The sequence below is a fragment of the Hyperoodon ampullatus genome (genome assembly GCF_949752795.1).
Source record: "Hyperoodon ampullatus genome assembly, chromosome: 7".
Taxonomy (NCBI): Eukaryota; Metazoa; Chordata; class Mammalia; order Artiodactyla; family Ziphiidae; genus Hyperoodon; species Hyperoodon ampullatus.
The window spans coordinates 115,462,923-115,607,101 of record NC_136920.1 but is presented as its reverse complement, the minus strand read 5'-3'; positions in this window follow the sequence as shown (position 1 = coordinate 115,607,101).

Sequence of the window (144,179 nt, the reverse complement as noted above, 5' to 3'; positions counted from 1 at the left end):
GATGTACACTTAGGTTACTTCCATGTCCTGTCTATTGTAAATAGTGCTACAATGAATATTGTGGTACATGACTCTTTTTGAATTATAATTTTCTCAGGGTATATGCCCATTAGTGGGATTGCTGGGTGGTATGGTAGTTCTATTTTTAGTTTTTTAAGGAACATCCATACTGTTCTCTATAGTGGCTGTATCAATTTACATTGCCACAAACAGTGCAAGAGGGTTCCCTTTTCTCCACACCCTCTCCAGGATTTATTGTTTGTAGATTTTAGATGATGGACATTCTGACCAGTGTGAGGTGATACTTCATTGTAGTTTTGATTTGCATTTATCTAATGATTAGTGCCGTTGAGCATCCTTTCATGTGTTTGTCAGCAATCTGTATATCTTCTTTGGAGAAACGTCTATTTAGGTCTTCTGCCCATTTTGTGATTTGGTTGTTTGTTTTTTTTCATATTGATCTGCATGGGTTACTTATAAATTTTGGAGATTAATCCTTTGTCAGTTTCTTCATTTGTAAATATTATCTCCCATTCTGAAGGCTGTCTGTTCAACTGATTTATGTTTACTTTTGCTGTGCAAGAGCTTTTAAGTTTCATTAGGTCCCATTTGCTTATTTTTGTTTTTATTTCCATTTCTGTAGGAGGTGGGTTTAAAAGGATCTTGCTGTGATTTATATCACAGAGTGTTCTGCCTTTGTTTTCCTGTAACAGTATTATAGTGTCTGGCCTTACATTTAGGTCTTTGACCCAATTTGAGTTTATTTTTGTGTATGGTGTTAGGGAGTGCTCTAATTTCATTCTTTTACATGTAGCTGTCTAGTTTTCCCAGCAACACTTATTGAAGAGGCTGTATTTTCTCCATTGTGTACCCTTGCCTCCTTCATCAAACATAAGGTGACCATATGTGTGTGGGTTTATCTCTGGGCTTTCTATCCTGTTCCATGAATCTATATTTCTATTTTAGTGCCAGTACCATACTGTTTTCATTACTGTAGCTTTATGGTATAGTCTGAAGTCAGCGAGCCTAATTCCTACAACTCCATGTTTCTTTCTCAAGATTGCATTTGCTATTCAGGGACTTTTTTGTTTACATTCAAATTGTGAAATTTTTTGTTCTAGGTCTGTGAAAAATGCCATTGGTAGTTTGATAGGGATTGCATTGAATCTGTAGATTGCTTTGGGTAGTATAGTCATTTTCACAATGTTGATTCTTCCAATCCAAGAACATGGTATATCTCTCCATCTGTTTGTATTAGTTTTAATTTCTTTCATCAGTGTCTTGTAGTTTTCTGCATATAAATCTTTTGTCTCCTAGGTAGGTTTATTCCTAGGTATTTTATTATTTTGTTGCAATGGAAAATGGGAGTGTTTCCTTAATTTCTCCTTCAGATTTTTTCATCATTAGGGTATAGGAAAGCAAGAGATTTCTTTGCATTAATTTTGTATCCTGCTACTTTACCAAATTCATTGATTAGCTCTAGTAGTTTTCTGGTAACATACTTAGGAGTCTCTATGTATAGTATCATGTCATCTGCAAACAGTGACAGTTTTACTTCTTCTTTTCCAATTTGGATTCCTTTTATTTCTTTTTCTTCTCTGATGGCTGTGGTAAAACTTCCAAATCTATGTTGAATAACAGTGGTGAGAATGGGCAACCGTGTCTTTCTTCTCATCTTTCTGGAAAAGGTTTAGTTTTTTAACCATTAAGAATGATGTTGGCTGAGGGTTTGTTATATACGGCCTTTATTATATTAAGGTAATATCCCTTTATGCCTACTTTCTGGAGGGTTTTTATCATAAATGAGTGTTCAATTTTGTTGAAAGCTTTTCTGCATCTATTGAGATGATCATATGGTTTTTATCCTTCAGTTTGTTATTATGGTTTATCACATTGATTGATTTGCGTATATTGAAGATTGCTTGCATTCCTGGGATAAAACACCACTTGATCATGTTTTATGATCCCTTTAAAGTCCTGTTGGATTCTGTTTGTTAATATTTTGCTGAGGAATTTTCATCTATGTTTATCAGTGATATTGGCATGTAGTTCTCTTTTTCTGTGACATCTTTGGCTTGTTTTGGTATCAGGGTGATGGTGGTGTGGTTGAATGAGTTTGGGAGTGTTCCTCCTTCCACTGTATTTTGGAAGAGTTTGAGAAGGATGGGTGTTAGCTCTTCTATAAATGTTTGATAGAATTTGCCTGTGCAGCCATCTGGTCCTGGGCTTCTGTTTTTGGAAGATGTTTAATCACAGTCTCAATTTCAGTGCTTGTGTTTGGTCTGTTTATATTTTCTATTTTTTCCTGGTTCAGTCTGGGAAGTTTCTGCTTTTGTAAGAATGTGTACATTTCTTTGAGGTTGTCCATTTAAATGGCATATAGTTGCTTATAATAATCTCTCATGAACCTTTGTATTTCTACAGTGACAGTCGTTACTTCTCCTTTTTCATTTCTAATTCTATTGTTTTGAGTCTTCCCCCTTCTTTTTCTTGATGAATCTGGCTAGTGGTTTATCAATTTTGTTTAACTTCTCAAAGACCCAGCTTTTAGTTTTATTGATCTTTGCTATTGTTTCCTTCATTTTTTTTCATTTTTTTTTTTCTGATCTGATCTTTATGATTCTTTCCCTGTGCTAACTTTGGGGTTTTTTGCTCTTCTTTCTCTAATTGCTTTAGGGGTAAGGTTAGGGTGTTTATTTGAGATGTTTCTTATTTCTTGAGGTAGGACTGTATTGCTATAAACTTCCCTCTTAGAACTGCTTTTGCTGCATTCCATAGATTCTGGGTCATTGTGTTTTCATTGACATTTGTTTCTAGGTATTTTTTGATTTCCTCTTTGATTTCTTCAGTGAGCTCATGGTTATTTATTCGTGTATTTTTAGCCTCCATATGTTTGCATTTTTTACAGATTTTTTCCTGTAATTGATATCTTGTCTCATAGCATTGTGGTCAGAAAAGTTACTTGATACAATTTCAATTTTCTTAAATTTACCAAGGCTTGCTTTGTGACCCAAGATATGATCTATCCTGGAGAATGTTCCATGAGCACTTGAGAAGAAAGTGTATTGTGTTGTTCTTGGATGGAATGTCCTGTAAATATTAATTAATCCACCTTGTTTAATGTATCATTTAAAGCTGGTGTTGCCTTATTTATTTTCATTTGGATGATCTGTCCATTGCTGAAGGTGTGGTGTTCAAGTCCCCAACTATTATTGTGTTACTGTCGATTTCCCATTTCATGGCTGTAAGCATTTACCTGATGTTTTGAAGTGCTGCTATGTTGGGTGTATAAATATTTACAATTGTTATATCTTCATCTTGGATTGATCCCTTGATCATTCTGTAGTGTTCTTCTTTGTCTCTTGTAATAGTCTTTATTTTAAAGTCTATTTTGTGTGATATGAGAATTGCTACACCAGCTTTCTTTTGTTTTCCATTTTCATGGAATATCTTTTTTCTATACCCTCACTTTTAGTCTGTAAGTGTCCCTAGGTCTGAAGTGGGTCTCTTGTAGACAGCGTATATACGTGTCTTGTTTTGTATCCATTCAGCCAGTCTGTGTCTTTTGGTTGGAACATTTAATCCATTTACATTTAAGGTAGTTATCTATATATATGGTCCTATACCATTTTCTTAATTGTTTTCAGTTTGTTTTGGTAGGTTTTTTCCTCCTCTTGTGTTTCCTTCCTAGAGAAGTTCCTTTAACATTTGTTGTAAAGCTGGTTTGGTGGTGCTGAATTCTCCTAGCTTTTGCTTGTCTCTAAAGGTTTGAATTTCTCCATTGAATCTGAGTGAGATCTTTGTTGGGTAGAGTAATCTTTGTTGTAAGTTTTTCCCTTTCATCACTTTAAATATGTCCTGCCACTCCCTTCTGAATTGCAGTGTTTTTGCTGAAATATCAGCGTTAACCTTATGGGGATTCCCTTGTATGTTATTTGTTGCTTTTCCCTTGTTGCTTTTAATATTTTTTGTTTTTATTTAATTTTTGACAGTTTGATTAATATGTGTCTTGGTGTGTTTCTCAATGGATTTATCTTGTATGGGACTCTCTGTGCTTCCAGGACTTGGCTGACTCTTTCCTTTCCTATATTAGGGAAGTTTTCAACTATAATCTCTTCAAATATTTTATCAGTCTCTTTGTTTTTCTCTTCTTGTTCTGGGACCCTTATAATTAGAATGTTGGTGTGTTTAATGTTGTCTCAGAAGTTTCTGCGAGTGTCCTCAATTCTTTTCATTCTTTTTTCTTTATTCTTCTCTGCAGTAGTTATTTCCACTATTTTATCTTCCAGGTCATTATCCGTTCTTCTGCCTCAGTTATTCTATTGATTCCTTCCAGAGAATTTTAATTTCATTTATTGTGTTGTTCATCATTGTTTGTTTGCTCTTTATTTCTTGTAGGTCCTTGTTAAATGTTTCTTGTATTTTCTCGAATCTATTTCCAAGATTTTGTATCACCTATAGTATCATTACACTGAATTCTGTTTTCAGTGAGACTGTCTATTTCCTTTTCATTTGTTTGTTCTGGTGAGTTTTTACCTTGCTCCTTCATCTGCTATGTGCTTCTCTGTGTTCTCATTTTGCTTAATTTACTGTGTTTGGTGTCTCCTTTTCACAGGCTGAAGGTTCATTTTTCCCAATATTTTTGTTTTCTTCCTACAGTGGGTAATTATGGTTCAATCAGTTGTGTAGTCTTCCTGGTGGAGGGGACTTGTGCTTGTGTTCTCGTGGATGAGACTGTATCTTGTCTTTTTGGTGGGCCAGACTGAGTCTGGTAGTGTGTTTTCAGGGATCTGTGAACTTAGTATGATTTTAGGCAACCTCTCTGCTAAAGGCTAGGTTTGTGTTCCTGTCTTGCTAGTTGTTTGGCATAGGGTGTCCAGCACTGTAGCTTGCTGGTTGTTGAGTGGAGTTAGGTCTTCCCATTTAGATGGGGATCTCTGTGAGAGCTTTTGCTTTTTGATATTACATGGAGCCAGGAGGTCTCTGGTGGACCAATGTCCTGAACTAGCCTATCCTACTTCAGAGGCTGAGGTGTGACCCCCAGCTGGAGCACCAGAACCCTGTCAGCCACTTGGCTCAGAAGAAAAGGGAGAGAAAAATAGAAAGGAAGAAATAAAAAACTAAATATAATAAAATTAATTTATTAAAATAAAAAAGTATTATTGAAAATAAAAGAGATTAAAAAAACTAATAAAATAAAAGAAATAAATAATAGAGCAACCAAACCAAAAAATAAATCCACCAATGATAACAAGTGCTAAAAACTATTTTAAAAAAAAAGGACAGTTAGAATCTTAGAACATATAGTAAAAGTAAAGATCTACAGACAAATTCACACCAAGATCCACACACATACACACTCACAAAAGGAGAAAAAGGAAAAAGAATATATATATATATATATATGAAAAAGGAAGACAGCAACCAAATCAATACACAAATCACCAAAGATAATAAGCTCTAAATACTAAACTAAAACAAACATAAAACCAGAAGCAAGTTAGATGCAGAAAGCAAACTCAAAATCTACAGTTGCTCCCAAAGGCCACCCCCTCAATTTGGGGATGATTCATTGTGTATTTAGGTATTCCACAGATGAAGGGTACATCAAGGTGTTTGTGGAGATTTAATCCACTGCTCCTGAGCCTACTGGGAGAGATTTCTCTTTCTCTTCGTTGTTCACAGAGCACTTGGGGTTCAGCTTTGGATTTGGCCCTGCCTCTTCATGTAGGTCGCCTTAGGGCATCTCTTCCCCACCCAGACAGGACAGTGTTAAAATAGCAGTTGATTAGGGGGCTCTGCCTCACTCAGGACGGGAAACGGAGGGGTACAGAATGCAGGGTGAGCCTGCAGTGTTTGAGGCTAGTATGACATTCAACAGCCTGAGGTGTACCATGTGTTCTCCTGGGGAAGTTGTCCCTGGATCACGGGACTCTGTCAGTGACGGGCCGCACAGGCTCCTGGTAGGGGACATGTGATAGTGACTTGTGCTTGCACACAGGCTTCTTGGCAGCTGCAGCAGTAGCCTTAGTGTCTCATGCCTTTCTCTGTTGTCCACGCTGGTAGCCACGGCTCACACCTTTCTCTGGAACTCATTTAGGTGGTCCTCTGAATCCCCTTTCCTTGCGCACCCTAAAACAATGGTCCCTTGCTTCTTAGGCAGTTCCAGACTTTTCCCCAGACTCCGTCCTGGCTAGCTGTGGTGCACTAGACCCCTTCAGTCTCTGTTAAAGCAGCCAACCCCAATCCTCTCCCTAGGGTCTGACTACTGAAGCCAGAGCTTTAGCTCCTAGCCCCTGCCTGCTCCAGCAGGTGAGCATACAAGTTTCTAGGACTGGTGAGTGCTGGTCGGCACCGATCCTCAGGGCAGAAATCTCTCTGCTTTGCCCTCTGAACCCCTGTTGCTGCACTCTCCTTCATGTCTCTGAAACTTCTCCACCCCCCGCCCACCCCATGTCTCTGCCAGTGAAGGCTCTTCTAAGTGTGTGGAAACTTTTCCTCCTTCACTGTTCCCTCCCAGAGGTGCAGGTCCCGTCCCTATTCTTTTGTCTCTGTATTTCCTTTTCTCATTTGCCCTATGCAGGTATGTGGGGAGTTTCTTGCCTTTTGGGAAGTCTGAGGTCTTCTTCTAGCATTTAGTAGGTGTGCTGTAGGAGTTGTCCCACATGTAGATGTATTTTTGATGTATTTGTGGGAAGGAAGGTGATCTCTACATCTTACTCCTCTGCCATCTTGATGGTCCCTCCTGCCATTATATATTAATTTTGATGCTTCCTTTCCTCTACTCAAATATGCTGTTGGTCTCTCAATACTGTCCCATGTTTCAAAACTTAGCTTAAGAATCAAATTCTCTGTTAAACCTTTCTTATCTCCCCAACCCCAGCTTGAGTGGATAACTCTTTTTTTGTACCCTGTACAGAATTTCATTTCAGTAAATGTGACCTCTTATTGCCCTTTATGTTTTTACATGTATAGATCCTCCTCATCTGATGTCTCTCAATTTGGGATCTGTGGTCCAACTCCTGAAATCTACAAATGTATTTGCTGTGTGCAGGTTTTCTCTAGTTGTGGTGAGCAGGAGCTAGTCTTCATTGCAGTGTACAGTCTTCTCATTGCAGTGGCTTCTCTTGTTGTGGAGCACAGGCTCTAAAGCCAGTCTCAGTAGTTGTGGCATGTGAGCATAGTTGCTCCATGGCATGTGGGATCTTCCCGTATCAGGGCTCAAACCCATGCCCCTGCAGTCACAGGTGGATTCTTAACCAGTGCGCCACCAGGGAATCCCTGCAAATTTATTTTGTAAAGTCTGTTTTCTTTGCAAAAATAATGTAAAATAGTATTTTTATCTGTTTAAGAATAAACCTCCCTTTTACTGTGACAATTTGTAGTTGAAAGATATTTTCTCAGCAAGAAAATGTAATTTCTATGTAATTTGGTGGTTTCATAAATTGTGACTTATGAACTGCTTCACTAGTCCTTGGGTTTTCTTTTTGCTTAAAAAGGAGCTAAGCCATTAACAGGCACTTAAATTCCAAATGTGATGATCATGACAATTGTTACTCACTTTTCACTTCTTTATGGGTTTTTTATGGAGCTGACATTTCCTGAGTTCATTCAAGAATGTGCATTTTAATAGTGAAGTATTCCCTCTCCCTCAGTCATTGGAATTCTAGAGTGGAGAATCCCTGAAATAGTCCATTTGTGAGTTGGAACAGTCATTTAAGCTCAAGAGATTCAGCTTCATTACCTTTCATTGAAGGTGCCAGAACAGAAGGGCTTTAAATTTCAGTCAAGCTCTAAATAGGTTGCTACAAACAGTGAACCCATAAGCCTACTTGCTTGACTGATATCAATGGTCTGGCCTAGAGTTGTGAGGTCATAGGAATAAAATCCAACATATGCTTAATCCCAAAGAAAATATTCCATAGCTAAGATTGTGGTGAGAATTTAAAATTATATGTGAGAGAGTTTATTTTTAGACCAGGGAGAACAGATGAAATAACCTAGTTCCATTCAAACTAGATATGTAATAACTTATGAAGATTATAGTAATTACTTACAAATATTTGAATAGCATAAATGCTGGAGGGAGTGAAGAGTTTATGGAGATGTACAGAAAAGAAATAGATTAAATTCAGGGGACATAGTTTCTTTATATTAAGAATCATCTTTTTAAGAAGGATGTTGATAATTTAATATTGTAGGAGATAAATTTTTCAAGCAAAGCCTTAATCCTTTAAATTGAAACAAAAAATATTCAAGGAATTGTACCTGTATAAAAAATTTTGTGTTTTGAATTTTAAATTTGTTGACCATTTGTTGCAAGTTAACTGGAGATTGCCTACCTGGTTTGCTTTTTGAAAAATTAGCTTTGTACAGCCTCTGTAATAACATATACAGGATGTCTAAAATAAAGAGAAAGCTTTTTCTAGAGTACACAGATTAAGTGGACAGTCCTGAATAATTACTACTTTTTGATAACTTAATATAATATTTAGCAGCAAGACCATAATGCTCAGAAATCAGTACAAAATGACTACTTTTTCTTATTTTTAGTAGTGGCCTTTTCTTTTCTGCTTAGAGAAGTTCCTTTAGCCTTTGTTGTAAAGGTGGTCTGGTGGTGCTGAATTCCCTTAGCTTTTGCCTGTCTGTAAATCTTTAGTTTCTCTCTTGAATCTGGAGAGCCTTGATGGGTAAAGTATTCTTGGTTGTAGGTTTTTCCCTTTCACCACTTTAAAATATCGTGCCACTCCTTTCTGGCCTGCTGAGCTTCTGCTGAGAAATCAGCTGATAACCTTATTAGGATTCCCTTGTATGTTATTTGTTGCTTTTCCCTTGTTGCTTTTAATAGTTTTTCTTTGTCTTTAATTTTTGTCAATTTGATTACTATGTGTCTTGGTATGTTCCTCCTTGGGTTTATCCTATATGTGGCTCTCTGAACTTCCTGGACTTGGGTGACTCTTTCCTTTCCCATGTTATGGAAGGTTTCAGCTATCATCTCTTCAAATATTTTCTCAGGTCCTTTCTTTCTCTCTTCTCCTACTGTACTCCTGTAATGCAAATGTTGGTGTGTTTAATGTCCTAGATGTTTCTTAGCCTATCTTAATTTCTTTTCACTCTTTTTCTTTATTTTGTTCTGCAGCAGTGATTTCCACCATTCTGTCTTCTTATCTGATAAGAAGATAAGTGAACAGGTCACTTATCTGTTCTTCTGCCTCAGTTACTCTGTTATTGATTCCTTCTAGTGTATTTTTGTCTTGTTTTGTTTCAGTTATTGTATTGTTCACCTCTGTTTGTTTGTTCTTGATTTCTTCTAGGTCTTTGTTAAACATTTCTTGTATCTTCTCAATCTGTGCCTCCATTCTTTTTCTGAGAACTTGGATCATCTTCACTATCATTACTCTGAATTTTTTCTCTGGTAGATTGCCTATCTCCACTTCACTTAGTTGTTCTTCTGGGGTTTTATCTTGTTTCTTCATCTGGGATTTTATCTTGGTCCTTCATCTTGGATACATTCCTCTGCCATCTCATCTTGTCTAACTTTCTGTGATTGTGTTTTCCATTCAGCAAGCTGAAGTGTTGTGGTTCTTTTTGCTTCTGCTGTCTGCCTTCTGGTGGATGAGGCTAAGAGGCTTGTACAGACTTCTTGGTGGGAGGGCCTAGTTCCTGCCCAGTGGTGGGTGGAGTTGGGTCTTGTCCTTCTGGTTGGCAGGGCCATGCTCAGGAAGACTTTAAGCAGCCTCTCTGCTGATGGGTGGGGCTGAGTTCCCACCCTGTTGGTTGTTTGACCTGAGGCATCGTGTCCCAGCACTGAAACTTACAGGCTGTTGGGTGGGGCTAGGCCTTGGTGGGGGAATTGGTGGCCTCCAGGAGGGCTCATGCCAATGAGTACTCACCAGAGATTCCTCTTCAAGTGTCTTTGTCTCCACAGTGTGCCAAAACAACCCTCTCTCCACCTCCACAGGAGACCCTGCTATACTAGCTGATAGGTCTGGCCTAGTCTCTTATGAGGTCACTGTTTTTTGGAGGATTCTGGTGCACACTATACCTTGTGGGCACCCTCTAAGAGTGGAGTTTCTGTTTTCCCCAATCCTGTGAAATTCCTGGGATCAAACCCTGCTGCCTTCAAAGCCAGATTCTCTGGGTGCTCTTCTTTCTGTTACCAGAGTCCCAGGCCGGGAAGCCTGATGTGGGGCTCAGGACCTTCACTCATGTGGGAGAACTTCTGTGGTATAATTATTTTCCAGTTTGTGGGTTGCCCACCAACTGAGTATGGGACATGATTTTATTGTGATTGCTCCCCTCCTACTATCTCATTGTAGCTTCTTTGTCTTTGGGTGTAGGGTATCTTTTTGGGTAGGTTCCAGCTTTTTTGTTGTTGCTGATAGTTGTTCAGCAGTTAGTTGTGATTTGGGTGTTTTTGTAAGAAGGGGTGAGCTCACATTCTTCTACTCCACCATCTTGCTTGTAAGTCTCGAAAAATGATCTTAGAATATAACATGAATACAGTGGAATACAAAGTCCAATGTACTGTATCTTCCAGTTTTGTAATAAATTCAAGTTTACATCTATATGCACACACATAGAAATACACATGTGAACACAAAGTTAGGAGGATATACACCAATAATTTAAATGTGGGCAACTGAAGTGATAAAATAAGTGATATTTATTTTCTTTTCTTTACGCTTAAATACTTTCTAAAATTTTTACAAGTAGTACATACATTATATTTATGAACATAAAACAATAAAATTGGGCTTCCCTGGTGGCACAGTGGTCGAGAGTCCGCCTGCTGATGCAGGGGACATGGGTTCATGCCCCGGTCTGGGAAGATCCCACATGCTGCGGAGTGGCTGGGCCCATGAGCCATGGCTGCTGAGCCTGCGCATCTGGAGCCTGTGCTCCACAATAGGAGAAGCCACAAAAGTGAGAGGCTTGCATACCACAAAACAAACAAAGAAAAATTATTTTAAAATCAAGTTGAGAGGGATCACAGATTCTATTCAATCCATTTCTCTTATTTTATAGTTGAGGGAAGTAATGTGTAATGGCTTTGTCAAGTTGACACAATACATTCAGGCCACAGATGGACTAATTCCACTTCTCTCACTTCTGATCTGAGGATTTTTCAATTAGTGCTCTCTTACAACCTTTTACTGTACTCTGTTGTATCTATATCCTAGAGACTTTTTATATTTCTCTTAGGAGTTGACTTTTACACATAACTTTAAAACTCTTTGAAATTTATAAATCTGATAGTAAAGCTGTGGAAGTAGAAGGATGCCTAGAGCTGGATTCTGCACAGACATCTCTGGCAGGCAGAGATCAGTACCTGGAATGTCTGAATGGAGCTTCCAAGGTACCTGAGGAGGCCAGGATAGAGAGGACAAAAAGACAGATTTAAAAACTGGCTTCACAATAGATAGCATATGGGAATCTTAAAGGGTGCTGATTCAAGTTGGAAAATTGATAGACCAGAAATAATGGATTTAATTTGGAGTTACATAAAAATCAGTTTAAATAGCAGCAGGAGGGGGGTAAGTTTTTAAGAAGAGCTGGTTTTAAGAACCACCAGGGAACAGAATAATCCAAAAGACTGTAGAAACAAATAACAAAAATACTTCAGCTCTTGATCAAATCAGAGATTAACAAATATGTTTTAAAAGTGATTTAGTGGGCTTCCCTGGTGGCGCAGTGGTTGAGAGTCCACCTGCCAATGCAGGGGAAACGGGTTCGTGCCCCGGTCTGGGAAGATCCCACATGCCGCGGAACGGCTGGGCCCGTGAGCCATGGCCGCTGGGCCTGTGCGTCTGGAGCCTGTGCTCTGCAATGGGAGAGGCCACAACAGTGAGAGGCCCAAATACCGCAAAAAAAAAAAAAAAAAAAAAAAGTGATTTAGTGACACATGAATCATTGAAAATCCTGTTGAAGATAGGAAAAAAAAAAAAAAAGATCCAAATAGAGATAGTTGAATCATAAGCTAATCTAAGTCAGTTTTTGAATATTCCTGAATTATATGAATGCCAAATTATTTCCCTAAAAACATTGTTTTTGTTCTTTTAAAATATAAGCATACAATTTTTCAAATGTAAAGGAAAGAATATCATAATGAAGTTTTGTATATCTACAAACCAGATTTAAAAATTAAATATTAAAAATAAATTTTAGATTTAAAATTCTAGTTTTAAAAATAAAATTCTAGATTTAAAAATATAAATATTTTGACATATTTACTTGCTTATTATTTATTATTCCTAACCATTTGCAATATGTTTCAGACATCTTGACACTTCACCTCTAAGTACTGTTATCATGCATCTCCTAAAAATAAGCACAGCCAGAAATTTCACAATAATATCAGTAAAACCATCACTTTTATTTTACTAGTTTTCTTTATTGTTGATTTGGTCAGTCCACAATTAATACAACAATTTGGTTACACCCACACTAGAGGAAAACATATTATAATTTCTCTATTCTGTAGTATTTACTCTAGCACTAAGTAGATTATAAATTCTATAAATAAATTATTCACAGGAATGTCAAAGGACCTCTAAGACTGGAAGGTTAGTCCATAACGATGCTGTGATCTACCATGGGTATTGAATGCAAATTTACTACTAACTTTGTAGAACTTGGAGTATGACTCTTGTCTTTTTCATCCTGTGTATGTGAAAAACACAGATCACTGCAGTGACTCTGGAATATGATGCAGCTTTACAAGCTTTGATGATAATGAAAAGTTCTATCACATTATCATTATTTTACTCCTAGCTACATATACATCTTCAGTTTTCACATTTTGCCAATCTGTAATCTGGCTTCCTGGTTGTTGAACTTAACCATTTATCCTAGTTCTAAGGGTGCCTATTAATGACTTTCTGGAACAGCTGCTGGAGTCAGCTACCACTGAATAAAGTTTGCTGGGGCAGGGTTTCAATTGATCTGATCTCGGAGGCTGCAAGGGTGATGTACAGGGCCATGGTCTCCCTTTCACCCTTCCCCTCCCTTCCTCCCTCCCTGCATCCTTTTTTCCTTCTTTCATTCTTCCGTTCTCTTTTCTCTTACTTTTTATTTAAAAATTAAAGCTACAAGAAAGCTGAAGAAACATTAAATGACCATAATGCCTCCATCAAGGTTCCCAAGTATTTATAATTTGCCACGTTTATTTTTCTCTTAATATACATGTTCCTAGACATCTGTGTACTTTTCTTTGAAAGTTTGGTTCAGACATGTTGAACCTTCCTGAACTGAACACTTAATAACCCATTATGATTCCATTATGACTGTATATTCCTTATCTGGTTACATAGTTCAAAGAAATAATTGCACAGGAATAATTTTGATAGAAATTTTCCTGAATTTCTTGAAAGACAACTTTTCTTGAATTTCTCATAAGGCAAAATTTTTGTGTACATTTTATTAAATCTATAGTAAAAAAAAATAGTAAATATACAAAACAACCAGTATTACATATCTCAGAATAGAAGAATAACAAGCACTAAAGAATAAGATAACACATACAGTTGATATAATTTCCTTTTTAACATTATTTTCAAATATATTTTAATGATAATATATAATCTGGCCTTTCCCCAGACTCAAATCTTGGGCCAGCTCGTCATGCTGATCAGCTGATTATCAGGCTCTGACTTAGTGATCTTTAATAGCATTAGAATGTTCACTCATCTTACATCCCACTCTTTATGGTCATTGATCTTATTATGGAGTTCTGACTCTCTAGGGCCTTTGAGTCTCTTGGAATTAGACTAGCATATCAATTTTTCATTAGCATTTCTTTCTAAGGATTGCATGTGAAAATTTAGTTACTCTCCAAGGCTGCTATCTATTTTTAAAAAGAAGAAAACATATAGGGTGCTTCTAGAAAATATAAAGAATAACTTCACTCTTATACTAATGGACAAAGTAGGAGAGCCTAGAGAGACAAAATGAGGGATAGAAGGACTGGAATGCAAATGTGTGGCTCTTCGGAATACATTTAGGAAAGCTAGAAATGTTTTCTAGACTTGGGATAAAAAAAAACAAAAAAATTTAAAGCCTAAGGAGAAAGGGGTAGGAAGGAGATAAAGAGGTAGAAGATGACAACAGACATTCTCCAGCAGGCAGGAGCTGAGGGGCTGAGATCCATGAACACTGGACAATGATTCAGTGGCTCATTGGTAGGAAGAGTTAAGACGGTTTGATTTACATTTGACATCAAGATCATTCTTCTAAAATGGAAAATACTCATACACAGCTTTACATCTGTCAGAGTTTGATGTGGGCAGATCATAATTAATAATGAGATTGCCTATCAAATTTAGAAGTATCTCTACATGTGAAATTGAACTGAGAATCTATTTGGTAGAAACTTAAGTGGCTTTACTAAGTATTTTATATTGTCTGCTACCTCTTGGATACAACTATATACTTACTAATGTTGAAGGAGTTGAGGGTTAGAAATCACAAGGGCCAAACTGGATTGATTTGCCTTTGTCTCTGATTTGACATTCACTTGTAAACTACCTTGGCTTATGCCTAACTTTTCATTCCCATAAGTCTTGTTTTCTCCCATGGACATTAAGCTCCTTGACAACAGTAATTGAATACTGTGTGTCTTTTTCTATATTTGCATTATATCCAGAGTGTTCCCTCAATACATCTTTTCTGAAAGAATAAATTACAATGGAAAATTAAGGGGGCAGGTATTTTTTCAGATACATATAAATCTGAGAGACACTGGAACATGAAAATTTAGTGAGTCTCTTGTTGTCTATAGGACACCTTCTTAACTTATTAGCATAGCGCTGCACAATCTCAGAATGTTTAGCATTCTCTACCTCACCGCTCACCCCATATTCTCAAACACTGAACTAGTTGCCATTCCACAATATACCACAGAATTTCTTCTTTCCATGACATTACCTCTGGAACAGTTTAGCACCACAATTTTCCTGACACTCAAAATCCTACTTACCTTTCAAGCTCCCTGTAATGTCCATTCCTTCCTTCACACCTCAACATCAAAATTCATCTCTCCTTCATAATGTGTAATCGTATGCCTATAGCTATTTTTGTAATTACTGTGTAAATAAGTTAGCTCTTAACTAACCTGGTGGATAAAAGATATCAGTCAATCTCTGTTTTATTAATGATTTTATCTCACATGCATATTTTCATGACAGGCACTGATAGAAACATCAGTCAGGGCCATTAGGGCTACTACTGTCTCACTTTCATCCAGTGCAACCATCTCCAGCATTTCCTATAGAAAATTAGGAGAAGGCTGCTTGAGAAGAGGAACAGGCATATAGCTCTTTCAATTTATTCTTGTTTTGATCCTGCAGGCGCAATGTAATACATTCCAAAATCACCATTTGTTATCTTCAGAAAGAGGACTATATTCTTATTGAATGTCCTGAAATGACATGCAGCCTGAAGAGCCAGTCCACTAAGTTTCAAGGTCAGTTTAGTTTAAATACCAAACTTAGGGAATGCTACAAAGGAACTTCACCTCCTGAACCAGTGAGAATTGTGACAAGAGTTAACTGACCTTGAAAGCATTATTTAGTTTAAAAAACATGGATATTTACATTTTAACTGTAGTATTACTTTAGTTATTGTTTTTTTTTAAACAACTTTATTGGAGTATAATTGCTTTACAATGGTGTGTTAGTTTCTGCTTTATAACAAAGTGAATCAGTTATACATATACATATGTTCCCATATCCCCTCCCTCTTGCATCTCCCTCCCTCCTACCCTCCCTATCCCACCCCTCTAGGTGGTCCCAAACCACGGAGCTGATCTCCCTGCTCTATGCGGCTGTTTCCCTCCAGCTATGTATTTTACGTTTGGTAGTTTATATATGTCCATGCCACTCTCTCACTTTGTCACAGCTTACCCTTCCCCCTCCCCATATCCTCAAGTCCATTCTCTAGTAGGTTTGTGTCTTTATTCCCGTCTTACTCCTAGGTTCTTCATGACTTTTTTTTTTTTTCTTAGATTCCATATATATGTGTTAGTATACAGTATTTGTTTTTCTCTTTCTGACTTCACTCTGTATTACTCAGCCATAAAAAGAAACAAAATTGAGTTATTTGTAGAGAGGTGGATGGACCTAGAGTCTGTCATACTTTAGTTATTCTTATTGATATTTGCCTTTGCCTATGTTAGTTCCTATTTGCATATATGTATATAAAATATATGCAAACTAATAAGATTTATGTTGAGAAATGTACAAGTATTTAAGTATATTTAATGTGCCCTATCAACACATATTTTGTTATTTGCACTGCTCGTGTGGAAAATAAATTAAGATCAGAAGGTTTGTTTTTAGTCTAACTTAGATTTAGGACTGTTTCATCAACACTTTGATATCCCAGTGAGTTTTTTCCTACTCTACAGACATTTAATATTTTATTGTATTTTTAACCTCTCATTTCCCAAGATTTAAGCTTACACTTGAAAACACTGATGCAAAATAAATTAATGATGGGGCTTCAGAACTGTTGGCACCAAAAAGTTAATCAAGCAGTTTAAGGAGTGTACCCATCTCAGAGACAAGATGGATTGATGTTTACTTCCTTGTTCCTAGTGATACAAGAGAGTAAGTAAGTTCTTGTCTCATCACAGAAAGATTTCAGCGATTAGACAGGGAGGTCAAGAAAGTAAAGTGAGGATTTATTAAGTAATAGTACACTCTCAAGGGGAGAGCAGGCAGATTCAGGTGAGTAGCTGCCCTGAGTTTGTTTGCCAGGCAAAGATACTTCTCTGTGTGGTGTATGCAGACCAAAAACAAACAAAAAATACCAACCAAACAAATTAGTGAAAAATGTGGACTCAACATCATATCAGAATATTTCTCATTTTATTCCCACTGGATTTTTGTACTTCCCTTCCCTTCACAGCACTACATTTTCTCTTTGTTTGACTTATAACCTTCTTGGTCATATGGAATAAAACAAGGATTTTACAACTCCATTTCCAATGAACACATAAGAGTTTTTGAATTAGATGTTTTGTTGTCTTGTGTTTTGCTACTCCCAGTGGGAACACTTGGGGTTATAAATGGGATAGGGTGATTAGACAATTTCCAATGGAACTTTATTTTACAGCTCATGGAGGTGTGTAAGGTTAAAATCCATAAAGGCTGTTACAGAGGGCCAAACTTGGGAAGATACTCCTCCGTGATGAAATACACCACTTTAAATGAATTTATATCACCTTCATCTTCCCCGTCATCATCCAAGACACAATACTGCAATCGCTATATTAGACTTAGAGAGTTGTTTAATTATTATTTACTCCTTTGTTTCATTTTACAAATGAAGGACTAAGGCCCAGAGAAGTAAACTGATTTTCCAAAAAATTATAAGCTGTGATAAAGAGATAAGAATTGACTTCAGTTCTCCTGTTACTCTGAATGTTTTTCAAACATCCCTCTATTACTCTACTTTACAGCCTCCTTCTTGAAGGGTATAGCCAAATACCATCTCTCAGATCACTTCCTTCTATTCACATTTTAACATTTAGGAATAGGAAGGCAGTATACATAGAGTATAAGAACATGGACTCCATCCAGAATTCCTGGATTTGAATATTGCCTCTTGGAAAACTACTTAATATCTATGATATCAATTTCCTTTATGTAAAATAGAGATGTAATTAGGGCTCTGCAGATAAATACATAATAGGATATCTATATATCACTATCTCTATTTCTATCTCTATTACTCTATCTCTCCACCTCTCTCTCTCTCACCTTAGAAATAGATTTATTAAAACAGAACTGGTACACATGAATGTGGGGGTTAAGAAGTCCCATGATCTGCTGTCTGTAAGCTGTAGACCCAGGAAAACCAGTAGTTTACTTTGAATGCTTGAGAGCAGGAGAACTGATTGTGTAGGTTTTAATCTGAGTCTAAACACCTGAGAACCAGGAGCACCAAGAGAAGAATACCTTTTTGTCAGCTCAACCAGGTAGGCAGAGAATAAATTCAAACTTCTTCCACCATTTTGATCTATTCAGACCCTCAATGGATTGGATGATACTCATGAACATGCACATTGGGGAGGACCATATGTTTAACTCAGATCATCAATTCAAATTCTAACCTCCCAGAAACACCTTCACAGACATACCCAGAAATAATGTTTAAGTGGCTATCTGGGCATCCTCTGCTACAGCCAAGTTGATACATAAAATTAACCCTCACTAAGGTGGTAAGAATTTTAACTACCTTATAGTATTTTCACTAAGATTAAATGAATATATATATACATATATATATACACACACACACACACACACACACACACACACACATATAATTTAAAATTGAGACTGGCACCTATAACAAAATAAACACAATATAGATATTACCTATTAATATTAGGAACGTATGAACCTATTTGAAGATACACTTATGCCATCTTAGGGGATATATTACTTAGAGAGTTCTCCATTTAGTTCACTAAGACCAGTGTCTACCTAGTGCAGTCACTATTTGCATAATCCTTTCAGAAATATGCTTCTCTTTTTAGTTTTCCCTTCATATATGAACTTTCCAGGGTAACCTTCAAGATCATGCAGAAAACAGGCTTTGTTATCAAATTTCTAGGGCCGGTTAAGGTGGTGTTCTCTAAGCCTGATACTTTTGAGATTCTAAACATTGTGTGTGTGTTGATAATTACAATATTTCAATACATTTCTAGAAACTTAGTATAAAAGCAAAATAGTGAAAAGCATTTCTTTTCCTGCTGTGTTGTTAAAATTTGGAAAACTGCAAATTTCCTGATTACTGGTAGATGGCAGCCCTGTGCTGCTGGTAAGAAAGAATAAGGACTGAGTTACAGTCAACAGTTTCCTTGATTCTGAGCATTATTCAATGAGTAGATTACTCTCATAAAAAGCCAAAATACAGAACTTTTTAGAGAGCCTGACAAAATATATTGTTGAAATAGATAATAATATTAAATAATAAATAAAAAATAGTTTTTACTAGGGTCCAATTTTCATTAAAAAACGTCTAAATTGATAAGGATTTAAAATAAGAAGACATGAGCTTATGTCCTGCATCCTCCTTGTAGTAGCTGCAACTCTATGAAGAAGAGTCACCCTGAGCTTAAAATTTATGTAATCTGTAAAATGGAAATAAGAAGTTTTTTCACAAGCTTGTTTATAGGATCAATTTAGTGATTGCTGGAAAGTACTGCTTTTAAGCTTTTCACCAAGAGTCTTTATTTTCAACACAGAGTTAATTCTTACCTGTCAGGGTAGAAATGTAGTCCCAAATAGAGTACAGAAGGAAAATGTAAATGAAGTCTTCCTGTGTGGTTTTGAAAATGAATATTTTCTACTGCAGTGTAATCATATTTGTGTAAATGTAAAAGTAAAGGTTTATTTTTTATTTTTATTATTTTTTTTAGATTCAGAAACTAATACAACATTGTAAAGCAATTATACTCCAATAAAGATGTTTAAAAAAAAGGTAAAGGCTTAAGTGACAATATTATGTAAATTTCTAAACTTATTTATTAATATATAAAATCCCAGGTTCTATGTCTTTTTCATAGTGGGCATTCACAAATTGGATTTTTTATTTTATTAATATGCAAGGGCCAGAAACTTTGCAAGACAGATAGTGTTTCACCTTCATAATACCTTTTTAAGTTGTATCAGATCTGTAATTCACATTTAGAAAAACAGTTTTAGCAGTGATAAATATTTGCTTAAGGTCACATGTAAATGGGAGAGCCAGAATTTGAACTCAAGTCTTACCTCTGTGGCACAAATGAATTGTAATTTAAGGAAAATTATTTAATATCTCTGAGCTTGCAGTGATTAATTAGCATGTCATTTGGATAGACATTTTTCCTGGCCAACTATACCATTGTGTTACATGTAGAAATTTAAGTAAATAAGACTCTCTACAGCTATGATGTTACCATTGAATGATGTTGAACAGAAATTTTTTTATTGTAATTTCTCAAACCGTAAGAAAAAAGGCAGTGAGTACTCTCACCTTCTAAACAGAGGAGCTTGATACTCCCTTACTCGGAGATGACTAAGCCGTTCTTTTGAGCTTTGCCACCAATATTCTTTCAATCTATAAGCAGAAAGCATAAATAGTGGAGTCCTGGAAGAGTAGCTCAAAAGCCTAGAGAATATGTTCTTTGGCTGTTGCGCTTCTTTTGCATGCAAATAGGATAGCTTATAGAGACCAGCATTGCTTGTCTGAGAGACTGAAAACATTCTCAGGCGGATGCTTGCTGAGGTGTAGAAACTCAGTGGAATTCAGTGAAAGTCCTTTGAAGAATTTCACATAACGCTGGAAGCACACAGAACATACAATGTAGGTTACACCTAAATACAAAGACTGGTGTCTGTTTATTACCTGAAGAGTTTTGAAGATGGAAGCTAGCTGAATTAGGTTGAACAAACCATATACGACATACATTCTAAAGTAAATATTTTAATTGAATTCAAGATGGAAAGCTATAGATTCCTTTTTATAATTTTCAGAGAGAGATGGCATGATTTATCTTCAGATTATTCTGGCCACTGCATGGAGATGAGTCTATCACATGGAATAAAAACAGGGTGATCTTCAGGAGATTATTGCAGTGAGAGGTGTGTATTGACTTAGGTTGTAGCAACTAAAATTTACATATCTCCCTCTCCCTATTTTTTTTAACATTCCCTTAGGAATTAGATGAAAATGATCATACATTTTGATAAAAAGTAGTTCCTATAGAGTAGGAATAATCAACAGATATAACAATCAGGATGGGAAAGTGGGCACTATTTTATTCCTAATGTGTGAGGTGCTTTTGATTTGAGGGACCCTGATAATGTACATAACTTCCTCACTTTCTACTAACAGAAGAGTAGGCATTTGTCATTGTCTTGGAACTCAATGCTTGCAAGGAGAGACAGGAAGGTATCCATGGTTGTCTTGAGCAGACTAGTAATGTGCTGTTGTGTCCCCTCCAACTTTGAATACAAAATTATCATGTATTGTTTAATATTTCTTAAAATACAAGATGAGAACTGTTTGAGGAGTAGAAGATGAAGATATTGTGGTGATATACTCTACCTCCTCTCCATAATTAAGGAAATCCACAGCCATATCATTTCAGAAAAATGTTTTTTAAAGAAGGGTTAAGTTGGGACGAAGTGAGAGAGTGGCATGGACTTATATATACTACCAAATGTAAAATAGATAGCTAGTGGGAAGCAGCCGCATAGCACAGGGAGATCTGCTCGGTGCTTTGTGACCACCTGGAGGGGTGGAATAAGGAGGGTGGGAGGGAGACGCAAGAGGGAGTAGATATGGGGATATGTGTATATGTATAGCTGATTCACTTTGTTATAAAGCAGACATGAACACACAGTTGTAAAGCAATTATACTCCAATAAAGATGTTTAAAAAAAAAAAGAAGGGATTTTTGCTAACTCAAATTGTTTTGCTAGAAGGTCGCTTAAAGGTCTTGCCTCCCATTTTAAGTTCTTACTGAAGTATTTTTCCCAGCCATACATTTTACTCCAGTCTTGCACCTCCCCACCCCCCTTCTTTTTTTTTTCTTTTTTTCTTTTGTAATTTAAGACTATTTGTAATGCTTTCAAGCCCCTTACAGGTTAATGATCAGAGAACATGTCTGGTTAGCTTGCCCTGTAATCCAGATTTTCTAATAGATGTTGGCTTTTTGGCTATTTACTTAATATTTCTGTACTTAAGAAAGATGAACCTTGTACCATTTGACCAGTTGGTAAGTATAGACTATAATGATCCAAGTCTTGAATGAGATAATGGTCCTTCAGAGAGTCAGTCCTTCTGGCATGTTCAATGGCTATGCAAAAGTAAGAGAGATCTCACTTATAATTAATTTGAGTATATTCAATCATCAAGTAAGAGGAGTTTTCCTAGTGGAACCAAGATTTAAGGCAAACTTTTCATAAAATCCATAAAAAAATCAAGAAGTATTATCACTCTTCCTGAAGGCAATAGTTTTGAATAAAGAAATCATGTACTTTGGTGTTGAGTATGTGTTATATATAGGACACTAGGCGCATGATATTCAGACAGAGAAATTAGATAACATGAAACATTTCCAATTGAAAACTCTCCAAAGCACTGCCTTCATTTGAGACCTGCTGCCAATTTCAAAACTATACAGGCATCACGGATGCCAAGGAGGGTCTTGCAAATTAACCTCTATTACATGTTCAGAAGGAAAGAGCCAAAGAAAGTAGAGAGATCATTAATCTTTGAATTTGTCTTGAGGTCACCTCTGCAGGAGGTGGGAGCTCAGACAGGAAGTAAGAAATCTGGGAAACCTCACAAAGAGATTTGCTAAAGAAAAAACTGATGGGAAAGGGAATGTCACATCATTCACCACTGATTGTCTGGATATTACCAAATTTTATGGTGGAAGACACTAGGTCCTTTCTTTAACGTACTTGGCCTTTAAACAGAAGAAAACAAAGCATTGCCCTATCTTACTCCCTGGATGAAACAATTCACCTCGTGTTTCTACAAAGAGAAGTAGAATAGTTATGAGCATGAGCTTCAGAGTCAGGTGAATCAAGCTATGCTCCTGACTCCCTTATGTATTGCATGGAAAAGTTGCTTAAATTTACTGAGACTCATTTTTCTTATCTGCAAAATAAGGCTAATAATACATAATCACATTGTTGTTTTGAGATCAGGTGAGATAATATTTATAAATTGCTCAGCACAATGAGTGAATGCTATCTGTTACAGTCATTAGGCTGATCCATCAACCATGGGATGAAAATTCTGTTTCTCTCTTTGCTAGTTAAGAACCCTTGGAATCACAAAAATCAAGAAGAGAAAGTTAATATCCTGGACATAACATATTTTGTTACAATTTTGCCTCAATTTGTCCTTCTACCTCAGCAGTTATCAGCCCCTGGTACACACTAGAATCACTTGGGATGTCTTAGAAGACACAGGTTCCAGCCCATTCTGATGAATTAAACGACAGTCTTAGGTGGTTCTTTGTGTAACAGCGTTTTAAGTATCACTGCTTAAACTCACAGAACTCATTTGTGCACAGCATCTGAAGATTTTCTGTATTACAACAGAAGCACTTTTCCCGTAAAGAGCTCACTCTCAGCAGGGTTGAAAGTGTACGTTGAACAATTAAATTTGCAGATGCTAAATATTTAAACTAGTAATAGTATCCATTCTGAAGAGCAAATGAAAGATTTGTTTCTGTGGCTTCTGTACTAAGTACAATACTACAGTAATAATAAATCCTGGTTATCTTCCTTTTTAACTTTTTGATTTTATAAATTTTAATGAGCACACCCTATTTACCATTGTCAAAATTTAGTCAGTGGAATAGACAAACTTGAAAGCACAAGTTTATAGGTTATGGTAAAGATATGCTCAGGTACCAACACAAGGAAAAAATATTTAAATCAAATGGAGAGGCCTTTTTGGATGATATTATACTGAAGTTCACTTGTTCATTTATTTATTCAAAAAAGTTCTGGTAGACTCTGATAGAAAAAACCAAGAAGAAAAATTTTGTCCTTGACATCATGGGATACATAATTTAGAAATCTTGACAGAAGTGTAGAATTAGTTAAAAAGCAAAGATAATTCTACTCATAAAGAACAGCATGTGGGTTAGCACAGATATGCAAATGCAAAGGGTTTTGGGGAGGAGTAGTATAAAATGGGGAAAGCAAATATGAAATGGGGATTAGCTTTCATTACTATCCCTGAGTTTTGAACTTGATCCTAAGGGCTTGACCAATGAGCCATCAAGGTTCTTTTCAAAGATTTTAATGCAGAAATGAAGTAAGTAGAACTTAGAGGTAATGCAGTAATTCAGGTGGGATCTGATGAATGCACACACTAAGGCAGTAACAGTAAGTTTGGGAATGATGAAGGTTGATTTAGGTGTATTCAGAAGTTGAAATATGAAGGAGTTGATAAATGCCAGACACTGATGGCTACATGGGAAAATAGATAAATTTAAGGTTTCCATTTGGAACTTGAGAGTAAATAGTGTTTACTATTAATGGCAATAAAGAATCCCAAATTCGGAGCTGTATTGAGAGAAATTGATGAATTGAGAGTGAAATGCTTGCAGAGAAATAACAAGGTAGTATCGTTCAATATTGTTTTTTGTGATTAAAGTGAAGTATGTGGTCAGATAAGTGATACAAATTTCTTTAAATTATCCTTCTTTGTTAGATATTCAAATACGACTTGCGAATATTCACAGATTCCACTAAAACAGATAGTGTTTTCTATTCTATATGCAGGAACACTGGCTAAGTTATTCTAAGAAGTTTCATTTGGATACAAACCTTGTAGTATATGTGCCAAATATTAAACATGTAAACTGTACATGGACAAGGAGAATCCTTGAATTATCTTAAATTTTATGCATCAATATGTTAATTATAAATGAACAACGATGGCCTTTCTTGTGGTGACACATGAAGTCTTAACCAGTCCACCTCTTCTTTATTCTTCCTTTGTAGTTTTCCTGGAATGGTATTGAACTTCAGTCGTCCCCAAGTACCACACTGGTTTTACCCTTTTCTAGGTAGTTCTTTCTTTCTCTTAGGGCTCTCTCTCATCAGCAGCATAAATTCAACGTTGTGTGTTGTTGAAACAAGAAAAAGACCTTCTGAGAGTTGTACTAGGGCACTGTCATTTCTCATTGGCATAGCTAATGCCCTAATATTCTTTTTTTTCACCTATTCTACGTAGCAACTTGGAATGCAAAAAAATATATATATTACTCTGGCATAAGTCCCACCAGAAGTATTAAACCTGGCTAGCACTACTCGTTATGACAGAGTAAATGAATACATTCACATTTTACCCTGGTCACTTTTCCTTAAGGGTAAGTCCAGGGAGAGTTACTCTTTTTTGCTTTCACAAACACTGAACTGTTCATTGTAGTATGTGTATACCTACACGGATCACGTATATGAATGTGTTAATGTACCAATATATAGTTGAAATAGTGATATTGACTCCAAATTGATGTCACCTACTGATCATATATTATATATATATATATATATATATATATATATATATATATATATATATATATATATATATATTATTTATCTAACCAATAAGTTTTCCTTGAGAGAGACAGTATCTATAATAACATGACAGCATCTTTCTATACATACTTCTGTACGTTAAAAATATATTTTTCAATATATTTGCTGAGGAGGAAAAAGTTGGGCAACATGGACAATCCTTATGGATTAACTGAGTATTTTCTTTAACTCAGTGGTGAGAACACCAGGATTTAAACAAGAATTCACTGAAAATTCTATGGAAATAAAAAAGTCCTTTTGGGGGCAGGGGGGATGTGAAAGGGGAAATATATGTAGAAAAAACTCAGAAATTTCACTGAGATAAGGGATACCTCGGAATATTGTTCCTTGAAATTTTAGTGAAATGCATTCTTATTAAAATATAGATAGCTTGTGAATTCTATAGTCAAGAATAGTTCATGCATAAGTAGTACCAGTAGGTAATAAATTTGTTTTCTTTTTTGTTGTTGCTTTTAAAGATTCAGTGTTCATACGTGAGATTCACAGCAAAACAAAAAGCAGTCTAAAAAAGGCCTGGTGCTAGTCTAGAAAGGACCCCCAAAATATTTATATTGATAAATTAACCACAAATTATGGTCTTCCTAGTCCATAGAAACCCGATTTTTCTGGTGTACTGAGAGTATGTGCAAAATAGCAAGAGCTGTCAACTAAGGAGCCTTAAGGAATTTTCAGCTTCTATAACCTGTCTTCTTAACCTCAGGCCCATAAATGGAATTAAGGAGACTATAACCACTCTGAAACAGTGCATATTTCTGAAGAGGTAGTCAAATTCTCAAATGGGTGTATGAAAAAGGAAAGAAAGGAAAAAAGGAAAAAACTGATCAGGTTAGAAATAGCCAAGTCAAGAAAACTGCAATATTTTCAACCAACACTTTCCTTCCTAGGAAGAATCCTTATAATATTTGATTCTCTCTTAGTTTTTCTCTCCATCTCTGTCACTTTCTCACTCTGTTTTTCTCAATCTTTCTTTCTTTCTAAACATTCCTATTGTCCCTAGTAAAATCTAATACAACTGACTAGATTTGCTTCCATTAAATTATCATATTTTAATTATTCAACACTGAGATTATTTACAGATTACTTTGATAGTTATTTTGAGTGCTCTTAAACTTCTTAATCTATTTCAGATTATTTTAGTTTATTAATACAGATGATACTATATCCAGTACATATTTATTTCACTATTTTAAATATAAGGATAACCTTGATTCTGAGCATTTTGATGCATCTCTATGTTAATTGTCATTTAGGGTAAAATTTAATTTTGACACACACATGATTTCTCCCTTTTAACATAAAATGAATTATCATATAAAACAGAATTTACAGCATTTGTACTAACTACAAAGATTAACATTTTCATACTGAATTATGTTTTAGTTTGTCTCTAGATAAGGATGTCATGATTGATTTCTTAATGTTCAACATAAAATCAGGGGAAAATAAGGAATTACAAAGTATATCATTTATAGTCTTATTGGGAACTTCCGTATTGTAAGGTTATAGGTGTTGTTCTGAGAACCAGCCACATTTGTACATTTTGGCTTGATGTATCTTTGGTGGGATAAGCCACAGTTACAGCTTATCAGACTTTGATAATTTTCTGTTGGATGTGGAATCTATACATCCCATTCTTGCAGCATACATCTGTGACTCAGAACCAGTATTCACTTAAAATGCAGAAAAAAATATTATTCTTATAAAAATTCAAGTGAACTTTGATATATCATACTTGTGTGGATAAACTAGCAAAATTTCTGATATTGATATATCCAAGGTAACTACAGTTTAATATCATAGTGAACAACTGTAAACTAAGATGGCAATGGGGAAAATCTTTTACCTTATCCTGTTGAAAGTATTATCAGAACATATTGTTTGTACTTACAGCATTATAGCTGTCATCCTCTGTATTTATGTTGTGTCTACCTTTTCTACTAGACCCTACATTCCCAAAGGGCCATGTCAGTTTCTCTATATCTTTGCAGTCCTGAGCAAAATGATATCATACAACTGCTACCCTTTAAGTGTGTGTTGGAGTACAACTGATTGCTACATTCCTACAGGGCAATCCTTTTTAGTGCCATGAGGAATAGGTAAGACTAATAAGCTACTTTGTGTTAGAATTTCAAAATTGTGCACTTCTTGGAGAGCAATATAGAGAAATGGTCTCTGATATTCTTCTCATATGACATTGAAAAAACTAGGTAAACTACCAGAGTTTTGGCATCTTTAAAATGGGGATGATATTTTAAAGTGTGTCACAGTTCATAGGCTTAACTCATTTTTTCTCTGAAGTTTTCATCACCTCAGCACCCTTCACAGTGCCCTCCATGATTCCCTGCTATGCTAAATAGTCCTGCTCTCTACTATAGAGACCTCCAGAACTACTTGATATCACTCATAATTTCCCTCTAAATTGAGCTAAGACCATTGCTTTAGCTTCAAGAAATGTCACAGACTGACCAAGATTTCTCTTAGGTTTAGAAAGTAAGTGTATATGGGCATATAAACCATGATAATTAGCAGTTGTCCTCTTTTCTATAGTATATTGAAGAAGATAACACTGCAAGTATCTAAAGTCTGAATATGTTAGCAGTCAAGGCTTATGAAATTTATGTATATAAATAACACCTGAAAGCTTTTACCTTCATGTTATTCTAATCTAAAAATTAATGCCTTTAAGACTGTTTTAAGAATTAAATGAGACAGGTCCAAAGCATTTTGGACCCAGGTAAATGATACAACATAAATGACCAAGAATGGTGGTTAAGGTTGTTATGTTTTAGGTAATACCTAATAGTGAAAAGTCTTTCTCAACAAGAGCATATTCACTTGAAATAATTAATAATTAAAAATGCTAATTAAGATTAGAGCACCCATTATGTTCTATGCATACTATAGAACAACATATGAGCAAATAAAGGCACAAAAAATTAAGTACCTTATTTACAATCACACAGATGATAAGTAGTAGAACCAGTATTTGAACTCAGGAAGGCTGACTCCACAACCCATACTCCTTTTCTGTAAGGGGTCAGAGAGTAAAAACTTTTGTTTTTTGGCTCATATGGTCTCTGTTACAACTACTCAACTCTATAGTGTGAAAGCCTCCTTGAACAATACATAAACAAATGAGCATAGCTGTCTTCCAATAAAACTTTATTAACAAAAACAGGTGGCATGCCTAATTTGGCTCATGAGCTGTAGTTTGTTGATACTTGCTCTAAAACAAAGTTTCCAAAGTTTTGGAATATAATTGAACATTTTCCACAAAATAAGGAGATAATTTTTAAAGAATTCAAGACAATCCTAGGGACTTATCCCTAGGATATGTGATTTATATCAATTAATCCACCTCTTTTTTGATCCCAGAGATGCTAAAACATGAACTGAAAAGATGAAATGGGTCTAGTTTCAGGGAGACTGAAAAACAATGATTAAAATTTTTACCTTTAGAATACACTAAGGCCCAGAGGGTAAGAAAAGTGATCTGGGTTGCCATCTCTCAAGGCTTTCTTGCCAAAGTTAAATGGACTTCGATTAAATTGTGTGAGGATCTAAAAGTTGACTCTCTTTTAGACTTCAGAAGTTCTCTTATGACCTTTAACCTGAAACTTTCACATCAACTGCTCTGTCTAATCTATTTGTGACTGAGTTAAAACTAGAAATGGCTAACATTTAGAAAATAAAAAGAGAAAAATAGAATGGTAAATCACCACCCTTCAGGAATTATAGCTTTTAGCTGAGATTTCAGAAGAGATTCTATAAATAAAATAGATAAAATCCAGACCAAACTCATGACAATTAAAAGGCCAAAAAGAGAACTCCTGTTGCTAGGGACAGTAGATAATGAAAACTATGGAGCCCTGGAAAAATAACTGTTCAGCTCTGACCAGGAGAAAGGAGGCAACCAATATTGTGGATGGACCTATAGTCTGTCATACAGAGTGAAGTAAGCCAGAAAGAGAAAAACAAATATTGTATACTAACGCATATATGTGGAATCTAGAAAAACGGTACAGATGAACTATTAGCAGGCAGGAATAGAGATATAGATGTAGAGAATGGACATATGGGCACACGGGGGGGGGAGGGACGTGGGGAATATTGGGAGATTAGGTTTGACAAAAATACATTACCATGTATAAAATAGATAGTTAATGGGAACCTGCTGTATAGCACAGGGAGCTCAGCTGGGTGATGACCTAGATAGGTGGGATGGGGGAGTGGGAGGGAGGTCCAAGAGGGAGGGGATATATGTACACATATAGCTGATTCACTTCATTGTAAAGCAGAAACTAACACAACATTTTAAAGCAATTTTACTCCAATAGAAGAAAAGAAAAAAGAATATTGCTTATGACTCTGTCCCTATAATTTTCCTCTGAGGGAGTTGGTCCATCTTTGTTCAATACTGTCCTTCAATTCTCAACTTTTACCTTAGAAAACAGACAGGTTTCCTTGTAAATATGGAGGCTACCATATCAAATACATTTCCCACCACTTTGCATTCCATCTTCTTTTGAGTCAAAAATATGTTTCCACAGATGGTATTGCTAAACCTATTAACATCTATCTGCCTTAGAAATCTCACTAGGACTTTTGACAGGTTATGTCCTCAGTAATTCAGTGCCTTGAACCTGAATAGAAAATGTTTACTGTGTAAATGAAATCCTATAATTAGATGTAGTCCAGATGGCCTATTTTTAGATTTTCCAGAGGATGGATGCTTAGTTATCTCCTCCTTATTATCATCCTAAACCTGTTGTCAGGTTGTCAGAATCTTATACCCGGTTCCAGATAGAACTTGGGGAGATCTTGGAAAGTGTGTGTCAAAGCTGTTACAAATATTTGATGTACATCAAATGATGGATCACTCAAGGTTAGATTGACTCCTTTAGACCACCACCTTAACTATGTCAATATCATATCCATAAGGAGATCAAATATGTTAATTCTATACTTCTATGTAAAAAACCCACTTAGTTAAGAGCTTGAAACCATACTCATTTATTATCTCATATTTCTGCAAGTCAAAAGTGCATGTTGTTTCACCTGGGTCTTCTACTTAGGGATAACAATGCCAGAATCAATGCGTTGGCCAGGCTGGGCTCTTACCTGGAGGTCCTGAGGAAGAATCTTCTTCTAGGCTCATTCAGGTTATAGGCTGAATTCAGTTCCTTGTGACTTTAGGACAGAGACACCTATTTCCTTGCTGGCTGTCAGTTGAGAGCTGTTCTCAGAGCTTAAGACTGATTGAAATTCTTAGTCACAGGCCTTCTCCATCTCAGCAATAGAAAAACCTCCTTGTGTTGAATTCCTCTCAGGCTTCAAATCACTATGGCTTTCTCTTCTACTAGCTGGAGAAAACTCTTTAATTTTAAAGGGTTCATGTGTTTGGGTTAGCACATGCAAATGCTCTCTCTTTTGCCATGTTATGTGACTTAATGACACTAATGATATTTCATCATATTCATCATATTGCATAAGGAGACACCTACTTTCAGAGGGGAGGAGATTATCTAAAGGGGGAAGGTAATTGGATGATATTCTCAGAATTCTGCCTCGACTATCCAAGAAGTCCTTCACTATAGAACAAAATGGCCTGTGGTCCAAATCCAGCCAAACGACTTTTTCTGTAAATAAAGTTTTACTGGAATACAGCCATGCCCATTTGTTTAGATACTGTCTATGGCTGCTTTCACATTACCACAGCAGAGTTGAGAAGTTGCAACAGAGGCTATATGCCCTGCAAAGCCTAAAGTATGTACTATCTTGCCCTTTATAGAAAAAGTTCGTCAACCCATGACTTAGTATGTTGCACCTAATTTAGAGAAGTTAATTATTCATAATTTGTGTTTTGTTTGCTAAAAATAACAACAGTGACAAGAACATCTAATAGCCTATGGTATTCTTTGTTCAGTATCTTCAAGCCACAAAATAAATTGTCATCCTTCCCTTCCTCATCATTTCATATCTGGTATTATTCTCTTTTCTCTTTGCATCTTCACCTGATGTTATTTATTTCACTGTAGTTCACTTAAGTTCAGACTTCTTTAGAACACCTATTCACCCTGATAACCAATATGTTTTCATTCATATGAGAGAGTTAATTGTACACCTAGACAATTTTGTCCCAATATTTTGCTCCACATATTTCTCACAAATCTTAAACCAATATCTAAATAATAAGTCCTTCACATTCAACCATTACTCAGTATTTTGTGAAGCTTTACTCTTGTATTCAACAGCTGAAACTAACTCCTGGAATGACTCCTTGCTTATAGTATAAAACTTGTCACAAAAGGGCTTTAGCAAGTGTTACCAGGCTTACAGTATTGCAAGAAAAATATATGCCTAACATACAGTTAATGCTCTATTCATATTTGACAAGCTTAAAATTATAGCAGAAACAGATAAAGAATTTGGGATTAATTTAGATAAATTCATCATTCAAAAAGACTATTGTATTGCAGCCTTTTGCCCCAATGCACCTACGATGCCTGATTTTAAAGAGGCCTGACGTATGGTCAAGTTCTTAATGCTATGGTTGAAAGAAAATCAACCAGACAGATAATAACACAGGAATCATAGAAGTATACTGTTACAGGTAGCCAAAAAATGTCAAGTTGAAGTATGCTCAAACAATAACAGACAATATCTTAGCCTGCAGATGTGGTACCTGTGAAGTCCTAAGTGAGGATTCCTGTTCCTACATCCCTAGAGATTTGTCTAGGATCTTTAAAGTCACCCAAATGACCTGGAAGATGCACAAAAATTAGAAAGCTTAGCATAATACAAGAAAAACTTACCGTAGTAAAGGAGATGGAGAATCTTCTGGCAAGTGATGGGATCACTTTTCTTGGCTAAATCATTTTTGTTGGAATTCTCATATTATGGCTGAGAGGAAAGTATAAGGACTGCCAATAATTATTTCCTTTGTTCATCTCCCCTTCAACCAAGTGCTGTTGTTCATCTGCTCACTAAATAAATGATAGAGCTAATAATTCTTAACTAAGTATAAGTTAAGAATACTTGGATAACAATGTATCCAAAGAACTCTTCATAACCCAGGTAGAGACTACAGACACCATGATTTGACATGGATTCTGAATAGCATAGACCTGAACATGGCAATAAGAGAAAGGCTTCCTTTTGATGAAAAGGAAAGACTGTAAAAGATTTTGATTTCTTCAATACCTGAGGGATTTGGGGTTGCTTTCTATAACTGATCCTTGTCAATGAGTCAGAATCTTGATTCCAAACCACCTGTATTAAGACATATAATTCTGCAAACTAAGAATGACTATTTATTCTAGCAAAACATGTGCCTCACATTTGTCATCTTTATTTTTATACCCTTTTATTGCAACCAACATATAAAGTGTCTGATAACTGCCACAAGCAGGCCAACCTATCTTGACGGTTATATTTAGGATTCTGGAGATTTCTCACAGGTCTTCTCTCTCTCTAGAAAGTGCTTGCAGATCTTTGAAATCACTGCCTGAAATCACTGCCTGAATATTAGCTCCTCTGTGCAATGTTTTCTCACACATTAAACAATATGAAGTTTAAAACTCCATCATCACACTTAACATATAGTGTTATATTCTGCTTCCTTGTTTCATATTTAGGTTGGGCTCATCAAGTAAAAGAAGATTGTTTCATTAAATTTTATTTCTCTATCACCCAATCCAGTGCCTGGCATAGAGTTAAATAAATGTGATATGACAAAGTGGTTAAAAGAATGTGTTTTTAAGTCAGTCTAACCTGTGTCCCCATCTTGCATCTAAATGTATAAGCTGTTAAAATCTTTTTTTTTTTTTTGGCTTTTTAAAAAATGTTGTTTTTTTAAATTGGAGTATAGTTGATTAGCAATGTTGTGTTAGTTTCAGGTGTACAGCAAAGTGATTCAGTTATACATATACATGTATCTATTATTTTTCAAATTATTTTCCTATTTAGGTTGTTACATATTATTGAGCAGAATTCTCTGTGCTCTACAGTAGGTCTTTGTTGGTTATCCATTTTAAATATAGAAATGTGTACATGTCAATCCCAAACAAGCTGTTAAAATGACCAAGTTACATAATTCAATTTATATACTTATAAACACAATCATGTTTACAATATAAAACGTCTTAAGGGTAAATTTTACATATTTGGTGAAAAAAGGAATAAGAATTCCACTTTGTATACTTTTGTTGAAGAGTAGACTACGGTTCATTTCCTGATACGTTCTGACCTCTCTTTGCCAAGAACTAATGTCCATATAAGTGAGTCATGGGACTCAGAGGTAACTCAACACATTACACATAAATGAAGACAAATGCCAGAATCCACTTTTAAAAGATGCAGATTCTATGGATTGCCTCTCTTCGGGTGGTTAAAGGTGAAAAATTAACTGGTGTCACTAATATTATAACTGCATTTGATGATTTCTTTGGCCATTTCAATTCTTTTGAAGTGTGAAGAACAATTGTTATTGGATTTTTGAACCCCCTGGGAGTAGATTTTAGTTGCAGTCATGCATAGAAATGCGTGTTAAACATATTACAGTTCCATAGATGTATATCTTAGATAATATAAAGACAAGGTGAAATATAAACCTTGCCACTGTGGCCCCAAGCCCTTCTTAAGTGCTTATGATATGAGAGCAGAGGATATATTAGCTTGGGGTAATGATCTGTTAGCTATTATTGTAATTCTGAAATGAAAAATGTGCTTCAATTCAAAAGATTTGTTTCCCTTTAGATCACATTTGTAGCTCTACTATTTGTAATATAGAATTTATATATATATATATATATATATATATATATATATGATATATGCTGCTACAAATATGCTACAATGTTGAAATAGGATCCTTTGTATAAAGTTTTCTTGTTCCCCCTTTAATGAGACTTTTAAAATATTTATGAGGAGTCATGCATATAATATACTACTTTAAGGGTGTACCAGCTGCTCTTCATACCGAGTGTCTATAAGTACATATATTTAGCTTGTATTCAAAAACTTTATTATGTCTGGTAAAAATTAAGAAGAAAAGTTAGGAAGCTGGTTTAGATCAGAGGGAAGTAGACTCAGTGTGATTGAGTTTAATATGTAATATTCAGGGATCCCTAAAATTTAATCTTATGAAATGCTCCTCTAAATCAGCAAGAGTTGCAAGTGCTAAAACTACTTCTAGGTTAGTGGCTATGTTGCTTATTTATCCTTACATATTATGGAGACTTAAAATTTGCAAAATGGTTTCATAGATCTCATATAATCCCCATGATGACTATGGAGTAGTTGGGGCAGGTATACCTCAAGTATGTTGCTGACTCAGTGCTAGTACCTTCCGTTCTATCTCTCTCCACCAAGTCTTTTCACTCCTATTCTAGTGTTACTTGAACTAAGTCAGATATACTTAGTATACTGTGCTAGGTACTACTTTTAATATCTTGACATTAACTATAGTTAATTTAAGTGTACATTGCATATAATTATAAATAAAATATGAGTATAATTTAAATGAAGGTTTCTCCTAAATATGAATGGAGGTTTTCCATAAATTTATATTTATAAGCTAAATTTATAACAGAAGATAACTTATTTTAAACTAGAGTAGTCACATATAAATCTTATAAAATATGTATAGGATCTGTGTTCTGAAATCTACAAATCACTGATGAAAGAAATTAAAGATCTAAATAAAGCGAGAAATATTTTATATTCATGGATTGAAAAATGTCGTTTCTTTCTAACTTGATCTAGAAATTCAATACAATCCCCCCCCCAAATTTCCAGAAAGTTATACATATCTAAGTATAAAATAAACTGATTCTAAAGTTTATATGAAAAAGCAGTAGACCTAGAATAACCAACATAATACTGAAAAAAAAGAGAACCATGTTGGAAGATTCACACTACCCAATTTCAAGACTTACTATAAAACTATAGTAATCAAGGCAGTGTGGTATATTTAAGAGAATAAGCACATAGATTAATGGAACAATGAAGAGAACCCAGAAATAGACTCACACAAATATACTGAACTGATATTTAACAGAAGCATGAAGGCAATCCAATGGAGAAAATATAGTCTTTGAAGAAATGGTGCTGAAAAATTGGATACCATATGAAAAACAAAAGCAAAAAAAGCACTTAAATACAGATTTAATAACTTTTCCTAACATTAACTCAAAATGAATCATAGACCTAAATGCAAAATTCAAAACTATAAAACTTCTAGATGGAAACATAGGAGATAACTACATGTCTTTGGGTTTGTTGATGAGGTTTTAGATACAACACCAAAGCAGGATCCATGAAGGAAATTTTTGATAAATTAGACTTTATTAAAATTAAAACTTCTCTGTGAAAGACACTGTTAAGAGAATGAAAATATAAGAGAAACTTTGGGATAAAATCTTTTCAAAACACATGTGACAGAGGACATATATTCAAAATACAAAAAAAATTGTAAGAACGCAAAAATAAGAAAACAAAACAACTCTATTAAATGATGAGACCAAGAGCTGGATACCTCATTGCTGCATCCTTTTGGTCCTTTGGCCATTTCAATTCCCTTAGACTATGGAGAACAATTGTTATTGAATTTTTGAGCCCTCTGTGAAGATATAGAAGACACATAGATAGCAAATATGTATATAAAAAAATAACCAACATTACTGTCATCAGGGAAATGTAAATTAAACAACAAGACATGACACACACCTACTAGAATGACTAAAATCCAAAATATCAACAATGTCAAGTGCTGTTGAGAATACAGATGAAAGAAACTCTCATTTAATGTTGGTGAGAATGCAAAATGGTACAGATACTTTGGAAGACAGTTTGGCAGTTTCTTACAAGGCTAATATAGTCTTGCAATAGGACCCAGTGGTTTCCTGCCCAAGTATTACTCCAAATTAAAAATATGTGTCTACACAAAAACCAGTACGCATACATTTACTGGAGCTTTATTCATAATAGCCCCAAACTGGAGGAGACCAAAATGTGCTTCAATAGGTTAACGGAAGAAAAATGTGGGGTTCATCCACACAATGGGATACCATTCAGTGATAAATAAGAATGAGTAATCAGGCCAGGTAAAGACATGATTTAACCTTAAATGTATAATACTAAGTGAAAACATAATACATCTGTCAAAACTTATAGAACTTAACAGCACAAAGAGTTAAACTTAATGTGTGAAAGTTAAAAAAAAAGCATTTAAGAATTTGTGGCATCACAGGATAGAATGCAGAATATGAAAAATAATCTAATTGTATTACATAGATTTGAAACAATGTCACTGAAAGTGCTGGGAGAAAATGTGTTTTTCTAAGGAACTTTGAAGAATGGAGTCTATCAAACTAAAGGCAAAGGAAATGTATATAAGCAATATGCTCTAGTTGGCTAAATCTCTCTGCCCTGCACCCAAAGGAGTAGAGGTTAACAAATAACTGGATGATAAATAGGGAGAGCCAGGTTTCTCACTGTTGAATTGGGTGGTTGATTACAGATAATCAAGGGAAGAAGGCTAGAATCATCCATATGGTAGTAGATTAGAGTTGGAAACATCAGTATTAGTTCACATACATACATTTGATATAGTATAGATACATATGTTTACATGTAGAAATATTTATAGATGTGTATATTTGTATAGGTGAGATATACACATATAATCCTCTGAAAATTGAGATAACTTAGAAACAATGATGCCTAGTAGCACCATGAACAACTAGTGCTTGAATCTTAGTTTCTAACAACAAAAGGAACCAGCACTATTTGGAGAAATGGCTGTTTCTAGGACTGGGCAGGAAGTATACAAGATGACCCTAAAACACCTTGCAGTTCCAGAAAGTAAAATGCTCAAAAAAAGAAAAAAAGCAACAATAAAAGATAACAAGATAACAACAAAAAAATACCCAAAACAAAAACCCTCACAATAATGAGGGTATGCCAAAGTGACATAGGAGTCAATTGAAAGATCTTCCAATAGCCAAAGCCTGTACAATTTGGAAAGCCCAATAAGTAAAGTAGTATCAGATTATAACACAAGGTATAAAATAAGTATTCAAGAGTTCATATTGAGATATAAATGATTGAATAAATAAATCAGTGGGAAAGAATAGACAAATTTTCCACGCAAGATAATTCTGCAATGAACACAACTATCCACTCCTTAAGAATGAGTACAATCATGACTTTATTCCAGAGTGCAGTATGAAACAAGAAAAAAAAATAACTTTACAGTGGAGAAAACTGATAAACACTACATCAGCAAAGTGATCAAAGTTAACATCAAAAGTGATAAGTCATGCTGATATTATTTACATTTTAGATGGTGTGATGAAAATGACACTTTACCTTTGTGAGATTCCTGTTAAAACCCCATGAATCCAACCTAAGCATGAGAAACACATTACTCAAATTCCAACTGAAAGAAATTTTATAAAATACTTGATCAATACTCATCAAAACTGTCAAAGTCATCAAAAGCAAGGGAATTCTGAAAACCTCTCACAGCCAAGAAGAGCCTAAGGGGACATGAACCTAGGAGAAAACTCGGTAAAATATGAACTATAGTTAATAATAAGGTATCAATATTGTTACCAAACCAAACTTGGGTCCACTCACCCGCCTGCAGTATAGCCAATCTATTGACACTGGATTGTGGTGAAGGAAAGTACAGAGTTTATTGCAGGGCACCAAGCAAGGAGAACAGGCAGCTCATGCACAAAAGACCAAAATTTCCCATTGCTTTCAGGGAAGGGATTTTAAAGGCAGTATGAATTATGATTTTCTATGAATATATGCCCAGAAGTGGGATTGCAGGGTCTTATGGTAACTCTATTTTTAGTGTTTTAAGGAACCTCCAACTGTTCTTCATCATGGCTATACCAATTTACATTCCCCCCAACAGTGTAGGAGGGTTCACTTTTCTCCTCACCCTCTCCAGCATTTATTGTTTGTAGATTTTTTGATGATGGCCATTCTGACTGGTGTAAGTTGATACCTCATTGTACTTTTGATTTGCACTTATTTAATAATTAGCCATGTTGAGAATTTTGTTCATGTGCTGGTTGGCCATCTGTATGTCTTCTTTGGAGAAATGTCTATTTAGATCTTCTGCTCATTTTTTTAAAACATATTTATTAGAGTATAATTGCTTTACAATTTTGTGTCAGTTCCTGCTTTATAACAAAGTGAATCAGTTATACATATACATATGTCCCTATATCTCTTCCCTCTTGCATCTCCCTCCCTTCCACCCTCCATATCCCACCTCTCTAGGTGGTCACAAAGCACGGAGTTGATCTCCCTGTGCTTTGCACCTGCTTCTCACTAGCTATCTATTTTACATTTGGTAGTGTATATATGTCCATGCCACTCTCTCACTTTGTCTCAGCTTACCCTTTCCCCTCACCGTATCCTCAAGTCCATCCTCTAGTAGGTCTGCATCTTTATTCCTATCTTGCCCCTAGTTTCTTCTGACCATTTTCTTTTTTTTTTTCTTTTTTTTTTCTTTTTTTTACATTCCATATATATGTCTTAGCATACAGTGTTTGTTTTTCTCTTTCTGACTTACTTCACTCTGTATGACAGTCTCTAGATCCATGCACCTCACTACAAATAACTCAATTTCGTTCCTTTTATGACTGAGTAATATTCCATTGTATACATGTGCCACATCTTCTTTATCCATTCATCTGTTGATGGACACTTATCTTGCTTCCATGTCCTGGTTATTGTAAATAAAGCTGCAATGAACATTTTGGTACATGACTCTTTTTGAATTATGGTTTTCTCAGGGTATATGCCCAGTAGTGGGGTTGCTGGGTTGTATGGTTGTTCTATTTTTAGCTTTTTAAGGAAGCTCCATACTGTTCTCTGTAGTGGCTGTATCAATTTACATTCCCACCTACAGTGCAAGAGTGTTCCCTTTTCCCCACACCCTCTCCAGCATTTATTGTTTATAGATTTTTTGATGATGGCCATTCTGACTGCTGTGAGATGATATCTCCTTGTAATTTTGATTTGCATTTCTCTAATGATTAATGATGTTGAGCATTCTTTCATGTGTTTGTTGGCAATCTGTATATCTTCTTGGAGAAATGTCTGTTTAGGTCTTCTGGCCAGTTTTGGACTGGGTTGTTTGCAGCTCAATATCAAAAAAACAAACAACCCAATTCTACTCATTTTTTGATTGTGTTGTTTGTTTTTGTTTTTTGATATTGAGATGTATGAGCAGTTTATTTGGGAAATTAATCCCTTGTCTATTGCATTGTTTGCAAATATTTTCTCCCATTCTGAGGGTTGTCTTTTTGTTTTGTTTATGGTTTCCTTTGCTATGAAAAAGCTTTTAAGCTTAATTAGATCCCTTTTGTTTATTTTGGCTTTTGTTTTCATTACTCTGGGAAGTGGATCAAAAAAGATCTTGCTGTAGTTTATGTCCAAGAGTGTTCTGCATATGTTTTCTTCTAAGAGTTTTATAGTGTCCAGCCTTACATTTAGGTCTTTACTCCATTTTGAGTTTATTTTTGTGTATGGTGTTAGGGAGTGTTCTAATTTCATTCTTTCATATGTAACTGTACAGTTTCCCCAGCACCAATTATTGAAGAGACTGTATATTCTTGCCACCTTTTTCATAGATTAGGTGACCATAGGCATGTGAGTTTAACTCTGGGCTTTCTATCCTGTTCCATTGATCTATATATCTGTTTTTGTGCCAGTACCATACTGTATTGATTACTGTAGCTTTGTAGTATAGTCTGAAGTCTGTGATCCTGATTCCTCCAGCTCTGTTTTTCTGTCTCAAGATTGCTTTGGCTATTTGGGGTCTTCTGTGTTTCCATACAAATTGTAATGTTTTTTGTTCTAATTCTGTGAATGCCATTGGTAATTTGATAGGGATTTCATTGAATCTGTAGATTGCTTTGGGTAATATAGCCAGGACATGGAAGCAACCTAAATGTCCATCAACAGAGGAATGGATAAAGAAGATGTGGTACATATATACAATGGAATATTACTCAGTTATAAAGAAGAACAAAATAATGTCATTTGCAGTAACATAGATGGACCTAGAGAATGTCATACAGAGTGAAGTAAGTCAGACACAGAAAGACAAATATCATATGGTATTGCTTATATGTGGAATCTAAAAATAGGGTACAAATGTACTTATTTACAAAACCAGTAGAGAGTCACGGATGTAGAAAAGAAAATTATGGTTAATAGGGGATAAGCTGGGGGAGGGATAAATTGTGAAATTGGGATTGACATATACACAGAACTATGTATAATATAGATAACTGATAAGAGCCTACTGTATAGCACAGGGAACTCTACTCAATACTTTGGCCTGTATGGGAAAAGAATTTTAAAAAAAGAGTGGATATATGTAAAAATAAATAAAGGCAATGTGAGAGAGGGGGCTGCAGGGTGTGTGATCAACTTGCGCACAATTCACGGATTGGCTGGCATCAAGGTGAAATACCAGACATCATCAACCTTCTCGTTTCAACTAGTCTAGGTTCTATGTTCTTTCAGTTAGCAGATTTTATCTGGTGGAGGTCTGCTTCCTAAAGCAAAAGCCTTTTACTTCAAAGGACAGGGACATGGGAACTTGTATATTCTTTCAGCATTAGTTCATTATTTGTGACAAATGTACCATGTTAATATAAAATATAAATAGTGGGGGAAATTGGTTACATGGGGACACTATGTATTATGGTCATGGCTTTCTATAAATCTAAAGGTGTTTCAAAATACAATTTATTAAAAACATAGATAGTTATCAACAGAAATAAAATTATTGGTACTATTTAAATGTACTAGAGAATTACTGATAAAAAGGAGAATTTTACAAATTTGGTTTGGCTCAAGAAGAGTGATGCAAACATAGAGATTTATGAATGCTATTTACCATATTCACCTGTGAGGTACAACAGTCTTCATGAAATTATGACACATATTACCATTTTTATAATTTTTTTGTGTGTATTTACTTTGATATTCTCAGTAGGGTTATCTGCTAACAATTTATAATAAGTTTAGAGCAATTATACCAATGAATACTGCTTTTTTCCCCTGAAAATAAGTAATGTTTGTACCTAATTAATATTTGCTTTTTAATTTGTCATGATTTTGCAAATTACAGTATTGTATAAATTTATATATGAAATTTAGATTTATATACCAGCAGCTAATCAAAAGAGGACGAGGGGACAATTAAGCATGAGTCAATCTCAAATAGTAGCCTTTACTAAATATATGTGAGGCAAAACACTGGAAAAAACAGGTACTGAAAATGAGTGATTAATACTTATTTGAGAGTATATATATTTTTTAACATTTTTATTGGAGTATAATTGTTTTACAATGGTGTGTTACTTTCTGCTTTATAACAAAGTAAACCAGTTATACATATACATATGTTCCCATATCTCTTCCCTCTTGCATATCCCTCCCTCCCACCCTCCCTATCCCACCCCTCTAGGTGGTCACAAACCACCTAGCTGATCTCCCTGTGTTATGAGGCTACTTCCCAGAAGCTAACTATTTTACATTTGGTAGTATATATATGTCCATGCCACTATCTCACTTTGTCACAGCTTACCCTTCCGCCTCAGCATATCCTCAAGTCCATGCTCTAGTAGGTCTGTGCCTTTATTCCTGTCTTACCCTTAAGTTCTTCATGAACTTTTTTTCCCCTTAGATTCCATATATATGTGTTAGCATACGATATTTGTCTTTCTCTTTCTGACTTACTTCACTCTGTATGACAGACTCTAGGTCCATGCACCTCACTACAAATAACTAAATTGTGTTTATTTATATGGCTGAGTAATATTCCATTGTATATATGTGCCACATCTTCTTTATCCATTCATCTGATGATGGACACTTAGGTTGCTTCCATGTCCTGGCTATTGTAAATAGAGCTGCAGTGAACATTTTGGTACATGACTCTTTTTGAATTATGGTTTTCTAAGGTTATATGCCCAGGAGTGGGATTGATGGATCAGATGGTAGTTCTATTTGTAGTTTTTAAAGGAACCCCCATACTGTTCTCCATAGTGGCTGTATTAATTTACATTCCCATCAACAGTGCAAGAGTGTGTTCCCTTTTCTCCACACCCTCTCCAGAATTTCTTGATTCTAGATATTTGATGATGATCATTCTGACAGGTGTGAGATGACATCTCCTTATATTTCATTGTAGTTTTGATTTGCATATCTCTAATGATTAATGATTTTGAGCATTCTTTCATGTGTTTGTTGGCAATCTGTATATCTTCTTGGGAGAAATGTCTATTAAGGTCTTCTGCCCATTTTTGGATTGGGTTGTGTGTTTTCTTGTTATTGAGCTGCATGAGCTGCTTGTAAATTTTGGAGATTAATCCTTTGTCAGTTGCTTCATTTGCAAATATTTTCTCCCATTCTGAGGGTTGTCATTTAGTCTTGTTTATGGTTTCCTTTGCTGTGCAAAGGTCTGAAGTTTCATTAGGTCCCATTTGTTTATTTTTGTTTTTATTTCCATTTCTCTAGGAGGTGGGTCAAAAAGGAACTTGCTGTGATTTATGTCATACAGTTTTCTGCCTATGTTTTCCTCTAAGAGTTTGTTAGTGTCTGGCCTTACATTTAGATCTTTAATCTATTTTGAGCTTATTTTTGTGTATGGTGTTAAGGAGTGTTCTAGTTTCACACTTTTACATGTACCTGTTCAGTTTTCCCAGCACCACTTATTAAAAAGGCTGTCTCTTCTCCACTGTATAGTCTTGCCTCATTTATCAAAGATAAGGTGACCATATGTGTGTGTGTTTGTCTCTGTGATTTCTATCCTGTTCCATTGATCTACATTTCTGTTTTAGTGCCAGTACCATACTGTCTTGATTACTGTAGCTTTATAGTATAGTCTGAAGTCAGGGAGCCTGATTCCTCCAGCTCCGTTTTTCGTTCTCAAGATTGCTTTGGCTATTCGGGGTCTTTTGTTTTTCCAAACAAATTTTGAAATTTTTTGTTCTAGTTCTGTGAAAAATGCCAGTGGTAGTTTGATAAAGATTGCATTGAATCTGTAGATTGCTTTGGGTAGTAGAGTCATTTTCACAATGTTGATTCTTCCAATCCAAGAACATGGTATATCTCTCCATGTATTTGTTTCTTGTTTAATTTCTTTCATCAGTGTCTTATAATTTTCTGCATACAGGTCTTTTGTCCCCTTAGATAGGTTTATTCCTAAATATTTTATTCTTTTAGTTGCAGTGGTAAATGGGAGTGTTTTCTTAATTTTGCTTTCAAATTTTTCATCACTAGTGTATAAGAGTGTCAGAGATTTCTGTGCATTAATGTTGTATCCTGCTACTTTACCAAATTCATTGATTAGCTCTAGTAGTTTTCTGGTAGCATCTTTAGGATTCTCCATGTATAGTATCATGTCATCTGCAAACAGTGACAGCTTTACTTCTTCTTTTCCAATTTGGATTCCTTTTATTTCTTTTTCTTCTCTGATTGCTGTGACTAAAACTTCCAAAACTATGTTGAATAAGAGTGGTGAGAGTGGGCAACCTTGTCTTTCTCCTGATCTTAGTGGAAATGGTTTCAGTTTTTCACCATTAAGGATGATGTTGGCTGTAGGTTTTTCATATATAGCCTTTATTATGTTGAGGAAATTTCCCTCTATGCCTACATTCTGCAGGGTTTTTATCAAAAATTGTTGTTGAATTTTGTCAAAAGCTTTCTCTGCATCTATTGAGATGATCATATCATTTTTCTCCTTCAGTTTGTTAATATGGTGTATCAGGTTGATTGATATGCGTATATTGAAGAATCCTTGCAATCCTGGAGTAAACCCCACTTGATCATGGTGTATGATTCTTTAAATGTGCTGTTGGATTCTGTTTGCTAGTATTTTGTTGAGGATTTTTGTATCTATGTTCATCAGTGATATTGGCCTGTAGTTTTCTTTCTTTCTGACATTTTTGTCTGGTTTTGCTATCCAGGTGATGGTGGCTTCGTAGATTGAGTTTGGGAGGGTTCCTCCCTCCGCTATATTTTTTAAGTGTTTGAGAATGATAAGTGTTAGCTCTTCTCTAAATGTTTGATAGAATTCTCCTGTGAAGCCATCTGGTCCTAGGCTTTTATTTGCTGGAAGGTTTTTAATCACAGTTTCAATTTAATTGCTTGTAACTGGTCTGTTTATATTTTCTATTTTTTCCTGTTTCAATCTCGGAAGGTTGTGCTTTTCTAAAAACCTGTCCATTTCTTCAAGTTTGTCCATTTTATTGGCATATAGTTTCTTGTAAGTAATCTCTCATGATCCTTTGTATTTCTGCAGTGTCAGTTGTTACTTCTCTCTTTTCATTTCTAATTCTATTGATTTGAGTCTTCTCCCGTTTTTTTTGATGAGTCTGGCTAATGGTTTATCAATTTTGTTTATCTTCTCAAAGAACCAGCCTTTAGTTATATTGATCTTTGCTATCGTTTCCTTCATTTCTTTTTCATTTATTTCTGATCTGATCTTTATGATTTCTTTCCTTCTCCTAATTTTGGGGTATATTTGCTCCTCTTTCTCTAATTGCTTTAGGTGCAAGGTTAGGTTGTTTATTTGAGTTGTTTCCTGTTTCTTCAGGTAAGATTATATTTCTATAAACTTCCCTCTTAGAACTCCTGCATCCCATAGGTTTTGGGTCATCGTGTCTCCATTCTCATTTGTTTCTAGGTATTTGTTTCTATTTTATTTCTTCAGTGGTCACTTCATTATTAAGTAGTGTATTGTTTAGCCTCCACGTGTTTGCATTTTTTACAGATATTTTCCTGTAATTGAGATCTAGTCTCATAACATTGAGGTCGGAAAGATACTTGATATGATTTCAATTTTCTTAAATTTACCAAGGCTTGATTTGTGACCCAAGATATCATCTATCCTGGAGAATGTTCCATGAGCACTTGAGAAAAATGTGTATTCTGTTGTTTTTGGATGGAATGTCCTATAAATATCAATTAAGTCCATCTTGTTTAATGTATCATTTAAAGCTTGTGTTTCCTTAGTTATTTTCATTTTGGATGATTTGTCCATTGGTGAAAGTGGGGTGTTTAAGTCCCCTACTATGATTGTGTTACTATTGTTTTCCCCTTTCATGGCTGTTAGTACTTGCCTTATGTATTGTGGTGCTCCTATGTTGGGTGCATAAATATTTTCAATTGTTATACCTTCTTCTTGCATTGATCCCTTGATCATTATGTAGTGTCTTTCTTTGTCTCTTGTAATAGTCTTTATTTTAAAGTCTACTTTTTCTGATGTGAGAATTGCTACTCCAGCTTTCTTCTGATTTCCTTTTGCATGGAATATCTTTTTCCATCCCCTCACTTTCAGTCTGTATGTGTCCCTAGGTCTGAAGTGGGTCTCTTGTAGACAGCATATATATGGGTCTTGTTTTTGTATCCATTTAGCCAGTCTGTGTCTTTTGGTGGGAACATTTAATCCATTTACATTTAAGTTAATTATCAATATGTATGTTGCTATTCCCATTTTATTAATGGTTTTGGGTTTTTTATTGTAGGTCTTTTCCTTCTGTTGTGTTTCTTGCCTAGAGAAGTTCCTTTAGCATTTGTTGTAAAGCTGGTTTCGTGGTGTTGAACTCTGTCAACTTTGGCTTGTCTGTTAAGGTTTTAATTTCTCCATCAAATCTGAATGAGATCCTTGCTGGGTAGAGAAATATTGGTTGTAGATTTTTCTTCTTCATCATTTTAAATATGTCCTCCCCCTCCCTTCTCACTTGTAGAGTTTCTGCTGAAAGATAAGCTGTTAACTTTATGGGGATTCCCTAGTCTGCTATTAGTTGTTTTTCTCTTGCTGCTTTTAATAATTTTTCTTTGTATTTAATTTTGATAATTTGATTAATATGTGTCTTGGCGTGTTTCTCCTTGGATTTATCCTGTATGAGACTCTCTGTGCTTCCTGGACTTGATTAACTCTTTCCTTTCCCATATTAGGGAAGTTTTCAACTATAATCTCTTCAAATATTTTCTCAGTTCCTTTCTTTTTCTCTTCTTCTTCTGGAACCCCTATAATTCGAATGTTGGTGCATTTATTGGTGTCCCAGAGGTCTCTGAGACTGTCCTCAATTCTTTTCATTCTTTTTTCTTTATTCTACTCTGCAGTAACTATTTGCACTATTTTATCTTCCAGGTCACTTATCCGTTCTTCTGCCTCAGATATTCTGCTATTGATCCCTTCTAGAAAATTTTTAATTTCATTTATTGTGTTGTTCATCATTGCTTGTTTCCTCTTTAGTTCTTATAGGTCCTTGTTAAATATTTCTTGCATTTTCTCTATTCTATTTCCAAGATTTTGGATCATATTTATTATCATTATTCTGAATTCTTTTTCAGGTAGACTGCCTATTTCCTCTTCATTTGTTATGTCTGGTGGGTTTTTACCTTGCTCCTTCATCTGCTGTGTGTTTTTCTGTCTTTTCATTTTGCTTCACTTACTGTGTTTGGGGTCACCTTTTCACAGGCTGCACATTCGTAGTTCCCGTTGTTTTTGGTGTCTGTCCCCAGTGGCTAAGGTTGGGTCAGTGGGTTGTGTAGGTTTCCTGGTGGAGGGGACTAGTCTCTGTGTTCTGGTGGATGAGGCTGGATCTTGTCTTTTTGTTGGGATAATCCAAGTGTGGTGGTATGTTTTGGGGTGTCTGTGGTCTTATTATGATTTTAGACAGCCTCTCTGCTAAAGAATGGGACTGTGTTCCTGTCTTGTTAGTTGTTTGGCATAGGGTGTCCAGCACTATAGCTTGCTGGTCATTGAGTGAACCGGGGTCTTGGTTTTGAGATGGAGATCTCTGTGAGATTTTTGCTGTTTGATATTACATGGAGCTGGGAGGTCTCTTGTGGACCAGTGTCCTGAAGTTGGCTCTCGCACCTCAGAGGCACAGCCCGTAATAATGGCTGGAGCACCAAAAGCCTGTCCTCCACACGGCTCAGAATAAAAGGGAGAAAAATAGAAGGTAAGAAAGAAAGAAAGAGGATAAAATAAAATAAGATAAAATAAAATAAAGTTATTAAAATAAAAATTAATTATTAAGAAAAAAATTTTAAACTAAAACAAACAGACAAAAGAAAAACAGATGGATAGAATCCTAGGACAAATGGTGAAAGCAAACCTATACAGACAAAATCTCACACAGAAGCATACACATGCACACTCACAAAAAGAGGAAAATGGGAAAAAATAATCTATCTTGCTCCCAAAGTCCACCTCCCCAGTTTGGGATGATTCGTTACCTATTCAGGTTTTCCACAGATGCAGGATACATCAAGTTGATTGTGGAGCTTTAATCTGCTGCTTCTGAGGCTGCTGGGAGTAATTTCCATTTCTCTTCTTTGTTTCACAGCTCCTGGGTTCAGCTTTGGATTTGGCCCCACCTCTGTGTGTAGGTCGTCTGAGGGCGTTTGTTATTTGCTCAGACAGGACAGGGTTAAAGGAGGAGCTGATTTGGAGGCTCTGGCTCACTCAGGCCCGGGGAGAGGGTGGGGTACGGATGTGTGGCAAGCCTGTGGCAGCAGAGGCCTGCATGAGGTTGCACTAGCCTGGGGCGTGCAGTGCATTCTCCCGGGGAAGTTTTCCCTTGATCCCGGGAACCTGGCAGTAGCGGGCTGCACAGGCTTCCGGGAGGGGACGTGGGGATACTGACCTGTGCTCGCACACAGGCTTCTTGGTGGCGGCAGCAGCAGCCTTAGCGTCTCATGCCCGTCTCTGGGGTCCGCGCTGATAGCCGTAGCTCATCCCCGTCTCTGGGGTTCCTTTAGGCAGCACTCTTAATCTCCTCTCCTCATGCACCAGGAAACAAAGAGGGAAGAAAATGTCTCTTGTCTCTTCGGCAGCTCCAGACTTTTCCCAGACTCCCTCACGGCTAGCCGTGGTGCACTAACCCCTTCAGGCTCTGATCATGCAGCCAACCCAAGTCCTCTCCCTGGGATCCGACCGAAGCCTGAGCCTCAGCTCGCAGCCCCTGCCCACCCCGGCGGCGTGTGAGCAGAGAAGCCTCTCAGGCTGGTGAGTGCTGGTCGGCACCGATCCTCTGTGCGGGAATCTCTCCGCTTTGCCCTCCGCACCCCGTTGCTGTGCTCTCCTCCACGGCTCCGAAGCTTTCCCCCTCCACCAACCACAGTCTCCGTCTGCGAAGGGGCTTCTAGTGTGTGGAAACCTTTCCTCCTTCACAGCTCCCTCCCACAGGTCATGTCCCGTCCCTATGCTTTTGTCTCTCTTTATTCTTTTTTCTTTTGTCCTACCCATGTACGTGGGGAGTTTCTTGCCTTTTGGGAGGTCTGAGGTCTTCTGCCAGCGTTCAGTAGGTGTTCTGTAGGAGCAGTTCCACATGTAGATGTATTTCTGATGTATCTGTGGGGAGGAAGGTAATCTCTCCGTCTTGCTCTTCCACCATCTTCTCAAATCTCTCTGAATTTTCTTAAAGTCCGAGAGTATATTTTTATTATAACTCATTCATACACTTAACAAACATCTCTTTAGTGTCTTTTCTATGTCAGGCCCTATATCTGTATTATGCACTCAGAAACAGTCACTGATAAAGCAGACATACATACTTGCTTGAATGAGCATATGTTTTTGTGTGGAGAGTGTAGCAAATAATATTTAAGTAAATAATTTTAGGACACAATAAGTGTTTTAGACAACACCAAAGCAGGGATGTTGGTGGCTTCAATTTTAAATATAATAGTAGGAGAAAGCCTTACTGAAAGGGTGGCATTTGCATAAAGACATGAATGTGATGAGGAAAAGAGTCTTGAGGATATCTTGTGGGAGAGCATCCAAGCAAAAGGAACAGAAATTGCAAAGGCCTTGAGCCTGAAGGATGAATGATGCATTTGAGAAATAGTGTGGCTGAAGTTGAGGAAGGAATTGGGATTGAGTTGGGGATGAGATCAGAAATATAATAGTGGTAATGGTATGGGAGAGGGTACAGATCAAATAGATATAGCAGACAATTGTAAAGACTTTCAATTTTACCATTTGTAAGATAAAAAAGGCTTTGAGCAGACAAGTAGTAGGGAAAGGATTGAACCAGAAAGATCAGTAAGAAACCTGTCGTAATAATCTAGGCAAAAGATGATGGTTTCTTGGATGAGGATGTGGCAGTGGAGGTGCTGGAAGTAGTCAGATACGGTTTATATTTCGATGGCAGAATCAATATGATTATCTGCTAAATTGGATGTGGAGTGTGAGAGATAGGATGATTCCCAAACTTGGGAGTTCTATGCGTGGGAGAGTGAAGTTTCTATTAACCAGGGTTGAGAAGACTGTAGGTAGAATAGGTGGAGGTGAGTTATAGGTAGAGCAAGAGTTCAGGTTTGGACATGCTCAGTTTGTGATGTCTTAAATAACTAAGTGGAGATGCCTAATGGAAAGATATGTAAATCTGCATTCAGAGGAGATGACTTAGTTTTAAATAAATCTTTAGGAATGTTTACCATTAAGATTACATTTAAAGTCATAAGTTTGAATGAGACCCCCTCTAAAGTTAACTGTGGATAGAACAAAAGATGTAAGAACTGATTCCAACTTTAAAAAGTCAGGGATATGAGGAGATAAAAGCAAGAGTAATTGAGAAAGAGGAACTAGATGGATATGAAGAAAACTAAACTAAATATTTCAAGGAGAGAGAGATCAGCTATGTCAAGGGCTGTATATAGATCAAGGAAGAGAAAATTTGAAATTTGACAACATTAGCAATGGTAAATCTCATAATAATAGCTCCTTTTTTTTCTTGAATATTATAGTTCACAGATTATTTAAAAAGAGTCTCCTTATTTTGTTTTCAAAGCAAGCCTAGGTTGTAGACATTATGAACCTTTTATTTTTTAGTTGAGGAAACTGACAGAAAAATGAAATGACTTTCCAAAAATTATTTTGCTCCCAAACGACATAGCTCAGGCTTAAACATTTACATGGTTTTAAATCTAGTGGGCTAAGATATTTCATAATATATTTTATGACACATGATTGGCACTCAATAAATTATTTTTAAGACTTCCATTTTTCTTTTAAAGAATATCATCAGGTTTCCCTGGTGGCGCAGTGGTTGGGGGTCCGCCTGCTGGTGCGGGGGACGCGGGTTCATGCCTCAGTCCGGGAGGATCCTGCGTGCCGCGGAGCAGCTGGGCCCGTGGGCCATGGCCGCTGGGCCTGCACATCCAGAGCCTGTGCTCCGCGGCGGGAGAGGCCGCAACAGTGAGAGGCCCGCCTACCCCAAGAAAATAAAAAAAATAAAAAAATAATAAAGAATATCATCAGATTGCCAGCAAACATATGAAAGAATGATCAACATCACTAATCATTAGAGAAATGCAAGTCAAAACTATAATGAGGTATCACCTCACACCAGTCAGAATGGCCATTGTCAAAAAATAAATGCTGGAGGAGGTGTGGAGAAAAGGGAGCCCTCTTGCACTGTTGGTGGGAATGTAAATTGATACAGCCACTATGGAGAACACTACAGAGTTTCCTTAAAAAACTAAAAATAGAACTACCATATGACCAAGCAATCCCACTATTGGGCATATACCCTGAGAAAACCATATTTCAAAAAAAGTCATATACCAAAATGTTCATTGCAGCTCTATTTACAATAGCCAGGACATGGAAGCAACCTAAGTGTCCTTTGACTGATGAATAGATGAAGAAGATGTGGCACATATACACAATGGAATATTGCTCAGCCATAAAAAGAAATGAAACCGAGTTATTTGTAGTGAGGTGGATGGACCTAGAGTCTGTTATACAGAGTGAAGTAAGTCAGAAAGAGGAAAACAAATACCGTATGCTAACACATATATATGGAATCTAAAAAAACCCCAAGGTTCTGAAGAACCTAGGGGCAGGACAGGAATAAAGATGCAGATGAAGAGAATGGACTTGAGGACATGGGGAAGGGGGAAGGGTAATCTGGGACGAAGTAGGGGAGTGGCATGGACTTATATATACTACTAAATGTAAAATAGATAGTGGGAAGTAGCTGCATAGCACAGGGAAATCTGCTTGGTACTTTCTGACCACCTAGACGGGTAGGATTGGGAGGGTGGGAGGGGGATGCAAGATGGAAGAGATATGTGTATATGTATAGTTGATTCACTTTGTTGTAAAGCAGAAACTAACACACCACTGTAAAGCAATTATATTCCAATAAATTTGTTGAAAAAATAAAGAATATTATCATTCTAGCATCAATACCCAATTTGATAAAGCACAAATACAGTTATTTAACTAACATATCCATTATTTATTAATCAATTTTTACATGATCAGTAGGCTTGCAAGGGAAACAAAACTAAGTAGGAAATAATACAATACTTTGATGATATCTCATTGGTGTAGGAGAGACAGACAAATGTTTATAATACATTGTGATAAGGACTATAGTAGGGAAAGGATTATAGGAACACCAAGAAGAAATAACTAATTTAGCTTTAGTGAAGTCATACATTGTTGGTGAAAGTCAAAATGATTGAAAACAGAAGAATAAATACAGTGTTCTTCTCAATTTGGGCATTCAGGGCTGTTTAAGCCTTGGGGTAGTTATAACTGCTCACATATCCATCAAAGGCTTTATCTGAGCACCAGACACACCAAGGTCAGGACAACAAGAAAATACACATCTAAGCAAGCATCAGTGTTGATGGATGACTTAATTATCTTGGTCCCCTGATGAATGAATAATGTAACCATTTCCAGGAGATATTTTGCAGTCCCCAAGTTGACAATGACTTAGTTAAGTGGGATATTACAACCATGATCTGTAAAGATAAAAACATTTCAAAAACTACAAAGCTTCAATTGTTTGCCCTTAGCAAGCTCTTCTGTGGGCTTGACAATGTACTAGTGACATAACAAGACAGCCAGCTTATGAATAGATGCCACTGGTATCCTTTTGGATATGCTTTCAAAAAAAGACATATTATTCATTTGCTATAGCAGATGTTTTTTTCAGACAAGTTCAGCAGAGATGATTGAGTAGCTGAATGCCTCAACCACATGTGAGTAGACACATGCACACTCACACAGCTGTAGAGTAGTAACATTTCTATCCAACTGGTGAATCTCAAAAAGAATTCAAACAACATAAATGCCAATTAGGGGCTTCTCTGGTGGCGCAGTGGTTGAGAGTCCGCCTGCCGATGCAGGGGACACGGGCTCGTGCCCCGGTCCGGGAAGATCCCACATGCCACGGAGCGGCTAGGCCCGTGAGCCATGACCGCTGAGCCTGCGCGTCTGGAGCCTGTGCTCCGCAACGGGAGAGGCCACAACAGTGAGAGGCCCACGTACCACAAAAAAATAAAAAATAAAAAAATGCCAATTAGTTTTTCATAAAACAGCAAACACCTTGTCTAGAAATTGAGAAAGACTTGAACAATGACTCAGGTAGGAGTAAGTATATGGTATATTTAGAAAAGATTTTTATGTTCTATTTCAATCACAACTTTTAAAATATTTGCACAGTTGCAATAACTAAAAATACATTGTTGGTCTTTTTATATGTAAGGTAGGCGAAGATAGAGCTAAAAGATTTTCAAACGGGTACAATTTCTTTCCAAGTACAAACTTAGAGATAATTATTTTTGCTGAGCCAGAAGATACAGTTTATAGTGGGTATTATGAATGTATTATATGGTCAATGAATTTAGAAAAGCCCACTTTTACAAAATATACTTAGCCCCAAACATTTCTCCCTCATGTTCATTGTAAACCCTCATGAACTTGGGAGCTTCCCTCAAATGGATCATGGCCATGAGCCTATAACAGCATCTAGACTGGAACTCACTAATTTATCATCAGCTTCATGCTGGTTCACCTATGTCATATTTTATTTTACTGCAAATCGTAATCCAACTCTTTTTCTTTGTTTGAATGATTCTAATCCTGCAGACAAATTGGTAAATTTCAAATCTTGGTTAAAAATCTATAATCTGTAATTTTCAGTACCATACCTAAGTCTCTGATTCTGTTTTTTTTTAATTGAAATATATTTGATGTATAACATCGATAAATTTAAGGTGTGCAACGTGTTAAACATGTTAATTTGGTACATATCTATATTGTAATATGATTGCCATTGTAGCAATAATTAACATGTTACATAAGTATCATTTCTTTTTAAGGGTTGTAATTATTAAGTTCTAGTCTCTTAGTGAGTTTGATGATTACAATACAATTTTGTTGTCTATATTCATTATATTGTGCATTAGAGATCTAGAACTTATTTACTATTCATTGCAAGTTTATACCCTTAAACACCATCTGTCCTGTTCACTCACCTGCCATGCATTTGTAACCATCATATTACTCTGTTTTTATGAATTTGGCTTTTTTAGATTCCATAAATGGGTGATATCATACAGTATTTGTTTTTCTCTATATGACTTACATCACTTAGCATAATGTCCACAAAGTCCATCCATGTTATCACAAATGGAAGGATGTACTTCTTTCTCAGGAATGAATAGTTATATTACAACTTCTTTATCAACTCATCAATTGATAGGCAGCTAGGTCATTTTTATACCTTGGCTATTATGAATAATGCTGCAATAAATGGGAATCCCTCCTTAATATCCTGTTTTCATTTCTTTTGGGTTTAACCCAGAAGTGGTATTCGTGGATCACGTGGTAGAACTTTAAAAAAAATTTGTGGAACCTCCACGTTGTTTTCCATAGTGGATAAATCAATTTACATTTCCATCAACAATGTAAAAATGGTTCCTTTTTCTCGACATCCTTCCCAATACTTGCTATCTCTTGTCTCCTTGATATTAACCATTCTAGTAGGTGCAGAGTTGTATCTCATTTTGGTTTTGTTTTGCATTTCCTTGATGATTAGTAAAGTTGGACATTTTTTAATCTACCTTCAGGGAAGTAGGAGGTCTTCTTTGGAAAAATATCTGTCTAGTTTCTCTGCCCATTATTTAATCAGATTGTTTTGTTGTTGTTGAGTTGTATGAGTTTTATATATTTTAGATATTAACCCATTATCTGACATATAGTTTGCAAAATTTTCTCCCATTCAGTAAGTTGCCTTTTCATTTTCTTTTGCTGTGCAGAAGCATTTAAATTTTACATAGTCGGACTTGTTGATTTTGCTTTTGTGTGTGTGTGTGTGCTTTTGGTGTCATAACCAAAAAAAAAAATCATTGCCAAGACCAGCGTTGAGGAGTTTCTTCCCTAACTTTTCTTCTAGGAGTTTAATGGTATCAGGTCTTAAAACTGTGGTATAAGTCTTTGATCCACTTGGAGTTAACTTTTGTGAGTGGAGTAAGAGAGGAGTCCAATTTAATTGTTCTATATGTGTTTATCCAGTTTCCCTCATACCATTTGTTGAAGAGATTATACTTTGCCCATTGCACATTGTTGGCTTGCTTATCAAATATTAGTTGACTGTATATGTGGGATTTAATTTTGGGGTCTGTTTTCTGTACCATCGGTCTATGTGTCTGTTCTTATGTCAGTACTGTATTATTTTAATTATTGTAGAGTTGTAGTATAGTTTGAAATTAGAAAGTGGGATACCACCAGCTTTGTTTTCTTTCTCAGGATTGCTTTGGGTATGTGAAGTCTTTGTGGTTCCATACAAATTTTAAGTATGTTTTTTTTAATTACTGTAAAGAATACCATTGGACTTCAGAAAAAGATTGTGTAGAAGGCAGATGGTTTGCGTTGGTATGGCCATTTTAACAATATTAATTTTTTTGATCCATTAATACCAGATATGCCTCTCAGCTTGTGCTTGTCTGTAAAGGTTTTACTTTCTCCATCAAATCTGAATGAGATCCTTGCTGGGTAGATTAATCTTGGTTGTACGTTTTTCTGCTTCATCACTTTAAATATATCTTGCCACTCCCTTCTGGCTTGCATAGTTTCTGCTGAAAGTTCAGCTGTTAAGCATATGGGGATTCCATTGTGTTATATTAGTTGTTTTTCCCTTGCTGCTTTTAATATGTTTTCTTTGTATTTAATTTTTGATAGTTTGATTAATGTGTGTCTTAGCGTGTTTCTCCTCAGTTTACAAAATGCTAAAGGAAATTCTCTGGGCAAGAAACACAAGAGAAGGAAAAGATCTACAATAGCAAATCCAAAACAATTAAGAAAATGGGAATAGGAACATACATATCGATAATTACCTTAAATTTAACTGGATTAAATGCTCCCACCAAAAGACACAGATGGGCTGAATGGATACAAAAACAAGACCCATATATATATGGTGTCTACAAGAGACCCACTTCAGACCTAGGGACACATACAGACTGAAAGTGAGGGGATGGAAAAAGTTATTCCATGCAAATGGAAATCAAAAGAAAGTTGGAGTAGCAATTCTCATATCAGACAAAATAGACTTTAAAATGAAGACTATTACAAAGACAAAGAAGGACACTACATAATGATCAAGGGATTGATCCAAGAAGAAGATATAACAATTGTAAATAATTATGCACCCAACATAGGAGAACCTCAATACATAAGGCAAAAACTAACAATCATAAAAGGGGCAATTGACAGTAACACATTCATAGTAGGGGACTTTAACATCCCACTTCAATCAATGGACAGATCATCCAAAATGAAAATAAATAAGGAAACACAAGCTTTAAATGATACATTAAACAAGATGGACTTAATTGAAATTTATAGGACATTCCATCCAAAAACAGAATACACATTTTACTCAAGTGCTCATGGAACATTGTCTAGGATAGATCATATCTTGGGTCACAAATCACGCCTTGGTAAATTTAAGAAATTTGTAATCATATCAAGAATCTTTTCTGATCACAATTCTTTGAGACTGGATATCAATTACAGGAAAATATCTGTAAAAAATACAAATACATGGAGGCTAATATATTACTACCTAATAACGAAGTGATCACTGAAGAAATCAAAATGGAAATGAAAAAAACATCTAGAAGCAAATGACAATGGAGACACGATGACCCAAAACATATGGGATGCAGCAAAAGCAGTTTTAAGAGGGAAGTTTATAGCAATACAATCTAACCTTAAGAAACAGAAAACAACTCGAGAAAACAACCTAACCTTGCACCTAAAGCAATTAGAGAAAGAAGAACAAATATACCCCAAAGTTAGTAGAAGGAAAGAAATCATAAAGATCAGATCAGAAATAAATGAAAAAGAAATGAAGGAAACGATAGCAAAGATCAATAAAACTAAAAACTGGTTCTTTGAGAAGATAAACAAAATTGATAAACCATTAGCCAGACTCTTCAAGAAAAAAAGGGAGAAGACTCAAATCAATAGAATTAGAAATGAAAAAGAAGTAACAACTGACACTGCAGAAATACAAAAGATCATGAGAGATTACTACAAGCAAATCTATGCCAATAAAATGGACAACCTGGAAGAAATGGACAAATTGTAAGAAAGGCATAACCTGCCAAGACTGAATCAGGAAGAAATAGAAAATATGAACAGACCATTCACAAGCACTGAAATTGAAACTGTGATTAAAAATCTTCCAACAAACAAAAGCCCAGGACCAGATGGCTTCACAGGCGAATTCTATCAAACATTTAGAGAAGAACTAACACCTACCTTCTCAAACTGTTCCAAAATATAGCCGGGAGAGGAACACTCCCAAACTCATTCAACGAGGCCACCATCACCTTGATACCAAAGCCAGATAAAGATGTCACAAGGAAATAAATCTACAGGCCAATATCACTAATGAACATTGATGCAAAAATCCTCAACAAAATAATAAAAAACAGAATCCAACAACACATTATAAGGATCATATAACAAGATTAAGTGGGGTTTATTCCAGGAATGCAAGGATTCCTCAATATACGCAGATCAATCAAGGTGATACACCATATTAACACATTGAAGGGGAAAATCCATATGATCATCTCAATAGATGCAGAGAAAGCTTTCGACAAAATTCAACACCCATTTATGATAAAAACCCTGCAGAAAGTAGGCATAGAGGGAACTTTCCTCAACATAATAAAGGCCATATATGACAAACCCACAGCCAACATCGTCCTCAATGTTGAAAAACTGAAATCATTTCCTCTAAGATCAGGAGAAAGACACGGTTGCCCACTCTCTCCACTCTTATTCAACATAGTTTTGGAAGTTTTAGCCACACCACTCAGAGAAGAAAAGGAAATAAAAGGAATCCAAATTGGAAAAGAAGAAGTAAAGCTGTCACTGTTTACAGATGACATGATACTATACATAGAGAATCCTAAAGATGCTACCAGAAAACTACTAGAGCTAATCAATGAATTTTGTAAAGTAGCAGGATACAAAATTAATGCACAGAAATCTCTGACATTCCTGTACACTAATGATGAAAAATTTCAAAGTGAAATTAACAAAACACTCCCATTTACCATTGCAACAAAAAGAAAAAAACATCTAGGAATAAACCTACCTAAGGAGACAAAAGACCTGTATGCAGAAAATTATAAGACACTGATGAAAGAAATGAAAGATGATACAAATAGATGGAGAGATATACCATGTTCCTGGATTGGAAGAATCAATATTGTGAAAATGACTCTACTACCCAAAGCAATCTACAGATTCATTGGCATTTTTCACAGAACTAGAACAAAAATTTCAAAATTTGTTTGGAATGACAAAAGACCATGAATAGCCAAAGCAATCTTGTGAATGAAAAACGGAGCTGAAGGAATCAGGCTCCCTGACATCAGATTATACTACAAAGCTACAGTAATCAAGACAGTGTGGTACTGGCACAAAAACAGCAAGATAGATCAATGGAACAGGATAGAAAGTCCAGAGATAAACCCACGCACATATCATCACCTTATCTTTGATAAAGGAGGCAGAAATGTACAGTAGAGCAAGGACAGCCTCTTCAATAAGTGGTGCTGGGAAAACTGGACAGTGACATGTAAAAGTATGAGATTAGGTCATTCCCTAACTCCATACACAAAAATAAACTCAAAATGGATTAAAGACTTAAATGTAAGGCCAGAAACTATCAAACTCTTAGAGGAAAACATAGGCAGATCACTCTATGACATAAATCACAACAAGATCCTTTTGGACACACCTCCTAGAGAAATGGAAATAAAAACAAAAATATACAAATGGGACCTAATGAAACTTCAAAGCTTTTGCACAGAAAAGGAAACCATAAACAAGACCAAAAGACAACCCCCAGAATGGGAGAAAATATTTGCAAATGAAGCAACTGACAAAGGATTAATCTCCAAAATTTATAAGCAGCACATGCAGCTCAATAGCAAAAAATCAAACAACCCAATCCAAAAATGGGCAGAAGACCTAAATAGACATTTCTCCAAAGAAGATATGCAGACTGCTAACAAACACATGAAAGAATGTTCAACATCATTAATCATTAGAGAAATGCAAGTCAAAACTACAATGAGATATCATATCACACCAGTCAGAATGGCCATCAACAAAAGATCTAGAAACAATAAATGCTGGAGAGGGTGTGGAGAAAAGGGAACACTCTTGCACTTCTGGTGGGAATGTGAATTGGTCCAGCCACTATGGAGAACAGTATGCAGGTTCCTTAAAAAACTACAAATAGAACTACCATATGACACAACAATCCCACTACTGGGCATATACCCTGAGAAAACCATAATTCAAAAAGAGACATGTACCAAAATGTTCATTGCGGCTCTATTTACAATAGCCCAGAGCTGGAAACAACCCAAGTGTCCATCATCAGATGAATGGATAAAGAAGATGTGGCACATATATACAATGGAATATTACTCAGCCATAAAAAGAAATGAAATTGAGCTATTTGTAATGAGGTGGATGGACCTAGAATCTGTCATACAGAGTGAAGTAAGTCAGAAAGAGAAAGACAAATACCGTATGCTAACACATATATATGGAATTTAAGAAAAAAATGTCACGAAGAACCTAGGGGTAAAACAGGTATAAAGACACAGACCTACTTGAGAATGGACTTGAGGATATGGGGAGGGGGATGGGTAAACTGTGACTAAGAGAGAGAGAGGCATGGACATATATACACTACCAAACCTAAGGTAGATAGCTAGTGGAAAGCAGCTGCATAGCACAGTGAGATCAGATTGGTGCTTTGTGACCACCTGGAGGGGTGGGATGGGGAGGTTGGGAGGGAGGGAGACACAAGAGGGAAGGGATATCGGAACAGATGTATATGTCTAACTGATTCACTTTGTTGTAATGCAGAAACTAATAAAAAAAAGAAATATTAGTGTTATTTCTTTAAATCTTAGCTAGAATTTTCTGTCTGGTCCTGGGTTTTCTGTGTTGGGCGGTTTTTGATTACTAATTCTTGTCTTTACTTGTTACTGGTCTGTTCACATTTTCTATTTCTTCCTAATTTGGTCTCATTGGGTTATGTATTTCTAGGAATTTATCCATTTGTTGACACACAGTTGTTCATAGTATTTTCTTATGATTCTATATATTTCTGTAGTATTAGTTGTTATGTCTCTGTTTTCATTCCTAATTTTGTTAGAAAATTAGATTTTCTAACAAAATTTCTAATTAAATTTTGTTAAATCTAGCTCAAGTTTTTTCAATTTTGTTTAACTTTCCAATAAAGCAGCTCTCAGTTTCATTGATCATTTTTTTTTTTCTAGTCTTTATTTCATTTATTTCTGCTCAGGTCTTTATTATTTCCTTCTTCTGCTAACTAGGGGAATAATTTGTTCTTCTTTTTCTAGTTCCTTGAGGTTAAAATTAGGTTTTATATTTGAGATCTTTCTGATTTCTTAATATACACATTTATCCATATAAACATTTTTTCAGAATTGCTTTTGCAGCATCCCATAAGATTTGGTATGTTGTGTTTCCATTTTATTTGTTTCAAGGAAATTTTTTATTTCTTTTTTATTTCATCTTTCATCCATTGGTTATTCAGGACTGTGTTGTTTAGTTTCCACATATTTGTAGATTGTTCAGCTTTCCTCTTGTTGTTGATTACATGTTTTATACCATTGGGGTCAGAAAAGTTATTTGGCATGATTTCAATCTTAAATTTGCGAAAAGTTGGTCTATCATATGATCTATCCTGCAGAATGTACTGTGCGCTCTTGAGAAGTATATGTGTTATGCTGCTGTTAGAGGGAATATTCTCTATATGTCTGCTAAGTCTATTTCATCTTAAGTATGGTTAATTCCAATATTTCATAGTCAATTTCCTGTCTGGGTGATCTATCCATTGCTGACAGTGGGGTATTGAAGTCCCTACTATTATTGTATTGTTGTCCTTTTCTCCCTTCCGATCCATTAGTGACTGCTTATATATTTAGATGCTCTAATATTGGGTGTACATTTATCTAGGATTGCTTATCTTCTTGAATAATTGACCTCTTTTTCATTATGTACTGACCTTCATTGTTTCTTGTTACCTTTTTTTTTTTTTTTTTTTTTGCTTGAAATCTATTTTGTCTGATATAAGAATGTCTAATCCCACTTTCTTTTGGTTTTCACTTGCATGGACTATCTTGTTCCATCCCTTCACTTTGAATCTATGTGTCTCTTTAGAGTTAAAATGAACCTCTTGGTTAAAACATATAGGTGGGTCTTGTTTTTTTAAGCATCCAGCCACTCTGTGCCTTTTGATTGGTAAATTCAACCCATTTATGTTTAGAAAGATTATTGATAGGTAGGGACTTACTACTGCCATCTTATCATTTGCTTCCTGGTTATTTTCTCTTCCTATTGTTTCTTTTCCACTTTGTATCTGCCTACTTTTGTAAATTGGTTAGTTTTCCATGGTTATATGCTCTGTTTCCCCTTTTTTACGTTTTGTGAAGCTACTCTAGATTTTTGTTTTGTGGTTATGCTGAGGCTTACATAAAACACCTCACATAAAATAGTCCATTTTAGGCTGACAGCAACTTATCCTTATGTGCCTATAAAAGCTCCATCCTTTTTCTCTTGCCCATATATCTATATATCTATATCTATATCTATATCTATATCTATATCTATATCTATATCTATATATATTTTTCCAGTACTCTGGTCTCTCACTGTTGTGGCCTCTCCCTTTGCGGAGCACAGGCTCCGGATGCGCAGGCTCAGTGGCCATGACTCACAGGCCTAGCCACTCCGCAGCATGTGGGATCCTTCCGGATTGGGGCATGAACCCGTGTCCCCTGCATCGGCAAGCAGACTCTCAACCACTGCGCCACCAGGGAAGCCCAAGCCCATACATTTTTGATGCCACAATTTACCTCTTTTTATGCTGTGTATTTGTTAACAAATTATAGTAGCTATAGTTACTTTTAATACTCTTTTCCTTTAACCTCTTTACTATAGTTAAGTGGATAACACACCATCCTAACATAGAGGTATAGTTTTCTAATTTTGACTGTCTATTCTCACCTTTACCAGAGTGTTGTGTAATTTCATATGTTTTCATGTTACTCATTAACATCTTTTCATTTCAGCTCGAAGAAGGACTCTTTTCAGCATTTCATGCAAGACAGGTCTAGTGCTGGCAAACTACCTCAGTTTCTGTTTGGCTGGGAAAGTCTTTATACTCCTTCATATCTGAAGGGTAACTTGCAGGCAAAGTATTCTTGGCTGGAAAATTTTTTCTTTCTATACTTAGAATATGTCATTCTACTTTCTCCTGTCCTGTAGAGTTTTTGCTGAGTAATCTGCTGATAGACTCGTGTGGATTCTTTTGTAGGTGAATGTACCCTGGTTTCCTTTAAAATTCTTTTTTATCACTGATTTTTGTAAGTTTCATTACAATGTGTTTTGGAGAAGATCTTTTTGCACTGAGAAAACAGGGTATTATGTTAGCTTTGTGGACTTGTATATCCAGTTCCTTCCCCAGATTGGGAAGTTCTCAGCTACTACATCTTTAAACAAACTCCCTGTCCCCTTTTCCCTCTTTCTCCTTTTGGAACACCAATTATTCTAATATTTGGTTTTCTGAATGAATCTGAGAGATCTTACAGGGTTTCTTCACTTTTTAAGCATTTTGTTTCTCCCTCTCCTTCTTACTGAATTATTTCCACACTCCTATCCTCCAATCATTTATTCTTCCTCCCATCTTATCTGCCCTGTTACTGCTGCCTTCAATCTCATTCTTCATCTCATTAGTTGAATTCTCCACCTCCAGAACTTCTTTTTTCATTCTTTTTTTTATTAATTTCAATATTTTCTGTTTCAGAACTCCTTCTGTTCATTGATTTTATTCCTGGACTGTCTTTCTGAGTATCCTTATAACTTGTTGAATTTCTTCATAACAACTAATTTGAATTCTTTATCAGTTAGATTTCAATATTCTGTGACTTTGGTTTCTGGAGAAGTATCATTTTCTTTTTGTTACATTGTACTTTCTTGATTTTTATTGTGTTTGTAGGTATGTGCTTTTGCTTTCACATTTTATTAAGATGCATATTTGATAGGTTGCATGCCAGGGAAAGGAAAATCCCCTATAGAAGGAGACCCTCCTGAGACAGCAGCATGTGGTCACCACCCAGAAGGGGAAGATGGTAAAGGGACTCCAGGGGAAGAGGGGAATTGTAAAGGCACTTACATGTTTATGTGCTGTTGCTAAATAAGATGAGGAGCCTTTGTGTCAGTGAGATCTAGAAAGCAGCAGCAGCTTGGTTTTTTTACCGCCCAGGGTATTTTTTATCTCTGTCCAGCAAATGTTGGATGCAGTTTCACAGGATATGAAAACAGGCAGGTTCTAAATGGTAGAAACATTCTCATTTGGGCTATATTTAAAGCAATTGGATGTGTAAAAATTCATCTTTGCCACTTATGTTTTCAAGTTAATAGTCAAAGCTTACTGTGAAAAAGTAAACAAAACAGCAATATACATGGGCCATCTTTTCATCATTCATGCAACACTAACATACACCAGTACAATATTCCTTGAAAACCTTTGCAATACTGAAAGTCATAGACAAATTGTCTTCCCACAAGACTGCAACCAGATTTGGAGTGTCATTTGTAAACTCTGATTACTCAATCATTTTCCTTTATTACAATGCTCCTTATTCTATCCTTTACCCTGTGCATGACCATTTTTAAGTTTTTACCTGTGTACTAAAACAATATTCCTCTTTAGTCCCTGTTACTAAATTCAAATCAGTGACTGAAGTCCTCAAACCTCTTAACCCCATTTTCTACTTTTCTTGCATTCTTCTTTCCTCCTCCTTCTTTCCAAGTTTTGAAGATATCTCTCGCTAACCCTCAGCTCTCTTTGACCTTTTTGTATTTGTATCTTTACTGCTATTTTAGAAGTGCTGCAGGAGGGAAGAACTAAATTTTAAAGAATAAGTAAGATATTCTTAAGAGAAGAAGGAGAAAACCTTTATTACAAAAGAATGTACAAAGGAACAATTTTAAGAAAACATATACTAAGCTCCTTCACTTCTCACCAACCAGGTGTCTAAATCTGGTCTGCTGGTTGGTTTATCTCATTCCTATATTTACTATGATATATACTGTTCTGTCATAACTTCAGAGTGCAAAACTGTCTACAATGAGCAGTGACCGTATAGTTTGTGCATTGTGTTGAAAATTTTAAGTATTCTTCTAAGCATCCTTTTGAAAATTAAAATAGTGAGATCTATAACAAAATAATCATTTGGTCATGTGTGATGAGCAAAACAACTTTTGAGGAAAACTTTGTTTTTTCTGATTTGCTACTTAGCACTGTGTAGTATGATAACCCTGCTCACACTCAAAGTCTGGACTTTTAGATAAGGACTTATTTTTAGGCTGTCTACCATAAGTTTTCGCTTTACTTTTCCTGGGTAACTTTTAAAATAACCACTTAGAATAAAGCCTGAAAAAATTAGTGACCTCCACCGAAAACATCTTATAAGCCATAAGTGCTTGCTACCCTGCGCTCTCTCTCCTGCTAGTCTGTGACCTGGGCCAGAGGACTGCCTTTCCCCTGGCTCACTTGGGCCCCTTCACTTCAGGGATCTGTGAGTAATAAATGTTACTGCTGCCTTTATGTGAGTGTATTGAAACTGCACCTTCAATGAAAACTGACCACACAGATTTTACGTTCTCAAAGTGGGAGCTCAGATCCTGAAAGATCTACCTGCTGCCGCGTGTAGGTGGCTTGTGTCTCCTCGTTCAGCATGTCAAAATCTGTATATTCTTAAGTCAATACTGCAGCTCCAGGTTCTCAATACAGGAGTGCTCATTCTAACAGGTGAGTAAAAAAGTTCAGAGTTTTAAATTACTTCCTCTAATTTTAAACAGTTAAGAAATGGCAAAGCAAAGAGCTGAAACTCATACACCTGACATTAACACTTCTCATTCTATATTCTCCGTCTCCAGGCAAGTATGAAGTAAATATGGGCAACTATTATAATCCCTGGTATTTTAAATTTTGTATGTGTGAATAAAAGATAAAAATGAGATTGAGATAGGACAGCACTAAATAGTTAGGTACATGTTTAATAGCCTTCAGACTTTATTTCAATTTTGATCTCCCCACCCAGGACAAAAATATCTAGTAATAATTAGATCATCTAATCAACTTAAAATCCCTAAATAATTCTAACTGGTGGGCTTCTTATACTTGTTTTATAGATGAGTGAGTAACTATTAGAATGCTATTGACTCCTCATGACCTCAGATTCATGTTACAGTAAATAATGCATCATTGCCTCTCTTCCCTGAATTTCAAAAGACATCTAGCTCTGAGTGTCCTTGACATGGGTGCTTTGAGTTACAATGTTGGGTGAGATATGAAGCTTGTAACCTAACCTGTGGGGATGTCATGTTCCTAAGTAGCTAGACACCCCTCCACATTCTGACTTCATGCTACTTTTACAATTTTATCAATTTTATCTCTTTAATTCTCCAAACAAGCACAAATACGTATGTTTATATTTTCTCATTTCTTTCCTTTGCCAACTCTGCTTTATTCTCATTTACATATTTCCCTACCACTAATCCCCCACATTCCTTCCAGCCAAATTCAAATTTCACCTATACTAACATTCTTTTCCTGATCCACCCATTTTTCTAAAACTGGCCAGTATCTATCCATTCTATGGAGTCCTATAATATAGAGAAATGTGAAAGTCTCAGTACTTGTAGGCACCAGGTACTATGGAAGTAGAAGGTGAAGCATGGTGCTCCCATGAAGAAAATCCTGAGAAAGGAGACCAAAAGAAAGAGAATCAATAAGAAAAGATAATATTTTGGAGGATTAATACAAGGGGTCCAGTATCTTATCATTAGTAGATATAGAATGAGGCAACAGAAGATAAGGATGAGATAAAATTATAAATAAACATGATTGTCTCCCATACTGGAGGATATCATTCTCAGGATAGGTCAGGGAATTATTTGGGCCTATTCAATCTGGAGAAAAAAAATACATACACATATTAACATATATGGCACTAAAGTCCATAATTATGAAATTGTTAAACACTGAGGAAAAATTAATAAGCAGAGGGTCCTAAAAACTATGCCCTAAAAACTTGAAGAACAAAACAAAATATCTTATAAAAAAGAAGAAGAATCACAATGTCACAAACTTCTCAACAGCAGCAATAGGAAAAAGAGGAAAAGACCTAGAAATTCTGAGAGAAAATTATTTATATACCAAAATTCTATCCCTATTGAAAGTAATAATCAAGTCAGGGAAGTATAAAAGTGTTTTTGAACATTTGAAGAGTCAAAATATATCTATCTTACACCGTTTCTTAAGAAACTACTGAAGATGGACTCCATTAAGAGGAGAGACTATGTTAGGATGCAAGACTAGAGATGATCTGCAGAGGCTGTAAACCATGTGTGGGGGGTGCTCTTGATTGATTCTTATGGTGGTCAGGTTATCTCCGCAGTTCTTCCTGCTATAATATTACCCAATTCTGATTTATTAATAGTGAGTTATAATTCCCCAGTTTTATCATATTGAGAAATTGTTAGGTTTTATTTTTCAGAATTTATACATACTTCTTGAAGTGGTTATCAATCAGTAGTCAAGAAACACTTCTTTATAAATGGTTCACACGTATGATTTATCACATGTAATTTATCAACAGGTACTAAGTAAATATTTTTTCTTCATAGATAGTGTTGTTACAGCAATATTGATGTAGGTGGTGGATCAAAGAGAGAATGTACAACATGAATAAAGGTCATCTGGGAACTTCCAGCTTTCAGAGTCTCTAAATAATTAAATAGATGCAAATGCATTCATAGTAAGGATAATTAATTGTTTTCATCATGATAGAAAACTGATATGTTCAAAGACATGATACATCATCTCATAAGAATCTCCTCTTATGAGTAATGTGAGTTCTTATGAGTAATATTAATAATGAAAACATACTTTTCTGGTTAAGTACTTTATGTATTCCTTATTTTACCTTCTTTCTACAAAGAAATACAAATTATAAATTTTTACCCCAGTGCATCTATGATCATAATATGAAGGAATCCTTTTCCACTGGAGCTCCTTTTTGTTTCTTTGTATATTTAACATTATCAATTTCTCTTTCTTTAATTGTGATACACTTGATGTGACTGAAATAACTCAGAATCTCATTCTCTCTCTTTCAGACTCTCTTTCTCTTACACATACACACATACACACACACACACACACACACACATACACTCCCAATATATGTCTTTTGTATTCAATATCTTGCCTACATTATTAGGGCTGCCACATTAACAGTTTTATTCATAATAGTTTTATATCATATTGGCATTTGTTTTCATTAATATAACAAAAACCTCATTAGCAGAGACTCTTACTAGTATTTGTCATGGGAAATAGTTTCTTCATTTTATATTAGCACCATAAGATGAGATAACAAATGACTACTGAAAATCTTTGCAAATCCTGCATTTGAGCAATGGAACACATCTAGCACAATGAGTAGGAGGGTATTGTAGATGCTGTATTTGTCTTTGTTCCAAGAGATTTGGTAAGAAACAACAGTAACAGTTACAGCAACAGCAATTACACATTACAGTTTGTGTGCTTGATATTCTATGTTCCTCTTTCATCATTTTGAGAAGAACCTATCTCGGACTGTAATAGTTTGTTCTTAGATGTGATAAGGCGAAAAATTAAAAAAAAGAATATTTACATCTAGGCATTGACACTAATAATCATGCCTTTACAAGTGTTGCCTCTGTTCCTGCTGCACCACTGACAAAAACAGGTAGTGAAATGTATTTCCACCAATCTGTGTTGTCTAAACTAGTGTTATTAAGGAGAGGATAAAAGGATAAAGAGCTCCACGCTTAGGGAATGGACTTCACTTTCATTATTATAATTCACCCATTGATAGAAGGGACATGTATGTGAATTATTTTAACAGTTATCCTATGTCTTCAGAAGGCATGATTATTTTTAGATAACTCAAATTAAAAGAGAATAAACAACTCAACTTAAAAACAGAGAAGGTATGAGAGAGGCGTAAAAAATACACTATAAGATTAAAAACAAGCTTTGGAGCCAGATATACCTATATTCAATTCCCATGTTGGCCATTTAATTCCATTGTGACTTTGGTCAATCTCTTTATCTTTCCTCATCTATGAAATGTAGATAGTATTAAATCTGCTAAGAGTTATTGTTAGAATTAAATAAAATTTTAAATGTCACACCAATCATTTATTGCCTGGTATATAGTAAATTCTATATTTGGATTGCTAGATCAAAATATTCTAGGGCTGGGGCTTCCCTGGTGGCGCAGTGGTTGAGAATCTGCCTGCGAATGCAGGGGACACGGGTTCGAGCCCTGGTCTGGGAAGATCCCACATGCCGCAGAGCAACTAGGCCCGTGAGTCACAACTACTGAGCCTGCGCGTCTGGAGCCTGTGCTCCGCAACAAGAGAGGCCGCAATAGTGAGAGGCCCGCGCACCACGATGAAGAGTGGTCCCTGCTTGCCACAACTGGAGAAAGCCCTCGCACAGAAACGAAGACCCAACACAGCCAAAAAAAAAAAAAAAAAAAAAAATTCTAGGGCTGAGATGATCCCTAGAAGTCATCTAATTCTAGGATCTAATCTCTTACTAGGTGCTTTATTCCTTTAGTCATTTACTCAGAAACAGATGTCTACTAGGAAAGAAACAATTTTCAGATTACTTTCTTATAGTTGGTGTAACTTAGATTTACATTTGTACTACAACTGTACTTAGAATTGCTGTAAAGACTTTTTTCTTAATATTTATGGTTCATATAGGTGAATAAATAAAAATGAATCCTCTCCCCCAAATGTTACTTCTCTTAATCTCATTTTGTATTCAAGATAAATGGTGATCTTAAAAAATGCCTAAGAAGAGTGAAGAAAGGAAAGTGATCTTGAGGTCAAGTAATTTAAAACATAAAAGCAGCCAATATAGAGAAAATATACTCTTTAAAGAAGACATTATAATCAAACACATAAAATCGCCATCATTTAATAAAATTTTCAAACAAACAGAAAAATGTGATCCATTTGATAAAGGAAATGTTTTATATCTTGATTGAGATTATATTTATGCAGGACTACACATTTATCAAAAATCATCAAATTTTCAATGAATATGTATGCATTTCACTGCACATAAAATTTAGCTTAATTAAAAAAAATAAGGGATCTAAGGTTTTGTTGGTTTTATATCTTGATTGTAAATAAGGTGTTAAGATCAACCTAGTGTTCAGGATGGTAATAGCAACTAACTTTATGTAGTCCAACAAACAAGGGTTGGAAATTGGTAAGCAAAGATAAAGTGTTTAAGGTGGGGAGAAAGAAAACCAAAACTGTTTTGTTTTAGATTTGCAGAAGTTATTCCTTGGCATTGCATTATGTTCTCTTCAAAAAGAAAACAATGCCTTTTTCAATTTTCATTTAGCTTTTGTCTTTTACAAGCTTTTCAGTACTTATTACATATCATTAAGCATATTCTTGCATATGTTTTCCAAATTTCTAGAATGTTTACATTGTAGAAAATTCTACAAAGTTGTCAATCCCTTAGTATTCATTTGGGTGGTTTAATGCTTGGGTACATGCTCTTAACCATTACATATATTCAAGTTTCAAGCTGCTTTAAGGGGGAATATTGGAATCTAGACTTGACAGAAGTTCTTTTTTTTTTTAAATTTTGGTCTGCATTCCTATTTTATATCATTATTCTGTGTTAGGCTTATATAGTCTATGTTAGGCTCCTACTGAAGGCTTGGCCCAGGGGTGCATTGGACATTCTCTGAACAGAGACAGCCTAGAGACAGCTGAGACCTTGAATGATGAGGAATGCTATGTTGGAGTGTAAGCAAGAATTAATGGATAGAAACATATAGGGGAGAAAAATTATTTGTTCAAAATGAAGACTAAGAGCAAATTGTGGAATCAGAAAGAAATTAGTTCATATGGGACATGAAATAAAATGATGAATTCCATGAAAAACCTAGTTGAAATTATAAATTGGGTGACTTCTACAAATTAGTTTTAGGAATAGATGTGTTAGGATTCTCCAGATAAATGGAGTTCTTTAGATAAACTACATATATAATGTTATATATAGGATATGTAGATATAGATATAAGTCTCTTATTCATTATGTCTAATTTTCTATCATCTACCCAGCTAACTATCTCCGAGAGAGAAAATCTATCTCCGAGAGAGTAAGACACACACACACACACACTCACACACACAGAGAGATAAAGAGAAAGAGAGAGATATCTCCAATTGATTCTCTCTCTCTGTGTGTGTATATATATATATATATATATATATATATATATATATCCATACACATATCAATAAGAGATAGTAAGAGATATATATATATATATCTCACACAAACACAAACTAATGAGAGAGAGAGAGGGAGATATCCCACTTCTCTGGAGAATCTTGACTAACACTACAGATAGAATCAGTAGATTCTATAGATAGATAGATAGATATCATGAAGAAATGATTGGCTCAAGTGATTACAGAGATTGAGAAGATCCATGATCTGCCATTGGCAGGCTGGAAACCCAGGAAAACCAGTGGTGTAATTTAGTCCAAGTCCAAAGACTTGAGAACCAGGGGGGTCAATGGTATAATTCCCTGTCCAAGGGTGGGAGAAGACCAATGTCTCAGCTTAAATAGGCAGACAGGAAAAAAAGGAGGTAATTTCTTCCCTCCTCTGTCTTTTGTTCCATGTAGGCCCTCAATGCATTGGATGATGCCCATCCATATTGGTGAGGGCAATCTATTTTACCAAGTTCACTGATTCAAATCCTAATCTCATCTGAAATCACTCTTGTAGACATACCCAGACATAATGTTTAATCCTGGCAATCTGCACAGACAAGTTGACCTGTAAAATTAACCATCACAAAAGGGTTCCATTCTATTAAAATGTTTTGGAACTGGAGGAACACCATGATGCTCTTGAAAAGTGGATGTGATTTCCCAGAGTGTAATTGGAATATGTCAGAGAGTGGGGTTTGTTTTCATTGGCTAGCTAATACTATGTCTGGTCCTGTCAGGATCCATTTTTCTTCTTACAGAGGATGTGCTCTGCACATAGTACTCAAGTTCATGACTGAGGGAAAGAAAACAGTCATTTCCCTTTTCCATGAATGCAGCAAACTATGGAAGGAGAGGTATATCCCTAATCAAAGATGAATGGCACATGTGAGAATATGAAAAAATTGAATTTGTTGAATTTGAGCTCAGAATCATCTTCATGCAGATTGTCACACACCATTTAAATTAAATATCAGAGCAGTTGGGATCAATATAAGCAAGTGTCACTTTTAGCTAAATAACGTAGCACTTTAAAGTTACCTAAACATCAAGCATTGCATTGATTGTGTCTTTTTAAAGTATGTTCATTTACATTATAAAACCCTGCACAAAATTTGATAATTGTGTAAGTGTTGCACAAAAACTAATATGATATGCAAATATAAATGTCATATTGTCTCATTAGCCATGCGTGAGTCTTTATTACAGTAAACCCCAAATCTAATTTGGAGTTTTACATAATATATTTTAATTCATGGATGAAAGATCTGCATTGTAATTACAAAACTTAATTAAGTCATTCATCTGATACCATTTATGCAGATTTATACATATTCAACTGACATCAAAGCTGATGGCACTGGTAAGTTTTACCCTGGTTTCCAATATTTTAGTTCTCAAAATATAATTTGGATATGTAATAGTAAAGATAAATAGTGATGCTCTGGAGCATGCATTGCATAGTGGAGAAAACTCCTCAACCACTCTTTCCATTTCTCAAAGTTTTTTAAATCTCACATCTTGTGAGATGTCTGTAAAGAGAATAATATTAAGTTGCAATATAACTTTCCAGTTGCAGAAACACTTACCTCATATTAATACTGTAAGGAAGATACTGATAGTTACACTCATTTTAGAGATGAGAAACTTAGAAAACTGAGACTGATTTCTCCTGAAAGCATGAAATTACTAAATTGAGAAGCTAGGCTCTGATTGTAGTCTTTATTGATTTCCATCTTTCTTAAATGCCCAGAGCATGTTCTGTACCACTCATGCTGACTTTTGATCATACGATGCCTTCGAGTTATAAAATAATATCCTAAGAGCTGAATCACATATTGTGTAAAAAGTACTGGAAAAATTACCTCTTTGTTATCTATTATTACACATCAACTCTGAAATTTCATTGAGCATTTATGACATAGAGTAAAAACTTATAAGTGTTTTATGTACATTATCACATATAATCTTTATAACAACCTTGTGAGGTAGATACTATGTTTTTCTTCAAATGAGAAAATTTAAGACACAAGGAAAGTTTTAAAATTTCCTAAGGTTATACAAGTAGTAGGTGGTAGAATCAGGATTCATTTGCTTCCATGTAGATTAATTTGTCCCTATTTGGAACACTTTCAAAATAGGGAGAAGTTTAAAAATGTATCTAGACTAATCTGTGACATTTAATATAATTGAAGGAAAATAAAAATAGGACTTGTAACCGAATGGGTTTAATAAATAATCATAGTGCTTGGTTTCCATGTGGATTTCACATTATCATTCTCTCTTTCCAATACTGCAGTATTTTAATAAAATGTGCTGCTTTAAAAGGGTTGTTTGTTGATTAAAATGATTTGAGGGCAATGCATAAAGATGAATGTTTCCATTCCAAATCTGATCCTATATAATAGGCTAAAAATAAATTGACTTTTGTTTAAAGCAAAATCTGTACTTGACAGTTAAGCAGTGTTCTCATTTCTGAGAACTTTATGGAGGTGGGAATTCAATAGAAATAACTGGACAAAATTCCACAAAAGCACTCCTGCATACACCAGAGGCATGAAACTCAGAGATAAGTGTTCCAAATTTCACGCCAATTGCTCTAAAGCCTTGCAAAACGTCAATGTGTAAAAACGGGTCATTTGCACTGAACCACTGCCAACATGTCAGAGTAAAAGATATTTCTTGTTGAAATGTAAATGATTGGACCCTAAACTCTTTCATAATATATTATATTATATTATTGGCATACAGGAGATTTGAGGTCACTGTTTGACCTATGCTAAAAATAAAAGCCACAGACATTGGTTGACCTCAATTTATTACCTGGAAACCACTCTGCTATGGGGGAGAAAAGACCTTAGAGTTGGAAAGTTTGAATTTCTAGTTTTCGTCCATATAAAATAAAGTATAAAGTAAAGCTAGCCTTGTAAATTGTAAACTAAATATGTTTACTAAATATGTATAGAATACACATCTACTTGACCAGGACCTTTTATATAGAAGTAATTTTATATTACAAATAAAGTTTGCAATGAATTATCTATTTTATATTGAATCTTGGCAGTTAACTTATTCTGGATAAATGTCATATTTTTCCATTAATATCAAGAGATTAAGAATTGGGAATATGTTTTATGTTTTCAGGAAATAAGTACATATTTATAGACAATTAAGGGTATTTGTTCTTTCTGCTTCTCCTAAATGCTCCCAGCCCACTTCCATAATTCCCATGAGAAGCCTATTTTGATTGATTTAATTCTGTGATGTTGATTTGCCCATATTAACTACTGTGCAGTAACTGTGTTAATACACTATGCATATCTACTCTCTCTTCTTCCTTTCATAGAGTCAGGGTTGAGCCTTTTATCAGCATAGTAAGAGTCTCAGTTATCTTCAGGTGTTTCACTCATAAAAAGGAGGAAAATATATGAATTCTTCATAAATGATAAGCTGATTCAGACAGTTCTGGCACTTTTTTTGTCTCTCTTTCCATTGGAACAGTCAGAATTAGCTAAATTCCTAAATTCAAGTTTAGGCTTGAGGAATAAAAAGAGGTCTCATAGGCCTAGGTAATCTCTCTAACCTTGAAAATTAAATAAACAGTTGAGGGATAAACCTGAATAAAATAATGATCTTTCCCCTTTATCATGTCTCTAATGCATTTACTTCTTGCCTGAAATTAAATTAAAAGGGTAACTGGGTTAAGGTAGTGTTTGTGCATTCCTGGGCATGATACCATCTAATAACTCTTTACTTTCATGATCATTTATAATCTCATCTACTATCTTCTTGCTATTAATAACATTGGCTGAGCATTGTGGGAGATGAAGATATACTCAATTCAGTCATTTCTAAATTTTTATTTTAATCTCATTCTTGTTCACATGCATAATAATCCATGGGGTAATCTGATTTCGATATCTAGCTTGGATTTCTACAGGATGTGTTAAATACAGTTTATTGCATTCTCAAACACACAAAATTAATCCACCAGTGTGTTGAGACTTTCTGTAGAAAAAGTGTAAATTATGCCCACTGGCTTAGATGAGAGGGCAGCATCTGAACATGAAAGGCAGAGAGATCTAAACTAGAACTTAATCTTATTCATGCAAATAATCTCATAAAATAACATGAACCAATTCTCCAATAAACAGTCGTTTGAACTTATGTCAGCCACTTAACTTCTCCAGAAGCAAATTTCTTCATTTGTTTTACCAGATTTTATACTAGCAGATAAGTAGCAACCCTTCTAGACCTAATATATCATGAACTTAAACTTAAAATCCTTAAGGTGAATACTAATTTTTATTTCTCCTCCTGAAATATAGGTACCCTAGAAAAAGTGAGAAGTTGGTGGGAACTTAGAAAAAGAAGAGTTAAGGAAAGGATCAAAAAAGAATTACTCCAAAGGATCCTTGAACCGATGGTTGGATTAGAGTTCAGCCACCTCAAGTACATGCCAGGTTTAGAATCCAGTTAAAGAATTATCAGAGCAGACGAAGAGTTTCTAGGTAAAACAAAGGAAACATCATGCAAAAAGATATCTGGAAGCCTTAAATTGCTAATGTCTACTTCTGCACTGTTACTTTTAAAAACTGAGGTCAGTTTATGCACTGAGTACTACATTAAAAGGTCTTAGCCTTCAAGAAATGCAAAATGTTAGTGTTATTTCTATTTTTACTTACTTTCTTCTATGGCATAAGTAAGGGAAAAGGTTTCTTTAACAAAACTCCTTTAAGAGGCTAATTGGTACATTTGACATGCTGGAAATCCTACCTGGACAGTTGATCCCTTCAGCTTGAGATTTTGATTTCTGTAGAAATGTAATCCCCCGTGGGAGAAGTATGGCTTTAGTTTGAATGTTTTTGATAATAGGTTTTTATATGACCCCACCATGAAGATCAGGAGCCCCAAAAGATGAAGCAGGAATAAAAAAGTGTGGGAAAGGAGAGCCATGGGTCAGGGCCATCCTATTTGGATTTCCCTGTCAGAAATCTCTTCTTAATTATCCCCTTAACAATGGATGCAGCTGCATATAAGCATCACCTTCATTCATCATACTCCCTAAAAAGCTTTTTAATTTTTTTCCACAAAGAAAAATTACAACCTCAGTGTCAGCTCAATAAGTGGTATGCATGGCTATAAAGCCATCTTATATGACAAGGATAAATCTTTCAAGCAAAACCTGCTTCCCATTCAAGATAGGGTTACAGCTGCAATAACATTTACAGATTTAAGAGTTGAACTGTGGGAGAAAAAGACGTCTGAAGGGAAGGATTTTGTCTTTATATTGGCCCAACCTAAATATACTAAAACCCGATGGGGGGGTGGTTTGTGACTCTCTCCATTACTTTGCTGTAAGTTTCAGGAAAGGTAAAATGGAGAAAGTGAGTTGAGATTATTAATATGAAAATGTGTGTGGTGGGTGTGGAGAGGGAGGGAGAATTTATTAAAATGGCAAGTATTTATTATTTTATTTTATTTTTTACATTTTAAGCACGGCAGATCAATCAGTCAAATGTATTTATTGGGATCATTCAAGATCTCTAGAACAATTTTTCCCAACTGTATTTCTGCTATAACATATGTGACAGTAACATATATGCTTGAGAAATCCATGGCAGACCAGATTATATACTGGCTTTAATAAGAGAACTGAGTCCTATGTAAAACTGAGGATGAGCTATCTATATCTTCACCTCATGTAACAAATTATCAGTACTGTTTGTGGAGGGGTAGTGGTTGTTTACCACCCACAGGCCATATGGTAGAGGTTTAGTGAATACTTACTGTATCAATTAGTGGATGGATGTCTATGGTGGCACAAACTGCACCAAAATATCTGTACCCTCAAAGAGTGTGGAGTTGTGGGGCAAGCTGAGGCAAGAGGAGCAATAAAGAAGAGAAACTTTTTAGTGTAGAGATGTATTTCAAGGGAAGAAAGATTCCTATGTATTTGGAGCCTTTGTGTTCAAGATTATTTTCATTTGTTCTTTTAACAAATATTTTTTGAGTACCTAGAATAAACTACAATATATGCCAGGCATCAGCAAAACAGAAATGAATATGACACAGCTCCATCTTTGAGTTCTCATTCCCTTGGGAATAATTCTCATGTAAACAAAGAGTTATTTAATACAGAGTCTCTTCTTCTGAAAAGACATGATATAGAGTGTGTCAGAGTAATTTTAAAATTAGAATAGCAGTTCTCTATCTTATAACTGTATACAACACTGTTACTTTCTCAATTCTTCCTAGTTCTGTAATCCTATAATCCAGGATAAATATGTATCAAGGACAAACAGATTTTGATAACTAAACATATTTGTAAATTTAATTGAGGTTAAATGCAGAGACTGATACATTGCTTCCCTCAGAATTCTTTCAAAACAGTAAAATTTAATATCATTTTGCCACTATGTAAACTGAACTCTTTAATTCTTTACTCTTTGACCAAGATTTGAAAACAGTTCTAGGAACCAGACAGATTTCACTCAGTAGATGATGTGCTTTTCTGAACTCTGAGTGGCAGGAGTTTTTTCCCTTTGTGGAACCCAAGATGAATTTTTGAATGTCAGCGAGGCATTTAATATTTGAGTACCATACCTGAAGAGTCTGTTAGACCTTTATAAGTCCACTTCCTGGGATGTTTTTCAAAGGAGAGCTATAGATATTTTGTACTTGGCAAGGAGGAAGCATGAACTCTCAAAAAAGAGGTAGTGGTTAAATTAAAGGCATTAAATTGGATGGGATCAGGAAAGTAATATGGTGAAAATGGCTTATCATGTTAGTAACCTTGTGCCAAGAAGGGCAAGCTCTGTGGGAGTTCTTCGTGGAAATGCTGTAGAAATTACCAAAATGGGAGAAATCTGAGATTTTTAAATGTGATAGGTTTGCTCTAAAATCTTGTTTTCCTTATTGTTCTTAACACACAATTTCGCAAAATGAAAAGACTAGAAAAAGTAACACCATATTCCTTCATTCTGTCTGTTTTGTACATTTATTGTATGAGTGTTTATTTATAGAGAAATAACGAAAGCCTCTGCAAACTCTATTCTTCCTAAATAACTTCATTTCTACAATGATTTTTTTAAAAATACTGAATAGATTTTTTTAATGGACTCTATTTTATTCCTTTCCATGGGAGCTATCACTTATACCTGTCAGATGTGGGAATTCAGCAAGATATAAATGGAGCAAAGAAGAAAAGACCAGAAATTGAATAAAATGTATCCAAGAGGTAGAAAATGTGCTGATAGAGCTATAAGTGTGGAGAGTGAAAATTGCTTAGTTTGGCTGGCAAGCATAATGTATCAGGATTATTGTATTCTCTGGCTATTTATTGTCCAGAAAAAATGTTATCAAATGGGACTTGAGATGAAATTCTACTTTAAGTACCAAAAGTGACTGGGAACCAGGATGCATATAATATTAAGTGTTCAGGAAGACTAGGAGGTGGTATAAACAGTAATAGGACTCCAGCTACTATGGTGTTCTAAGATATATTCCTCAGAAACAGAGGACATGCATGCCTTGTCACTGTTAGACATTTATAAGTCACTGAAGATGCCTACAAAATGTAGCTTCTGCAAATTCAACACCTGGTTATGAGCCCATGGCCATTAATAGTTGCCGTTCTGCTTCAGAACCAGCCATCCATGGAATTTGAAGCCCTATTGGAAAAGACTTTATGGCTGAAAGGCTTAGCCCAGGACTTTGGGGGGTTTCTCACTTGGCCTGATAATGAACCTGCTGAAAAAGTTATCCAGTCCAGCATTCTTCTGCATTCCAACATCGTCAGCCTTTTCAAAGACTGGGTGATTCTGAAAGTGGACTCCGGAAAATCAGAAGTGTTAGATGGGCTTGTTTTCCATCATATCACTCTCCTCATGTACTTGGCTTACAGGAACCAGTTTCTCAACATCTGCAACTGGAATTGGCAAAATCATGGTAGGGTTTATTCCTAGATGCGAGCAGAAACTTAAGCTGGTAACAAGAATAGGAATTTACCCTTTTTATTGCTGCTCTGTATAATTATGGTATTGTCTTTAAGGTAGTAAAGTGTAGTGGTTAAGAGTACAGATTTAGCAGCCAAAATGTCTAGGTTCATAGCTTACCTCTACCATGTTACTTAACTTATTTACCTTAGTTTCCTCAACTGTAAAATAGAAGTGATAGATGAATTAGTGACTATCTTTTAGGTTTGTTTATTGAATAAATTAGTTACTTTAAAACATGCAAAATAGTGAGTACAAAAAATATTAGCACTTACTAGTTTGCCCCTTGTCACCTATCATTTGGATCCTTGTAATGGTCTTCTCTGTAGTTTCTCTAAGCTTTGAATCTCACTACCGACTAATGTATGTCCCATAACTATCATGGAAATTCTTAGAGTTTGCAAATCTGATCTTGTTACCTCCTTCCTCAAAATTCTTCAAAGACATCTTTTATTTAAATAACTTACATGAACACTAAACATATTAGAAGATAACTTAGGCCCCTCTGTCCCTCCTTACTTACGTAGCATTACTTTCTGGTACTCATCATTCATCCTTTCCCACTGGAATTTCCCCAGGTATAACCAGCCTTTTCATGCTTTCAATGTATTTTTTACATCAGGTGCTCCCCAGGGAGTTAAACCTTCTCTCCTTGCATTCTTCCCTCCCTTTTTCCCCCATTTCCTCCCTTCTCATCTTCTTTCCTTTAATTTTTCTGTATGTTTGACAAATTATCCTCAATCCGTGCTGAAATACTTTCCTCAGTAGCTCCACCTTGTTTTTATAGACCTTTTAACTTGCTGACTTATAGCTGTCATTTTATTGAATTAAACAATTTTGTTTGTAAATCTGTGTTTGCACAAGATTCAAAACACTAATATCTTCTTTCCTCAGCAGCTAGCACAGTGTCTGACACATAATGGCCACTAAATAAATATTTGTTGACTAGATGAATAATATTCTACCCTATATTTCTCGATCTCGGGATGAGAACATATTTAGTGGAAGATCTGGGGCTATTACTGCAATTCAGAAGTACAATCTCATGCATTACCTGTTAGTTGTTGTCAAGAGCTCACAAATAATAGAGCAGATTCTGTAATGGGTAAAAGTCATTCATGATATTTGTACATTTTGTGTTGCCTGAACTACTTTACAGTGAAGTTTTTAGGCTTAACCATAGGCACCAGATTATGTGGTCAGACTGTTCATTATGAAAGTTTAAAGTAGCACAGAATAACCAGTGGTTAGTAATTAAGATTCATTAAACAGCAATGTCTACATTAACAAAATCATTAAGGACCATGCCAATTTTACCAAATCCCTTTATTCAGCAGTGCCTGAAATCTGGTTTTCTTTTGCCGTTTTTAATTTTAATATCATAGGAGATCTCAGGTAAAATATACTTTGATCATTTGAGCTAAGATTTCATATCCTCAGCATTTGGGTAATTTTCTCATTCCTTTCACTGTGAAAGCACTAACAATGTTTTACAATTGTATCTAGATGTTCACTGAATGAAGTGAAACACCTTAACCCCCATCCCACATGGCCAGAATTTAGCCATCACTGCATCATGAGAGCTGACACGTACACAATATTTTCTATTCACAAGGCTCTGTACTAAGTGCTTCCCATCTTTAACTCATTAAGTCCAAACTTTCTCAGGACTTAGCCAATCTTCATTCCCAAATCATTATTCACAACATTATTCTGACCATTATATGTTCTCTTACCTATAAATGATATGTTTTGCTGCCATAAAAATGGATGCAGGGAAAAGAAAAATGCCTTTAATGAAAATACTTGAATAAGTGGCTCCACATAAATAAAGCCTAAGAATATAATAAGTCCTTAAATTGTAAAATTAATGTAGAAAAGAGAGGAAGACTTTGTAAAAAAAAAAAGAGAGAAAGAAAAGGGAGATAGTAAACAGTTTAAATATTTACTACTTGGCTATAGATTGAATTTTGAGCAAAATTTTAAAAATTATATCTACAGATGTTCAGACAGTGAACTTTACCCAAGATCAATGTTTCTGTCATCAGATAGGCCCTAGCTCTGTAGGGGAGTGAAGAAGGTCATATAGAAAATAAATTTGATTTCCACAGGTATAAAAAAATTAAATTAAAGCTAAAGCTTTAATATCTAAGAATATAATTTTTCTAATGTAACCTAATTTTGACACTTCCATGATGTAAACTGAAATCACCAGAGAGATATATTTTGACTTTTGGAATCTCTGTATACTTAAAGTTTTCAGGCTTTATATAATCATCAAAGGCCATTCCAAAGATTTTTTCAAAGCAAATAGTCAACCTATTTTAAGAAATTGACACTGGTAGCAAATTTGAATTAAGGGTTGTCATTTATTTCCATTTTCAAAGTACGAAGTCTTTGAGAAGGGATGCAAAATTATGAGGTAAAAATGCTAGAGAAATGTAACAGTCATAAAGCTATAAACAATCAGTTTTGGGTTTTTTCTTCCAGTGTTTACTAGGACTAAATTCTTTATGTGAAATAAATGTAGTAACAAATTCTAGATATGCCCGATTTTTCTGATAATTGGAATTCTACATAAAATCGCATGGTGTATAGCCACATGGGATAAAGGAACTAAATATTATCCCAAGTAGCTCAAAGAAACTGGAGACTTTATGGGTCTAAAATATTTATAGAGGAAATCAAGATGAGAATACATTTTGACTCCAAGTGACATGATATCCATTTATTCTTCCTTCTCTAGTCTTTTTTGCTCTCACAGCTTTATGAGAAAGAAAGCTATATCATGACCTATATTACTCTAACTCTTTACCTGAACACCATTCCTTTATTCATTTTAAGGTTTTTTTTTTTTCTGACATATTAAGGATCATATAAAGAAACTACCACATGGAGACTGTTTCTGCATTTTCTGTAGGCATGCAGCTTCTTTCATCAGGTAAGAGTCTAGACTATGGACACAGGTAACAACAAAAACATCCTTGTTGTCATTAAGCTTACAGTTTAGTTATAGGGGATCAGCAATAGACAAGATAAGTCAAATATATCAAAAGTTAGACAAATGTTAAGTGTTATGAAAGGAAGGGCTTCCTTGGAGAGTTTTCATTTGATATCACGGTCAGTGAAGCCTACACTAAAAAAGAAATACTTGATTAATGACTAGAAAGTGGTGAGAGAATAAACCATATGGATATCTGGAAAGAGAGTATTCCAGGTAGTAGAAACAGCAAGTGCAAAGGGCCTGGGGCAAAAATGTGACTTTTGTGCATAAGGCAGCATAGCTGGAGTGGGGTAAGAAAGGGATGTAGGGTAGGATATGAAGTCAAAGAGGCAAAAGGGGGCAGTTTATTTAGGAGAATACAGATAACTGTAAGGCCTTTGACTTATCGTAAGTGAAATGGGAAGTCTTTGGTTTTGAGAAGAAAGAGTGACTTGACATTATTTCCTTTTTACCTGGATTACTCTTACTTCTGTATTGAAAATAATTTTTAGGGGGTAACCATATCCAGTTAGGAGGATGCTGACATTTATCAGATGAGAAATGCCATGGACTAGAAGGGTGGTAAGTTTAGAGATGGTAGAAGTTGTTGCATTTGGGATATAATTTGAAAATAAAAACAAGAGGTCCTAACAAATTGCATGTGGAATGTGAAAGAGAAACTTCCTTTTCTAGGCAACTAGAATATTGGAGTTAGCTTATACTTAGATAGAAGGACTGAAGGAAGGGGCAGTTTTGAGACAACTGCAGGAGTAAATGAAGAGTAAAGATCAAGAGTTCAAATTATATACATGTTAACTTTGAGACAGACTTTCGTTAGAAATCCAAAGGGAGGTCTTGAGTGAGCAGCTGGAAATATGGTTCTGGAGTTCAAGGGAGTGGTCCAGGCTAGAAATAAGCACCTAAGAATGGGCAATGTTTTCTAAGCATTGACTGTCTCCTATATTCCATATAGCTCAAAGTCTTTTTCTCTTTCATCAGATGGTAGAAATACTAAAGAAATTTCTCACAGAAAATGTTGACTGTTTTCATAACACTCATTTCCATATTCTCTAACTGTGTTACTTCTACCATTTTTAATTGAAAAAACAGGATCAAGTCTGATTGAGGCAGGCCCAGGACAGGATGTGAACAACAATCTAGGAAGCACTGTTTTGGTACTTCGACAGGCTTGATTAGGAAATGGGAGCATGCCAATGCAGAGAGTAATGTTGACTTAATGTTCTTCAATCCACGTGGACTTCCCAGAAGTTCACAGATAAAAGCAAAAAAACAGGAAACAAATTGAATAGTCTTCTACTTGACCTTTGTTTTCCAAATAGTAATTTAGTCATTTGCCAGATTCAGTTGATCTTTTCCCAAAGGGAAGCAGCTCAGAGGGTATCCGTCAGCACTGAAAGCTCCCACTAGTTTGTTGGTCTCCTGCAAGATAGGTGTATCACAAGTTCCCTTGTCACTGTTCCCATCAACTTGCTGCTCTCTATCCTCAGCTTTTAAATAAAACCATTTTGTTTTCTCTCCAACTTAGTAATAGGTTTTTATAATTGTTTACACACACATACACATATTCATACAGACCCACACATATGCCACCCACTTACTTACATATTACAGGGACACAGCCTTCTATGGTGGGGAAATTATCACAATTCCAATGGAAATATGAACTGCTCTACAAATCTATTACATCCTTTGGGCATCATTTTTGGGAAGGGGTGAAGAGAAGCTTAACTTTGGAGGGAAGAGTTATGGTATTATAAAAGATATTTCAGTTATGAACAGAGAAATTTAAAAATACTTTCTTAAAAGTGATAGTCCAATCTAAAGTAAAGATCAGTCAGTAAAAGGAAGTACACATTTTTGAATATGCCAACCATAGGACGATGGCTGTGACAGGTGAAGAGGAAACAGAGAACTGGAGATGACAAGATGTTTTTTTTAAAAAAAGAAACAGAAAGCAGATGTTGACTTCACTGGAAGTCCAGTGGTTAAGACTCTGTGCTTCCCCTTCAGGAGGAGTGCGTTTGATCCCTGGTTGGGGAACTAAGGTGTGGCGTGGCCAAAAAAAAAAAAAAAAAAAAAGCAGATGTTAAGGAGCAAATTGAACAAAAGTAAGCTTGAAATTTAGATGTTTCATGGAGACGACAGCAAAAATATATAATAATTTTAGCAATAAAAACAGCTAATATTTTCATAGTGCTTTACACTTTGTACAAATATCACATAACTTATTTCATTTAATCCTATTATGTAACTCTCTGAGAGGGACAGAATTACAACCTTTTTATGAAGATAAAAAACTGAAGTCTAGAGTGGGCACTTAATAGTCAAAGAATGGTACAGTGAACAAGAAGGACAGTCAGAACCGATGCACAATTCTTCTGACTCCCCATCCTGTTTGTTTTTACTGGCATCCTAATAATAAAAAATTTGAATATTTTCTATGACAAACATGCATGAAAGTACTTTCCAAGTTTGCTTATTATAAATACATAGCAAGGCATTATGTTCTTTGTTATTATCACTTTGATCCTTACACTGAATTATTTTGTATAAACATTCTATTATTGACTATCTGAAATAGCCCTCACATTTGTATAATTTTTTTTGTTTATCTAGTTTCTACTCTACAATAGCTCAAAATCGAAACAAGGAATACTTTGTAAAATACTATCATTTAAGCTGGAGGATTTATTAAAAGACTAACTTGATTGCTTATATTATTCAGTGAATTAATCCTTGGAATTGTTTCTAGAATTACTGGCTTTTTTAATTAAATAAAATCAGAATCCATGCAAGACTGAAGAGACATGTGGTTCTAACTCATCTTGGAACGAGTACCATGTATTGCTTAAAGAAGTACACTAAATCAGCCAAATAATCATAGTTTGAAAGACCAGGGACCAGATTCCAAGTCAAATACCTAACTCAGAGCACAGAAAATTCTATACTTGAATTATTTCTAAAATATTTCCAATGTCATTTTATCTTTCATGGATAAGATAATGATTCTTAGAAAACAAAAGAGAACAAAAAGCTTAGATAAACATTTCTTAAGACATACATTGATGCTGTGATATGAATATGCCTTGAGAAACTTAAAACTATTCAGAAGACTACCACTTTTCTTTTAAACTACCAGCAATGATGGATAGCCCCACCTCCCATACCCATGACAAATGCACAATTGTATAATTTAAGGCATGTTATTCTTGCTAGAGACTTGGGTATACTTACAAAGAAACGATATACACATAGATTGGATGACATTTAATGAACAAATCAATTGAGTAAATTATTCAAAAGTGAGGAAGTTGAATAAGCTCATTTCATAAATTCAAAATGTAAAGGTAAAAAGAGAACATTGAAGTGCTGGTTTAATGAAGTTTTCTTCTTAATGCATAACCATGACTAACCACAGCATAGGGGAGCCTTCTGTTAATGAGGCAAACATTCGTTGACACAAGTGAGCATCTAATAATGTCTACCTTTGGGGCAGATGGATCTATTATTTCACTCCTGATGAACAACAAAGGGGACAGTTAGGGCAGGAAATGTAATATATTTGCCTCTCTTAAAGGAAAATCTGCTCTCCTTTGAGATATAGAATTTCATCTCTGGCTTCACAGGAATCCTTTTCTTTATGCAGGATGCCAGGTACGTCATAAAATAAAACCATCTTGTTCTCTTCTCTTTGGGTTATATTAACTGAATTAATAAGCTGAGTGAGTCCTCTAACTACATCTCATTTTTTTTTTTTTTTTTGCGGTATGCAGGCCTCTCACTGTTGTGGCCTGTTGTGGCCTCTCCCGTTGCACAGGCTCCGGACACGCAGGCTCAGCGGCCATGGCTCACGGGCCCAGCCACTCCACGGCATGTGGGATCTTCCCAGACTGGGGCACAAACTCGTGTCCCCTGTATCGGCAGGCGGACTCTCAACCACTGCGCCACCAGGGAAGCCCCCACCTCATTCTTAATACTAATTATTTCAATTTATGAAAAAAATGTGCCCATTACTTGGAGTTCCATTTTTTATGTGTGATCTAATCTGAACACAACAAGGATGTAATACTGAATTCTGTTTCCACTGAATCTCAAAATATAAAACAGAACAAAACTCAAGAAAACTAAAGGATACAACAAACTGATGGCTCAAAGTCTGGGGTGGGGGAATATTTGGAAGAGATACACACACTCAGATTTGAGGCACTATGGGGCAGTGGAAATTAAATGGGTCCTAAAATAGAAAGATGGAGGTTTAAACTCCCCATTTTGTTATTTAATATGTAAGCCTTGTCAGTCATATATCTTAAGCTCAGTGAGCCTCATTTCCCCTTTATGTAACAGGGATGATAATACGTACCTTAGAGCAGAGTTTTCATGATTCATAGATAATATCTATAAAGAACCTCATTTTCTTCTTTTTTCATTTGCTTGTTTATTTATTTATCTTTATTTTACCTAAGCTATTTTGTGCTTTCATTGTCTGTGTTTGGCAGTTCTCATCTTCTGTCCTTAGGAAGAGAATGCAATCTCACACTTTTAAAGTTCATGTCCTCCCACTAATTTTGGTGAACCTTGTAACAGGCTGTCATTGCTGTGTCCAGCATTTATTAGCATAAGAGAAGATTAACCCAGTTTTCAAGCTATTTTGAGTTACTATGGACTCATTTATTTACCCTCTGAGATGAAGTGATGAGAGAAACTGAGATTCACCAAAATCTTGGTACCAGAATCCTCACCCTGTAATTACTATTTAGTCTGAAAGATGTTCTAGCACTCAATTTGTGATGAAAGCAAATAGAAATTGGATAGTCTCTGATTCCCACTTAATCTTTGTTCCCATTAAGTAGGAGTAGATGATGAGTCCTCATTTAGCAGACCTGATTCCAATGCAGGATGTTATCATTTTGATTTTACTTGGTTATTTTCTCATTTTACATTTTTAATTAAAAATAAATGAAAACTTAATGGGGATAGTAAGGCTCACCTGCTACAGTCAAAACATAATGCAATTCAGATTACTGAGTATGGTAATTTAAAATAATTTGAAAATATTATGAATACTAATGGGCCATAAATCTTGTTAGAAAATATGACTAATATGTATATGGTGACTTTTTTATGTGAAATCTTGATGATCTCAAACTTAGGTTCCAAACTTGGTAGACCAAACATGTAGCCTCTTCACTCTCATTATACTTGTAAAAGGATCACTATATCGGCCTTAGGACATCAATGACAGGAGCCTTGACATGCATTAATTCAAGTTTTAGAATGAAATTTCAGTAGTGATTGTTTCAAATTCCAGTTGGTAGCAACCCTGAAACTATTTATGTTTCAGGGCAAGGAAACTTTGAAGCTGCCTCTTGCATTACTTGGTTGTGTCTGGTCACAAACTTGGATTGACAATTATTGCAGGCTAATGATTCTAAAATTAGGCACAAATCATTAAGATGCAAGTCCTGTGTATGGTTATAAGAAATCACTATTTTACAGTCTCTTCTAATGACTCCTCAAGGAATCCATGAGGAATGCTTATATATCTTGCAAATGCACTCTGAGTGTTACTTGTTACCTCAGCTCGCTGTCTAGTAGGCTCTAGACCATTACACTATTTGTCTTGTGGGTCTTGTTTTGCAAACTATAAGCTTTTGACAACTTTTACTTCTTTGGTGCTACTTTGCACCTTGTAAAGTGTGGAACCCTTTAATATTTTCTCCCACATGATTCTTGATAATAAGATTGACCATTTAAGAGAATTTACTTAAAGAGATGGGCACACTAAAGATAACTGAAACAACAAACTTTAAATCAATGATAATTAGTCCAGTCCAAGGTTCATCATAGGGTTTTGTTCTTGGGCTATCTTTCTCCATCTTTCAGCCAGTTTCTATGTTTCAGGGGCCAGTCTATAACGTTTTTGCTTCAAGGGGATGGGCTTGTACTTTCCTCTTCTTTCTAGAGCCCAAGATCCAACCTCTGGGCAGTGTTGGCAGTGGAAGGAGACAGGAGGATTAGAGGATTGTTTTCCCAAAAGACAAAATAATATACTGTAAAACAACTCTATCAGTAATGACACTAAATTTTGTTGTTATGCCAAGTTTGAGTCTTCATTGACATAAAACATTCCTTCTCAGAATAGAACTCTGCTTTATCATTCTATAACAAAATAAATTTATACAAATAAAAGGCAGATTGCACTCACAAAGGGGTTGGAAAATGTTAGACAAAATTAATTAAGCAGTTTCTCTCCCTTTCTAACCATCAAGACTTCACAAAAACAACTGTGGTCTAGGATCATCCTGCCCACCCTATCACTTACTGGAAAATTATTTAACGTAGTTTGTTTCCATAATATCCATCCAGCACTTAGATGAAGTTATCTTTTCTTAACTTTAATAGTTAATAGTATACCTTGCAAACTTCAATACTTTGCTATTATTTTCTGGACAAACTGTCTTTGGAGAAAGTCATATTTAAACAGTTTACTAATCAATTTTCTCTTTTGTGAAGTAGAAATAATAATGCCTGCTCTTTCACATTAATTGGTTGGCTGGTTCATCTCAGTGCCCTTTAGACCCATGTATGTGGTAGTGTGGAGTCTTCCAGGTTTGACTAAGGGAGTTATTGGTCTGATCAGTGTGCTGATTGTTGCTCTGAGAAGCACTTAACATTTATTTCTCCCCTGAATCCCACCTCTATACACAAACACACAAACACAGAATCACCATAACCACTACCATCTTGTATGAAACTGGCAGATTCAGAATATCTGAAAATTCTTACTTTAAACCATAATTGAGTCCATACTTCACTAAAGCTATTTTTAGCCACATGAGTGACAACATAATGGTGAGGCCATATATCTTTAAAAAAGGGGGAAAAAGTCACAAAATTGACATAGAACTTAAAATTAGACTTGAAAGCCACGATCAGCTATATTTAGCCAATGAGGTTTAGTGTAAAATAAGGGTAGGTTTTTGCTGGCATGTATTATTTACAAATCTCTAATGTTCTTCTAGTTTTTGTTTACAAACCAGAAAAAAGTGATAGAGGTGAAAGTTCACGAATAGAAAATTTACATACACATATGTAGCAGATGTGGTATATAAATATACAAAGTACAATAAATAAAACTCACCAAAAACTGTGTATCTGATGGACTGTGTATGGTGTAGTAATATAATTCACATTGGTAATGATTCTGTTTACAGTACTTTAATAGCTACATTGATCATATTTGAATAATGAATTGCTTATGTTAATAGTAATTGGAATTTGCTTATTTAAACGCTTATCATTGCTAATTTCAGTTACACAATAATGGGAAGTTAAGATTACACAATTAAATAGATTTTATCAAGCTTACTTTGGGGAGAAAAACACATTTATTCTGATATGAAAACTCTTTTAATGCCAGATTTATTTTAAGTTAACAGGCTTATTTTAAATTAAAAGCCAAAGCTGTAATTATCTAAAAATTTGCCTTTTAAACAGATGTGTCTAGTTTTAGTATGGACCCATTACTATAGGGAATATTTTATGAGTTTTTTCTCTAGTATTTTATATTTTTCTTAAGTGGTTTTAAATTTTTTTATAAGCCATTTATCACAATAATCATATGACATGAGTTAACAGGTTTCCAATTTCACAGATGAATATATAAGATTATTAATGATTAAAGTAAAAAGCAATGAATGCACAGAGGTAGTTTGTGCTTATATATGCATCTAGCTTTTCCTATAGATAGGTTAGCTGAGAGTTTGGTATAGAGAAGGTGACCCCAAAATACCATATAGTGAGTGAATTTTTGAAATAATGCATTAAGCTCCAGTCTTCTACTTATTTGAAGTCTAGTCTTCTGGCCTTTTAGCAACTACAGCAGTTCCCCCTTTTCTGAAGTTTCACTTTCCACAGTTTTCTGAGTAGCATGATGTAATCTCGTGCTCTCCTGCTCCGTCCTGCCTGGGATCCCCAACCCTTGACAAGCTTGCTCCTCATCCAACCATCAACATCATCATGGCTCCATGACAAAGGATCACCTAGATCAGATAATTTTCCTTTTGATGTATCATCAGGTCCATAGTAGTCTAATGTTAAGTCACAATGCCTAGTCATTTACCTCACTTCACTGGCATTTTATCACATCACATCATCACAAGTAGAAGGGTAAATACGAAACAATAAGTTATTATGAAAGAGAGACCGTAACCATATAACTTTTATTATAGTATATTATTATAGTCCTTCTATTTTATTATTATTGTTGTTAATCTCTTACTGTGCCTAATTTATAGATTAAAATTTATCTTTGGTGTATATGTAAAGGAAAAAGCAGTATATATAAGCTTTGATGCTATATGTGATTTCAGGAATCCAATGGGGGTCTTGGAATGTGTGCCCTACAGAAAGGGGGGACTGCTGTGATATTGGTCCCTAGACATAATCCATTGGAGGTATGCTGGATAAAATCTATATGCTGGCCAGGCCAATTGTCCTTATGTGGCTCTACCAAGGACAAGATAAAGATCTGTGAGACTGTTCTGTGGGTTTAGAGTATTGTTCTGGCCCTCTGTTTCTTCATCTATAACATATAAACAAAAAAGTTTGTCTTACAAAGTTGTGACAATTAAATGAAATAAATAATATAAAGTATGAAAACTGTAGCCGATTGCACCAAGAATGTACTCAATAAATTGTATATATTACTAGTTTCAGATTAAAATCAACAATTTATGGAGATGAGTATACTTATTTAACATTTTAAGTTACTCAATAAACATGATTCCATAGAATTATGTAGCATCCCAATCTTCTTACATACACTGTAACATTGTTTTAAGGCCATCACTTTTTTGTGATTTTTCTTCCTTCTCTATGTCTACATTGTAAGATTTACCTGCTTCTAACTATTCTTAACCTCACTACAATGTTGTTTTCTAACCTATAAGTTATTTATTTATGTCTAAATTTACTTTTGTGAATCCAGTGTATGTATAATACTATGCTATGTTTGGAAAAAAATGTTTTAGCCAAATATGAACACTAATTTTTAAGAAATATTAACCTAATATCTGAGGGAAACAAATATATAACTATTATGCAAGATAGAATTTGATATGTGTAAAACTGGGAACATAAATTCTATAGAATTTCAGAGAAGCTGTGTATATTTATTGCTGTTAGGAAATTTGGTCAGGTAAATATGTAGTTTTAAAATATGGGTAGAGGGGAAACCTTTAAGGTGGTGGAGGAGTAAGAAGTGGAGATCATCTTCCTACCCACAAGTACATCAGAAATACATCTACATGTGGAACAACTCTTACAGAACACTGGCAGAAGACTTCAGAATTCTCAAAAGGCAAGAAACTCCACATGTACTTGGGGAGGACAAAAGAAAAAAGAAAAAACAGAGAAAAAAGAATAGGGACAGGACCTGCACCTAGGGGAAGGAGCTGTGAAGGAGGAAAAATTTCCAGACACTAGGAAGCCCCTTCACTGGCGGAGATGGGGAGTGGCATGGGGAAAGATTCAGAGCCACAAAGGAGAGAGCAGCAACAGGGGTGCAGAGGGCAAAGTGGAAAGTTTCCTGCACAGAGGATTGGTGCTGACCAGCACTCACCAGCCCGAGAGGCTTGTATGCTCACCCACCAGGACGGGTGGGGGCTGGAAGCTGAGGTACAGGCTTCGGAGGTCAGACCCCAGGGAGAGGACTGGGATAATGTGAGATAGTGTGCCACAGCTAAATGGGAGGGAGTCTGGGAAAAAGTCTGGAACTACCTAAGAAGCAAGAGACCATTGTTTCAGGGTGCGTGAATAGAGGGGATTCAGAGCATCACAGAAACAAGCTCCAGAGAATGGCGCAAGCTGCAGCTATCAGCATGAACACCAGAGATGTGCATGAAACGCTAAGTCTGCTGCTGCAGCGACCAAGAAGCCTGTGTGCAAGCACAAGTCACTATCCACAACTCACCTCCCAAGAATTTGTGGAGGTTGCCACTGCCAGGGTCCCGTGATCCAGGGACAACTTCCCAAGAGAACACACGACATGTCTCAGGCTGTTGCAACCTCATGCTGGCCTCTGCCGCCACAGGCTTGCCCCCCATCAGTAACCCTCCCTCTCCACAGCCTGAGTGGGCCAGAGCCTCTTAATCAGCTTCTATTTTAATCCCATTCTCTCTGGGCGGGGAACAGATGCCCTCAGGCAACCTACACGCAGAGGTGGGGCCAAATCCAAAGCTGAACCCCAGGAGCTGTGTGAACAAAGAAGAGAAAGGGAAATTTCTCACAGCAGTCTCAGGAGCAGTGGATTAAGTCTCCACAATCAACTTGATATATGCTGCATTTATGGAATACCTGAATAGGCAATGAATTATCCCAAAATTTAGGTGGTGGACTTTGGGAACGACTGTAGACATGGGGTTTGCTTTCTTCATCTAATTTATTTCTGGTTTTATGTTTATCTTAGTTTAGTGGGGTTTGCTTTCTGCATCTAATTTGTGTATGGTTTTATGTTTACCTTAGTTAAGTCTGTAGAGTTTATTATAATTGGTAGATTAGTTTATTGATTTGGTTGCTCTCTTCATATATATATATATATATATATATATATATATATATATATATAGATATTTATGTATGTATTTCCTATTTATCTTTTTTATGAGTGTGTATGTGTATGATTCTTTGTGTGAGTTTGTCTATCCACTTTTGCTTTTACCATGTGTGGTAGGGTTCTGTCTGTTTTTGTTTTGTTTTTTGTTTTTAGTATAGTTTTACGGCTTGTTATCATTGGTGGATTTGTTTTTTGCTTTTGTTGCTCTCCACTTTCTTTCTTTTATTACTGTTTAATTTTTAATATTTTTTATTTCTTATTTTAATAACTTTATTTTATTTTATTTATTCATTTATTTATTTAGTTAGTTAGTTGTTTTCTCCCTTTTTTTTCTGAGCTGTGTGGTTGACAGGTTGGTGGTGCTCCAGACTGGTGTCAGGCCTGTGCTTCTGAGGTGGGAGAGCCAAGTTCTGGATATTGGTCCACCAGAGACTGCCTGGCTCCATGTAATATCAAATGACAAAGCTCTCCCAGAGATCTCCATCGCAATACTAAGACCCAGTTCCACTCAAGGACCAGCAAGCTACAGTGCTGGACAACCTATGCCAAACAATTAGCAAGACAGGAACACAATCTCACCCATTAGCAGAGAGGCTGCCTAAAATCATAATAAGGTCACAGACACCCAAAAACACAACACCAGGCTCAGTCCTGCCCACAAGAAAGACAAGATCCAGTCTCATCCACCAGAACAAAGGCATCAGTCACCTCCACCAGGCAGCCAACCATAACCCACTGAACCAAACTTAGCCACTGGGGGCAGATAATAAAAACAAAAGGAATTATGAACCTGTAGCTTTTGAAAAGAAGACCCCAAACACAGTAAGTTAAGCAAAATGAGAAGACAGAGAATCACACAGCAGAAGAAGAGGCAAGGAAAAATCCCACCAGACCAAATAAATGAAGAGGAAATAGGCAGTCTATCTGAAAAAGAATTCAGAGTAATTATAGTAAAGATGATCCAAAATCTTGGAAATAGAATAGAGAAAATACCAGAAAGACTTAACAAGGACCTAAAAAGAAAAGAACACAAATGATATTGAAAAACACAAAAAATGAAATTTATAATTCTCTAGAACGAATCAATAGTGGAATAAATGAGGCAGAAGAATGGATATCTGACCTGGAAGATAAAATAGTGGAAATAACTACCACACAGCAGAAAAAAGAATGAAAAGAATTGAAAACAGTCTCAGAGTCCTCTGGGACAACATTAAACACACCAACATTCGAATTATAGGTGTCCCAGAAGAAGAAGAGAAAAAGAAAGGGACTGAGAAAATATTTGAAGAGATTATAATTGAAAACTTCCCTAATATTGGAAAGGAAAGAGTCAATCAAGTCCAGGAAGCACAGAGAGTCCCACACAGGATAAATCCAAGGAGAAACATGCCACAACACATATTAATCAAACTATCAAAAATGAAATACAAAGAAAAAATATTCAAAGCAGCAAGGGAAAAACAACAAATAACACACAAGGGAATCCCCATAAAATTAACAGATGATCTTTCAGCAGAAATTCTGCAAGCCAGAAGGGATTGTCAGGACATATTTAAACTGGTGAAGGAGAAAAACCTACAACCAAGATTACTCTACCCAGCAAGAATATCATTCAGAATTGACAGAGAAATTAGAACTTTTACACACAAGCAAAAGCTAAGAGAATTCAGCACCACCAAACCTCCTTTATAACAAATAATAAAGGAACTTCTCTAGGCAGGAAACACAAAAAGACCTACAAATACAAACTCAAAACAATTAACAAAATGGTAATAGGAAAATACATATTGATAACTACCTTAAATGTAAATGGATTAAATGCTCCAACCAAAAGACATAGACAGGCTGAATGGATTAAAAAAAAAAAGACCCATATATATGCTGGCTGCAAGAGACCCACTTCAGACCTAGGGATACATAAAAACTGAAAGTGAAGGGATGGAAAAAGATATTCCATGAAAATGGAAATCAAAAGAGCTGGAGTAGCAATTATCATATCAGACAAAATAGACTTTAAAATAAAGACTATTACAAAGACAAAGGACACTACATAATGATCAAGGGATCATCCATGAAGAAGATAAAACAATTGAAAATATTTATGCACCCAACATAGGAGCACCTCAACACATAAGGCAAATGCTAACAGCCATGAAAGGGGAAATGAACAGTAACACAATCATAGTAGGGAACTTAACACCCCACTTTCACCAATGGACAGGTCATCCAAAATGAAAATAAATAATGAAACACCATCTTTAAATGATACATTAAACAAGATGGACTTAATTGATATTTAAAGGACATTCCATCCAAAAATAACAGAATACACTTTCTTCTCAAGTGCTCATGGGACATTCTCCGGGATAGATCATATCTTGGGTCAGAAATCAAACTTTGGTAAATTTAAGGAATTGAAATTGCATCAAGTATCTTTTCTGGCCACAAAGCTATGAGACTAGATATAAAATACAGGAAAAAATCTGTAAAAAATACAAACACATGGATGCTAAACAATACACTAATAAATAACCAAGAGACCACTTAAGAAATCAAAGAGGAAATAAAAACATAACTAGAAATAAATGACAATAAAAACACAATGACTCAAAACCTATGGGATGTAGCAAAAGCACTTCTAAGAGGGAAGTTTATAACAATAAAATCCTACCTCAAGAGACAAGAAACATCTCAAATAAACAACCTAACATTACAACTAAAGTAATTAGAGAAAAAAAAAAAAAACTGCAAAGTTAGCAGAAGGAAAGAAATCATAAAGATCAGATCAGAAATAAATGAAAAGAAATTAAAGAAACAATAGAAAAGAGCAATAAAACTAAAAGCTGGTTCTTTGAGAATACAAAGAAAGTTGATAAACCATTGGCCAGATTCATTAAGGAAAAAAGGGAGAAGACTCCAATTAATAGAATTAGAAATGAAAAAAGAAGTAACAGCTGACACTGCAGAAATATCAAGGATCATGAGAGACTACTACAAGCAACTATATGCCAACAAAATAGACAACATGGAAGAAATGAACAAATTCTGAGAAAAGCACAACCTTCCAAAACTGAAACAGGGAGAAGTAGAAAATATAAACAGACCAATCATAAGCACTGAAATTGAAACTGGTGTTAAAAATCTTCCAACAGGGCTTCCCTGGTGGCGGAGTGGTTGAGAGTCCGCCTGCCGATGCAGGGGACACGGGTTCATGCCCCAGGTCTGGGAGGATCCCACGTGCCGCCGAGTGGCTGCGCCCATGAGCCATGGCCGCTGAGCCTGTGCATCCAGAGCCTGGGCTCCGCAACGGGAGAGGCCACAACGGTGAGAGGCCCGCGTACCGCAGAAAAACAAAAAATCAAAAACAAAAACAAAAACAAACAAACAAAATCTTCCAACAAACAAAAGCCCAGGACCAAATGGCTTCATAGGCGAATTCTATCGAACACCTAGAGAAGAGCTAACACCTATCCTTCTCAAATTGTTCCAAAATATAGCAGAGGGAGGAACACTCCCATACTCATTCTATGAGTCCACCATCACCCTGATGCCAAATCCAGACAAAGATGTTTCAAAGAAGGAAAACTACAGGCCAGTATCACTGATGAACATAGATACAAAAATCCTCAACAAAATACTAGCAAGCAGAATCCAACAACACATTGAAGGGATCATGCACCATGATGAAGTGGGGTTTATCCCAGGAATGCAAGGGTTCTTCAATATATGCAAATCAATCAATATAATACAACATATTAACAAACTGAAGGATAAAAACTATATGATCATCTCAATAGATGCAAAAAAAAGCTTTTGACAAAATTCAAGACCCATTTATGATAAAAAACCCTCCATAAAGTAGGCATAGAGGGAACTTACCTCCACATAATAAGGGTCATAGATGACAATCCCACAGCCACCATCATTCTCAATGGTGAAAAATTGAAACCATTTCCTCTAAGATCAGGAATAAGACAACATTGCTCACTCTCACCACTATTATTCAGCATAGTTTTGGTAGTTTTAGCCACAGCAATCAGAGAAGAAAAATAAATAAAATGAATCTAAAGCAGAAAAGAAGAAGTAAAGCTGTCACTGTTTGCAGATGACATGATACTCTATATAGAGAATCCTGAAGATGCTACCAGAAAACTACTAGAGCTAATCAATGAATTTGTTAAAGTAGCATGATACAAAATTAATGCACAGAAATCTCTTGTATTCCTATACACTAAGGATGAAAAATCTGAAAGACAAATTAAGGAAAGACTCCCATTTACCACTGCAAAAAAAGAGAGTGAAATACCTAGGAATAAACCTACCTAAGGAGACAAAAGACCTGTATGCACAAAACTATAAGGTACTGGTGAAAGAAAGTAAAGATGATACAAACAGATGGAGAGATATACCATGTTCTTGGATTGGAAGAATCAATATTGTGAAAATCAGTCTACTACCCAAAGCAATCTACAGATCCAATGCAATCCCTATCAAACTACCAATGGCATTTTTCACAGAACTAGAACAAAAAAATTCACAATTTGTATGGAAACACAAAAGACCCTAAGTAGCGAAAGGAAACTTGAGAAAAAAAAAAAACGGAGCTGGAGGCATCATGCTACTGGACTTCAGACTATACAAAGCTACAGTAACCAACATAGTATGGTACTTGCATACAAACAGGAATATACATCCATGGAACAGGATAGAAAGCCCAGAAATAAACCCACACACTTATGGTCTCCTTATTTTTGATAAAGGAGGCAAGAATATACAATGGAGAAAAAGCCTTTTCAATAAATGGTGCTGGGAAAACTGGACGGCTACATGTAAAAGAATGAAATTAGAACACTCCCTAACACCATACACAAAAATAAACACAAAATAGATTAAAGATCTAAATGTAAGGCAAGACATTATGCAACTTTTAGAGGAAAATATAGGCAGAGTGCTCTGTGATATAAATCACAGCAAGATCCTTTTTACCCACCTCCTAGAAAATTGGAAATAAAAACAAAAGTAAACAAATTGGACCTAATGAAATTTAGAAGCTTCTGCACAGCAAAGGAAACCATAAACAAGACGAAAGGCCAACCCTCATAATGGGAGAAAATATTTGCAGATGAAGCAAATGAGAAAGGTTTAATCTCCAAAATTTACCAGCAGTTCATGAAGCTCAGTATCAAAAAAAGAAACAACCCAATCCAAATATTGGTAAAGACCTTTATCTAGACATTTAGATGGACATTTATTTAAAGAAGATATACAGATTGCCAACAAACACATGAAAGGATGCTCAAGATCACTAATCATTAGAGAAATGCAAATCAAAACTACAATGATGTATCACCTTACACCAGTCAGAATGGCCATCATCAAAAACTCTACAAGCAATAAATGCTGGAGAGGGTGTGGGGAAAAGCGAACTGTCTTGAACTGCTGGTGGGAATGTAAATTGATACAGTCACTATAGAGAACAGTATGGAGCTTCCATAAAAAACTAAAAATAGAACTACCATACAACCCCACCATCCCACTACTTGGCATATACCCTAAGAAAACTATAATTCAAAATGTTGTGTACCACAATGTTCATCGCAGCTCTGTTTACAATAGCAAGGACATGGAAGCTACCTAAATGTCCATCATTAGATGAATGGATAAAGAAGACATGGCACATATATACAATGGAATATTACTCAGCCATAAAAAGAAATGAAATTGAGTTATTTGTATTGAGTTGGATGGGCCTAAAGTCTGTCATACAGAGTGAAGTAAGTCAGAAAGAGAAAAACAATTACCATATGTGAACACAAATATATGGAATGTAAAAAAAAAAAAAAAGGTTCTGAGGAACCTAGGGGCAGGACTGGAATAAAGATGAAGATGTAGAGAATGGAATTGAGGACACAAGGAACGGGAAGGGTAAGCTGGGATGAAGTGAGAGAGTAGCATGGACATATATACACTACCAAATGTAAAATAGATAGCTAGTGGGTAGCAGCCACCTAGCCCAGGGATATCAGCTTGGTGCCTTCTGACCAGCTAGAGGGTTGGGTTATGGAGGGTGAGAGGGAGACACAAGAGGGAGGAGATATGTGATGTGTATATATGTATATGTATGGCTGATTCACTTTTTCATAACATGGAAACTAACACACCATTGTACAGCAATTATACTCCAATAAAGATGTTAAAAAAATAAAATATGAGTAGAATTCTCACCACAAAAATAAATGTTAATTATGTAAATTATGTGACAAGACATGTTAGCTAATGCTATGGTGATAATAGTTTTCTAATTATAAGTGTATCAAATGATCACATTGTGCACCCTAAACTTACACAATGTTATATGTTAATTTTATCTGCATAGAGCTGGGAAAAATATTGACAGAATTTCAGAAATTGGCCATCACCATTTTACAAACATAGGATTTCCTAATCTTTATTTTAAAAAAAATTCTCCCCATGTGATCTTGATGATTAGCTACGTTTGGAAATCACTATTAGCCAAATTCAGGACCTTTTGTCCTTGGACAGAGTCATTTCAACGTGCTAGAAAACTGAGGAGAAAACTAGGGGGAGAGGTGTTATTATAGGAAGAAATGAAAAGAAATGCATGCACATGTTTCTCAAGATAAGGTAGTTTTTTCTAGTAGTTAAGTTTAGCTAGTTTTGGTACACTTATTCCTCAGACAGACCCCCTTACATTGTAAATTCGAGATTTGTTATTTACTAGCTATGTGAGAGAGTAAATTAATTAGAAACTCTAAAATCTCCTTTTCTTTGTCTTTAAAATGGGGCTAATAATGCCTATTTCATAGGCTTTTATTGTGATTGAGATAATGCTGTGTAATCAATGCATTAACATGTAGAACATAAAGAGTTATTATCTTAGGTCCCTTTTTCACTTTCCCACAATTTCTTGTCCAAACATGTTTCATGGTGTTGGTTTTCCTCCATGGTTTGGATGAAACTGAAGCCTGAAGACTCTTCTTGTGTCAGTGGCTTCCAGAGAAACAGAATCAATAGGAGTGGCTTAAACTAGAGAAAGGTATTGTCTCACAGTTCTGGAGGCCAGAAGCTCAGATAAGGAGTTGGCAGTGTTGGTCCTTTCTGAGGGAAGAATGGGTTTCAGGCCTTTTGACTTGGCTTGTAGGTGGCCTCCTTCTCCCTGTCTTCACATCATCTTGTCCCTGCATATGTCTCTGCGACTAAATTTCCCTTTTTAAAAAGATGCCACTCATATTGTATTAGCACCCACCTTAATGAGCTTACTTTAACTTGATTATCTCTGTAAAGACCCTAACTCCAAATAAAGTCACATATTGAGGTACTGAGGGTTAGGACTTCAACATATGAATTTGGCAGGAGGCATAACTCAACCCATTAATACTTACCTTCCAGTGTCTCCCAGTTCCCATTCTAGTCTTTCTTCTCCAGGAGGAACTACTGTCCTGAATTTAGTGATTATCATGACCTCTTTTCCATATTATTTTACCAAATACTTAAGTACAGCAAAAAAAGTATTGTTTATGCTTGAAAGATAATTTCCTTTTTATAAACTGAGCCATTAAATAATTACTCTTGTATGACTTTATGTAAATATTTTGTTTCCCGAGATTTGACTATGTTGATGTAAAAGCTATAATTTGTACATTTTCTTTGTAAGTAACTATATCAACACATTATTTATCCATCCTATATTTGATGGGTATTTGGGTTGAATTCAATCTTATTACTGCAAATACATTGCAATAAAATTCCCAAACAAAAACATTCTTTTTATATTTTATGATGTACGGAGACAAGAAATACTTCAGAATATGTACTTAAGAAAGGGTTTGCAGAATCAGAAGTTACACATGGGTCAATGTTTGATCAGGGTAATAGAACTACTATGTATTATGGAATAAGGAATTTATTATAAAAATTAATCTTATAAAATTATGGGAAGTTCTGGAGAAGTAAAGATCTGAGTAGGATCAGAGAAAAGTAATTAACAACTCCTGATGTGGTTGAAACAGTTGAAGGTTGTGGGAAGGGAGGCATATCCGGGAGCTGGAGTAAAATTGTTAAGGAGTTTGATATAGATGTCTAAGGAAGTTTGCTGGATTTTTGTGGATACCGCCTCTGAGTTTGCAGGGATACATCCAGCAAGACTGACAAAGAAAGGAAGCTGGGCAGGTTGAGGAGTGAAATAAGAGGACAAACTGGAACCCACTGTCACTATTGAGTCTGCCACTTACAGATGCTAACTAAACAGGTAATTTTTTTCATATGGTAAACCCTAACTTGAAACCACTCAGGAAAGGGAATTTTGAGATTCATGTTCACAGATTACTTGAACTGAAACAGTATCATTCCATTACATCAACTTTACAAATAATTCCAAATAATTTTCCAAATTTGATCCAATTTATACCCTATACATAAATTTCTCTTGCTCTGCACTCTTTTTAGCACTTGATTTGTCAGGCTTTTATTTTGCGTATCTGGTATGTGTAAGATAGTATTTTATTCAGGTTCTACTTTGTATTTTCCTGCTTTTTAGAGGGATTGAACAGCTTCCAAATATTTACTATGCTTTCATAGTTCCTCCTCTGTGAAATGCCTATTGATAGCATTTGTCCATTTTTTTTCCTATTTAACTGATTTTCTTTTTTCCTATAAATTTATGGGTTATTTTTATATCCAAACAATTATATTTGTTACAAACATCATTTCTAATTTTCTTAGTAGTTTTACTGCCATATTTATCTCATTTTTTTTAAATTTGTGCTGTCTATGCCTCCATATAGTTGAATTTCCATATCCATGGAACCTGTGGATACAGAGGGCCTGCTGTACTGTGCCATTTTATAAAAGGGATTTGAGCATCTGTGTATTTTGGTATCATGGGGGTGGGCAGGAATCCTGGAATCAGTCTCCTGAGGATACTGAAGAAAGACTAATTTTTTTGGTTATTCTGATATTTAAAAGACTTAGAGGCACTTCTAAAAAATTTCAGAGATTGTTTTTTTCTAAGGTATCAATAAAAACTTCAGACTTCCTTTACCACTTCCAGCTTGCTTTATGCTTGGAAAAATTATAGTGAGAAAGGGGGATAGCTAGCTTTTCTACATTCTCATACTGTGTTTCTTTGCCTACTGCAAGTTAACTAGCCATGGCTTCTGACAGCTCAGTATTTGAGTACTTTGAAGCTGGAGCAAATTAGGGATAATTAAGGAAAAATCATTATTTTACTTGCCAGGTCTTGTCCTAATTTAACATCAGGACTTTCTGGGATTTGTGGATATTGGGTGCTGACTCTCTCTTGGCAGTATTTTTAATGACCTTGGAATGTCCTTCCCAAGATGCTGGTGACATATGTGGTATTATTTTTTCCATCTGGTCACTTAAATTTCTTCTCTGGATTCTTGAACAATTGGCAGTTCATATTCTCTGTCGATATCATATCACTCCTACAACCCTGCTTTGGACAGGACTTAAGAGGGTCACAGTCAATTCTATCCAATGGCCACTCTGCCCCATGAGCGAGATTCATGCATTGTCACCCCACTGTTGGTAGAAATAAAGTTCAATCTTATTGTCATCCCATTGCTCTCCTTTTCATGCCTCAGGCTTATAGATTCATCCTCTCAAATTTACATTCCTCAAAGGCATCTGTCAAACATTATTCCCGTGAAATATCTCACCCAAATGCCAGCAGAGTCACAGAAAATCCTTTACCAAGCTCCCTTAACACCCCTCTAACCAAGATTGAATTGAAGGGAAAACCCCTCTGGCAGAGGAGGGGAAATTTGCAACACTACCTAATCCACTCTTCCAACTTCTTCAAACTCAACCCATTTACACTTCTGATTAGATACTGGGCTATGGGTCTGAAAACCAATTTAAGATACTTTCTTGCAAATCCTCACTTTGGAATTTGGGAGGCTGTGTCACAAAGTAGTTTCTTTGTGAAATTTTGCATCCTCAATCAAATCTGAGACAGAAAAAGTCCCATATTAACCTCCCATTATATATTACAAATAAAAAATGACTGACTTCTAGTAGATGTTCAATAAATGAAGATTTTAATTTGTGATTATCATTTCACAGAAAAATATAAATTATATTTGACATGGGCTTCCCTGGTGGCACAGTGGTTGAGAGTCTGCCTGCCAATGCAGGGGACACGGGTTCGTGCCCCGGTCTGGGAAGACCCCACATGCCACAGAGTGTCTGGGCCCATGAGCCATGGCCACTGAGCCTGCGTGTCGGAGCCTGTGCTCCGCAACGGGAGAGGCCACAGCAGTGAGAGGCCCACGTACTGCAAAAACAAACAAAAACAAAAAATTATATTTGACAACTGGATGATTCAAGATAATCAAATCTTAGTTTTAAAGGTTCTTAAAAAGATACTTAATTATAACTTCCACCATTTGGATGCTTGGATATCATCTTCAAAAACCTTGTCAAATTGGTGATTTATGAAAGACTGAGATTTTCCCCATCAGTCTCTGAATAAACTTTCTGGAAGAAAAAAGCACATACTTTCTTTCTTCTCCTATCATAGGATCCTACTGAAATCTATCCTAACTACCCCACTCCATCTTAAAAGTCAAGGATGAAAAGACTTAGTTTCTAAGCCTAAAATGTATTTTCTCTTAGCAAACCCTCCAGAAGCTAAACTTCCAACTAAGTAGTTTTTCATCTCTGAAACTTTGCTTCAATTCAGGCTTGGGTCAAAAGTTTTTCTTATGAAATCTATGGGTACATGTAAAATAGAGCTATTTTTTTCCCTAACAAAACATTACATTAAAGAGGTAGAACAATGTAGCAGAGAACACCCTGTGCTATATCATAATTAGGTTTGAGTCCTGGCTGGGTCGATAATGAAGAAATTTGGGGCAGGTCATATACCTTTTCAATATTGTCATTCTCCATGTGACCACATCCCCTACCTCCCACTCCCAAATTACATCTCCATTAGTTTTTACCTTACTTTAAATATCCTGCATACTGTAGTCCCTGAACTCCTTGGTGGCTGGCTTTTGCTGAGGTTAATCCAGTAATGTGCTGGATCCAGCTCACTGCTAACTTGCAAGAGCCAGTTATGTGCATCTATTCCCACCTCCAGTTCCATGATATCACAGTGGTAGACTGAAATCAGCCATGGTGGAAGTGCATACACCGTTGGTATTAGCAAATTCTAAAATCAAGGTTTTGTTTTTGTTTTGAAAGCCATTTCTTAAGCATTTCACTTATCAGTCCACACTGCATAGGCCAATGGAAGATAATAGTAGGAAATCAGAATGCAGCAAGAAAGATACTTCGTCCCTGGTCCATTCTTGCTTCAAGGGCTCCATTTTTAAAATCATCTCCTCAGTTCTCCTTCACAGTTCCATCAAGCAGACCCACCTCATAGTCAGCTCTCACAAATGATATGGTAACATTATTTCATCCCTGACTTTTTAGCCCTATAGTTTTCTCTGTTGCCTGTCACTGGTTGTCTCTGTACTCTTTACAAGTATCCTTATACTGCCCACAGCTCTATAAGTTAATACCTTCATTAAATCTCATTTGAACCAACTGGTATGCATTCTATTTCTTTCCAAGACCATGAATGATTCATCAATCATGACAATTTTTCTGAAATGACCCAAATGCAGTTTCATTTTGTTAAATACAATTCCTCTATCGTTGTATACAATTTGGCATGCCAGTTGAATCTCCTTTAGAATCCACACCATGGACTATGAAATGACAGTCAGTTTAATCATTAAGTGCTTTTATAAAGTTATAAATTTTCTTATTTTCACATTGACTAATTGGAAGTTAAAAAGCCAACTATTTAACTTTGGGCTACTAGTGCTCTTCCAAGACCAAACTCTTGTAACATTGTTTTTTTTTTTTTCTTTTCTTCAAATAGTAATGGTTTTCACTTTACTTGAGAATCTGAGAAGCTTCATAGTTGCTGCTCTTCTTAATGAGCTGCCAAATAGTTTACCTATTGACATTATTTCACCAGGGGCAGGAAAAGAATAGGCTTACTCTGATTTTTGAAAATCTAGCTTTGAAGAGGGACATATAAGGAATATTAATGTTTGTTCTCCCTGATACAACCAATTAGTCATTAAAAACCACATTGAGCCAAATAAAGTACAAGGTCTAACCCAGTTCCCCCTCACCACTTCTCTAATTTCAACAAGACAGAGTTTTAGACAGTGGAAATCGCATCCTACATCTGATTGTCTCTTTAAATTTTGGTTATCTTGGCAGATATTACATATTTTATTTCTGAAATTAAAAAAATATATTTTTCTTTACCCAAAGACCGTATGTCAATGGGAAATATTTTATACATTGATTCTCTCAGAAAACTCATTTTGTTTTCCAGTTTTACTGCCAGATTTATTAGATTGATTTTCAGATCAGCACACTTATTTTTGACATTCAGTCTTTTGAAATAGCTCTGTGTCCCATTATCTCCATAACAATTAAACACTGTCTGAAATCATAGTAATAATTATTTCTAGAGATGCAGATGGAAGGGACCCTGGTTATGTACAGAACACCCTCCTAGATTCTCCTGTTTTATGCTCAGCTGCATTAAAAGAGATAAATAGAAAATGGGTCTATGGGATTCAAAGTCAGGACCAAAGTTTACAAATACACTTTGCAAATGCATATCAATGGTCATGAAAAAAATGTTGCCTGCTGTCATGGTTCAAAGAGGAAATCAAAGCATAAATTACTGGTGGGAGATAATTCTTCATAAGTCTCATACTTCTGAACATCTTGGTAGCAGAGGCACTGAAAGTATTTGTTACAGACTACACTTTCTTGAAAGGGCAGGTTTTCATTTCTTTCTTTCTTTTTGTTTTCTTTACTGTCCAGCATGATAAAAGTAATGTCTCCATTCTCTGGGACAAAGGTCAGTTCAGGGTTTACCTGGGCCTTTCTAATTCACTCCTGTGGGACTTGTGCCACAAGTAGAAGCAGTGCACACGTGATGCTCATGCTCCTTGCTGTGCTATGTATAATATACTTCTTTGATTCTGACCCAGTTATCGTGTGTCTTCAGCCAGCATTCATGAAAATGTCTGCCTAATTTGTTAGCTTGTAAATAGGGTAAAATAGCAAACCCTTCACAGTTAAAGGTACTTTTATTTTTTAACATTTCAGTGTATTTTTAAAGCCTGCCATAGAAAATATTTTGAAACAAATGATAATTAAGATATGACAGAACATACTATTGATATGAAGTGCTTAGAAGGAAATATATAAATGATAAAAGAAAAAAGTCTGAAAAACAATAACTTAAATGTCTAGGTCAAGAAGCTTAGAAAAGAGCCATGCATTAAACACATAAAATAGAATGATGGAAATAATAAAGATTAGAGCAAAAATATATGAAATAAGATCAACAAATTCCAAAGTTGGTTCATAAATATGAATAACATAGGTAATAAATCAATGAGAAAAAATGAGTGGACTCACAAATTACTAACGTGTGGAATATGAAAAAATTTGCTTCTACAGATTGTACCAACATCAGAAAGATAAAAGCAGATAACATGAAAAATATATGCCAATAAAATTAATCATTTTTGTTAAATCCTAAAAAAATACTGTGTTAATGAGGATATGGAACAAGAGGAACTATCATACACTATTGATGATGTGTAAATTGCCTTAACGACTTTGGAAAAATATCTATATATACTAAAGCCAAATGTGCTTACCTTATGAAATAAAACTTTACTCCTAGGTATTAGTATTACCCAAGAGAAATTAGTGTTAATATTTGTTACATTCTTGCAGTTGCCAAAAAAACTAAAGACTACCCACGTGTCTATCAACAGTGGAACAAATAGCATACAGCAATATGACAGTGACTGGAATACAATAACATGCAACACAAGTAATTCATGAGTTGAATTTCGCAAATATAGTGTTGAAGAAAAAGAGCCAGACACATAAGAGTACACACTGGATTATTCCACTCATGTGAAGTAATGAAAAGGCAAAGCCGTGTGATGCTATTATAAGTCAGGATACTTGTTATTCTGGAGATGTTAGTGACTGGAAGATGGCAAGTGGAATGGTTCTGTGGTGCTGAGTTGGATGTTGATTACACAGGTGCGTTCAGTTTCAGAAAATTCATTAGGCTATTTACTTAAGATAGGTTTAGTTTTCAGAATGAATATTTTTCTTCATTAAAAAGTTAAAGGATCACCTCTTTTCAAGTTATTATGCTAGATATTGTTGAGGCAGAAAATGTGTAAAATAAAAGTTTTCTCATATCAATGGACATAAAATGTAATGCAAGTACAAAATAAGCATACTTAAACATAATGATACTTGTATGGCTTCTCCCAGTGTAGTTGTAGAAACACTACTTTTTAAAAACTTTTAAATAGACTTTACTTTTAAGAGAAGTTTTAGCTTCACAGCAAAATTGAGCAGAAAATATGGAGAGTTCCCTTATTCCCTCTACAACCACACATGCATAGCCTCCTTCATCATCTCCATCTCCCTCCAGGGTGGTATGTGGTATATTTGTTACAATTGATGAAGGTACATTGACAACATTACTATCACTTGAAGTCTATAGTTTACATTAGAATTCAGTTTTGGTGTCGTGCATTCTATGAGCTTGGCCAAATGTACAATGACATGTATCCACCGTTATAGTAAATATGGAATAGTTTCACTGCCCTAAGAATCCTCTGTGCTTCAGCTATCCATCCCTTCCTATTCCTTAACCCCTGGCAACTACTCATATTTTTCTGACTTCTCCAGAATATCATGGAATCATACAGTATGTAGCTTTTTCAAATTTGTTTCTTTCACTTAGTTATATATATTTAATATTCCTTCATTTTTTTCATGGTTTGATATCCCATTTCTTTTTAGTGCTGAAGTTGTCTAAATGTACCACAGTTTATCCATTCACCTGCTGAAGGATATCTTGGTTGCTTTCAAGTTTCAGCAATTATGAATAAAGTTGCTATGAACATCTGCATGCAGATTTTTGTGTGGACCTAAGTTTTCATTTCCTTTGGATAAATACCAAAAGGTGTGGTTGTTGGATTTTATGGTAAGAGTATGTCTAATTTCGTAAAAACCACCAAACTGTCTTCCAGCGTGGCTATACCATTTTGCATTTCCACCAGCAATGAATGAGAATTCCAGTTGCTCGATATCCTCCTCAGCATTTGATGTTGTTACTGTTCTGGATAATGACCATTCTAATAGGCATGTAGTAGTAACTCATTGTTATAACTTGCATTTCCCTCATGATATATGATGTGGGGCATATTTTCATATGTTTATTTGTCATCTATATATCTTCTTTGGTGAAGTGTCTGTTCAGGTCTTTTGCCCTTTTCTTAATTGGGTAGTTCGTTTTCTTATTGTTGGGTCTTTAGAGTCCTTTGCATATTTTGGATAAGAGCGCTTTATAGATGCATCTTTTGCAAATATTCTCCTGATCTGTGGCTGGTTTTCTCATTATCTTGACAATATCTTCCACAGAGAAACACTTATGTTTCATTTCATTTTGGATGGACTAATTTTTTCATCTCTTTAACTATTTGCTAATCTCTTTGAATATTAATAGGTTTCAAAAATCCTTTTGAAAACCAATAGAATTAGATACCTTAAACATTTTCACATCCTCTAGGTCAATGAATGAAATCTCAGCAGCTTCCAAATTATAAAGTTATTTAGAATTAGTTATGTCACAATTTTATGACATTACCCTATTGATGTTTTTGAAAACTATAGATAATATCATTGAGCATTCTCTCTGTGCCAAAACTGTGTTGATCACCAGATATATATCACTCAATCCTCATTAACACTTTGAGTGAGTTACTATTATGAACATATCCAGGAAAGAAAACTGAGGCACAGATAAGTTAAGTTCCTTGGCCAAGGTACTAGAACTAGTAAGTGGAAGGCACAGGGTTTGACTGAGGAAGTCTGACAGGAGAGCTCACTGTATCATCTATTTCAGATTTCAATGCCTGTTGCACCAACCATCCTCAAAAAGAAAATCTCTTATTTATTACAATATTGTACACTCATTATTTTGCTAGAAATTGTTGTTTTTAAAAAAGTTACATAGTTTTATTTATTAAAATACAAATAATTGTTTATTCTAGAAAAATGTTACAAGTTACAGATAGTCCTAAGGGAAAAGGAATGCAAAACCACTGAACCCTTAGTTGTACAAATTTAGAGCTATTTTTCTACTCTGTAGTACTAATTTACCGAACAGTCTCAACTGAGTGAGGTAGAAACATAACCGTTTGTTTTTCTTCTACCCCTGCCTTTATTTTTCACTTATGCTATATTAAATATTCCTTTCCAGTCTTTAGTGATATTTTGGGCAGGTTTTTCTAGTTACCTAAGTCAACTCTGGTCCAGTCTAGTCAATTGGTAAGACCTCAGTTTCTTAACTATTTGAATGCTTTTCATGTTCCATAAGCTTATGCTTGGATTTTTGAAACAAGGAGCCTATATTTGGACAGAGGGTAGGTCTAACTTTTTATTCTACTTATACCAGCTTACTTTTGTGCATTCTTTGACTCCTGTTTTTCCTCTAGAGTGTCATGGACTGGGAAAAAAAACTTGGAAGAATATAGGAAAAGTCTTCTACTTACTCCGTCTATCACATTCTGCCTTTACTTTTGATACCCTCTAGGCATCTAGCTTTTGGCTCCCTCATGGGGCTCTTATGTCAATTTTTGAGAAATCTTCCACCACCCAGTTCCCCTGAGTTACATTGTATTGACTTGCCCCAAACCTCCTCTGTTTTTATAATTTACTCTCTCTAACTTCTAGGCTTCTTTGGCTCCATAATTAGCTCACTTGGCTCATATATTGGCAAAGTAGACAGAGCCAAGATGTCTTTCCATTTGCTCTAGGAAACTAAAGAATTTGCTAAATCAGAGGAGTGAAGAATGCCTCATTGTTCCCCCTTTCTTTACCGTCTGTCTCCACATTTCTTTTTTGTTGTTGTTGTTAATTCAAATATGCTTAGAGTTATCCATGTTCTTCAGGCAAAGACCACCAGGGATACACCTGTAATTGAACAAGTTGGTCTATTGTTCATGATAACAAGGGAGATTGTACACCAAGGGGAATTGTGGGAGTCTAGGTAAGAATATATTACACAGGGCTTATTGTACTTGGGCCACTGTTAGGTGATTTCATGGAGGGTTTAAAAAGTAGGGCTTTGCTCTGTATTATATGCTGTCAGCAAAAAGAAGTAATTCTAAGTTTGGGTGTCTTAACAGTTCTTATCTAGAAGAGGGGGAGGCTAGAATGTTAATGCTATAATTGACAAAGAAAAACTCTCCATATTAGTGAAGGTAGGGTGATGCCTGGTCATTTTTGTGGTTTGAACAATGTTCATGTTTTCTCTGTATTCAGATACAGCTATGAAATGGTCTTACTCTTTTCTTGTTTAATCACCACTACAGAGTAACCCGTTGGGATATTGACGTTCTGTGGTATTATTTAAGTTCAAGAGAGGACACCAAGGCCCAGCCGTGGCAGGCTGGCTTCTAGCAGCACCACAGACAAATTGATCCTCCAGGCTGGGTGGCTGCTTGCTGCTTTTATCTTTTTCAGAGGACGAAGCAGCAAGTTCGAAGTCAAAAGCAGACTTCACCCTGGTAATGACTTGCCAGTCACTTTTCCTGGCAGGGTTCTGTGTACTCTATGAGTAATCTCTTGGAGCCCTCTTCAGCTCATTAGAAGGTTGTGGTGACTCTCAGATTTCTAACTTTTTGTTTATATAGGCAAGTAAGGTGATGGTAGATGGCAGCCTTATAGTAAGTACTGTAGGGATGTGTCTCATGACATTGTTCAGCTGGTCTCCTTGAAAAGGCGGTTAAATAACTTTTGCTCTCCCAGTATTGGGATAGTTCTTAAAATTGATGGAATTCCAAGATAATAGGAAAAGATTAATTCATCTTCCTAGTAAACACACACATATTCATAATCTGTATTTTAACAAAATATATCGTGCCCCAAACAGTATTGTATAACCTGTTTTAATCAGCAATATATTGTGCACGTCTCTCCATATACAAAGGAAACATTATTCTCACATATCTGAGGGAAAAAAATTATCAGTTTAAGACACTGTAAAAGCATAAAAGGCTTTGAATTCACACTATCTTACTACTGGTACTATTTTCTGTTTTATCTCACAATTAAATGGTTAGAAAGTATGCAAAACCCTCAATAAGAATTCATTCTGCCAAAGTTGTACTTTTTCTATATTTTCAATTAGTTGTGTCACCAGAAACAATACTCTTAGATCATAATGTTATAGATTCCTGAAGAAATGGTTTTGCAGAATTAAAGCTCAGTATTAAGGAATTGGTTTTTATAAAGGTCCAAAAGGGAAAACTGTTGTTGAATGGAATTTAATAGAAAGAATGTTACTGAATGGAATTCTGAATTCCAGATTTAAATATCCAACTACCTTTTTTACATCTCTATCTGAATTTCTAATATGCATCTCAGACCTACTATGTCCAAAACGGAAATTTTGTTCTCCCCTCTCACTAAACCTGCTCATCCTATCGCCTCTATGTCAGTAAATGGCAATTCCAATCTTCCGGTTACTCAAGTCAAAACCTGGGAGTCTTTCTTGACCCCTCTCTTTTTCTCATGCTCCAATAAAATTAGTAAATTCTCTTGACACCTGTTTAAAACTATATTCAGAATCAGACTACTGCTTACCATGTCTACTGCTCTAGTCCACTTTCTTGACTAGATTATTGCTAGAACCTTCTAACTGGTTAGTCTTAAAATTTTGCTGCTGTTCTCCATTTAGCAGCCAGAGTAATCATGTTAAAAATGGGCCAGATCTTATTAATCTCCTGTTCAAAACCCTCCAATAGCTCTTCTTCTTAACTAAAGACAGAGTCCTTACAACACCCTTCAATAACCTCCCCTTTACTCTCTACAGGAAACCATCCTACTCTCCCTCTGCCCACTCAGCTCAGCCACACCAGCTTCTTTCTGCTCTTTGTATTTGTTGTTCCCTGTGCTTGGAAAGCTCTCCCTCCACAGAGATGTATGACTTGTTGTCTAAACTTCTTCAGGTATTTACTTGTGTCACCTTTTCAGTAAAGTCCTTCTTGGCCACCCTACAAAAATTGTACCTTTCTTCCCTCCACACTCTGTACTACTCGTTTTGTTTTATTTTTCTTTGTGCTTTTATCACCATCTAGCATATTTTATTTATTTACATAGTTTTTTTCCCCCAAAGAGAAAATGTAAGTTCTTCAAAAGCAGAAGTTTTTGTTTATTTTGTCACTTGTGAATACCTAAGCCTAGCAAAATGCCTGGCATACTGCATATTGTCAATGATTATTAGTTGAATAAATTCATGAATAATGAAAGATTCTCAGTAATGTGAAATTTTCTTTATCTCTTTAAGATAAAGATTGTCATCTCTTTAAGTAGAAATGTTGGGATTTTTTCCCCCTGCTTCTAAAAAAAAAATCAGAATTCATTTTTGGAATTTATTAAGTCCAACTCATACTTCCTTTAATTGTCTGATTTTTAAAAGCAAAAACTGGATATGAGACTATTTGTTTGTGATCTTTGAATTTAATTAGGAAATATATAAAGTAAGATATGAATTTGTTTAGTAGGTTTGTTATATGTTTAATAATAATTTCTATGAAAACATTTACATGACGTTTCTCATTTTTTTATGTTTGGTTTAAATAGGGGATTATAATAGAATAATAATACATTTCTTGATCATCACTTTTTGATTTGTTCTTAAAATGATTATTTGCATTTCCTGAATAATACTTACTTAATAACTGACTCCATAAATTTAAAAAACTTATTTCTTTAATTATTTTTAAACCTTGATTATAAATATAGTCTTCTATTCTGCACATATTCTGAAAATGCTATCTAAATATTTCCTAGAAACTGAATAATAACGATTTTTTCACTTTATTACACCAAACAAGTTTAACTAGTTATGCTTTGAATCTTTCTTTCTTTTTTTTTTTTTTTTTTTTTTTTTTTTGTGATACGCGGGCCTCTCACTGTCGTGACCTCTCCCATTGCAGAGCACAGGTTCTGGATGCGCAGGCTGAGCGGCCATGACTCACGGGCCCAGTCGCTCCGTGGCATGTGGGATCTTCCCGGACCGGGGCACGAATCCATGTCCCCTGCATCGGCAGGCAGACTCTCAATCACTGCGCCACCAGGGAAGCCCCTGAATCTTATATTTTATACTTTTATGTGGGAATGAAGCTGAGTTCCAAGAAAAATCACAAATTAAGAGGATATGATTCTTAAAATGTCCTTAAAATATTTAAAACTCATATCCTTATTTTTCCAATGGATTCTGTGCAATATTCATTCTTACATTATAATACTGTTCTTTAACACTTGAAAATTCAGCACAGAGATGCTATTGTTTAAATAGAAAAGTAGGAGTCTCTACTACAACTTCCATTAAATTTATTTTTCACAGATTGAAAATGTATGAAATATTGTAGCTGCTGAGGATCCTCCCAGTTCCCTTTACTGCTGATTCACCCATCCTCTAGGTATGGATGTTGGCTGCTAACATCTGACACCTGTACCACCTTCTGAGAACCACCTTACATGGAGAGGCATAAGGTATAATGGGTCTCCTGCCTTGCCTCTTACAGAGACAACATTTGTTTCACAATTCACACTCCTAAAGTCTGCCTGGCATCAGCCTGACTCTAGATTTCTCCAAAGGTCACTTCTCTGCTTGGCTTTTCCCATAGCTTAAATTACTTTCCTTACTTCCTCAATAAATAACTTGCAAAAACTATCCTCTTTTGGATTCTGCTTCTATAGAATGCAAAGTAAGATAAATGCTGTAGTATGTTTAAATGTCTTTTGTTATTGTTGTTGTTAACTCCATCTTCCAACCTTTTAAAGGTTACTTAAATTCTTTTTATTTATGGTTTACCATTTTCTCTGTATCTGATATTTTGAACACATTTAAATAAAACAGGATACTTTCTGCAACAAAGGATAGTACTTAAAATGAAGTTTATGATCATTCTCTGATATCCTATTTTATGTTACTAGGTTTACTTGAGACATTCCTAATCTAAATTGGAAATATATTTCATAACACTGGAAGAAGTATTCTATACAAACTCTTTTCCATCCTCAATTTTTCTGGTTACCTGTAATATGTTACATTATCTTCTTTAGACTTCTGTTTCCTGAACAACAGAGTGAGGCTATTACTGCCAGTTCTACCTTTTTCATATTTATTGTGAAGAGTATATGAGATAATGAATGTGAAAACACTTCCAAATACAGAAGTAATTAAATTATGTAAAGAACATGCCTTTTGTCAGTGCAAAAGATAGTGTGTTTCTCTATGGATATTTTGTTGATTCAAACTGTAGTACAAAATATCATTGTCAGTAACCAATTCTCAACCAATTCTTAAGGTATAAGGAAATAGAACAGTTCACAGTTTTAGAAACGGGTATATCACTAACATTTAATTAGCTGCTATTCTATGCTAGCCTGTTATGCTTTGGGTAGTTGTAACTCAAATGACAGTGACAATGAGCTCAATTGGCTTAATTGCTGGAGATGACTCCCCTCAAATTGACTCCCAGCTACTTCTGAGAGTATTCCAGAATTTACCTCAAGGATATTTAGGAACTGACCCTCAGATTTGTTGGTGCAGATTTTTTCTCACTCTGTTTTTCCATGGCTATGGTTGCTGCCCACCCACTGTGAAACCACTTACTTAGACGCAAATGTCTGCTGCAGCAACAAGTCTGGGCTCAGGGAAGGGTCCTGGAAGCTCTTGGAGATTCCCTTATCATTCCTCACTAATACCTTTGGTGTGCTGTGCAAAATTGGTAGTTTTTAAGGAGATCTGACTGAAGACGCTTTCAGAAATATCAAAAGCAAATTATAATAATACAATCTTTGCATAGTCTGAATTCCACACTAAAATTTCTTACCAGAGTGATTCCTTGTTTCTTTCTGGACTTCTTTTCCACCTGACCTTCAGCAACAGTGCTTTCAGAAATTATAGGACAGGGCTTCTGTGTTGCACATATTTCATTTTCTGGCATCTATTGAGACCAGTTTTATGTGTCTGGTGTTTTTTTCCCCTTTTGAGCAAGGAACGGATCATTTTCCTTGTCACATTCATTCCATGATCTAAGAGATATGGCTGATATTACTACAATACAGTTATTCTTTAGGCAAATGGTAATTCACTTTTCCTCTGGGAAACTGCCTTTCATTCCAACTCAAGCTATGGGTTTAGTTGTGATAGTCTGTACCTTAAGCTCAAGGGATAGGTTATAACTAGTTCCATGAGGTGAAGTTATATCTCAGGGCTTGGTCCTGGTAGAGGATGGAATCTTATAAGACGACCATCTCAGATGTCACCCAAAAGGCCTTGCTGTGCCAGGTGACACGTTAGAAGTAGAGCATCCCTGAAGGAGCTGGAAACAAGGAAAGTGCTGCTTTTTAAGAACTGGGACCATAGAAGAGGTAGAACCAATGCCTGAGGAATTACCTAAATAAGACAACTACAAAATTTGTAGGTCCAGTACAAAATGAAAATGTGGGTCTTTTGTTCCAACTGTAGGAAAAGAACTGCCATTACAGATATAAATTATAAAACTCTTTCCTTTCTTCTGTGGTCTCTCTCTTGATATGTCATCATTTTCCATCTGCCAATCTAAGTAAAGAAAAATTAAAATGTTAAGTTATCAGTATAAGTTTTACCATTCATTTTCATACTGTGGGATGCAATGCAAAAATGAATATTTAATGTGTACAGTTGACCATGAACAGAAAGGGTTTGAATTGTGTGGGTCCACTTACACTCGGGTGTTTTTTTGGTAGTAAATACTACAGTACCACAGGATCTGCTGTTGATTGAATCCATGGAATCGGTACTGCAGATATGAAGGAAATGTGTATATGGATGGAGAGCAGACTATAAGTTATACCTAGATTGGATTTTCAACTATTGTTCAAGGATCAACTGTATATAGAATCACCAAAATTACACAATTTATGTTTTGCAGCTCATACAAGCTCTTTGTTATCAGAGCAATGGAGTCACTGCAGAAAACAAATAATTGTCTTTATTTACTTCTTGATACATGTACATTCTACCAATACACTATGGAAGTGAGTGGCTTCCACACATACATATCTTATATCTTGAGTCTTGCTGACCTCCTGTCCATTGTGAGTCCAACTGACTTCTGTGCCCATGGAGCGTCACAGACACTATATATGAATGGGATGGCTAGGAGTGGTGGACACACATAATACACTTATCTCCTCTGCTCACGTGTATGCTCCACTGTCCCATTGGACTTCACTCACAAAACACAAATTCAAAGGTAAAATTATTTTTAACTTCAAGATGACAATACCACAATATTAAGCAAACATGAAACACTTCTGAGCATGATACTTTATGTGACCATACAGATCCCACACTCAAGAATGCCGATGTATCGTATGGTAGTTCTATTTGTAGTTTCTTAAGGAACCTCCATACCGTTCTCCATAGTGGCTGTACCAATTCACAGTGGGAAGCAGCCGCATAGCACAGGGAGATCAGCTCGGTGCTTTGTGACCGCCTGGAGGGGTGGGATAGGGAGGGTGGGAGGGAGACGCAAAAGGGAGGGGATATGGGAACATATGTATATGTATAACTGATTAAATTTGTTATAAAGCAAAAAATAAAAAATAAAAATAAAAAAATAAAAAAATAAAAACCAAAAAAAAAAAAAAAAAGAATGCCGATGTAAAACAGATAAGGAGGGTGAGTTAAGGAGTAATATAGTGGCTTCCTTATTTTTTCTTCTGTCCAATTTTCTACCAGTCCCTCCTATTTCTCAAAGATGCTGCAAAGACGGTTGGTAAGGGATTTGGGGAAATGTAGTTTGCAAGTATCAGACTTTTGCACAACAGAGCAGAGAAAGATGGGAAATAGATGGGGAGCAGACAAAGATAGCTGTCACATGTACCCTGGCATATACAGTAGAAATCGTCATTTCCTTTTTTACATAGTTTTAATACCTCTGTTCCTTCATGGTAATAATAAATTTTCTGAAATCACTTCTGAGATCATATTTAAATTAAAAGTATAGACTACATATGCCAGGAAAATAATGATGAAATGTAAATTTGCAGTTAAAGACAATTCATTTCTATTTTTTTCATTTTCCAGTTTTACTGAGATATGATTAACATATAGTACTGTATAAGTTTAAGGTGTACGGCATAACAATTTGACTTATATACATCATGAAATGATTACCACAATAAGTTTAGTGAACATCTATCATCTCACATAGATAGAAAATAAAATAAAGAGAAAAAAAAATCCTTGTGATGAGAACTCTAAAGATTTATTCTCTTTATACCTTTCATATATAACATACAGCAGTGTTAATTATATTAATCATATTGTACATTACATCTCTAGTACTTATTTATCTTATAACTGGAATTTTGTACATTTAACCACTTGCATCCAATTCCCCAAACCCACACCTTCCACCTCTGGTAAACTTTCATTTTCTATGTTCGTTTGTTGGTTCGTTTTTTGAAGTATAATTTACCTACAGCACTATGTTAGCTCACAACAGAGTGATTTGATAGTTCTGTATGTTACAAACTGATCACCACTATAAATCTAGATACTATCTGTCACCATACAGAGACATTACATTATTATAGATTAAATTTCTCACACTGTACATTTCACACCCATGACTCACTTACTCTATAACTGGAAGTTTGTATGTCTTGATTTCCCTCACCTAATCCTATCCTCCTTTCATCTGGCAGCCACCTGTTAGTTCTCTGTATCTATGACTTTGTTTCTGTTTTGTTATGTTTGTTAATTTGTTTTGTTTTTTAGATCTCACAAAAGTGAAATCATACTGTATTTATCTTTCTCTAACTGAATTCACTTAGCATAATATGCTCTAGATCATCCATGTTGCTGCAAATAGCAACCTTTCATTCTTTTTATGAATCTTATATGGATTCTATATATTATAAATATAAAATGGATTTTGAATTTTGTTAAAAGTTTTTTTGCATATATTAAAATGATCATATGATTGTTATTCTTCGGTTTGTTGACATGACATATCACACTGATTGATTTGTAGATATTGAGCCATCCTTGCATCACTGGGATAAACCTTTCTTGATCATGGTGTGTAATCCTTTTAATGTATTGTTGAATTTGGTTTGCTAATATTTTGGTGAGGATTTTTGTATTTATGTTCATCAGTGATTTTGGCCTATAATTTTCTTTTCCTGTGGTGTCCTTTTCTGGTTTGGGTATCAGGGTGATGCTAGCCTTATAGAATGAATTTGTAAGTTCCTCTTTCTTTTCCATTTTTTGAAATGGTTGGAGAACTTTAATTCTTCAAATGTTTGGTAGACTTCATCTGTGAACCTATCTTTCCCTGGACTTTTGTTTGTTGGGAGTATTTGAATACTGATTCAATTTCATTACTGGTAATTGGTCTGTCCATGTTTTGTGTTTCTTCCTGACTCAGTCTTGGGAGTTTGAATGTTTCTAAGAATTTATCCATTTCTTTTAGGTTTTCCATTTTATTGGCATATAATTGTTCATCATGATCTTTTATGATCCTTTGTATTTTTGTGGTATCAGTTGTAGCTTCTTTTCATCTTTGATTTTATTTATTTGGGCCCTATCTTTTTTCTTTCTGGATGAATCTACCTATAGATTTATCAATTTCATTTATCTTTTCAATAACAAGCTCTTAGTTTCATTAATCTTTTATATTGATTTTTTATTAGTCTCCTTAATTTCTACTCTGATCTTGATTTATTTCCTTCTACTAACTTTGGGTTTTGTTTGTTCTTCTTTTTCTAATTTCTTTAGGTGTAAGTTTAGGTTGTTTGAGATTTTTGTTGTTTCCTGTGGTAGGTTTGTATTGCTATACACTTTTCTCTTAGAACTGTGTCCCACAGATTATGGATTGTTATGTTTTTGTCCTCATGTGTATCCAAGTATTTTTTGATTTCCTCTTTGATTTCTTCAGTGAGCCAGTAATTGTTTAGTAGCATATTCTTTATACCTTTTTTGTGTATTTTTTTGTTTGTGTATTTTTTTCAGTTAATACACAACTAGCTGTTTTTCACTTGCTACTTTTTTTTATTGTCCCTTTAACTTTAATTTTTGCCATTTTAATTAAAGTGTGTCCTGGTGTGGACCTCTGTGGGTTGATCTTATTCAGGACTCTCTATATATCCTGGAGGTGGATATCTTTATCCTTTCTCAGGTTAAGGAAATTTTCAGCTATTATAGCTTCATATAAGTGTTCTGAACTTTCTATCATTCTCCTTCTGGCACCCCTCTAATGTGAATGACAGTATGCATAATGCTGTCCCAGAGGTCTCTTAAAGTGTCCTTATTTTTTGGAAAATTATTTTTTCTTTTATCTGTTCAGCTTGGTTCATTTCCCTTACTCTGCCTTTCAGTTCACTGATCCGTTCCTCTGTATCAACTAATCTGCTGGTGATTCCTTCTAGTGTATTTTTTTTGTTTGTTTCAGTTATTGTATTCTTCAGCTCTCTTTGGTTCTTCTTTATATTATCTAACTACTTTTAAAACTTCTCACTGTGTTCATCCATTATTATTCTGAGTTTTTTGAGAATTTTTATGATCATTACCTTGAACTCTTTATTGAGTGGATTGCTTATCTCTGCTTTTCTTAGTGTTTCTGGGGGTTTATGTTGCTCCTTCCTTTGAAACGTATCCCTTTGTCACCTTATTTCTTCTAATTCTGTGTTTATTAGCATGTAGTATGTATGTTGGTTACATTTCCTGATCTTGTAGACATTCTATGGGGTCCAGCAGTACACTCCCTTCTCGTCTCCAGATTTACATGATCTATGGGTGCCCCTACTTGAGTTTCATTGGCTCCTCTGTTGTGGTGTGAATGACTAATAAGGGCACACTGCTTGGCTGTCAGGATTTGCCTTGTGTGCAGGCAGCTAGCTGCTAGTGGGCAAAGCTGAATTCTCGTGTGACCAGCTGTGGGTTCTGGGGGGTTCCAGAGCTGGTGCTGGCCCACTGGTGGGCAGTGCCATGGTACCCAGGACTAATTGTTCATTTCTATAATTTCTGTAAGCTACTGCTTGAAAAATGGTAATAATTTGTCAAATTCAGGATATTAGTGACATGCAATACTCTATACTCTATATTGAGAATAGTGGATGATTTCCCCTCCTCTTACCTCCATTGTTCATAGATGTTATTTTGCACCCAGTCAGTGTTAAAACAGGGGAGAGAGAGGAGAGCTATGGCATTAAAATGGTTTTTATTTGAACTAGTAACTGTAACCTGACTTGATGTTCTTTGGGCTCTAAGGAAGCTTCCTGTTGAAATCTCACCTCCAGAAGTTCATTAGGCCAAGGTGATGCATCTCTATCTTGGATGGCTTCTTGACTCCTGCCTCCACACCTGGGCAGCCAATGATAAAATCCCAGCATCCTTTGGCTGAAATTGATAGACCCCTCAGTCAATCCCCTTGATGATCTCATATTAACTTTGTCTCTCATGTTGCCTATGGAACACTGAGACATCCTTTACCCCAATGAACCCTGGAAGAGTAGGCTTATCACATTGCTGAAATATCCTGTGTCTACTTTTCTGTTGCACTTTCTGAGAATCATAATCTGTTCAAGCATTAGCTCCACAGCTTCTGTGAGGCTGGCTCCAGTCCTCTTGTATCCCAACTACAGGTTATATAATTACATATTTTTTAGGAACCCACCTTGAACTTCATTAATGACTAGGGTTAGAAGATAGCATTTTTTTCTCCAAAGCTGTGGAGTTGAGAGAGGCAAAGTGCGGGTCTCTAACTATAACAACTTCTTTCTCCAAAGAATCTCTCTATCAAACATCCCTTGTTCTGCTCTTTCAAATTGTTTACATTCTTAGAATTGAGAAGAAATTCAAGAATTGTAGAAAAAGTTATCTTCTCTTCCAACTTATTGGAAGATTTGCCTATGTTGGGGATTCTGACTTATGCTTACTTAGGTATCCTGATACCTATTTTCTTTGTTCTTCAGTAGAAATTTAGGTTGAAAGAACCCTTTTTTAAGATCTTACTCATGAACAATTAAGGATGTTACTTCTACTCTATGTTAAGAAAAATCCTGATTCTGTCATGTCTTTCTTTGGCTTCAGTTCTATCATTTAGTACTTTGTTGAGGATGCTGAAAATTGAGAATAATTATGACGTTGAATTAAAATGTTATTTTCTCATAGCATTGGGCCAAGAAATTCAGAAATATCTGACACTTAATGCAACTTCAATATTTCTTTCCCTGGCAAAGTCACTGAAAAGAAAGTTACATAATATAGGCAGAAAAGACCATATCAGATGGCATTAAAGTTTTGGAGATTGTGGTTTCAAATCAAAGTATGGAATTCTACTAACAGAGAAATAAGAAAAAAAACTAGCCCAATATTTAAACATGAGTCTCTGACTTTACAATACATGTTGAAGGAGAAGTAAAACTTTCTAGGAAGAAATAAAAGGTGCTAGAGGTTAGGGTCATGCAGTTTAGACCAAGTTATTTCTATGAAGTTTCATACTGAAAAAAGATTTGTTGGAAGAGTATTTTAGAATCTGAACAATAGTATTAGCATAACTCTTCTTTGTGAAGTAGAATAAAGAGATGGGGGAAAACAAAAGGACTTTCTTTCCTCAGAAGTCAAGCAACCCCTATTATATGTGGCAAAATATTTTCTGCAGCAATGAAGAGATCGTGTCATCTGAGGTATTTTTCCATATCAGTAAGATATGGAAAGTTTATCAAATATACATCATTAAAAGACAAATGAAGTAAATATCACTTCATCATACACTAAATGAATCATTTTTGGGGAAAAGAAAAAAGGTCAACTAAATTAGGATTATCTAAGAAAAATATAAGGAATTGGTAGAGTGTCCCATGTCAAGAAATACATTGCTTTAGTCTATTCAAGCTGTTATAACAAAATACCACAGGCTGCGTGGTTCATAAACAACAGAAAATTTTTTCTCACAACTCTGAAGGCTGTGAAGTCTAAGGTCAAGATGCTGGTATGGTCAGTGTTTGCTGAGGACCCACCTTCTAGTTCATAGACAACAACCTTTTTGCTATAACCTCACATGGCAGCAGGGGTGAGGGAACCTCTCTAGGACCTCTTTTATAAGGGCCCCATCCTCATGACTTAATCACCCCCAAAGGGCCCACCTCCAGAAACTATCACATTGGGGATCAAGTTTCAGCATATTAATTGGGGCACATACAAACATTCAGACCATAGTATACATGCACATGCAAGGGTAATTACAAGCAAATTCAGTGTCGCCTCAATGTAAATGGAAATTCTTAGATGAGCTTGAAATCCCATATAAAGCAATGAACCCACAGTTACTAACGAGCAGTAGAGGCTTGGCCCTTTAATGGTGTGGTAACTGAAAAATAAAGAAGTACCTGTGTAACAGACAGGAACACACCTGACTCCATATTGGATCTATTCCTTTAGTCTAACCTGTGTGCTCTGTTGCCTGTGCTTAGTCATGCTGGCTTTGCACCTTTGTAAAAGAATGTTGCCTATAGCCTGAAATATACACGATAGCCCATTCTCGAGGCTCTGGCCTTTAAAGGTATAATAATTTTCCATTCATATAGCTATAAAAAGTTGCAGAACAGAAAATAACAATTGTCTTGTTGGAGCTTCATAGGAACGTTGTGACCAGACCTATAAGGACAGCTGCAAGAATAAAGGATTCCTATTTCATTTGTAAAGATGTGGAGGGACTTAGAGTCTGTCATACAGAGTGAAGTAAGCCAGAAAGAGAAAAACAAATATTGTATATTAATGCATGTATGTGGAATCTAGAAAAATGGTACAGATGAACCTATTTGTAGGGAAGGAATAGAGATGCAGATGTAGAGAACAGACATGTGGACACAGCGGGTGGGGGGGGAAGGGAGGGTGGGACTAATTGGGAGATTAGGTTTGACATAAATACACTACCATGTGTAAAATAGGTAACTATTGGGAACCTGCTGTATGGCACAGGGAGCTCAGCTCAGTGCTCTGTGGTGACCTAGATGGATGGGATGGGGGTTGGGAGGGAAGTCCAAGAGGGAGGGGATATATGTATACATATAGCTGATTCACTTCGTTGTACAGCAGAAACTAACACAACATTGTAAAGCAATTTTACTCCAATAAAAAAAAAAGAATAAAGGATTCCTTCATCAAGAAGTTTGCAACAACCAGCCACACCCCCTCCTCTTTTAGTATAAAAGAAGCCTGAATTCTAACTTGGGTAAAATGGTTCTTTGGGACATGAGTGCTATCTTCTTGATCTACTGGCTTTCTGAATAAAGTCAGTATTCCTTGCCCCAGCACTTTGTCTCTCCATGTATTGACCTATCATGCAGCAGTACGAGCTTGGACTTGGAACACCTGTGCATCAAAGAACACAATGAATACACATTGTGACACCCTTACTTACTAAAGTTATCTGTACTGAAACAGGATTTTTTCTATTTCTGTCTTTTGTTTGTTTGTTTGTTTCATTTTATACGTGAGCTATAATATCTGTGCTGTTACTCACTTGCTTCTTCACTGGAACTAAGAACAAATGTATACGTTATCCTAGTTTATATAAATCATTTGATTCTATTTACTCTGAAATCCATTTTTAAATTGGCTTCTTGAGTTTTCTTTTAATTCGAGGTTTATTGATCTGTATTTTCCTCTTACTATCATTTATCTTTCAGGTGCTTGCCCTCGTGAAGTGTATATACAAGGCAACCGTTCCTAACCTTCTCTGGAGTATTTTAACACACAAATGTCTTTCTAAATCAATGGCTTTAACTATCTTCAAATCTCCTTTGAAAATCCGTTTTATTTCTATTAACTTAGCACTCTCTTTAGTGTATTAAAGAATTTTTGGAAATAGCTGATTAAACATAATTTCAGAAAAACCGTGTTACAAATTTATTAATGAACAACTCAGAAGGAAAATAGAGTTTTATCAATTTATGGTAGAGTGTTATTATTATCATTGTTATTATATAGGGGGTCACTTAAATTAAAAGATGGAGAAGCAAAATAATTATAAACATTTTAAGATATTACCAGGTTTAATTTCCTTTTTTTGAATCATACTCAAGTCCAGTATGTAGACTGATGATGGCAAGGATTTCTTAGCTTTTTATTATACTATCACAATATGAGGCAATAAAGCCGAGTGGAGAAGTGTAGAATTTGGCATCACATGGAGTTGCCTCTGCCCCACAGGAACTGTTTGATTTCAAATGAGTTAACTAATATTGCTGAGCCTCTCCTGCTTCATTTGCAGGATAAGAGAAATGACATATACCATACTTCCCATATGCAACACTTTTAAAAAATGTTGTTTTTTTTAAGTGTTGCATATGGGAAGTATGGTCTCATAGCCCCTCCTGGATATTTATTAAATTGAATTCAGTTTTATTAGTTAAATGATATAGAAAAATAAGGAGTATTCCTAAAATAGGATTATTCAAGTAGTCACTTATTTTTTAAAAATCTACTAATTTACATACAATAAAATATCTCCATTTTCAGGGTACAGTTTGATAAATGTACCAAACATATACACCCATGTAACCATGATCTCAGTTGTGACATTGAACATTTCATCACCACCAAAAGTTCTCTTCTGACCCTTCATAATCAATTCCCTTGCAATCCCTGTCCCAGGTAACAACTGATCAAATTTCTATTGTTATACATGCATTCTGTTTGTTCTAGAACTTCATGTAAATAGAATCGTATGGCTCACCATCTTCTCTCTCTGGCTTCATGTACTCAGCACACAAGTTCTGAGATTTTTCCATGTTGCTGCACATAAGTAGTTTGTCTCATTATATTCCTGTATTCATTTCACTGTGAGGATACGCCATATTTGCTAAACTATTGATGGACATTTGGATTGTTTGCTGATTTGCACTATTATGAATAAAGCTTCTATGAACATTTGTGTACATTTCTTTGTGCAGTCCTATGTTATTTTTATGGCCATATAGTTGAACTGCTCAGATACCCTCTCAAGATAGCTCCCCGGAGCACAGTTGACTGACAATCTCCAGCTGTCACACCCTTGTATCTGCTGCAGTGGCCTTCATATCAGTATCTTAGTATCACACTTGCCCCAGGCTGTTCCTACCCAATGACTAAGCCCTGAGCTGAGCCATTTTTCACAAGATGCAGGACTCCTCTAGCAGGCCATATCTCCTTGCAGTATCCCATCAGTCAGGCAGAGACTCTCAAAGCAGTGTGTGGGGCTTCCCTGGTGGCACAGTGGTTGAGAGTCCGCCTGCCGATGCAGGGGACATGAGTTCGTGCCCCGGCCTGGGAAGATCCCACATGCCGCGGAGTGGCTACGCCCGTGAGCCATGGTTGCTGAACCTGAGCGTCCAGAACCTGTGCTCCGCAATGGGAGGGGCCACAGCAGTGAGAGGCCCGTGTACCGCAAAAAAACCAAAACCAAAAACAAAAAAACAGTGTGTGATGATTCCTGTTGAATCCTTTATTCATTCTATTTTTTCACAGTGGTCAGACCTGTATATGCTCTGAAGATTCTACCCACAAAACTCCCCCTTTATCTTTTACATGTGTTTCTTAAAATGAATCTCTTGTACATATAATCACATCTTGATGTCTGCTTCAGTTATTAATCTTCTTTGGTAAATACCTGGGGATTATTCTATCATGTGATATCACAAGTTGGATTCTCTTTACACCTCTTTGGTGTAAAGTCCTTTCTTTCCTTTATCTGGTACATTTTGCTCCTATATTGGCTATACTGTGACTTAACTCTGATCATAGGGTTATAGGGATTGTAACCATGAGAGGAGGTGGAGACAGCTTTTGAGGTGGTCACTTTTGCCTTTTGAGTGAAATAATTATGTATTATTTTTCTGCATCAGGGTCGTGCTAACTTTAATAGGCAGGAACAGGCCACTTCTATAGGCCCAGGATGCTTAGAGAAATCTGAGAAGTAAACATTTTGGGGTCATCCACTGAAATATTCCCATCCTATCTGTCAGGATTCCTGGTTTGCCAAATTCTGGCCATGACTTTGGAAAAACACATTTGCCCAGGCTGAGTATTCAGCTGTCTTGATCTTCAATTGTTTTAGCCTCATTCACTGCATAAAATGAAGGCTTCTTTGTAAACTAACAATGAAACTCCATGACTCTCATATTCAGTTATCAATTGTTTGTTAATTGTCCTCAGTTTTTAATTATCTGCCTAAAAGGCAGCAAGGTAATTTGGTAAAGAATATACAGCTTCATTATCCTTTTATTTATTATCATGTCCACTCATGCATTCTCCTCCACCAGCATCATACCAGCTCATAACAGATGAAAATTTTAACAGCTGGACTCTCATATTGTGCTAGAAGCTGTCCACACCACCTACCACCAGGGATGGAGTCTTCATTTGCAACTAGTTGATGGATAATCCAGTCCCCCAACTCCATTCTACAGCTTGTTTTGTCATACCACTCATAGTGCCAACTCTCCTAGGTTGGGTTTGCTGGGAAGCAGACACTGAGAGAAAGTTAGGAGTGAAACAGTTTTATTTAGGAATAACACCTGTGGTGGGGGAAAAAAGCATGAAACAGGATTTGGTAGTGGAAGGTTTCAGACAGCAATCCACACCAGAAAATAAAGCCCAACAGGGAACTCCAGATTAAAGATCACCAATGAAAGAAACCCCACATTGCACAGAAATGGCTGGGCCCTTGTACAGCATTACCTCCCTGCTTAGTCATAGGTTGGTGGCTACACTGAGGATAGCACAATCTCAGACTAAAAGCTAAGGCAGACCATTACAGAGCTGACAGCTGACAACCGAGTAATGTGTCCTTTCTCGGAGGGAAGTCTGAGTGACAGATATATGTTTGCTACATATGATAAGTGTATGGCAATTTCTTATAGAATTAAGTAAACTGTTTTCTAAAGTGACTGTGCTATTTTGTGTGTCAAAAGCAATGCATGAGAGCACCAGTTGTTCCACATATGATACCTTTCTCCATTTATTTTGGTCTTCTTTAATTTTCCTCAACAATGTTTCATAGTTTTTAGTATAAAGACCTTATAATTGTGAAATATATACCTAGGTCACCATGATTTTTAATACTGTTTGAGTTCCATATTTGATGTGAAACTCCAATAGTTTGTTGATGGCATGTTGAAATATAATTGATATTTTATATTGACCTTGTATTCTGTGATCATGCTAAATTTACTTATAATTTTGGCAGGATTTTTGTAGTCTCTTAAGTATTTTTTACATAGATTATTATTATTATTTATTATTATTATTGGCAAATAAAAACAGCTTTACTTTCTCCTTTCCAATCTGTATGTATGATTGAACTGGCTAGGACCACCAGGGCAATAGTGAATTGGAATCTTAAAGGTGAACATTCTTACCTAAATCCAGATCTTAGGGGGCAAATTGTTCAGTCTTTTTTTCTAATAAATATGATGAAATGTGACATCTGATCATAAAACTACTGTGTTCTGCTTGGATTCTCTCTCCTTGCACTTAGAATGGGAAGTACTTCCAGGCATAACACCTACCTGGTGGTCAGAGTGCTTACCTTGCTATTGTTTCTCCTCTCAGAGCTTACAGTGAACACTTCCTGTTGTCCAGTGGCTGAGAGCTATTGTTCCCTACGCCATGTCCATGTTACTTTTGTTTACAGTGGGAGAGTTGGTCTAGTCCCAGTACCCATTCATGGGTAAAAGCAGAAAGTACCACTTACTTTTAACGCAGATTATAGAGGGAGATGTGTAGAGGAGCCAATCTGAGGGGGAAAAAAAAGTCACTTAGGTATTATTAATGGAACATTCTGCAGCAAAACCTTTTGTGGAGTCCCAGGTACCTAAGACGTCATTTTGTCTAGAAATAGTCAGATTTTACTGTCTGGAACCAAATGCAGGATTAAGTGATGACATTTTTTTCACCATGTCCCACACCATCATCCTAATCTTTGATATTCTGCCATCTCATCATAAGAGGAGGCAAGTGAGGATAGATGTAATGGAATGGGGAAAATTGCTTGTTCTAATGGCTGGAGCATCTGTAATCCCACATTAGGCCTCTCTATGGTAGAGAGCTAGCTGCTAAAGGATAGACAACTTCAGGCACATTTTATTCTTCCAAGCACATGCAAATAAATGGTTTCAAAGAGAGTAAACTGACCAAAGACAAGAAAAATGATGATGCTATATAGAAGCTAAATTTGTAACCTGCTTGCTTATCACAGTGGAAGTTCTATTTACTGGAACAAGGCCTCAAACTTCACTCTACTCTGAATTTTATAGCTGTCCTTCTTTTGGAGGAGAGTGAGAAGAAAACCATGAACTGTTCTAAGAAGACAAACCTTTTAAAATTATAGTTTTATTATTATAGTTTTCTTTTTTCTTTCATACTTGTCCTAACCAGTTACCAAGGCCCATCGAGTATAAGTCCAAGATATTTTCAAATCCATCCACCTTTTCCCGTCACTACTCTAGTTCAAACCACAATCATTCCTCACCTGGATTATTCCCACAGCCTTGATCATCTGCTTCCTGGGATCATATACCAGCAGTCAGTATATTCCAATTATTTTTCATACTTTAAAGGGTGTATTGATCACCTGTGATTCTTGTTAAATGCAGATTCTAAAACTGTAGCTCTGGTATGGTCTAATATTATGCATTTCTAATAAGCTCCTTGCTGCTGCTGATGCATGAACCATGAACTGAGAAACAAGTGTAGTCTCTTCCCTAGGCAGCAACATTGCAGATACTGCTTCACAACTCCCAGTTTCTATCAGCACTACTGGAATTTAGCAGTAACATAAGACCCTTTACTGCATTCTGTTCTATAGAAGTTTACATTGAGATATACAATCTTTCAGATTCTAGAGAGAGGCATTCTTTGCTTTTATTACTGGCCACATGTACTATGAGACAATGACTACCAGAAACTTCTTGCAATGTCAAGTCTCATGTTCAGTAGATTTGCCCACCTATAATAATATCTACATGTATGGATGGGATGGGATCATTGGATCGTTATAATCAGCTTCACCATTTCTTCACCCAGAAGCTCAAATAGCATAGCTCAGACTTGTAATCTCTTTTCTGAAGAGATGCAGGACATTTCCCCATAAACTACTAAGGAGACTTGAAAGAAACTGAACATCTCCAGGCTCTTTCAGGAAGGATTTTTTTATCACAGAGACAAACCATCTGAAATCTTCTGCTTAAATCATTGTCAATTGTTCCAATAACCCTTGCCAATTAATAATTATACAAGTTTTCTTTTTGCTTTTATTTATTTGGTAACTACTTTGAACCAGGCAGTGGGCTTAATATGTATTATTTAATTCAATCTTCAAAATAATCCTATGAGGGTTTACTTCTAAAAAAAATTAAATTTGATCTACAACTGAAGAAACATAGGTTTAGGAGAGTTAAATAATTCACCTAAAGTCACAAAGTTTATAAAGCAAGGCTTTGAAATCTCAGTATAAGGAAACTGTAACCCAACTTTTTAGTCCTGGCCCCATAGTATGTCTCTCTCGTCTACTTGCATCAAGCCTATGAGACTCTTTCTCCCTTAGAATAATGAAATTCTTCCTCAGCTTTGTCAGTATTGACTCAGAACATGGACTGGAAGTACGTGTGCATTTTGGAGGTCTTTGTATTTTTCTGGTGAGACTGGCATGGCAGGAGGTAGCCAGTATTGATACCTGGTCATATATGAGAGGATTCTTTTTTTTTTTTTTTTTTTTAGTTTCTGCTTTATAACAAAGTGAATCAGTCATACATATATATCTGTTCCCACATCCCTTCCCTCATGCATCTCCCTCCCTCCCACCCTCCCATCCCACCCCTCCAGGCAGTCACAAAGCACCGAGCTGATCTCCCTGTGTTCTGCGGCTGCTTCCCACTATCTATCTACCTTACGGAGAGGATTCTTAATACCAGCTCTTCCATTCACTGGTCTATGATTAGGACAACTTACTCAAACTTTCTAAACTTCAACTTCCATATCTGTAAAATAGAGATAGAAATATATTCCTTGCAGAAATTTGGTGAGAAATGAATGGTATAATGCATATTAAATACCCAGCACAAAGTCTACTAACTGTATAGGTTATAATTTCACACTCATCTCTTTATTTTTTTGTATGCTTGAATGGTCAGTTTCTGATAGATACACAATAAAATTTCCAATTGTAATTTTGGGTTTATCTCTTTTCTCTGTAAGTCTGTTAGCCATTGTTTTGAGGTTGTAAAAGAGGTATATGTATGTTTGTGATGGCTATATCTTCTTGTTCATTGCTCCTTTTTTAATACGTAACAAATCTTCCATGATCTGATTTCTTTTGTCTTAAAAATTTATGTGTCAGTTATACTATTTTAATTCCAGATTCCTTTCATGTGTCTTTTTGTAATTAATTTTTATTGGAATATATTTGTTATACAATGTTTTGTTAGTTTCTACTGTAGAGCAAAATGAATCAGCTATACATATACATATATCCATTCTTTTTTGGATTTCCTTTCCATTTAGGTCACCATGGAGTATCGAGTAGAGCTCCCTGTGCTATACAGTAGGTCCTCATTAGCAATCTACTCTATACATAGTATCAATAGCATATATATGTCAATCCCAATCTCCCAGTTCCTCCCACCCTCGCTTTCCCCCCTCGGTATCCGTAAAATACATTTGTTCTCTACATCTGTGTCTCTATTTCTGCTCTGCAAATAAGATCATCTATCCCATTTTTCTAGACTCCACATATGATATTTTTTTCTCTTTCAGATTTACTTCACTCTGTATGACACTCTCTACGTCCATCCTTTTATTTCTTTTTCTTCTTTGATTGCCATGGCTATGACTTTGAAAACTATGTTGAATAATAGTGGTGAGAGTGGACATCCTTGTCTTGTTCCTGATCTTAGAGGAAATGATTTCGGTTTTTCACCATTGAGAATGATGTTTGTAGTGGGTTTTTCATATATGTTCTTTATTATGTTGAGGTAAGTTCCCTCTATGCCCACTTTATGGAGAATTTTTATCATAAATGGGTGTTGAATTTTGTCCGAAAGATTTTTCTGCTTCTATTGAGATGATCATATGGCAACCGTCATAATCAATTTCCAATCCACTCAGTAGAGATGCTGACATTAAAGAAACTTTGAGTTAAACCATGCTTTCTCCACACTCAGGATTGTGATGGCAGTTACCATAGGAGAAGGATATGTAAGTGTTGTTGAGAGGTGGAGGGTGAGGGGAGCTAGGACCTCAGAAGGCTTCTGTTTATAAAAATGTCCCTGGCACAGACTCAGAAACTCTAAAAAAGTTTAAATGTGGGCCTTTCAAAAAGGCTTCAAAAATGAAGCTAACAAATTATTTGAGTAAAAGCCCAATGTAAAGCCCAATGTAAATAGAATTATAATTAACTCATTTATTTATTTAACAAACCTTTATAGAATACCTACTCTATCTTCAAAGCCCTAAGATAGACTTGTAGATAGACTTGCAGGGCATGGCATGTTGCAAAGGTTACAGTTTCTACCTTCAAGGAGTTTCTGGAAACAGCAGAATATCTGTAGTAAAATGTAAATATGAGAAAGTCACTGGAATTTTGCATGAGCTCCCCTGTTCAGTTTCTTGAGGCTAATATAGTAAAATGTTAAAATTCAAATGTTACTCTAGTGAAATAAATTATTCTAATACTTGTAGCATTTACTAATAGATTAGTCACAGTATTCACATGCTGGAATGCATGTTCTTATTGGCAAGCCCAACCATCAACCATTCCACATGTTTCTGGGATCCATTATTAACATTAACTCTTTACATATGCTGGTGCTTTGAAAGTCACTTTCACCCAGACATTTTTACTTGATTCCTCTAACAGACTTATGTAGGAGGCAGAAGGTATAGAACTTATAGTTCAGGATATTGACCCTGAAGCAGTTTATCTGATTCAAATCTCAGTTTCTAGATTTTATTATCCAGTTTAACTTGGGTGAGCTATTTACACTCTCTGGGCCTCAGTTTTCTTATAGAGGAAAGGTAGATGATAATAGTTTTCAACATATAATGTTGCTGTGCATATGGAATGAGTTAATACATAAAATAACAGTTGCAGTGATCTGGGGCATCCTGTTCCAGTTATGTAAAATGTGTTCTTTAGGTTTCCCTGCCTGATCAGGCTATATTGTAATTATATCACGCCTTACTCTTGGAGAAATGATCTATCCAGTCCTCTGATTTTTCTTTAAACCACCATACTAATTTCTTCTCTAACTAAGTGATCTTTCTTACCCAGATGCCTATGATCTCTTGCTCTATAATTCAGTTATGACCCAGTACTTTGTATTCTAATCAGAGATGTCACATTAGCTTTCACTCATATGCTAACTCTATGTAAGTAGTAGGGTCTGTCTGGAACTAAGCTTTGAGAAAAATTCTAAGGCTCAGGAAAAAAATGGTTTCCAGATATATTATTGATTTCTTCTTTAGTCACCTGAGAACAGGGAAGAGCACAAACATGGAGGTCTGATTTTCCATCCCTGATGTAATGGACCTACTTCTTTTTATTATATTGAGTTGGACAAAATGTTCATTCGGGCCAACCCACTATATAGTAAAAGTTATTAGGATTTACGAACTTTCATAACTAATTGTTTTTATAAAATTGATTTTCAAATCCTTTGCTATATTCAAAGTGACAGTGCCGGAGATGGTTATGTGCAGGGATCATGGTGTTTGGGGTGCAATGGTTAATTATTGTTCATTTCTGGCTCAGTTTTAAAAGATCTTTAACACAAAGAAACAGGTGAAATATAAATGATGCCAAAGAATACATGCCTGAGTCCTCAATTAGGGCTTTTGGCAAACCGTAAACAAACTTAAAATTTAAGTTTTAATCTAAAAGAGTGTAGATCTAGAACTGTCTTGTCAGTTGATCAAGATCTACAATGTTAACATTACCCAAGAAGAGCAGAAATTATTAATAAATAACCCATTAAGTTGAAAACAAAAATGTCACCTTAGTCTCATTGTCTTAAATTATGATCATATGGTAAAGTTGCATCATTTGAAACCCAATAAATTTAAGAATTAAGGTAATTCAGACATGCTATCTGAAATTATTATTCTGTGAAATGCTGGATATAACTCCTCCCTATGCTAATTTTTAGGGTTTTGAAAGGGAAACTATATATCTACAAAACAGTATATTAATAGGGAAGTTATTTTCATTTTTTGTTTCTCTGACACATAACTTAATTTTTTATATTTACAATTCACAAATATATATCACATAGAAATTACTATTTTAAAACTCTCTTTAATGTTTTTATAGCCACGGCATTCTGAGTTCTAGCTTTGTGATTCTGATATTGTGGTTTCTTTATTTATATTCACTTTTTTTTTTCACCTTGACCCTTTTCAGATTTTATCATATTTTTCTCTTCCCTGCCTTCTATTTACCTTTCACTCATTTGGATTTCTATTTAGCATTTTGTGTGTATGTGTGTGTGTGTTTGTGGCCTCACATTTACCTTTTCATTTTTTTTAATGTTCTTAATTATTGTCTACCTCCAAATATGTTTCTTTAGATTATCAATTATTCTTATGATACTTTTTAAAAGACATTTTACTTTAAATATAGCAGTGTGTACATGTCAATCCCCAAACTCTAAATCTTATGATACTTTATCTTTTTCATTTTTTACATTAGATATCAATCTCTATTTCTGGTCACAACTAGAAAGTAGGTGGTTTATATTGCAAACCTTCTCAAGATTTTCCTTCTTATCATTGCCATGGATTAATTTGTAAAGTGGTTTTAAATCTAGTATTTATTTATGATTCCTTCAGGCTTTGTCTGTTATCAGGGATCCTACTGACTTTTAAAAAAATAGGCATTTCATTTTATGTATAAGTCTTGAATCTTTATTTTTAAGTGCAAATGAAAGCCCTGATAGACAATGTAAAACTTATGAGGTTATTTTAAAAGACAGCAATCTTTTAAAATAACAGTTCATTTATTCAAACCCCTATTAAACTAAAAAGTATGTGAGTATCCTTCGGTAGATTTCTGATTTTTGCATGTAATTCTAACATAATTCCATATGTTCTTGGTACATACTAATGTTTGGTAATAAATTTATTTATTGGTAAAAGCATAATTTTTATTGTTTCATTCATTCTTTCAATCTTTCATTCAGAAAAGATTAATAATGAAATCCTCTGGAAATACTTCTATAAATAAGTATATACTTACACTTATTTGTTCTTCCATTCAACTAGTTGACAGACCACTTGGAAATAAACACACTGATAGGTAATTGGAATTCAACTTTGTAGATGGTGATATATTTGTTTTGAATATTTTTTTAATATGAATTATTTTATTTTATTTATTTATTTTTATACAGCAGGTTCTTATACTTTAAAATATCAAGATAAATGACTTCTACCACATCCTGTGCAAGGAAAGAGATGATATGAAGTCTTCCAAGTGAAGTTTACACCTAAATTGAACCTTGGAGAATAATAGGAATTGGCCAGCCAAATGATGAGGAGGGAGAGGACAACATATCAGATATATAAGCAAAGGCACTCTATCTGAGAGAAAAAGAGGTAGATGAGAGGGAGAGATAGAGAAAGAGACTACAAGTAGACAAGTAGTTTGGAATGCTAGATATTTGTGCCTAAGTATGTGTACGTGTTTATCATGGAGGTAGGGTAGGGAGGGGGACACGTATCTGGGTTAAGGTTTCTGAAAGAGGAGAAATGAAACATTTAATTCTAAAGTTAAACTCTTCAACTGTGTGTATTATGTAATAATAATTAACCATTATCATGTATTTCACTCTTCACCAAAAATTCCACATTCATTATCCTGTTCATTACTAGGGAGAATCCTATAAGGCTAGCCTAAGATAATTTCCACCTTACCATAAGGAAACTGAAACTTATGAAACCAGAATAACAGAATTTGTAATAGGAAGAAGAAGGAACCAGTATATCTAAATTGAGCCATCTATGCCCATACCTGCATCTACACCTGAACCTATATCAATATCTGTATTTGTATTCTTACAGTTTACACTACAATAATACTTCTTATGTAAAATATTGTATTCCTTCCATAATGTGATATATGAGAAAACTGAAATTTCTGTTTGGGGCACAATAGCCACTAGAGAGTAATCTTGAGCCCTTGGATGGGGACTAGTTAAACCAGAGAATTAATGGAATCATTCAATTCTAGACACCTCAATTGCTCATGGAACCCAGACAAATATTTCCTACTGAATTATTGGCCATACCTTGTATTCATGCAGCACATTGATAAGACGGATTGGAAAGAAATTTACCACTTACTGATTGCATGTCCCTGAAAGTCAATTATCATCAAGAATGTTTCAGTAAGCTGGCCTGTATCAACCTGCTCTGACTACAAATTTCTTTAAAGTTTAGTAATAAATCTACCCCACTCTATTTGCAAACAATTTTATTTAAATTTCACACCTATGTAGAATTCTACTTGAAACCAGTTGTCATGGAAAAGATTGCTAGTTTGTTTGCTTTTTAACTCAGCCAAATGCATAACTGCATGTGTACAATTTACAAACTCTACATATCATATCTTAGATATTTAACACCACCTGCACTCCATGAGCTAGAGGTATGTTGTAAGAGTGTATTTATCCTTTCCTCGTTTCTTTAAACCCTCTCCATTTTATCTAAAGTCACTTGTGTGGCAAGTCTCTACGTTGATTCAGAGAAGACAGCATCAGGGTATGTTTTGCCTAGAGCTCTGCTTATTCAAGATTATAAACATTCATAAGGCAGTAAACTTGAATTTCAAATAACAGGAGAAGCAGAAGACTAGGTATAAATTATAAACTACTCGGTTTCTATCTCTGGAATATTAACTTAAATAAATATTCAGAAATGAGTGGTGCTAGAAATGTACCTGTCATAAATGGGGGACAAATATTTTCACATCTGTCATGGAAAGAGACATTTTATCAAGTTTCTCAATATCAATCTGGAGGAACACCAGGAAGTGATTTTGGCAGGGAAGAAAAGCTGTATCAACAGTGTCAGGCAGTGATATGAAGCAGAAGTTCAAGCAAGACAGGAAAGTGGAACATACCTTTAGAGACTTTTTTGAAGTCACAGTGGCAGTTAGACAGTTTAGGAGTAACGATGGAAAGCTCTTCCATGCCTGGAGGATAACTGAATTAAAGAGTCGTAGGCATTAGATATGAAAGAGCTCCATTTAGGTCATCTCATTCATTCTCTGCCAGCAGAGGATTATTCCCTATAGCATAGTCTATAGGAAAATGGAATAATGTTTGGAAAAAATAAGAAGACTAAAGTGATTTCCCCCAGCCTACGTTAGATAACCATTGCATATCAGAAGCTCTCAAACCACTCATCCTGTACACTATCCTAGTTAGCAAATTAAAATGATGATAGACTTGGAGTCTTCAGGTCTAAATAACACAGGAGGAATCCTCTGTATCAAAGTCATAGTAAAAGGCATTGATTTAATAAAAAGGGTTCAATATAAATGGAATGAATAACTGAACATTTATATACAAAGAAGCCCTTCCCTAGGTGGACATGGGGCTTCAGACACTTATGAGAACTTACCTGTAGTATTATTTAAGCCACCATTTGCAAACCTCTGAAGTTGAAACCTTTTGTACAGGGCTTTAGATGGAGGAAATGCTTTACTCTCTTGCTTGGGAATTGTGTGCCTGTAATGAAAAGATCTCTTGAAGGTGTCCCGAGCATTAAGAATTGAATAACTGAATGTCTCATAAAAGCTAATTGCTATATCTTGATTGAATGCAGAGTATCCTGAGACCAGTGAGTAGGAAGTTAAATGCAAAGGACAAAGTACAATGAAATAAGTCAAAGAGTGACATTCAGGAGTCCAAGATCTGGCTCTAATCTCACTCTGCTTTTCCAAGGATTTTTTTTTTTTAATATTAAGTCTCATTTTTCTAACCTTTCCTTCATAGCTTTTAAATTTACAAACCACAGCATCTGGCAAGCTATATTCTATCCTTAAAATTTATTAATAAAAAGACTCATGTTAAGAGGAGGATACAAGGCTTCCCTGGTGGAGCAGTGGTTGAGAGTCCTGCCGATACAGGGGACACGGGTTTGTGCCCCGGTCTGGGAAGATCCACATGCCGTGGAGCGGTTAGGCCCGTGAGCCATGGCCATTGAGCCTGTGCATCCGGAGCCTGTGCTCTGCAACAGGAGAGGCCACAACAGTGAGAGCTCCGTGTACCACAAAAATAAAAATAAAAATAAAATAAAATTGAGGAGGATACAGTGGGAAGTCTTTCCTACTGAGATTCTCAACTCTCCCTGGTGATGAATGTGTTTTGTACAAGGGGCTGTGTGAGAATGTGAGCCAGCATAGCATACATAGCTAGGTGATACCAAAACTCCCATCCTCAGTGAGCCGACTGGTTCCTAAGTTGTCAGAAAAAGAAAAGGACAAAACAGGGCATCATCAGAATACTTCTCTTCTGAAGGATCAGCTCCTAGTAGAGAGTATTGTATTGGGGTCAGACCTGTGTAGGCCCCTATGGAGTATGGACGGGCTGAACTCAATTGATGAGAGTTTATGGGAATAAGAGACAGGCATTTCCACACACTTCACGGTGCTGCTGTTGCTATTGTTTTACTCTTGGCATCAGATGACTGGATCTTGCAGACCAGTCTGTCACTGATTCACTGTGTCAAGTCACTTCTCAGTTTTACTTTCCCCTCCAGAAATGGAGATAATGACAACAACTGTTCTATATTTCTCACCATTTATGAAATTTGTAAATCATAAAATGCTATATTTAAGCTTATTATATTTGGAATTATTATGAGTTGTATTTTCCTGCTCACCTCCAATATTTTTTTGCTGACAACATGCTCACGAATCAAAAGCACAATGTTTGCTTTGTGCTTATGTTGTGCTCAAAATTGTGCTTAGCACATACATTGAACTTCAGTTTACAAGGTCCTTTAGTTCCAGATTCTCAATAAGAAAAATGGATTACATATTTCCCTTGTATAGGAACGTTCATCATTTTTATATTCCCTAATTTTAGTTTTTATTGAATTACACTATTTCTGAAAAATGGGATGGTGCTTCTCTTTAAACTTTTATGATGCATGTATTTAGAATGGGCTTTCTCCTTTAAAGAGACACTAATTTTGTCCCTTAATTTTACAAGGACTTTTTAACCATCTCTATGTGTCATAATTCTATTTATCCTTTAAGCCCTAGTTAAAATATAATTTTCTTCTAAAGTTTTATTAGATAACTTTAGATAAGAATTTAGAATCTGTTACCAGTCCAAGCTCATACTGCTCGCTGCAGGATCAGCCAATAAACTTAGAGACAGTGATGGGGCAAGGAATAGTAACTTTATTTGGAAAGCCAGCAGACTAAGAAGATGGAGGACTAGTGTCCCAAAGAACCATCTTACTGAACTTAGAATTTCTGCTTCTTTGATACTAAAAAGGGAGGCGTATGGCTGGTTGTTGCAAACTTCCTGATTCCTGAATCTTTTCTTCTTGCAGCTGTCTACATAGGTCTGTCCACAATGTTCCTATAAACCTCCAACAAGACAAATGTTATTCTCTGTTCTGCAACTTTTAATATCTATATGAATGAAAAGTGTTATAACTTTAAAGGTAAAACCTGGGAGGCATAACCTTGAGAATGGGCTATCATGTATATTTCAGACTACAGACAAAACTCCTGTACAAAGGTGCAGAGCCAACATAGCTAAACACAGCAAGAGAGCCGAAGGTTAGAGCCAAAGGAATAGATCGAGTATGGAGTCAGCTTTGTTTCTCTTTGTTACAATTCTGGAGTCAGATGACATGAGTTTCCATTTTGTTTGTGTCCCCTATTAGCAGTCCAAATTTGGAAAAGGTGCTTAGGTTCTCAAAACTTGCTTTTCTTTTAGGTAAATTAGGGTGACCGTAATACCTATATTACAGGATTATAAGAAATAATGTATTTTAAAGTGCTGTGCACAGAGCACGTCACCCAATAAATACCAAATAATATAATTGTTTCAATTTATTTTCCTCTACACTTCACCAATGTTCAAATACAACATGTAAGTACTTGTATATGTATACATATATATCCATCTTCTGTCTTATCAATTGAAAGGATGGAAAGACCAACACAGTAATAAAGCCCAAGGAAAATGTAATGACATTAGCCTGCACTTAGTCTGCTAAAGTCTGATGTGAGCAGTGAGTGTATAATGTTTCAAGGGTTAGGGCAGTGAATGCTATGCATCAGCTATGCTAACCATGCCTCATAGATATGGAAATTACACAGAAAGATAAAGATAGAGATAGAGACTTTTTAGTAAAAAATTCTCCAAGATTTGTACATATCATATATTGCTGCACTAATAATAATAATTCCATTTGAAACAATGATCTTTTGGAGCAAGTCTAACACTGAGATAGAAAACATTTACCACTTTGATCTATGATGCATGTGTTATTAGTTCTTTGGGATTCACTATATAAGACAGTTTTCAGTGGACCTATGATATTTACCTCTGTAATTGTATTAAAGGAAAGGAGAGAATGAGAAAATAAAAGCCAGGCAAGAGAATAACATTCTGCTTTCAGCTGAGCTTGGAAATGGAGAGCTAATGAGATGGAGAGTAATAAGAAGACTGTTGCAGGCAACAGAGGTTACAGGGGAGAAATTTCATTTATCAATATCAGAATAATTAGTAGAGGGCTAGGGTTGGATGGGAGGAAATTACAGATTATAGATTTCCATGAGGAAAACTATAAGAAGTCCACTGTAACTTTAGAGACAAGAAAAGAAACATTTGGAACAAATGCAGTGAAGATATAGTCAATGGAATTGCTAGGGGACAAGGAAATGGTGGTTGTGTGTGTAGGTGTGGGTGTTGCTGGGCTTCTATGGTCAGCCTCACATAGTACGTCATAGAACTTGAAATTATGAACCCTGAGATGTTACTGCTGAAGTGAACTTTGTAGTTAAATTGAAAAACAATCAAGGTATGGAGGTGTTAAGCAGAGATGCAACTGTGACACAGTGGTGTACATGGACAGATTTGCAGAAGGGATTGTAATGTGTTTTTAATGTTTTTGTAAAAGTTGTGAAAATCCTGGCATGCTGCCCAAATCATCAAGTCTCGGGTGCAAGTAGGTTGGAGGGAAGGTTTGAGATAGTTAGATGAACAGCATGGAGCATGCCATAAGAGGCTGAAGGGGAAATAAGGTTTATTAATTAGGGGAATTAATTGGAGAGCTGTGACTTTTTCCTCATGTGGTCAGAATGGATTGGGAAAAAGATCTGAAAAGTGTATACAATTTAGTAGCTGAGCTTAAAATGCGATCATCTTGTAACAGAACCTAAGAAATTAGATGCAAAATGGCAAAGGCCAAGAGGCATGAAAATCATACTGTACTATCAGTAACTGTCATACTTATTAGGTATCATTTAATGATTCATGTTTCTTAGGGACTTTAGTTCAAATCAGTTCGGTGAAAGAGACTGCCAAATTGCTTAGCAACGGAAGTAAATTAAATGCCATTTCAATGTAAAATGGCAGCTCTTGAATAGATTTTACTAAAGATGCTATTTAGTATGCTATGAATTTTTCCTGATCAAATTTAGAAGCCTTTTGTCTTTCAAACCTTGGAAATCTCATGGACATAGTACTCTTAACAAATAAATTTTTCTATTGTATAGTATTTGAGTTTTTCTTGAGTTCTCTGAGAACATATTTGTAATACAGATTTCTGATAAAGACTCACTTTAAGATCTCTACTTTTATCCTCTAATTTCATGGGTTCTTTATTTCACCTAATTTCAGATTCCATGTATGAACAATACATCTATTCCTTTTCTCTTGTTTTTAGATTATTCTCAAATAATATCCTTCTCAGCTAATAAGGTTGTCTCTTTGGTTTCTGTTGTTGATGATAACAAACAGTAAAACATATGGATTCAGATAAATAACTTTTTCATTCGATTTGAAGTTAAAATTAATATTAATTAAATATATTAGGGCTTCCCTGGTGGTCCAGTTTTTAAGAATCCTCCTGTCAATGCAGGAGACACAGGTTCGAGCCCTGGTCTGGGAAGATCCCACATGCTGCGGAGCAACTAAGCCCGTGTACCACAACTACTGAGCCTGCATTCCAGAGCCCGTGAGCCACAACTATTGAGCCCACCTGCCACAAATGCTGAAGCCTGTACACCTAGAGCTCATGCTCTGCAGCAAGAGAAGCCACCACAATGAGAAGCCCGCACACTGCAACAAAGAGTAACCTCCGCTTGTCGCAAATAGAGAAAGCCCGCATGAAGCAGCAAAGACCCAATGCAGCCAAAAATAAATAAATTAATTTAATATATATATATAATTTTACAGTTAACAAGGCACTTCCCCATATTTTATCTCAAATAATGCTTATCATGAATTTGTGAAATAGATGTAATTCTAATATTGTAGATTTGGAAAGAATACATGACTTGTCTACTATTTTTTAGCTAACTACTTAATGGAGCTCAGGCTTGAGCATTTTGACCGTCAATTTAGTCTTATTTCCTAATTCAATAACAGAATTGTTTTTAAGTTCATATGACATGCCAGATATTATGCTAAAGGCAAAAATATAAAATATTTTTGTCCTAAACTCGAAGAGCTTATACTCTAATGGAAAAAGGTAACTGAGCTTATAGTCTAATGGAAAAGGGTAACAGTCTACAAGGTGAGAGTTTTGCTAGAATTAAGTGTAGAAGCAATGGAAAGATGGAGTGGGGGCAACTATTGTAGTCAAGAGAAGGATAAGGGGGCGATTTCCTGAAGACATTCATTCAGCCTGACACAGAGTGTGAATAAAAGACAAAACATTTACAGTCATAGGCACATGCTGGATTTTGGAAGTGAGAGAGGGTATATATATCGAGGAAATTTTACATGTTACGTACAGCATGAATGAAAGCAGAGTAAAAGATAGGAGTAGTAAGACATAAAACTGGGAATAGATCATGTGTTTCAAGCTTTTGGGCATTGATTTTTCAATTAGCATTTTTGTCTTTTCCATTCCCCTTCCATTGCACTACACCCTCCTGTGACTTATTTGCTTATTTGAAATTTTCCATAACATTCAAGGGAGACATTTGTGCATACTGGGTACTTGGGAAATGTTATCAACTGACAACTCATGTTTTGACTCATAGTCCTTGGGCTCTGCTCCTCCCTATATTTAATGTGCAGCCCAACTGTGTATAAAAAATAAAGAATATAATGGATATATATAATATAAGTATGTAATATATATAATATAAAGAATATATATATAATATAAAAATATAACTTTAATAGCTACCAATACTGGCTATTAATAATAGGCCAGATTTACATTTCTTCTCTCTATCCTGTCCCCTTTCCTCAAGCACAGACCTGCTTGTTAAATGTAAAAAAAACACTGAGAAAAAATTACTACAAAGGTAGAATCCTGCCTACCTACTATCATCAGGTGGTGAAAATTCAGAATGTGGGTCTGTGGACAAATAAGTAGCATAAAATTTATAAAACATTGGATTGTTCTGCTATAAATGGTTTGATATTTCTAGACAAGGAAGTATTTTCATTTTTGATGAAAAATGTTTACAGTTAGTCAATTTGGATGCAATTTAAGGCCAAAATAACATACTCTTTGATTTTTCTAAGTGTATAAAAATTTTTCACAAGGATGTTGGTAAGAAAAAGAAAAATATCTAATCAAATAACTATGGAGCATGCTGAGATCACTCTCTTGACAACTTCTCACCTTAGTTCTCCCAAATACAAATATTGAGTTGGCAATATGACTTTTTGAATCTCATATATATTTTACTAATGAACCTCTTGGCAAAGAGCCATTTTATATAAGCAGAGTATAGATTGAAAACAGTTTAGGAACATTTCAATTCTATTTTCATTTAACAAGTTTGCTTACGCCAAAAGAAATTTGGTTTCTCTCCTACCAAAAATTTTATTCATTTCCTTTTGCTTACCTTATAAAGTTCAAATTCCTTAGTCTTATATTAAAGGCTCATCATGTTTTATCAAACAGAATTATTGAACATTATTCTACTCATACTATTTTATGCTGTGATTGTTCATTTAAAATGAAAATAAGTTTACATACTTCCCATATGCCAAATGCTACTCATATACTATCACCTCTAAGGAGAGTTCTAGTTATAGTTTTTCCCCCTAACTCCACTCACAAAAATGAGGAAAAATGAAATACCAAGATGCACAGATTTGTCTACCATTGTGAGGGGTGAATATTTAATTGGGAAACAATAAGTGAATTATAAATGGAATTGAAGTAGGGTAAATGATCTTTATTGATTGTTCTTTTTTCTCAGTTTCCTTGTGTGTCACTTAAGAGGTGTCCAGCCATTAGAAGGGCAAGTAAAAACAGGAAAGGGAATATTGAATGGGTAAATCGGAACAAGTCTATATTGGTTAAGAACATTGATTGTAGGGTGGGATATATCTGGTTTTAAATCCCATCTCTGCCCTTAATAGTTGTTTGGCCATGAGCAAGACTCTCTAAGTCTCTAACCTCTCTGAAGCCTTCATTTTCACATGATAAAATAATGTTTAAACTTTGGGCAGTATTAAAAAAGTTATCACATGTCTTTCACACTTACTGTGTGGCAGGGACAGTGATATGGACTTGATAATAATATCTTCTTCAATGTTTGAAACAACCCACTCAGGTGGGAGCTATAATTGTCTTCATTTAACATGCCTGGCAAGCTGGTGAGATAAGCCAGTGATATCTGTTCATATGCAATATCAAGAAAGCCTTTTGCTTCCTGAGAAAAAGAGAAACCAGTCACAACAAGATTTCACTTTGAAAGGTTTTAATACAGTTTAATAACTTATACAGGGCAGAGATATAAACCTACTAGGAGTTTAGAGGATTTTCATTTATTTATCATTTATTCATTCCCCAAGGAAACGGGGCTAGTTTGCTGGCCTCTCCCCACAGATTTTCTCCATCCCTCAGCAATCTCCCCTCCTAGGGGCCTGCGAAACTTCAGGGTGTGATAGTCTTTGTACTTGTACTTCAGGTACTGGGGAGCATCTCCAGTGGTCCAGAACAGTTTGCTTCACCAGTCCCCTTCCTGGTGTTATTCATCCTGGCAGGGAAGAGGGGCCTTTTGGCCCTCAGGGAGAAGGCACAGTAACCTTCCTTTGCTCGGAATCATGCCGTTCCCACCTCTCTGAGCTGCCTGGAGTTGTTCCTTATTCCCTGGGGCTGAGTCTACATCACCTCAGCTTTGCTGGACTGAAACCACAACTTTTCATAGAGGCAATCTAGGAGCTGAAAAATGATTGCAGATGAGCAAGGCAAAGCCGGGCCACCGAGCCCACCCACCATCTCTGACTTCCGAGATGGGGAGGGGTTCAAGGTCATGGCTTCCTCCCCTGGCTCCCTTGACCTTCACAGAAGTCTTTTAATTCAGGGATCTTTAGACATAGGATTGGGGCCAATTAGGAGGGTAAGGTTAGTTCTTGGTTCTCATTGCCAACAGCTCCAGAATGAACTCTGGAAGGGCTCAGAAGTTCAGAGCTTCAGGTCCTATCCCAGGCCTCCTGAATCCAAATCTGCTTTTGCTCAAGATGTCCCAAGGATCCCTGTGCATTCAAGGTTGACAGGTGCTGCTCTAGAGCAGCAGTTCTGAACTTTGGAAACACTGGAATCACCTGGGGTGAGGCTGGGGCGTAAGTGGTTGGGGCTTGAGGAAAGAAAAAAAAAATGCTGCTCCTGGTGTCTACACCCAGCAATTGGTCAGAAGCCTTTTTTTTTTTTTTTTTTTTTTGGAGTCAGGGGGCTGCACCATGCAGCATGTGGGATCTTAGTTCCGTGAGCTGGGATCAAACCTGTGCCCCCTGCAGTGGAAGCATGGAGTGTTAACCATTGGATCGCCAGGGAAGTCCCTCAGGATTTTTTAAAACTGTTGGGCAATTCTAATGTGCAACTTAGTTTGAGAATCGCTGCTTTGACGTTCTTGTGAACAAGTAGGTCTCATGCTGGGGGCGTAGATATCAGAACTCTGCTTAATCTATAGCCTTTTCAGGCATAAGGGCTGTTTCCTCTAAATAGCATGGGCCTCCATCCCTTTACTCACCTCCTGGTACTTCTTCACAGACTACATGGAGAAAGCACAGTCATGAATCTCAGGAGAGGGGAGAATGGGGCCCAGTGCCAGATTGTTGGTGAGGTCTGGGGAGGGGCAAGGAGAAAGGGCTGTACTTGGAGGCCATGGAGGCATGTAGTCCTCAGCCCAGGGGTCACAGAAGTAGGGCTGTGGGGAATCAACGTTGGCCTGACCCACCACGGTCT